General features: G+C 57.7%; 49 protein-coding genes across 49 annotated transcripts in view; 20 read left to right on the plus strand and 29 right to left on the minus strand.

Annotated features, from left to right (window-relative positions):
• Positions 1-1,096: 1,096 nt before the first annotated feature.
• On the minus strand, positions 1,097-4,142 carry BKCO1_80001 (heterogeneous nuclear ribonucleoprotein hrp1; the record flags this gene model as incomplete). The annotated part of the gene is made up of 5 exons (XM_020279191.1): positions 1,097-2,284; positions 2,343-2,506; positions 2,600-2,640; positions 3,788-4,042; positions 4,099-4,142. 5 exons carry the CDS (start codon positions 4,140-4,142, stop codon positions 1,097-1,099), a joined length of 1,692 nt encoding a protein of 563 aa, XP_020133405.1.
• Positions 4,143-5,091: 949 nt separating this feature from the next.
• On the plus strand, positions 5,092-6,686 carry BKCO1_80002 (gtpase activating protein; the record flags this gene model as incomplete). The annotated part of the gene is made up of 2 exons (XM_020279302.1): positions 5,092-6,351; positions 6,420-6,686. The coding sequence occupies 2 exons, from the start codon at positions 5,092-5,094 to the stop codon at positions 6,684-6,686; spliced, it is 1,527 nt and encodes a 508-aa protein (XP_020133407.1).
• A 696-nt stretch (positions 6,687-7,382) lies between these two features.
• BKCO1_80003 (uncharacterized protein) lies at positions 7,383-7,931 on the minus strand (the record flags this gene model as incomplete). Its single annotated transcript, XM_020279368.1, has 1 exon — positions 7,383-7,931. The coding sequence occupies one exon, from the start codon at positions 7,929-7,931 to the stop codon at positions 7,383-7,385; it is 549 nt and encodes a 182-aa protein (XP_020133406.1).
• A 1,044-nt stretch (positions 7,932-8,975) lies between these two features.
• On the plus strand, positions 8,976-10,411 carry BKCO1_80004 (arginine n-methyltransferase 2; the record flags this gene model as incomplete). The annotated part of the gene is made up of 2 exons (XM_020279379.1): positions 8,976-10,184; positions 10,256-10,411. 2 exons carry the CDS (start codon positions 8,976-8,978, stop codon positions 10,409-10,411), a joined length of 1,365 nt encoding a protein of 454 aa, XP_020133413.1.
• Positions 10,412-10,516: 105 nt separating this feature from the next.
• Positions 10,517-11,796, minus strand: BKCO1_80005 (dienelactone hydrolase; the record flags this gene model as incomplete). Its single annotated transcript, XM_020279390.1, has 2 exons — positions 10,517-11,028; positions 11,229-11,796. 2 exons carry the CDS (start codon positions 11,794-11,796, stop codon positions 10,517-10,519), a joined length of 1,080 nt encoding a protein of 359 aa, XP_020133412.1.
• An 829-nt stretch (positions 11,797-12,625) lies between these two features.
• BKCO1_80006 (uncharacterized protein) lies at positions 12,626-13,846 on the plus strand (the record flags this gene model as incomplete). The annotated part of the gene is made up of 4 exons (XM_020279401.1): positions 12,626-12,777; positions 12,838-12,915; positions 13,000-13,733; positions 13,797-13,846. The coding sequence occupies 4 exons, from the start codon at positions 12,626-12,628 to the stop codon at positions 13,844-13,846; spliced, it is 1,014 nt and encodes a 337-aa protein (XP_020133404.1).
• Positions 13,847-14,257: 411 nt separating this feature from the next.
• Positions 14,258-17,275, plus strand: BKCO1_80007 (dna mismatch repair protein msh-2; the record flags this gene model as incomplete). Its single annotated transcript, XM_020279411.1, has 5 exons — positions 14,258-14,413; positions 14,463-15,584; positions 15,634-15,894; positions 15,944-16,115; positions 16,167-17,275. 5 exons carry the CDS (start codon positions 14,258-14,260, stop codon positions 17,273-17,275), a joined length of 2,820 nt encoding a protein of 939 aa, XP_020133403.1.
• Positions 17,276-17,712: 437 nt separating this feature from the next.
• BKCO1_80008 (histone h1-binding protein) lies at positions 17,713-19,209 on the minus strand (the record flags this gene model as incomplete). The annotated part of the gene is made up of 3 exons (XM_020279422.1): positions 17,713-18,003; positions 18,061-18,266; positions 18,321-19,209. The coding sequence occupies 3 exons, from the start codon at positions 19,207-19,209 to the stop codon at positions 17,713-17,715; spliced, it is 1,386 nt and encodes a 461-aa protein (XP_020133426.1).
• A 240-nt stretch (positions 19,210-19,449) lies between these two features.
• BKCO1_80009 (dna polymerase alpha epsilon subunit b) lies at positions 19,450-21,861 on the plus strand (the record flags this gene model as incomplete). Its single annotated transcript, XM_020279433.1, has 2 exons — positions 19,450-20,120; positions 20,172-21,861. 2 exons carry the CDS (start codon positions 19,450-19,452, stop codon positions 21,859-21,861), a joined length of 2,361 nt encoding a protein of 786 aa, XP_020133416.1.
• A 1,404-nt stretch (positions 21,862-23,265) lies between these two features.
• BKCO1_800010 (arginine permease) lies at positions 23,266-25,039 on the plus strand (the record flags this gene model as incomplete). The annotated part of the gene is made up of 3 exons (XM_020279192.1): positions 23,266-23,455; positions 23,516-23,941; positions 23,994-25,039. 3 exons carry the CDS (start codon positions 23,266-23,268, stop codon positions 25,037-25,039), a joined length of 1,662 nt encoding a protein of 553 aa, XP_020133239.1.
• A 427-nt stretch (positions 25,040-25,466) lies between these two features.
• On the minus strand, positions 25,467-26,095 carry BKCO1_800011 (uncharacterized protein; the record flags this gene model as incomplete). Its single annotated transcript, XM_020279203.1, has 2 exons — positions 25,467-25,921; positions 25,990-26,095. The coding sequence occupies 2 exons, from the start codon at positions 26,093-26,095 to the stop codon at positions 25,467-25,469; spliced, it is 561 nt and encodes a 186-aa protein (XP_020133238.1).
• Positions 26,096-26,624: 529 nt separating this feature from the next.
• On the plus strand, positions 26,625-28,044 carry BKCO1_800012 (wd repeat protein; the record flags this gene model as incomplete). Its single annotated transcript, XM_020279214.1, has 2 exons — positions 26,625-26,986; positions 27,111-28,044. 2 exons carry the CDS (start codon positions 26,625-26,627, stop codon positions 28,042-28,044), a joined length of 1,296 nt encoding a protein of 431 aa, XP_020133241.1.
• A 2,689-nt stretch (positions 28,045-30,733) lies between these two features.
• BKCO1_800013 (amino acid polyamine transporter i) lies at positions 30,734-32,659 on the minus strand (the record flags this gene model as incomplete). Its single annotated transcript, XM_020279225.1, has 1 exon — positions 30,734-32,659. One exon carries the CDS (start codon positions 32,657-32,659, stop codon positions 30,734-30,736), a length of 1,926 nt encoding a protein of 641 aa, XP_020133240.1.
• A 1,369-nt stretch (positions 32,660-34,028) lies between these two features.
• On the minus strand, positions 34,029-36,234 carry BKCO1_800014 (flavin-binding monooxygenase; the record flags this gene model as incomplete). The annotated part of the gene is made up of 6 exons (XM_020279236.1): positions 34,029-34,078; positions 34,171-34,389; positions 34,445-34,474; positions 34,545-34,765; positions 34,842-35,861; positions 35,927-36,234. The coding sequence occupies 6 exons, from the start codon at positions 36,232-36,234 to the stop codon at positions 34,029-34,031; spliced, it is 1,848 nt and encodes a 615-aa protein (XP_020133243.1).
• Positions 36,235-38,001: 1,767 nt separating this feature from the next.
• On the minus strand, positions 38,002-41,424 carry BKCO1_800015 (px domain-containing protein; the record flags this gene model as incomplete). Its single annotated transcript, XM_020279247.1, has 2 exons — positions 38,002-40,798; positions 40,856-41,424. 2 exons carry the CDS (start codon positions 41,422-41,424, stop codon positions 38,002-38,004), a joined length of 3,366 nt encoding a protein of 1,121 aa, XP_020133242.1.
• Positions 41,425-41,722: 298 nt separating this feature from the next.
• BKCO1_800016 (ring finger-like protein) lies at positions 41,723-42,567 on the plus strand (the record flags this gene model as incomplete). The annotated part of the gene is made up of 2 exons (XM_020279258.1): positions 41,723-41,883; positions 41,952-42,567. 2 exons carry the CDS (start codon positions 41,723-41,725, stop codon positions 42,565-42,567), a joined length of 777 nt encoding a protein of 258 aa, XP_020133245.1.
• Positions 42,568-43,070: 503 nt separating this feature from the next.
• BKCO1_800017 (thioesterase family protein) lies at positions 43,071-43,517 on the minus strand (the record flags this gene model as incomplete). Its single annotated transcript, XM_020279269.1, has 1 exon — positions 43,071-43,517. One exon carries the CDS (start codon positions 43,515-43,517, stop codon positions 43,071-43,073), a length of 447 nt encoding a protein of 148 aa, XP_020133244.1.
• Positions 43,518-44,110: 593 nt separating this feature from the next.
• On the plus strand, positions 44,111-44,818 carry BKCO1_800018 (lipase esterase family; the record flags this gene model as incomplete). Its single annotated transcript, XM_020279280.1, has 1 exon — positions 44,111-44,818. One exon carries the CDS (start codon positions 44,111-44,113, stop codon positions 44,816-44,818), a length of 708 nt encoding a protein of 235 aa, XP_020133247.1.
• A 618-nt stretch (positions 44,819-45,436) lies between these two features.
• BKCO1_800019 (peroxisome biosynthesis protein (peroxine-7)) lies at positions 45,437-46,587 on the minus strand (the record flags this gene model as incomplete). Its single annotated transcript, XM_020279291.1, has 2 exons — positions 45,437-46,355; positions 46,424-46,587. 2 exons carry the CDS (start codon positions 46,585-46,587, stop codon positions 45,437-45,439), a joined length of 1,083 nt encoding a protein of 360 aa, XP_020133246.1.
• Positions 46,588-46,930: 343 nt separating this feature from the next.
• On the plus strand, positions 46,931-48,449 carry BKCO1_800020 (grf zinc finger domain-containing protein; the record flags this gene model as incomplete). The annotated part of the gene is made up of 4 exons (XM_020279303.1): positions 46,931-47,524; positions 47,578-47,759; positions 47,818-48,276; positions 48,335-48,449. The coding sequence occupies 4 exons, from the start codon at positions 46,931-46,933 to the stop codon at positions 48,447-48,449; spliced, it is 1,350 nt and encodes a 449-aa protein (XP_020133448.1).
• A 158-nt stretch (positions 48,450-48,607) lies between these two features.
• BKCO1_800021 (glycoside hydrolase family 125 protein) lies at positions 48,608-51,111 on the minus strand (the record flags this gene model as incomplete). The annotated part of the gene is made up of 2 exons (XM_020279314.1): positions 48,608-49,897; positions 49,951-51,111. 2 exons carry the CDS (start codon positions 51,109-51,111, stop codon positions 48,608-48,610), a joined length of 2,451 nt encoding a protein of 816 aa, XP_020133232.1.
• Positions 51,112-51,834: 723 nt separating this feature from the next.
• Positions 51,835-54,282, plus strand: BKCO1_800022 (uncharacterized protein; the record flags this gene model as incomplete). The annotated part of the gene is made up of 2 exons (XM_020279325.1): positions 51,835-52,611; positions 52,672-54,282. 2 exons carry the CDS (start codon positions 51,835-51,837, stop codon positions 54,280-54,282), a joined length of 2,388 nt encoding a protein of 795 aa, XP_020133449.1.
• A 793-nt stretch (positions 54,283-55,075) lies between these two features.
• BKCO1_800023 (cytochrome p450) lies at positions 55,076-56,150 on the minus strand (the record flags this gene model as incomplete). Its single annotated transcript, XM_020279336.1, has 2 exons — positions 55,076-55,596; positions 55,655-56,150. The coding sequence occupies 2 exons, from the start codon at positions 56,148-56,150 to the stop codon at positions 55,076-55,078; spliced, it is 1,017 nt and encodes a 338-aa protein (XP_020133450.1).
• Positions 56,151-56,468: 318 nt separating this feature from the next.
• On the minus strand, positions 56,469-56,762 carry BKCO1_800024 (uncharacterized protein; the record flags this gene model as incomplete). Its single annotated transcript, XM_020279347.1, has 2 exons — positions 56,469-56,606; positions 56,667-56,762. The coding sequence occupies 2 exons, from the start codon at positions 56,760-56,762 to the stop codon at positions 56,469-56,471; spliced, it is 234 nt and encodes a 77-aa protein (XP_020133444.1).
• Positions 56,763-57,287: 525 nt separating this feature from the next.
• On the minus strand, positions 57,288-60,565 carry BKCO1_800025 (nb-arc and tpr domain protein; the record flags this gene model as incomplete). The annotated part of the gene is made up of 8 exons (XM_020279358.1): positions 57,288-57,522; positions 57,574-57,753; positions 57,816-59,247; positions 59,297-59,821; positions 59,875-59,937; positions 59,989-60,124; positions 60,178-60,478; positions 60,534-60,565. The coding sequence occupies 8 exons, from the start codon at positions 60,563-60,565 to the stop codon at positions 57,288-57,290; spliced, it is 2,904 nt and encodes a 967-aa protein (XP_020133446.1).
• Positions 60,566-61,342: 777 nt separating this feature from the next.
• Positions 61,343-63,842, plus strand: BKCO1_800026 (uncharacterized protein; the record flags this gene model as incomplete). The annotated part of the gene is made up of 8 exons (XM_020279364.1): positions 61,343-61,481; positions 61,541-61,707; positions 61,760-62,212; positions 62,268-62,418; positions 62,471-62,523; positions 62,574-62,736; positions 62,957-63,204; positions 63,261-63,842. The coding sequence occupies 8 exons, from the start codon at positions 61,343-61,345 to the stop codon at positions 63,840-63,842; spliced, it is 1,956 nt and encodes a 651-aa protein (XP_020133231.1).
• A 378-nt stretch (positions 63,843-64,220) lies between these two features.
• Positions 64,221-66,272, minus strand: BKCO1_800027 (mfs transporter; the record flags this gene model as incomplete). The annotated part of the gene is made up of 6 exons (XM_020279365.1): positions 64,221-64,744; positions 64,941-65,148; positions 65,225-65,636; positions 65,703-65,835; positions 65,896-66,009; positions 66,059-66,272. 6 exons carry the CDS (start codon positions 66,270-66,272, stop codon positions 64,221-64,223), a joined length of 1,605 nt encoding a protein of 534 aa, XP_020133459.1.
• A 587-nt stretch (positions 66,273-66,859) lies between these two features.
• Positions 66,860-67,759, plus strand: BKCO1_800028 (uncharacterized protein; the record flags this gene model as incomplete). The annotated part of the gene is made up of 1 exon (XM_020279366.1): positions 66,860-67,759. One exon carries the CDS (start codon positions 66,860-66,862, stop codon positions 67,757-67,759), a length of 900 nt encoding a protein of 299 aa, XP_020133386.1.
• A 358-nt stretch (positions 67,760-68,117) lies between these two features.
• Positions 68,118-69,785, minus strand: BKCO1_800029 (oligosaccharyltransferase alpha subunit; the record flags this gene model as incomplete). Its single annotated transcript, XM_020279367.1, has 4 exons — positions 68,118-68,258; positions 68,323-68,464; positions 68,514-69,371; positions 69,424-69,785. The coding sequence occupies 4 exons, from the start codon at positions 69,783-69,785 to the stop codon at positions 68,118-68,120; spliced, it is 1,503 nt and encodes a 500-aa protein (XP_020133387.1).
• Positions 69,786-70,258: 473 nt separating this feature from the next.
• Positions 70,259-72,916, plus strand: BKCO1_800030 (uncharacterized protein; the record flags this gene model as incomplete). Its single annotated transcript, XM_020279369.1, has 5 exons — positions 70,259-70,451; positions 70,504-70,712; positions 70,770-71,151; positions 71,202-71,511; positions 71,575-72,916. 5 exons carry the CDS (start codon positions 70,259-70,261, stop codon positions 72,914-72,916), a joined length of 2,436 nt encoding a protein of 811 aa, XP_020133295.1.
• A 781-nt stretch (positions 72,917-73,697) lies between these two features.
• BKCO1_800031 (prp1 splicing factor) lies at positions 73,698-76,572 on the minus strand (the record flags this gene model as incomplete). The annotated part of the gene is made up of 2 exons (XM_020279370.1): positions 73,698-76,119; positions 76,217-76,572. The coding sequence occupies 2 exons, from the start codon at positions 76,570-76,572 to the stop codon at positions 73,698-73,700; spliced, it is 2,778 nt and encodes a 925-aa protein (XP_020133294.1).
• Positions 76,573-77,216: 644 nt separating this feature from the next.
• BKCO1_800032 (dna methyltransferase dim-2) lies at positions 77,217-80,868 on the plus strand (the record flags this gene model as incomplete). The annotated part of the gene is made up of 2 exons (XM_020279371.1): positions 77,217-77,627; positions 77,683-80,868. 2 exons carry the CDS (start codon positions 77,217-77,219, stop codon positions 80,866-80,868), a joined length of 3,597 nt encoding a protein of 1,198 aa, XP_020133385.1.
• Positions 80,869-86,055: 5,187 nt separating this feature from the next.
• On the minus strand, positions 86,056-88,314 carry BKCO1_800033 (uncharacterized protein; the record flags this gene model as incomplete). Its single annotated transcript, XM_020279372.1, has 3 exons — positions 86,056-86,366; positions 86,421-87,968; positions 88,020-88,314. 3 exons carry the CDS (start codon positions 88,312-88,314, stop codon positions 86,056-86,058), a joined length of 2,154 nt encoding a protein of 717 aa, XP_020133384.1.
• Positions 88,315-91,032: 2,718 nt separating this feature from the next.
• BKCO1_800034 (uncharacterized protein) lies at positions 91,033-91,450 on the minus strand (the record flags this gene model as incomplete). Its single annotated transcript, XM_020279373.1, has 1 exon — positions 91,033-91,450. A coding segment is annotated over one exon (418 nt), but the record flags the coding sequence as incomplete, so codon positions are not given.
• A 1,111-nt stretch (positions 91,451-92,561) lies between these two features.
• Positions 92,562-94,484, minus strand: BKCO1_800035 (l-fucose permease; the record flags this gene model as incomplete). Its single annotated transcript, XM_020279374.1, has 5 exons — positions 92,562-92,866; positions 93,024-93,389; positions 93,561-94,123; positions 94,192-94,292; positions 94,347-94,484. 5 exons carry the CDS (start codon positions 94,482-94,484, stop codon positions 92,562-92,564), a joined length of 1,473 nt encoding a protein of 490 aa, XP_020133382.1.
• Positions 94,485-95,723: 1,239 nt separating this feature from the next.
• Positions 95,724-96,748, minus strand: BKCO1_800036 (glycoside hydrolase family 128 protein; the record flags this gene model as incomplete). The annotated part of the gene is made up of 2 exons (XM_020279375.1): positions 95,724-95,949; positions 96,024-96,748. The coding sequence occupies 2 exons, from the start codon at positions 96,746-96,748 to the stop codon at positions 95,724-95,726; spliced, it is 951 nt and encodes a 316-aa protein (XP_020133288.1).
• A 2,134-nt stretch (positions 96,749-98,882) lies between these two features.
• BKCO1_800037 (dienelactone hydrolase family protein) lies at positions 98,883-99,816 on the minus strand (the record flags this gene model as incomplete). Its single annotated transcript, XM_020279376.1, has 4 exons — positions 98,883-99,091; positions 99,162-99,505; positions 99,575-99,671; positions 99,729-99,816. The coding sequence occupies 4 exons, from the start codon at positions 99,814-99,816 to the stop codon at positions 98,883-98,885; spliced, it is 738 nt and encodes a 245-aa protein (XP_020133381.1).
• A 1,192-nt stretch (positions 99,817-101,008) lies between these two features.
• BKCO1_800038 (uncharacterized protein) lies at positions 101,009-102,012 on the minus strand (the record flags this gene model as incomplete). Its single annotated transcript, XM_020279377.1, has 2 exons — positions 101,009-101,248; positions 101,317-102,012. The coding sequence occupies 2 exons, from the start codon at positions 102,010-102,012 to the stop codon at positions 101,009-101,011; spliced, it is 936 nt and encodes a 311-aa protein (XP_020133411.1).
• Positions 102,013-102,422: 410 nt separating this feature from the next.
• BKCO1_800039 (succinate-semialdehyde dehydrogenase) lies at positions 102,423-104,063 on the minus strand (the record flags this gene model as incomplete). Its single annotated transcript, XM_020279378.1, has 3 exons — positions 102,423-102,559; positions 102,615-103,603; positions 103,660-104,063. 3 exons carry the CDS (start codon positions 104,061-104,063, stop codon positions 102,423-102,425), a joined length of 1,530 nt encoding a protein of 509 aa, XP_020133409.1.
• Positions 104,064-104,811: 748 nt separating this feature from the next.
• On the plus strand, positions 104,812-105,734 carry BKCO1_800040 (short-chain dehydrogenase reductase family; the record flags this gene model as incomplete). The annotated part of the gene is made up of 4 exons (XM_020279380.1): positions 104,812-104,848; positions 104,907-105,324; positions 105,384-105,647; positions 105,698-105,734. The coding sequence occupies 4 exons, from the start codon at positions 104,812-104,814 to the stop codon at positions 105,732-105,734; spliced, it is 756 nt and encodes a 251-aa protein (XP_020133236.1).
• Positions 105,735-106,796: 1,062 nt separating this feature from the next.
• On the plus strand, positions 106,797-108,853 carry BKCO1_800041 (fimbrin; the record flags this gene model as incomplete). The annotated part of the gene is made up of 3 exons (XM_020279381.1): positions 106,797-107,036; positions 107,084-107,787; positions 107,836-108,853. The coding sequence occupies 3 exons, from the start codon at positions 106,797-106,799 to the stop codon at positions 108,851-108,853; spliced, it is 1,962 nt and encodes a 653-aa protein (XP_020133451.1).
• A 2,572-nt stretch (positions 108,854-111,425) lies between these two features.
• Positions 111,426-111,979, minus strand: BKCO1_800042 (iron sulfur cluster assembly protein 1; the record flags this gene model as incomplete). Its single annotated transcript, XM_020279382.1, has 2 exons — positions 111,426-111,592; positions 111,655-111,979. 2 exons carry the CDS (start codon positions 111,977-111,979, stop codon positions 111,426-111,428), a joined length of 492 nt encoding a protein of 163 aa, XP_020133392.1.
• Positions 111,980-112,895: 916 nt separating this feature from the next.
• On the minus strand, positions 112,896-115,446 carry BKCO1_800043 (ubiquitin thiolesterase; the record flags this gene model as incomplete). The annotated part of the gene is made up of 4 exons (XM_020279383.1): positions 112,896-113,040; positions 113,095-115,244; positions 115,305-115,372; positions 115,419-115,446. The coding sequence occupies 4 exons, from the start codon at positions 115,444-115,446 to the stop codon at positions 112,896-112,898; spliced, it is 2,391 nt and encodes a 796-aa protein (XP_020133235.1).
• A 1,229-nt stretch (positions 115,447-116,675) lies between these two features.
• Positions 116,676-118,178, plus strand: BKCO1_800044 (berberine-like protein; the record flags this gene model as incomplete). Its single annotated transcript, XM_020279384.1, has 1 exon — positions 116,676-118,178. The coding sequence occupies one exon, from the start codon at positions 116,676-116,678 to the stop codon at positions 118,176-118,178; it is 1,503 nt and encodes a 500-aa protein (XP_020133395.1).
• Positions 118,179-118,916: 738 nt separating this feature from the next.
• On the minus strand, positions 118,917-121,714 carry BKCO1_800045 (vacuolar transporter chaperone 4; the record flags this gene model as incomplete). Its single annotated transcript, XM_020279385.1, has 4 exons — positions 118,917-119,176; positions 119,279-121,001; positions 121,172-121,616; positions 121,710-121,714. 4 exons carry the CDS (start codon positions 121,712-121,714, stop codon positions 118,917-118,919), a joined length of 2,433 nt encoding a protein of 810 aa, XP_020133396.1.
• Positions 121,715-122,479: 765 nt separating this feature from the next.
• On the plus strand, positions 122,480-123,815 carry BKCO1_800046 (oxidoreductase; the record flags this gene model as incomplete). The annotated part of the gene is made up of 2 exons (XM_020279386.1): positions 122,480-123,077; positions 123,199-123,815. 2 exons carry the CDS (start codon positions 122,480-122,482, stop codon positions 123,813-123,815), a joined length of 1,215 nt encoding a protein of 404 aa, XP_020133393.1.
• A 1,828-nt stretch (positions 123,816-125,643) lies between these two features.
• On the plus strand, positions 125,644-127,154 carry BKCO1_800047 (monocarboxylate permease-like protein; the record flags this gene model as incomplete). Its single annotated transcript, XM_020279387.1, has 2 exons — positions 125,644-126,081; positions 126,141-127,154. 2 exons carry the CDS (start codon positions 125,644-125,646, stop codon positions 127,152-127,154), a joined length of 1,452 nt encoding a protein of 483 aa, XP_020133394.1.
• A 486-nt stretch (positions 127,155-127,640) lies between these two features.
• On the minus strand, positions 127,641-128,870 carry BKCO1_800048 (ureidoglycolate hydrolase; the record flags this gene model as incomplete). The annotated part of the gene is made up of 3 exons (XM_020279388.1): positions 127,641-128,317; positions 128,417-128,660; positions 128,748-128,870. The coding sequence occupies 3 exons, from the start codon at positions 128,868-128,870 to the stop codon at positions 127,641-127,643; spliced, it is 1,044 nt and encodes a 347-aa protein (XP_020133391.1).
• Positions 128,871-129,582: 712 nt separating this feature from the next.
• Positions 129,583-130,818, minus strand: part of BKCO1_800049 (replication factor-a protein) — a gene marked incomplete at both ends in the record, with an annotated part of 2,048 nt that continues 812 nt past the window's right edge. The window contains 3 exons of the mRNA XM_020279389.1: positions 129,583-129,697; positions 129,751-130,643; positions 130,693-130,818. The exon at positions 130,693-130,818 is cut by the window's right edge and continues 430 nt beyond it. Coding sequence (XP_020133234.1) covers positions 129,583-129,697; positions 129,751-130,643; positions 130,693-130,818 — 1,134 coding nt within the window. The remainder of the gene's footprint in view (positions 129,698-129,750; positions 130,644-130,692) is intronic.

The following is a 130,818-nucleotide window of genomic DNA, read 5'->3' on the forward strand; positions in this document are numbered from 1 at the left end:
GGGGGGGAGGCATTGCGCGCATGGCTTCGTCCTGACGTGTCTCTGCTGTTTTCCTTTTTCCTGTCGAGTAACCCGGGCTGCATTGCATTCAGTCACCCGCACCTTGTCCATGTGAGAGGAGAAGCCCTAGTGGTGATCTGGGTTGCTAGAGGTCAGTCCAACCAGTCTCTGGATGTTTTCCTCGCTCGATCAGCATAAACAAGAAGTCGGACGATTTCCCGCGACGCCGCATGCGAGGTACGTACAAAAGAGCATGCCAAGCACGGCGATCGTGATACCAAACATCCCAACTCGGCGGGGAACCCTGCTTCCCGCCCCGGAAAACTTCGTCAGGAAACAGAAGGTGGCCACGGGACGGAAAATAAGCAGAAATGTAGACGACCCGAAAAACGGTTCGTGAACTTGCCCTAGTGGATATGCATCCCTGCTATAGGGGGAGTCGCCACGAGTGGGGATTGGATTGGCTGGGACCTTGCAGCTGGGCGCTTATGCTTGTAGATTGACGGCGAGAACAAGGCAGGGAAAAGCGAAATCTCTCGCACGAATATTACCGCATCGAGCATGGTGTCACTTGCGAACCAGGTCCAGCAAAAACGTCATGTCATTGGCATATGGATTTCAAGTCTCTGCATACGTATCCAGGAAGAGCAAGAAAATGGGGGGACGGGAAGCAGAAAGAAAGAGAAAACCGCCCTAGCGTAGTATACATTCGGAAAGAGCAGCCTGTGAGATGAAAAGTAAAGAAAAAGGCCCGTTTCCGTCGGAAGGACCCCTAGTCATCGTGACGGGGCCCCGCTTCTTCGACCGGAGACCGAGCTGGCCGCGAGGTTACCTTGAATGTGAATCTTTTTCGCAGACCTGAGATTTTTAATGCAGTGGAGGAAAGAGAACCGACCAAACCCATTACCATCCTGCGGACCTGAAAGAGAGCTGATGAACGCGTGGCAATGGTCAATACTGACGACGTCGAGTGCAGCCGCAAGTCTGATGTCGTCAATTCGCTAACTGAAGGGCGCTGAAGCCGACCGGTGACATGTGAATCTCGGCGGAAGCGTGTGCAGCCGGGCAAAGCACTGCCAAGCAGAAGATCGACAGCTTAGCCATTCCTCGCGTACGGGTGGAATCCCCTGTGCGATCCCCGACCACCGCCGCGGTAGTTTGCGCCCGGCTTACCAGCGTTCTTGGGGCCGGTGGGAGCGTTTGCGGGCGCGTTGCTGGGTTGGACCGGCGGCGTCGTGGCCTGGCCGCGAGCAACACCTCCTCCCCTCTGCGTGCTGAATCCGCCTCTGCCGCTGAAGCCACCACGGGCAGCACCAGCCTGCGGGCCGTTCGCCGGCATGTTGGGCTGCGGCACATCGTCGTACATGCCCTCCCAGCTGGTTGGCCCCCCTTGGTTGTAGCCGCCGCCTTGGCCGTACGCGCCTACCTGCATGCGGCGCGCCTGTTGCTGCTCATATTTTTGTTGCTCGAATGCAAGTTGTTCTTGCGCGTTGAAACCCGGACGGTTAGCTGCAGCCATCATGCTAGCGGCAGCGGCAGCGGCAGGCCCACCTTGGAAACCAGGAGAACCCATCGCGCCAGGACCCATCTGGCCTTGCGGCATCGGTTGCTGCATCATCGGATTCATGCCGTTCTGCATCGGGGTGCCCGGAGGGACGGGGCTGCCGGTCGGGGACATGGTGCCGTTGCCTCTCATCTGTTGCATAGCCATCATCTGCTGCATCATCTGTGGGTTCATCTGTCCACCGGGACCGCCCATCATGGGGTTCATCTGCTGTCCGCCCTGCATGGTAGCCGCCATTTGTTGCTGCATCATGGCGAAATACTGTTGCATGCGCTGCCAGTACTGCGCCATCATGGCCGGACTCATGCCGTTGGGCATACCCTGGGGGCCCTGCTGCTGATTTTGCTGGTTGTCGAAACCACCGCCATCACGGTTACCAAACTTGTCGCCACGGCGGCCAAACTTTCCACCTCTGTCGTCGTCGTTGTCCTTCAAGTTACCACGGGGCTGGGCGCGCTTAACCTCAATGGGCTTGCCGAGGATGGCTAGCGGACCCTGAAGACAGGCATCGACGGCGGCTTCACCGTCGAAGGTGACGAACCCGAAACCACGGGGTCGGCCCGTGTCCTTGTCCATCATGAGCGTGGCATCGATAACGCGGCCGAACTCTTCGAAGAAGGTCTTGAAGTCTTGCTCGGTAGCCTCCTGGCTGACACCTCCGACGAAGATCTTGGCCGTCTTTTCCTGCTCCTCGCGAGGAATCGCACGCTTCGGGTCAATCTGTAGCAACCTTGTCACTTTAGCAGTCCTTTGATTCCTCGGATCGTGCAATACTCACAATTTTGCCGTCAAGATAGTGCTCCTTTACCATGACAATGTTGACAGTCTTGGGGTCCTTGAAGGTAAGGAAACCAAAGCCGCGCGACCGGCCAGTGGCACCATCACGCATAACAGTGCATTCAGCGACTTCACCAAACTGTGAGAAGTAATCACGCAGCGATTCTGCAGGGCCAAGTGTCAGCACGACTGGGATCCTCCTCGCTTGGACCAGTAACCACTGCGTAAAGCACAGGGTGTCGTATCCAGACTACTCACGATCCGTTGTCTCCCAGTTCAGTCCACCAATGAACATTTTACTATGGAATAGGTCAGTCTGTCGGCCACTGAACAGTGCAACAAAGCAGTGATGCTCAATAAGCAAAGAAATGAGGGCAGTGGTGCGGAGAGCGGAGAGCGGCGAGCGGATCGAGTCGGTCTTCGAAGTTCTCCTAGGATGTCTTTCCCTGCAAGTGTCAAGCGTCGCGAACATAGGCCTGACGAGGAAGCTTGTGATTCAAGCCTTGGGACTGCGGTTGAAGTGGAAATCGGATGGTCGCCGGCAAATTCTGGATATGCAAGTCGTCGTATTTACGGGATTCTCGTTGACTGCCGGACGGATGCCGATTCGCTTGCCTGCAAGCAATGTTTTCGCCATAGCTCTTTGCTGATTGATACTGTCCAGCTGGGCTGAACTCGACGCCGCCACCACGGCCTATCGTCGCAAGAGCACACTGATGTTCGGCAGGAAGCGTCTGTGTTTTGCTACGAACCGAGTGCTAGGCGCCGGTAGCTTCAGACCCCGGCGACGGAGAGTGACGCTCCAGTCCCATCTACCTGCTCGAAGCTATCCTCGCTGGCTCTATGGAGATTATCTCGACAAGAAGCTACGCTCCTAAAGGTAGCAGATTGGGCTGATTTGCGGCTGACGACGAGCATAAACTGGTGATCGAAGCTGTTGTATGCCAGTTTCCGGCGTTCCTCAATAACGCGCTTGTTATCTCTCCCGTGATTCATCCCAGGGATGCTGATGCAAGACAAGCCAAACAGGCGTGCCTCTGCGCGCGAATTGAGCGAGGAGGCCAAGCGTGGCCGATGCCACTGTGATTTCCGCCAGAGACCGTCCCATCCCCGTTCCAATCATCGGGGGGTTTTTTTTTCTCGCTCATAGCCAGCTCTTCATTCCGAGGGGCGCAGAGTCTGGCGCATCGCATTTGCCACAACTGGAAAGTGGACTTTGTCCCGAAATTTCCACGCCCGAATCCATCATTACGTGGCCACGCTATATTCCATGCGTACTTCGCAGCCGGACAGCGTAGAGTCCACGGCTCACACGGCGCAGGGCTTGATACAAAACGCCCACAAGACTTCGAAATCCGGAAGACCGACTCGTTCCGCTTACCTCGCTTGATGTGGTGACATGTGGAAAAAGCACGGACGCTGGGATGAGCAAAATAATCGACTTACCCGTCTTCTTTGATACCAATGCCGCTCGGTTGCTCATGGCCACCGGCATGCTCGTGGTGCCCAGCCTGGTGGTCGCCGCCATTCATGCTCACATCACCATCGCCTGCACCTGCAGCCCCGCCATTGTGAGTGAAGCCTTGGTGCTGTTCAATTGTCGGAATGGCCACCTGTGCAGGCTCCGGCATGGACGGTGCAGGCTGGGCAGCAGGAGCGGAGGAATGTGCGGGCTTGGAGGGGGCCTCGTCGTTCTCGTAGCTGAAATGGGAGCGTCAGACAGAGATTTCGCGTAGAAAAGCCGGCGGAAAACATACAGATCGGCGAAGAGATCCTCGTCGAGCTCCTCGGGCTCGGCCATGTTGGGCGAAATGGCGACGGAGTGACGAAGGTGATAGAGTGGGAGGGGGCCGAGGCCAGCGCGCAGCTAGTTCCGCACCGGCAGAGCGAAAGCAGGCACTGCGCGTGACGCGATCGAAGGCGTGTTTGCTCGGCCGGGGTGGATCGGGCGAGATGGCACTCGAGCAAACAGCAGGGTCAGCAGGCTCGATGGTCGGAGGCGCTGGAGCTACGGGCGCGTGGGCAACGAGTCGTCGGTGGAGGATGGTTGTGGCAGAGGGACAGCGCGGAGGTTGGAAGAGGAGGTGGGCGATTAGGGCAGGAACGGCGTTTCCACGGGCGGCGGGTCTTAGGGCTTGGCGAGCTGGTGGGCGGCGGCAACTCGAGGCCCCGGCGCGCCTGGAGAGCAGCAGAGCAGTAACAGCTCCGGTCCCAGATTCCTGCGTGACCTCCGTCACCTCACCCATCTCGCCCCAAATGGCCGGCAAGAAGCAGCAGCAGGTACTCGCCTCTCGTCTCCCCGCCCATTCCATTCCCCAGCCGTGCTGACCCGCGCGACGCAAGGAAATGGTCCAGGTCGGTTCGTAACAGCTGCCACCCATCCCCGCGCCCTCTGCAGCCGCCTCACTGGCTAACTCCGTCGCCCTCGATCCTTGACAGACCGTTCTGGGTACTTCGTCCCTCTCCTGCAAATCGACCCCGCTAACACAGAACACAGCTCTGCCTCCCCTTTCTGGCGGAACAGCTCCGGTGCTGCTAAGAGCTATGACAGCAAGAAAGTAGTCGGCGCGTCATACTCCCACACCGACATCCTGCGTTTCGATTCGCTGTAATCCGCCCCGCCCTTGCGATCCGTCACCTGGAGACTCATGCTCAGTGCCAGTTCCCTTTCGAGCTCCTCTCGCCCGCGATCGCCAAACCCAAAGCCGTACGGTCATGAGAGCCCGCCCACCAGCCACGCCGGCCCCACAATGCATCCCAACCAGAAGCCATTCTCATACCTTCAATCCAACAACGACACGGATGCCGACGAAGATGAGGATGACGACGAGGAGCCCGAGATCACATTTGATGACGATGAGGACGAATTCGGTTTACCGAGCATCGCCAGCATGCGAAGAAAGGGCAAACGGAAACCCCTCAACAAAGGAAAAGATCCCGGAGGCACCGGCAGCTCTCTCACCAGTCCGCTGGGATCTGACTTCGGGTCGGCACACTGGAGGATGAACAGCGGCGACATTGCCGAGGAGCGCAGCGGGAATACAATTCCACTGTACCCCACTGCAAAGCCCACTGTAGGGAAGATCCTGCGGCCTCAGTACAAAGACATCCTCCGCGACCCGGCAAATGCACTGCATCTGATAGCGCATCCTCCGCTGCCACCGGGTGCACCGCAGAAGGAGATAGAAGAACACTCGGCGCGAATTGGTCGCATCAACAAGTTCAAGCGTATCCTGCAGTCCAGTACCATTGCACTACCGGAGCTACGCTCAACAGCTTGGTCTGGAATTCCGGTCGAGGTGCGCTCGATGACCTGGCAGCTGTTGCTTGGATACCTCCCTGCAAGCAGCGAACGCCGCATCACTACACTGGAAAGAAAGAGGAAGGAATACCTGGAAGCCGTAAGGCAGGCCTTTGAGAAATCAACTGCAGCCAGCGAGATCGGGATGACGCCATCTGTGGCGTCGAGCAAAGGGCGTGGCCGAGGCTTGGATGAAGCTATCTGGCACCAGATCAGCATCGACGTACCCCGCACCAACCCACATCTCGAGCTCTACAGCTACGAAGCAACTCAAAGATCTCTCGAACGTATCCTCTATGTCTGGGCCATCAGGCATCCAGCCAGCGGCTACGTTCAGGGGATCAATGACCTGGTGACACCGTTCTGGCAAGTGTTTCTGGGCGCATATATCACGGACCCAGACATAGAGTCGGGAATGGATCCAGGCCAATTGCCCAAAACGGTGTTGGATGCTGTTGAAGCGGACTCTTTCTGGTGTCTTACAAAGCTGCTGGACGGCATTCAAGATAACTACATCTTCGCGCAACCCGGCATTCAAAGACAAGTCGCCAGCCTTCGTGATCTCACAACCAGGATTGACAAGACATTGGCGACGCATCTCGAGAGGGAAGGGGTTGAGTTCATCCAATTCAGTTTCCGCTGGATGAATTGTCTCCTTATGCGCGAAATTAGTGTAAAGAATACTATCAGGATGTGGGATACATACTTGGTAGGTTTGGTTCATCACGCTTTACCCCTGTTGCTGGATTACACTTTACTGACATGGAACCCTCACAGGCCGAAGAACGGGGCTTCTCCGACTTCCACCTCTACGTGTGCGCTGCCTTTCTAGTCAAGTGGTCCGACCAACTCGTTAAAATGGACTTCCAGGAGGTCATGATGTTCCTCCAAAGCTTGCCTACTCGAAATTGGACCGAGAAAGATATTGAACTTCTTCTCAGCGAGGCTTTCATCTGGCAAAGCCTGTTTAGAGGGAGTAGCGCGCACTTGAAAGGACAGAGTACGAAAGTTGGGAACGGTATGGTTGGGATGGGTCCTGGTTGATGTGGCAATCTGTATGGGCAGCAAGGTCTATCAACCTGAACTTGTTCAAGCAGAAGCTGTGCGATATGGCGCGCGGGTGCAGGGAGATGTGTTTTTGGATGAGGCAGGCCCCATTGGCACTTTTTTGACCATTCTTTTTTGATACCTCACGGAAAAAAAATCAAGAGACGCAGAGAAAATTTAGTAATATTGTAATTGTAAGTCTTGTCGATTGAGAATCATGGCTCGTAGCACGTTTGCTAGTATAGCGCGTTCAAATAACACGCGAAGTAAGGCTAATGGGTTATAGATGAGAGAAGGCGACAAAGAACCGCAATGCCACGACCTACACACAATACTGCCAAGAAATGCACTCGTTGTCATTGAACAGTAGATCTGAACACGGTAAAGATCGGGAATCGAATGCATTGCGACCAACTCGCCGGACAGCGTCGCATTCTGTTCTGATCTAGCATCACCACCAGCCAATGAAGTAAACCTACCTCCGAATTGGGTGTCTGGGTCGCAAATATCCGCACGGGTATCGGCGGCCACTATACGCGTACATGGAAGAGCCATTTATACTGCGCCGAGCCTTAAGCAACGGTCGCTGATGCCGCTCAAAGGACTGGACAGTGAGCCATCTCTTCTTGCTCAGGTTCTGGTCCACAATGTTTCCAAACACATTGCCTTGGAAGCATACCACATCTAATATCTCTAGGGTTCTTGTACCATCAGCGCCGCGCTGTTCTGTTTTCTTCGGAAAGAGACCACCACCTGCTGCTTCTCCCGAACTTCCATCAAGTAAGCCCTCAGCACCTCCAAACATCTAACCGCATACTTCCTCCTCGTCCTCACTACGCGCAGCTCCTCCATCCCCTCCTTCCATTCCCTCTCCCTCGACTCCTTCTCCTCCTCCAACCTCTCGTAAGCATCGATCGTGTCGCTGGTATTCTTCCACACAACACAACTCCCCGGCGGCGTCATGCTCGAGCCGTGATCGCCCAGCATCCTGAAGCCCTGTCGCATGGCGTACCGCCTGACGTTGCCGCCACAAAGCTCCTCTATACTATTGAGAACGGCTACTGCGCACTCGGTGGCGGCTTTCTTGCGTTTGACGAGCTCGGTGAGCGTCCTTTCGGACTCGTCGAGCTGGCCTATGAGGATGGCTTTGGCTTGCAGTTCGCGTTGGGCGGCGCGGAGCGCGGGCGTGTTGGCGTTGAGGGGGGCGAGTGCGGCGGCGGCGCTTCTGGTCGTGACGGGCATGGCGGGGATTGAGGTTGTTTTTTTGGTGGGCTGGTGCTGCGCGGCCCGGGTGCGGTCTAGTCTGGAAGATGTAGTGTTCTGCGGATTTTGGTGGGTGATGCAAGAACGAGACCGAGATGCTCACCGACAGTGGGCGTTTGCACCGGGTGCATTAGTGTGCAGTATTTGCAGGTGTTTGCATCGAAGACACAGATCGCTTGACATTAGAATAATGGGATAATAAGACCGACGGGTTCCGGTCGAAAATGGATAGTGTCTGAAAAATATACGATGGGATAGTCTGACTGTGGCCCGCTGTAACAGGTTGCGGCACTGGGCTGGGGAGGTGAACGGGTGGTATATTGAACTACCCGAAGAGAAAGCGCCATATACCCTCCTTGACCATCGCACTTGCCAACACCGCCATTTCGAATCGACTCTGGCAGTCCCGTGCCTGGCGAAAGTTAGTGGTAAGAGTCGCGCTCTGTTTTGACCAACTTCGTATTCCGAAGTGAGTTTCACTGCCGATTGCTCACTCACTTCTGTATTGATGTGAGAGTGTCCTGCGGTACTATACGGTCAGTAGCTCAACTGCCATTTCGTACGGAAGTGAAAAGTGCTTTCTATGAGTTATGATTAGACCATCGTCTAAGCTTTAATGCAGGCCACAACGCATCTCCAACTCCGGCAATTTTCGGATGGAATGAGAAAGCGCTGCGTAGAAGAACAAGTCCTAAAAGTAATTATCTTGCAAGGTATCTTGTGAAAGCTGCTGCGAGCTTGCTTTTCAACAAAACCGCAAGTGGTTCCGAAGTGTTCGTCTGGACAGCCCATCGGATCGCCGGGTATTCCTCTTGTCGCGTTGTCGTCACAATAAACTCCACCCCATGCACAAATCCACCCGACGTTTCCCCGCACTGGTCAAGAATTTCTGGCCCTCCCGCCCTTCATTCTCCCTCTACCACCTCTCTCACACACCCAATATCCCAATTCCCTTTTCCCCTCCAATTCAAAAGAAAGAGAGAGAGAAAGAAAGAAAGAAAAGAAAGGGAGCAAGCAGCCGCAATGATGGAGGGCATGGAAATCGACACCGACCTGACCACGCACTCGATCCTCCTCGCCGCGACCAACCACGACGTCCCCGCGCTGCGCGACCTGCTGCGCAACACGTCCGCCAACGTGCAGGACGAAGACACGGGCTTCACGCCCCTCCACGCCGCCGTCGCCGCCTTCGAGCCCGAGAAAGAAGAAGGAGAAGGAGAAGAAGAAGAGCAGAATGGCGGCGAAGGGCAGACCACCAACGGCCACGCCGCGGCGGCAGAGACGAAGCCGCCGCAGCCCAGCGCCGAAGAACTGGACAAGGCGGTCCGCACGATCAAGGTCTTGATGGCGAATGGCGCCATCTGGAACGATTTGGACGTCAACGGCGAGACGCCCGGCTGCATCGCCGCGCGCCTGGGGCTGAAGGAGCTCTACGAGTTGTTCGTGGATGCTGGCGTGCGGGCGGAGCTGTTGCTGAGCCGCCTGGATGAGTACCAGATCCTGGGCGGCAGCGGCGGGGAGTCTGACGAGGACGAGGAGGATGACGAGGAGGGTGAGGGCGAGGAGATCGAGGTGGTGGAGGGTGAGGGCGTGGAGGGGTACGAGCTCGTGCAGGAAGAGGGCGGCAAGGGCGAGGACCTGAGCGCGTCGGGCGTTGTGGTCGAGGCTGTGGAGGAGGATGGGGGCGAGAAAGAGGGTGAGGAGGGTGGTCCGGCGAATCCGGACGTCAAAAGTGCAGAGTACCTGGCGTCGGAGCTGACGTTCGAGGGGGATCGGTTGCTCGACGCGGACAAGAACGGCGTGATGATGGCGTGGGAGACGTCGATCATGCAGCGCAGCGCAGATCTGCTGCTGCCGAAGGAAGGGCTGCGCGTGCTCAACGTCGGTCACGGTATGGGCATCATCGACAGGATCATCCAGGAGAAGAAGCCAACCGAGCATCATATTATCGAGGCACACCCGGCCGTGGTGAGGCGCATGAAGGAGGAGGGCTGGACGGAGAAGAAGGGAGTTTCCGTGCACGAAGGCAAGTGGCAGGACGTGGTAGAGGACCTCGTTGCCCAGAACATCACCTTCGATGCCATCTACTTCGATACGTTCGCCGAGGATTACAAGGCGCTCCGCGAGTTCTTCAGCGAGTATGTCATTGGATTGCTTGATTCAGAGGGCAGATTCGGCTTCTTCAACGGTCTTGGTGCGGACAGAAAGATCTGCTACGATGTCTACACGAAGGTAAGCGAATTAACTACATACACTGCCATTACCCATATTTGTACTCAACTAATCATGTCCTGCTCTTGTAGGTCGTTGAGCTGGACCTCTTCGAAGCCGGCTTCGACACTGAGTTTGAGGAGATCCCCATCCCAGACCTCGACGCGAACGGCGAGTGGGAGGGCGTCAGGCGGAAGTACTGGGTGCTTGACACCTACAGACTTCCTACCTGCAAGTTCATCGGTTGAACTGTCACTACCTCTCCAATCGTTCCGGCGCAGGCGATCTGCCCCATCCAGAAGATGAAACTACCCGAGAACCAAGATATCTGCCGCTGATTTGCCTCCCTATGATCACCACTTGTCAAGCAGCTCGTTGCTGGGTATGGCCTCCTCATCCAACACCTTCATCGCATTGTCGTCGATAATCGGCAGCTGCTCCAGTCCCTTCTGTTTCATATTCTTGGGAACGACGTTGGGGTCGAGCAAGCCGATCTGCACCAGGACGCTCGCTTGGTCCCAATATACCTTCTCGTGCACAAGCTTTCCGCCGCGGATGTTCACGACGCTGACCATGGCAACCTGCACGGGCTTGTTGGTGGGCGGCACGCCGGGCAGGATCCACGGCATCTCGTGCGTGTGCCGGAAGGTGACGACCATCTCGTCGACGACGCGGTCGACGCCGGTGGTGCGCGAGATGAGGCGGATGTTCATCGAGGGCGGGATGTTGGGGAGGAAGAAGTCGCGGTAGAAGCGCATGAGCTCGCCGCGGCCGATGCCGCCGGTGGCGGTCGGAACGTGGTTGACGTAGGGCTGGGGGATCATGGTGGCCATGGTCTTGGCTGCGTCTTTGTTCTGATACTTGTCTGCAAGCACGCAAGAGAGAATTCATCAGCCCGTCCGTGTCCAGTGAAAAGAAACGATTCTACAGATGCAACTGATACTGAATGCGTGCGTGCGAGCTGCTTGAATACTGGAGCACTAATTCCCCGTAGCAGCAGCAGCAGCAGCAGCAGCACGACCCCCAGCGCTCGAAATACATGCGAGGAAAGCAAAGGCCGCTTACGCTGCAAGTGCTCCTCCCACACGCTCTCCAAATCCACGTCGAGCTTGAGTCCCTTGCGCACCGTCCCCAGCGTCCTGCTCCACGCCAGGCCGGCCGCGACGGGCTCGTACTCGGCCAGATCCATCTCGGCGAACCCGGGCTCGGTGCCGCGATACCAATACGTCTTCATGGTGGCGCCGCCGACGGTCTGCGACCCGGCGAGGTGCATGAGGAGCGGCAGCTGGGTGGGGTACTTGAAGTTGGGCGAGGGCAGGGTGTCCGGGTAGTAGACGACCATGGCGCTCAGGCGCGGCATGGGCTTTTGGGCGAGCTGCAGGCAGATGGCGGCCGCGGCGCCGAAGGCGACGATGGCGTAGTATTCGCCTAGCTCGAGCGAGTCGGCGATGGACGTGATGGAGGCGGCGAAGGCGGCCCGGCCGTTGGGCGCGAGCGGGTGGAAGGTCACGTCGAAGCGCTCGTCGCGGAAATGGCGCAGCATTGCTGGGTCGAACTCGGAGTCTTCGCCGCAGACGTGGAGCTGTGGCGGCTTCTTGTTGAAGGAAAGGAAGCCGGCTGTGGAGCCGTTCATGGTGGCGGTGGGTTTGTTGTGCGGGTGCGCGGTCGTGGGCTGGTGTCGTCGGCGGAGGCGCGGAGAGAGGCCTGGGGATTTGACGTAGAGACGCGGAGCTGGACCTGCGGGTGAGCTTGTGTCTTGGAGGTGTGGGCTCTCGGTGAGCGGGCAATGGCCTGGGTGAGCTGGCAATTGTGGTGTTGCGATGGAGAGGCGCGCAGCCGTATGCGGTGGGTATGAAGAGGTAGAAGCTTCAAGAGGCAGAAATCACGCTGACGTCGCCCTTGGTCGTGTTCCAACACCTGTGCCTGTCGTGCCCTTGTTCGCTGCCGCAGCCATCCCAGTTTTTGCGGGCATATTCCCTTATCGATTGCTGGCCGGCAGGGGTCGTGTGTGTCGCGTTTGCTAGTGACGTAACGTCGGGAGATGGGCGTTGACTGGAACGAACGCGAGTGGCTGGCTCTGGCTGGCTCTGGCTGGCTCTGGCTGGCTCTGGCTGCGGTTTCGTCAGCCCCGCCTTGCACGATGCAGCACGACTCCAAAACATGCCGCCGGTAATATATCAAATCCATGCTTGTCTGTGAGATGCATGTATTTGTTTTTCAGCGGCTCTGTATCTGAGCCCCGCGACGTTGAATTGTAAGCCACAGCGGCTGGCGCCGGCCGCGCTAAGCCTTGAGGATCTGCGCCGCCGTCGCGGAGCTTGAAATAAAACCCGCCAGACACTGTCGCCATCACTTGCGTCCCCATCGTCAGACAAGCGATGGCTGATCATATCTCTAACCCAACCGCATACACTTGACAGCGGGAATCCGCGACGGCCGCTTGCAAAGGTCGAGAGTTTGCCATGGCCGAGAAAGAGCACGAGTCCCATTCGAATGGCACAATCCGTTTCGAGGCGCCCGACGCCGCTTCGACGCTCGAAGGAACGGGCGTGCTCGTCACAGGCGGGGCAACAGGAGTGGGCGCAGCCATGGTCACGGCGCTGGCCAATGCCGGGTGAGCCCACGGCGGCCTTCAAGCACAAACGGAATGGACCTAATAATATCCAACATACAGCGCATACGTGACCATTGCCGATAGCGTCGCGAACGAAGGCCAACGCCTGATGCTGGACTTGGTCAACCAGAACAAACAGTAAGCCCACCCTCAACACCATCATCATCCTCCTCTGCCACTATTCTCACCACGAGCCTTGCATTCCTTTTTCGCCGCGAACAGCGTCCAATACCTCCACACACCCCTTTCATCCTTCCGCTCGCAGACGGAAACCTTCGCCCACGCCTCCGCCTTCTCCCCAACCGGCGCCCTCTCCCTCGTCATCATCAACACCCTCCCCCCCGATTCGTCCCCTTCTTTCGCGCCCGCCGACTCGCTGTTCGACTGGCTCGCCAACCCCCCTTCGGTCCCGGGCTTCCCGCCCACTTTGGGGCCTCCGCCGACCGCTCCGCTCGACCTCAGCGTGACCGCCGTGCTGTACTCGGTGCATCTGGCGTTCCATCATTTCAAGGCTGCTGCTGCTGCTGCTGATGGTGCGGGTGCGAAGGCGGGGAGAGAGGAAGGCGGCAGCAGTGCTTCGGCGCGCGTGAATGCGGAGAGGCATATCCTTTTTCTAGCGCCCCGGGCGTACGTCGATGAGGGTGGGTTGGGGCCGGGTGTGCTAGCATCCGGTGCCGCGGCGGCCGGGCTGAGAGCTGTGTTCAAGGACTTGAGGGGCGTGGTGCAAAGGGGCGTGCCAGGCTTGGATGGGTCAGGCGTGAGGGTTAATTTGGTGGCGGTCGGGGAGACGGTAAAGAGTGATGGTATCAACGGCGGCGGAGCTAAGGTGGAAGGCAGAATGAGTGCGGCGAAGAAGGTCAAGGTCGATGGAGTGCTGCTGGAAGAGGAAGATGAGGAGAAGTATGTGGCGTGTGTGGATGCGGTCATGCGAGTGGTGTATGATGGCAATCTACAAGGTGAGCCTCACGATGGGGACTGGGAGTGGTGTTGTAGGCGAGAATGCTAATGATAGTCTCTAGGCTGTGCTCTGGCCGTCTCAAATGAGAGTGTGCAGGGCGTGAATATCTAATTAACATGACTAAGAGGGAAAGCTACCATGTGGATGAGCTGATTTGGGTGCTTTCGAGAATAGACTATCGTTTCAAGCGACATGAGGCACATTCTTATGTGAGCGAAGGCATAATGCAGCATCATCAACCACGCAAAGAATGCGCTCAATGTACTGAACACGAGATGTCAATTTTTCCTGACGAATTGGTCTACAATTGAAAATCAAGTTGATGAGCTAGATGAGACGGGGTGCTACGGCAGAGGAGCTCGGACTGAGTGCACGGGCCATCCATTACCGCTGGAGGAACGCGTCCACGGCACGCGTCGCGTATCCCGACAGGCCGTGTCGCAGTCGCCGCCACGCCCGTCCACTCGCCCACTCGCCCATTGACGCCGCAGAACTCATTCGCTGCGCTCTTCGGCAATCAACATGGCCTCCCGTCCAGAGCTCAAGGTCGAAGACGAGACAGGCTTCATCAGGTTCTTCCGTAACCTGCCCGCCAAGAGCGAGGACACCGTCCGCATTTTCGACCGCGGTGACTTCTACACTGCCCATGGCGACGATGCCATCTTCATTGCCCGCACTGTATGCCGCTATACACGACAACCAAAGCTACATGCTGATGCGTAAACAGGTTTATAGGACCACATCCGTCCTGCGCCAGCTTGGCCGCGAGCCCGGTCTCGAATCTGTCACTCTCTCCATCACCGTCTTCCGCAACTTCCTCCGCGAAGCCCTGTTCCGCCTAAGCAAGCGCATTGAGATATGGGAGTCCACCGGTCGTTCGAATTGGAAGGTCACTAAGCAGGCCTCGCCCGGAAATTTGCAGGACGTTGAGGAGGACCTTGGAGGCCAGCTTGACTCCGCTCCAATAATCCTCTCTGTCAAAATTACCGCAAAGGCATCCGAGGCGCGCCACGTCGGTGTGTGCTTTGCTGATGCAAGCGTGCGCGAGCTTGGTGTCAGCGAATTCCTCGATAACGACCTCTACTCCAACTTCGAATCTCTTCTCATCCAGCTGGGCGCGAGAGAGTGCTTGGTACAAGCGGACAGCTCGCGTAAAGACGTCGAGTTGGCCAAGTTAAGGACAATAGCCGACAACTGTGGTTGCGCTGTCTCCGAAAGAAGCTCCGCCGACTTTGGCACCAAGGACATTGATCAGGACCTCTCCCGTTTGCTGCGCGATGAACGCGCCGCAGGTACCCTACCGCAGACCGATCTGAAGCTGGCCATGGGCGCTGCGGCGGCACTGATCAGGTACCTGGGAGTCATGTCCGACCAGACCAACTTTGGCCAGTATCAACTATACCAGCACGATCTTTCACAATTCATGAAGCTTGACGCTGCAGCATTGAAGGCACTCAATCTGATGCCAGGTCCTCGCGATGGCTCCAAGTCTATGAGCTTGTACGGTCTACTGAACCACTGCAAGACACCACTCGGTAGTCGGCTCCTCGCTCAATGGCTCAAGCAGCCTCTTATGGACGTGAGGGAAATCGAGCGCCGACAGCAGCTCGTTGAAGCTTTTGTCATGGATACCGAGCTCCGTCAAATCATGCAGGAGGAACACCTGCGGTCGATCCCTGACCTTTACCGCCTGGCAAAGAAGTTCCAGCGGAAGATGGCAAATCTCGAGGACGTCGTTCGCGCATATCAAGTAGCCATTCGCCTTCCAGGCTTCCTGGGTACCCTTGAAGGTGTCATGGATGAACAATACAAGGATCCCTTGGATGCGGAATACACTGCAAAGCTGAATGTAGGCTTCCCAAAAATCTTCCCAAATGCGTTTGTTAACGTCGCTCCAGGAATGTTCCAACAGTCTGTCCAAACTTCAGGAGATGGTCGAAACCACCGTCGATCTGCAGGCATTGGACAACCACGAATTCATCATCAAACCTGAATTTGACGAGGATCTTCGGAGTATCAGCAGACGCTTGGAGAAGATCAGAAAGAGTATGAACGATGAACATTCGCAAGTAGGCGATGACCTTGATCAAGACACCGTCAAGAAGCTATTCTTGGAGAACCACAAGGTTCACGGATGGTGCTTCCGCTTGACTCGTAACGTAAGTTGACAAGGCGCATTTTGGCGCCTCATCACTAACAACATCTTAGGAAGCCGGTTGCATTCGGAACAAAAGGCAATACAAGGAATGCTCGACGCAAAAGAATGGCGTCTACTTCACCACCGACAAGATGGCAGAGTTGAGAAGAGAGTTCGACCAGCTTTCAGAAAACTACAACCGCACACAACGAGGCCTCGTGAATGAGGTGGTCAATGTGGCCGGTAAGATTCACTCACTTTAGAAAACACGATAACCTTGCTGATACTCTCTAGCGTCGTACTGCCCGGTGATAGAGAGACTTGCCGGTATCCTGGCTCATCTAGACGTTATTGTCAGCTTCGCTCATGTATCCGTCCACGCCCCCACGGCCTATGTCCGTCCCAAGATGAACCGGCGTGGAACTGGCAACACAATCTTAAAGGAGGCTCGGCACCCGTGCATGGAAATGCAAGATGACATCTCCTTCATCACGAACGACGTTTCTCTCGTCCGTGGAGAGTCCGAATTCCTCATCATCACCGGCCCTAACATGGGTGGTAAGTCGACATACATCCGCCAAATCGGCGTCATCGCCCTGCTCGCTCAGGTCGGCTGCTTCGTGCCTTGCAGCGAAGCCGAGCTCTCCATCTTCGACAGCATCCTCGCGCGCGTAGGCGCCAGCGACAGCACTCTCAAGGGCGTGTCCACCTTCATGGCGGAGATGCTCGAGACGGCCAACATCCTGAAGAGCGCGACGCGCGAGAGCCTGATCATCATCGACGAGCTCGGCCGCGGCACCAGCACGTACGACGGCTTCGGCCTGGCCTGGGCCATCTCCGAACACATCGTGCGCGAGATCGGCGCCTTCGCCGCGTTCGCGACGCACTTCCACGAGCTCACCGCGCTCGTCGACACGTACCCGCAGGTGCAGAACCTGCACGTCGTCGCCCACATCGGCGAGCGCCAGCAGCAGCAGCAGCAGGACACGGCCATGGCGGATGCCGACGACGACGATGCCGCCGCCGCCACGGAAAAGCGCAGGGAGGTCACCCTGCTGTACAAGGTGGAGCCGGGCGTGTGCGACCAGTCGTTCGGCATCCACGTGGCGGAGCTGGTCCGCTTCCCGCAAAAGGTGGTCAACATGGCGAAGCGCAAGGCGGACGAGCTCGAGGACTTCTCCGGCAAGCACGAGGATGACGCGGGCGCGGCGGGCGAGGCGAGCAAGGCCGAGGTGGAGGAGGGCAGCAGGATGCTGAAGGAGGTGCTGCTGAGGTGGAAGGAGGCGTGCAGGGCGGAGGGGCTGACGGGGAAGGAGGAGCGGGTGGCGAAGATGAGGGAGTTGGTCAGGGCGAACGAGGAGCTGATGCGGAATCCGTTCTTCAAGCGGGTGAGGGCGCTGTGAATGACGAGGCGACTCGGGCTAGGTGCTACGAACGTTTGTGTGTTGTTTGCTATGGTGGAGATGACGGGGTTTGGCTCGGCTGTGGCTTTGAGTATGTATGGCGTTTGGGAAGGATACGTGGGAAAAGGTCTGGGTTCCGTTCTTCGCTGTTGTGTAGCTGAAGGTTTCCCATAGCTGAATAGGGGGAATCGAAAATTTATTACCCAATGTAGAACGGTTGCAATCCGCCAGGAATGATATTGCTCTGCGAATCAAAGTGAATGTTTCGTGCGTCCATTCAACTCAGTGGAAAGACTTAAGCACTTCGCGTGTTATCCTCGTCAATTGGAACGAAATTTTGCAACCAACGCTTGATTTTATTCCATTGGTTTTGCCCAAGATCGTGTATAATGTGCATAGAAGCTAGAATTAGTTTTTACCCCTAGTAAGGGAACCATCTAAGAATCCTCCGTCTTTGTCTTCTTCTCCCCAGCAGCGTCCTCGGGAGCCTCAGACTTCCGCTTAGTGCCGACTGGTACAGACGCACTAGTGGCTGCAGGCTTCTTCCGCTTAACAAGTCCGGAAATGTCACTTGCGGCCTCGATCTTCTTTTTCTGCTCTGCCTGCTCCTCAGCCGGCGCCTGACCAAGCAGCTCGCCCAAAATTCCCGCCAGGGGATTGGAAGGATCGGCGCCTGCAGGGTTCGTTGGAGCAGAGAGGGAGATGGCAGGGCCACGGAGTTCAGTGAGCTGGCTTTAGAGTTAGCGTTCATTCGGAGAGGGCAGGACGCTCAGAAGCTTGCATACCCTGTTTTCCATGTCTTCGATCATCTCTTTCACGTCGGTAATCTGTGCCTTTGCGTCTTCGGCCTTATCGGCGGCAACGGAGGACAGAGCCTCCTCCTCATTACTCACGCGCAGGCGACAAGATTCGATAGCTATCTCCATCTCCTTAGCGGCCTCTTCGCGCATGGCTTCATCGACCTTGGCTTCTTCGGGGTTGACCTTGCCACCTGTCGATATGTTAGAACGCTTGTTCACAATGTCGGAAGGTGTTCGTGGCGTACCAGATGCCTCAGCCTGAGCCTGAGCCTCGCGGACCTTAGTCATAGACTGGAACTCGAGGGCAAGCGAAAGTTTGTAATGGGCTTCCGCAATGAGAGATGACTCCTTAGGCAGATACTTGTCCTTTAAAGCGAGAGCAGCGCGGAAGTCCGAGACGGCATCAACAAAATTCTCGTTCTCCAGACCAATCTCTGCCTGCAGATCGTGCGTGTCCGCTAGTTTCTCCATCACCTTGCGCTCTTCAGGATCGAGCTCTGTCACGGGTGCTTTTCCCTTGCCCTTGCCTCCCTCGGACGTATCCCGCACCGAATTCTGTAGCGCCTCGAGCTGACGCGACAGCAGAACGCGCGCGACATCGAGGATCTCGTAGGCAGTTGCGAGGTCATCTTCGGGATTATCAGCCTCCTCTTCCTCACCCTCCTCGTCGTCCTCCGACTCGGTATCCCAGTTTTCGTCCCCGACGATCTGGAAAAAGGGCTTGCTGTCCACGGTGGGCTCCGTCTCAGGCTTCATGCCGTCCTTCTCTTCGACGGCAGCCTCGACAACCTCTTCGGCCAGCTTCTCCTCCTTGTCCGGCAAAGTCTCAGCTGCAGCCTTGCTCTTGTCGTCCTTCTTCTGCTTCTTCGCAGGCTTCTCCTCGCTCGCGACGCGCCCGCCGAGCACATCGCTCTTCGCAATGGCAACCTTGTAGAGGCAGCGGCCGTAGCGGAAGAGAAGGTCGGCGTTTTCGGGCGCCATTTCGCCGTTCAGTTGCTCCTGCACCTGCGCAGCTTCCGAGTAGATGTCGGCAGCCCCATTGTAGTTCTTGAGCGAGTACTGCAGGTTTGCGGCCGCGAGTAGCTCCTCCAGCGTGCTGGGGCTGGATTCTTCGGGGATTGCCTCGGTGGACATGGCGACTGTAGGGTCGCAGCGGATTTTGAGGGCGATCGATGTTATTGGATAAGTGTGGTGGGTGAGGGGTCAATTAGTGGTGTTGGCGCAACTTGAAGCTGGAGGGCGCGAGAGCTGCGGGCGCTGCGGGCGCGGAAATGTTGCGCCGCGTTGTGACGCGCTTTCGCGACGCGTCTCCCCGGAGCATCTCTCAACGCCGCGCCCGCACCACCACATGTCTTCACCACTACTTCGCCCATAATGGCCTCAATCAGCCGCCGCGCCGTCGATCCTGCATCGGATCCCGTTCCGTCATCTTCGCCGGCTTTTGCCACCCCGCCGGTCAATCCTGCGCGCCCACTGCGCACCGCACCTGTTCCTGCACCGCCTGCGCTTAAGCCGACTGTTCTCCCGATACTACTTCCGCCTCCAACTCTGAGACCTCTCGCGTTCAGGACATTCACGAAGAAACACAATCTTACTTTAACATCTTCCGCTCTTGCCGCCCTCGCGACGTTCATTGGAAGACATTGTGGCTCAGGATGGCGAGAAGAAGGTCTTGCCGAGCGTGTGTTGGAGGAGGTCGCCAGATCATGGAAAAAGAGTGGCGGCCAGGTAATTGTTGATGGCGATGGTCCTCTTCTCAAGAGCATATTGAAGACACTAGAGGGATGCATGAGCGGTGGGCGCGTGGTTCAGGTCAAGGGTCCATCCTTGACCAGGGATGCCAGCTTCAAGTTTGGAGACGGTAGCGGGTCGAACGGCCACCATCCGCTCTTGGAGAAGCAGGACAGCTTTGGCATGAGCGGCTTGAACGTCGCCGACGAAGAAGATGATGATGGTAGCAGGGATCCTAGGGACTGGGTGAAGGTCATCGGCGGCTTCGACCAGCCGAAGATGGTGTATAACATCGCCAAGAAGCATTTCGACAGGTACGGACAACACAACGTTTGTTGAGTGCAGTATGTGCTGACTATGGGTAGGTCGACAACAAAGCCGACCCTGTTCCCAAACGCAGCAGTGAAGACAGAAATGTTTCGTCAGAGATACCACATAATTCACCAGAGGCTGCTCCGAAATGAGTCCTTCCAAACACCAACTTTTGCAAGTCGGTCTGCAATACAGCGCACTGCTTCCATTACGACTTCTCAAACTAATAAGATTACTCCCATCTCCAACCTGCTGGGCCGGCACGGATCCACCCACCTCCTACTAGCCCTTCTCACCATCTCGCCTACGGGCACTCTCGCATTATCAGACCTCACGGGAAGCATTGCATTGGATGTGACTCACGCAAGGCCTATTCCAGAGGACGGAGCATGGTTCGCTCCTGGCATGATCGTCCTTGTCGATGGAACGTATGAGGAGGACTACGGTAACCCACATTCTGGATCAGCATCTGCACTGGGCGCTACCGGCGGCATTGGAGGGACGATCGGCGGAAAATTTGTCGGTTTCTCCATTGGCCACCCGCCTCCAGAGAAGCGCTCATTGACACTGGGGACTCCGGACTCCAGCACGGCCGCCGATCCAAGTGGCGGCGTGGTCAGCCCCGCTTTCGGATGGACAGACTTCCTTGGGACAGGATCTGAAAGAGCGACGGGAGCCAGAATGCGGAGAATAGAGAATAGACTGCTGACTGCCGACTCTTCCACCCATCGCCAGACGAAGATCGCCATTGCTGCAGACCTCAACCTCGATAACCCACAGTCTTTCACCGCTCTTCGGACCCTTCTCTCTACATACTCTGCCCTTCCGATACCCGAGTTTCCGCTTGCAATTGTCCTCATGGGCAATTTTGTCAGCTCTGCCACAATGGCCGGCGTGCCGAACCAAGGAAGCATTGAGTACAAAGAGCACTTCAATGCTCTTGCTTCTGTGCTTTCCGATTTCCCGCAGCTAGTCGCAAGAACAACACTTGTCTTCGTCCCGGGCGACAATGATGCCTGGCCATCGGCTTTCTCCGCCGGGGCAGCGGTCCCACTGCCTAGAAAAGGCATCCCAGAGATCTTCACAAGCAGAATCCGGCGGGTCGTTCAAGAAGCGAACCGAGAGGTGGGGGGTGCGGGGAAACGGAAGGAGGGGGAGGCAATTTGGACAACGAATCCCAGTCGGCTCACATGGTTTGGCGTCCAGGGGGAGATGGTTCTCTTCAGGGACGACGTTACGGGCCGGCTTCGGCGCAGCGCCATCCGGTTCAAGAAGCCCGACTCCGAAGAGGATGAAGATGACGAAATGGATGTAGAAGAGCACCGAGACAACAGCCGAGAAGCAACTGTCGCGTCAGTCGTGGAGCAGCCTGACGACGGGATCGGCGGGGCAGCCATGGATGTCGACAAGCAACCGCAGGCTAGACGTCAGGAACAAGCGCTGGACCCTGACACCCTGACGGCTCGGGCACTAACGCGTACGCTACTGGACCAGTCCCATCTGTCGCCATTCCCTCTGCATGTGCGGCCTGTGCATTGGGACTACGCGCATGTTCTCGGGCTGTACCCGCTGCCGACAGCGGTGGTGGTGGCAGATAAGGATGCCCCGGCTTTTGCTCTGAAGTACCAGGGTTGCGCGGTCATGAACCCGGGGAGGATTGTGGACGGTAAGAGAGGTGACAGGGCAAGATGGGTTGAGTTTGACGTGAAAGAAGGACGAGGTGTGGTGAGGGTTGAGGGTTAGACAGAGCCCCCGACTTTACGACTCGATTGTAATGACGCATTCCTTTGCGCCAATGCTGCCGACACAATTCCGAACTGAGCCTTGTTGAAGCCGCGAATTTGCGGTCAGTCACGAATATCCATTCTTTTGACTCATTTGTCGTTATCGTCCCCAGATTGACCGGACGGCTGGTGCAGGCGAGGGTCCGCAAAACAGCTGCATGCGATCAAGCACGCCGATCATCAGTGGATCTGCCCGAGCACCGTGAGTCCGTGACCATGCAGTGGAGAAAATCGTCGGTGTCAAGGCCACCCTCGGGGAAATTGAATCGTCCGAGATGCAACTGACAGCGACTGAGGCTCGGCGGCATAAACGAAACCAGGTCGTTGGACTGCCGTTCAAAGTACAACTCGGCAGGAAAGTGACGGCGATGCTACCGCGGGGCGGAGCGGCAACGGAGAGCATGCCGCCATCGGCAATTAATCATTATCGATATAAGAGTCTTTGCAAGGATTTCCCGCTCCCGCCCTCACACCACCGCGTCCCGCACGCTACTGCGGCTCGAACAACAGAAATTTTTCCAATCGCGCCTCGTCGGCGGGCTCCTATGCCGTCCCCAGCCCTACCCGTTCGGCTCCCGCCCGGCTGCCCCCGACCAGCTGACGGATGGGGCAAGTTGATCACGACCGATCTCGAGCCGCCGTTACCTCGCGCTGTGCCATCACCGTCAGCCTCTTGCCACCGTCCGCCGCCGCGGAGAATGTGCACGTAGTATTTTACGCCGCGGCGGCCACTAGTGGCGGCGGCGCCGTCGACGCGTCGCCCGCCACAGCTCGGGCCGGAGCTCGATTCGGCAGCGCCAATGCGGTCGGATCTCGTGAGGCGCGGCGAAGCTTTCGACAAGCCCGCCATGCTCGGCAACCCCGTACGCAATTGCATCACGCATATCAGAGACGGGCAGGTGGGCGGCGGGCAGCACCAGCGGAGCGGTGCGCTGAATATGTGCTCGCACTGGCCGGAAACAAGCGCCTGCGTCGGTTGGAGACGCCAATCCCCGGGACGTTTGTCGGAGCCGTGCGAGCGTCTCCTCCGTTTTGGGCCTCGCGACCCACCCGTCTTACATGAGAAAAACCATCAACGCTCTGGCCACAACCGACTGCCGACGGCTGACACGGCTTAATTTTCGCGACAACGGGCTCCAGTCGGTCTAGTCACCAGCAGGTTTTTACTCTTAGGCCCGTGTGCTCGCCATGTAGCTTTAACTTGCCGTTAGCTGTCAAGCTCGCTCACCTCCAACTTTCAATTCTCTCCTGCCTCGCGACCTCCTGCCGTTAGCGGTTTCCATTACCACACCACTCACGCGTCTTCTGCTTCCACCAGGCATCTTGCCTACGCACTGCCCGCTACTGGCTAGTCGACCTCACCATGGAGCGCCAGGACGAGAAGGCGATCGATGCCATCCAGCCCAGCACCGAGCCCAAGAAGACCAATCATGGCGCCACCAAGGAGCTTCCCGGCAGCGAGGGTTCCTCATTGGACCTGGAGAAGCAGCTCGAGGCCCAGGAGAACCTAAAGAGGAACCTGAAGAGCCGTCACTTGCAGATGATTGCCATTGGTGAGCCTTGCTCCTGATCCTTGCGTCCATCCTCCACATTGCTGAGACCTCTCCACACAGGTGGCACCATCGGCACCGGTCTTTTCATTGGTAGCGGAGAGGCCATCGCGAACGCCGGTCCGGCCGGAGCTCTCATCGCGTATGCATTCGTCGGTTCTATCGTCTATTCCGTCATGATTTGTCTGGCCGAGATGGCTACGTACATCCCGGTTTCGGGTGCCTTCTGCCAGTATGCCGCGCGGTTCGTGGATCCCAGTCTTGGTTTTGCCATGGGCTGGATTTACTGGTTCTCGTGGGCCATCACGTACGGTCTTGAACTTACCGCAGCTGGTCTCATCATCCAGTACTGGGATGACAGCATCTCCGTGGCCGTCTTCATTGCCATTTTCTGGGTCGTCATCACTGCCATCAACTTCCTGCCCGTCAAGTTCTACGGAGAACTTGAGTTCTGGTTTGCGGGAATCAAGGTGCTAACCGTCATTGGCTGTATGTGGTCCATGCGCGAACTCTCGGGTTGCTTTTACTGACCAGTCAATAGTCGTTATTTTTGCCATCTGTGTTGATGCTGGCGTTGGCAAGAATGGCTACATGGGATTCCACACCTGGAGCAGCCCCGGTGCGTTCGCTCCCTACCTGCTGGAGTCCAAGGGCGCAACGGCCAAGTTCGTCGGTTTCTGGGCCGTTCTTATCCAGGCTGGCTTCACCTACCAGGGTACCGAGCTGGTGGGCATCGGCGCCGGAGAGACGGCGAACCCGCGCAAGACCGTGCCCGAAGCCATTCGCAACACCTTCTGGATGATCTTGCTGTTCTTCCTCGCCATCATCTTCTTCGTCGGTCTCCTCGTGCCCTACGACAACCAGCAGCTGGCGCTTGGGGGCGATGATGCTTCTTCTTCACCCCTGGTCATTGCTGCCCAGCTTGCCGGCATCCCCGTGATTCCGGGCCTCATCAACGGCGTCCTGCTTACCGTCGTCCTGTCAGCCGCCAACGCAAACGTGTACTCGGGTTCCCGCATGATCATCGGTCTCGCGGACGCGGGCTGTGCGCCCAAGTTCTTCGCCAAGACGACCAAGCACGGTGTTCCGTACTGGAGCGTCGCCTTCACCGCAGCCTTTGGCCTCCTCGCCTTCATGAACGTATCCAGCAGCGGCGGCGAGGTGTTTGACTGGTTCATGAACATCTCGGGCGTGGCGGGTTTCATCTCGTGGGGCTGCATCAACGGCTGCCAGATCGCCTTCATGCGCATCCTCCGGCTCCGCGGCATCGGGCGCGAGTCGCTGCCGTACACGGGCTGGGCCCAGCCCTGGCTCGCGTACTACGGCCTCTTCTTCAACATCCTCATCATCCTCACGCAGGGCTTCACGGCCTTCATCCCGTGGGACGTCAGCAGCTTCTTCGTCGCGTACCTCAGCTTGATCATCTTCGCGGTGCTGTACTTCGGCCACAAGATCGTGTTCAAGACCAAGTTCGTCAACCCGCTCGAGGCCGACATCGACACGGGCCGGCTGCCGGCCGAGACGGAGGTGTGGGAGGAGAGCAACGACAACTTCTTCGCTAAGCTCAAGTGCAAGATTAGGGGTTAGTGGTCGCGTTGCTTGCACCTGAAAGATGGTGGGAAGCGAGCGAGTCAAGAGGGATGTTTTCTTTTATTTCTAATGTCAAAAACTATATGAATGGGCGGATCTAATGTGGGTGTATTACACGGGTCTTGGGAAGAGCAAAAGAGAAGAACCAAAAAGTCGGTTTTCAGCGCGCATGGTCGGCGACTCCGGGGTTTCTCTCTTTCCTTTTTTTTTTTTTTTTTGCACATTCACTGTACAATATTCTGTGTCGACATGACAGCGGCAGCAACAAAAAAGACGGACGGCGCTCTTCTTTTTTTTCATACGCAATGGCAAAACAAAAGTCATGATTCAAAACTCGCGGCTTCTCTTGCAGTACTGCTGGTCGGGATCGGATACTAGTCGTGATGTGCACAATAATTGCATTCCCGAGTCTCCACCATGCATGTTAATCCAGCCCCGTCCTCGCTCCGATGTCATAGATGTCACGTTTCGTGAGCCTCATCACTCCGCCGCCGTGTCTCTCACGCACATGGTTGCGAATGTCCGCCGGGCTGCGGCCTTCAGTGGTCATCGACCTGATGGTGTCGATCACGCTGGCGGGTATGGCGGTGCTCTCCTCGGCAGGCATCGTCGTGGTACGCGGAGCAGAAGATGTTGTTGCGATGGTACGACGTCGTGCAGCAATATTAACAATATGATTGCTGGCGTTCTCGAGGCGCGGAGCCTGATCGCCGTTTCCGTCCTCGAAGATCTCACCGTCCTCGAGGGGTGAGAACGAGGTGGTGGTTGTGGTGGTTTCGGTTGGTGGTGCGGTCATGTCGATGGTAGATGTGGTGCCTTGAGTGGTGTTTGTTGGGCCATTGGCGGCGCCGGCAGCCGCTGCTCTTCCTCTCCGACCGGCTGTGGAGATATGTCGTTGTTAGTATCGCGGATTCTAGAGGTTTCGGTATTTAGCTCGGGGTTCGTACGGCGCTTGGCTCCTCGCTTTCTCCTCGGACGTGTTTTCTTTCTCTCGGGGCCGTCAGGAGGAGGGGGAGGCGGCCGAAGAAGAGGAGAGGGACCGAGGAGAGACATGGTGAAAGAAATAGTAGTGGTGGTCACAGACTGGAACACGAATGGTGCGGTTGTGGGCAGGAAAGATAGCACAGCAGCAACATCAAGGGAGGCTGCTTCTAAAGGCAGGAGCAGTATGCTCCTTCCCGTACTTTTTAATTTGTCTTGCGGCATGGGAAAGTACGAAGCATCCATTAGGATATCGACGGGACCATTCAGGTCGATACTTTCAATTTGTTCGATGGATCGGAGCCGTACACGAACCAAAGTGGTGGTTGTTGCGAGCTGGGGCATTTATTCAACGGCACAACGGGCGATCCTTACACGATATATCGTGTAAATTACACGATATTCGTGCTTCAGATTTTGCGACGTTTGAAGTTGGCTTCGGTGCGCGCTATACTTAACCAGGTGCCCTGCAGCGGCTGAAAACAGGGTCGCAGCTCACTGATTGGCCGACGCCGACGACAGCTCCTAACCTTTCTTTTCCAAAACTTCTGAGCTCTGCCGACCGCGACCGACTCACCCTCGGCCGTGCAAGACCGGCACCATGTTCGACACCATCTGCAACCTCCCTCTGAGCTCCGACCTTTTCGCCCAGGCCATCCACCCCACCGAGCCGCTCGTCGCCGTCGGCCTCTCCGCCGGCCACGTCCAGACCTTCCGCCTGCCGCCCGTCGCGACCGACGACGACGACAACAGCTCCGTCGAGGACGCCGCCGCCGCGAGCGAAAATGGCTTTGGCCAGATTGAGACCGCCTGGCGCACCCGCCGCCACAAGGGCAGCTGCCGCAGCCTGGCATACAGCGTCGACGGCGAGGCCCTGTACTCGGCCGGCACCGACGGCCTGGTCAAGGCCGCGAGCAGCGAGACGGGCCAGGTGCTGAGCAAGATCAACGTGCCGCGCATTGGGTACGTCCCGACTCTACCCTCTTCCCATACGGTTTTTTTTTTCTTTTCGAATTTAGCCATTGGCCGTTTTAAGCATTCTTTTTTTCTTCCTTTTTATGGTTTTCGCTGACCGCCTCGCAAAAAGCAACACCAACACGGACATCGACGCGCCCTCGCTCCTCCACGTCCTCTCCCCGCAGACGCTCCTCCTCGCGACCGACTCGTCGCCGCTGCACCTGTTCGACCTGCGCGCGGACCACAGCTTCCCGTCACTGCGGGCGGCGGCGACGCACCACCCGCACGACGACTACGTGTCGAGCCTGACGCCGCTGCCGGCGTCGGCGGCCAGCACGTCGGGCTTCAGCAAGCAGTGGGTGACGACGGGCGGCGCGACGCTGGCGGTGACGGACCTGCGGCGCGGCGTGCTGGTGCGCAGCGAGGACCAGGGCGAGGAGCTGCTGTCGTCGCTGTTCGTCGGCGGGCTCGGCCGCCGCGGCACCTCAGTCGGCGAGAAGGTGCTCGTCGGCGGCTCCGGCGGCGTCGTCACGCTGTGGGAGCGCGGCGTGTGGGACGACCAGGACGAGCGCGTCACGGTCGATCGCGGCGCCCCCGGCGCGGGGGGCGGCGAGAGCGTCGACGTGCTGGCGGCGGTGCCCGAGGGCGTGGGTGCGAGCGGGAAGGTCGTCGCCGTCGGCTTGGGGAACGGCCTCGTGCGGTTTGTACGCATCGGGTCGAATCGCGTCATTGGCGAGATCAGCCACGACGAGACGGGCGAGAGCGTCGTCGCGCTGGGCTTCGATGTCGGCGGCAGGCTCATCACGGGCGGCGGGCAGGTCGTCAAGGTGTGGCACGAGGGTTATGGGGGCTCTGGAGATGATGATGATGGGGAAGAAGACGCGACCGAGGGCGCGAAGAGGTCGATGGACAGCGACGACGATGACGACAGTGACGATGACAGCGACGCGGATAGCAGCGACGATGGTGGCGACCGGAAACGCAGGAAGAAGAGGAAGAGGTCCAAGGGCAAGGATCAGACGAATAGCAAGGCGGTCGTGACGAAGTTCTCGGGCTTGGATTAGGGAGCGCGCGCGCGCGCCAAAGGAAGGAAAGGAAAAGTTTATTTACTGACGGCGGGAGCATTGGCCGGTTGCCGTTTTCAAAGGCTACAACTGCACATAAAAAGATTATACCCCCTGTACACAGCACAACAATGGATGGCTGGAACTAATGTTGGTGTTTGAGGGCCATCTCTATCGAATGACTTGGGTTTTTGTCTGTCAAGGAAGAGGTATTTGCTGCTCAACCTTCTCAGAACGAAAACTTACGAGTACGCCGGGCCGTCTGATCTGGAGGGGGAAGACTTCCCGATTCGTGGTTGGAATCTGTTGGGACGTACACCTCAGAGAGTCCCTCTTATCCTATTCAGACCTTCCTTCTACCTTTGTTACAAGCCAGCTTGAATAATGCCGTCAGCGCGACTACGGGTTTCTCTCCGAACCAGCTACTCATGGGCTTCAACGCCAGGACGGACCCACTGTCGGCTCTGGCGGCGATCCCTGATGAAAGACAAGCCATCCGAGATGCAGCGAGGCAAGAGGCCCAAGAGGCCATCGCGTTCGCGGCTGCCAGCTAGAATGCCCGTTTCGACGGCAAGCACAAGCCCTTACGGCTCAAGGTCGGCGACAAGGTTTTCGTCAGACTCCATCAAGGCTACAAGGCCCTCGGGCACGCGAACAGGAAGTTCGGGCCCCGGTGACTTGCGTCAACACATCTGTTCTCAAAATGGCCACTGTTTTCAAAGGCGTTTATTGACAAACTTAGCCGGCGCCACCTCCATGATACAACAACTGGCGCTGTTGATAAGTGTCTGTAGATATCTAAAGCCGTGCTCGAGTGGCATACACTTACCGCTTTAAGCGTTTCTCGAGACGGATACGGAAAGAATATGATACCCTACCGATAGCCGCCAGCGACGACGCAAAACGGGGTATCAGTGACCATACTACAAATCGAAAAGAAAAGGCGACCAGCACCCTCCACACCTGCTGAAGGACTCTCGTCGGCCTTGCAGTCCGCCGGGGCGTTGTGGCAGTAAATGTAGTAACCCAATCCGCCAAAGATCACTCGACGCATCACCACCGGTCAAACCAATGGAGTCTAAACGAGGATACCCAAAAACCTTCCAGTCGCCAAGCCGTCAACCAGATGGTTTGCTCAGCCGAAAGCCCTGACGAGGTCGACATCCAGTACGACCGTAAGCCCATCCACGGACCGAATTAAAATTATTAGGGGAACTACCCTACGGTATACGCCTAGTAACCCGCATGATCTCCCGACCCAAGGCGCACCTGGCTGCAGAGAAGTGCGTGAGGATACTAGCCTGGCTGGTGGCCCTCGTAAACGGCCTCAATCCAGGTGAACTGGTGAGGGCGAGGGGCGTTGGCGGCTAAGCGCCGGCCCAAGTCCACGCCATTGGCTTTCACCAGCTGCTTCTTCTGCTCGACCGTGGAGTCGAATGCGGGCGGGGTGGGTGATGTTTTATTTGGGGTGTAAACAGAAGCGGGCGCGTGAGCGACGACGCGTCCGGCGGTGGGTGGTGGTGTGTGGGTTAGGAAGGACACGTGATCGGGAATTGGGCTGTGGGAACACTGTGCCGCCCTACGAAAGTTGGTCGGCCAAACCACCAAAACATCGCTGGTAAATGCGAGAGCAGCTTGCGCAAGTGAGGTGCAGCGATTCAGGTGAGATTTAGGCATAATTTTGGTGTAAAAACGTACTTAAGGCTCGCGAGCTGCTGCGATATACTGTCTGAGCCTATCCGAACGTGTGAAATGTATGTGAGGCTGGTACAGCCCCCTCTCGCAGCCGATGGCTAGCGCGAAGAATAGCAGAACATGGCGTAACTATGCCTTAGCTCGTTCTTAGAGAAAAAAAAAACAATACGTAGGTAATTGAAGCTATCGTCCGGACGAGAATGTCGAATTAAAAATTCTACGTACACGTCCGGAGGATGGCTTCAACTACCCATAACATGAGCAAAAAACAGATCCACGCTAGCCATCGGCTGCGCGAAGGAGCTGTAGAACGAGTTGTCCCGAAATACCCTTATCTCGATTCTAGAAGCCTAGAACGCCTCCGCCTAGGCTATCGACGTAGCAAAGGCTATAGCCTAGCGTGCCCTATAGGCCGTTCGGGACATTAACCGTAGCCAGCGTAAGGCTAAGAATAACCTATTCCGCACTAGCACGAATATCGCGGCGATAGCTACTCTTTATAGCGAGCCGATAATAGACAACAAGGTTAAGTAGATAATAGAAATTAGGATAAACCTTATTAGAAAAGGCGCGATCTCGTAGCCTTTAAAGGAACCCCGGGCCTAGATTGGCCCACTACTAAAAGGAAAGGTGGGATTAGAATACGATATCGCTATAGAATCTACCACGCGCGCTATTTATTAGGTTAGCTAGGCCGTAGCGACGTCGCCCGTTACCCCCTCCAATATTAGATTACTATTTAAGAAGCGAAGAACTTCGCAGACCCTACCGTACTAAGGCTAGGGCGCCCCCGTCCCGGGAGATAGTGACGTTAAACTATACCGACGGCATTCCGAGAGGAAGCGCCATACTTTCTTTTGTTTTCTCCTTTTTGCGGTTAGCGATTACCAGGAAGTAATGGCAGCAGCCTAAGGCTGCTACGTATCGGGGGGACGGCTTGCTTTTTGCTTTTTTTCGATCTGCTTTACTTTTCCTTGTCTTCGGCGGGCCATTCTCAGATTTTCTGGCCGCCTACTTTAACGGGTAATGGCAGTAGCGCCGTGCTACTGCGTAGCCTCTGACACCGGAGGAGAGCAGGGTGCACCATGCGACCGCCCTTCTCCCTCCGCCTTCTCTTCTCCCTCCACCTTCCCTCCGTCTTCTCTTCTCCCTTCACCATCCCTTCCCTCTCCCCCTCCCCCTCGTCCTTCTCCCTCCCCCTCCGCCTTCCCCATCCCCTCCACACAGCCTCATCCCCTCCCCCTTCCCATCCCCCCCACTCCCTCTCACCCCCACCTACCTCTCCACGACCGGCCCCCTGTAAACCCCCCTCCCCCACACCCCCCAATACGCCAAACTCCACACGCACCCCGCCCCGAAGACGACCCCGCTCCAATTCATGCCCGCCGCCTCCTCGTCCACGCCAGGCGGCCACAGCGAAAAAAAACGCACCGACGAGGCTGTAAGCCAGCGCGGCCGCGATGACAGGGATGGCGATGGCGTTGGGGCCGAGGCTGAAGGGGCCGAAGGGGAGGAAGTGGTCGGGGGTGAGGGCGTGGATGTCCGCTGTCGTGGTGGTGGTCGTGATGGCGGAAGTGGTGGCGGCGGGGGGGAAGCAAGGAGGAGGAGGAGGAGGAGTAAGAGGAGGAAGAGGACGCACTAGACGCAGGCGGTGGAGGAGGAGTGCGGCGGCGGGCACGGCGAAGGTGGCGTAGCTGGCGACGACGACAAGGGAGGTGAGGGCGTTGAAGGCGGCGGCGGACGCGATGTTGATGAGGGAGAGGAGGGAGGCGATGGCGGCGGTGGTGAGGAGCGCGGGGAGGGGGAGGGTGTTTGCGTTTGCGTTTGCGTCTGCGTTTGCGTTGGCATCGTTGTTGTTGTTGTCGTTGTTGCTGCCGCTGGCGGCGGTTGCGCTGCAGGTCGTAGTACCGGTCGACGACGTCGACGTCGTGGTGCTGCCGACGCATATTGAGCTCGACCACCAGTACGGCGCGGGTACTGTACCACTCCTCACGCGCACCACCTGCGCCAGCCACGCCGACGCGGGCAGCCCCCGCTCGCGCGCGAACGCCCACAGCATGCGGCTGGCGGAGGCGAGCACGTTGATGGTGGCGGCGACGCAAGCGAGGACGAGGACGGACGACATGGCGGTGGCGGCGGCGCGGCCCCGGTTAGTGGGCGTCGCGGCGTTGGCGAACATCTGGATGGCCGGGTAGCCCGTCGGGGTGGAGAGGATGGCCGAGGGGTCGCCGGCGCCGAGGCAGAAGGCGATGGCGATGACGGCGCCGAGGCCGAGGATGCCGTTGAGCGCGACAGAGGCGAACATGCTGCGCGGGATGGTCGTCGAGGCGTGGTGGATCTCTTCGGCGAGGTGCGAGGCCGCGTCGCAGCCTGCGGGGGGCGGGGGAGGGTCAGATATATTGGGGAGTCGAGAAGACGGGGGGGTGGGGGCATTGCGTCGCTCACCGACGAAGGAGAACATGGTGGCGGTCAAGCCGACGAAGAAGGATAGACCATCGGTCGACCAGCCCCCGCCGTTGTAGAAGGTTGCGAAGACTTCCTTGGCGCTGGCGTGCGGGGCCATGGCGATCAGCGGGATCATGAGGGCGAAGAAGCCGACGACGTGGAGGCCCAGGAACATGAGTTCGATGGCCGGGAGCAGCGGTTTGGTGATGGTGTTGAAGAACAAGGCAACGAGGATGACTGCGATATGCAGGAGCGTGCCGTGCCAGCGCTGGAACTCGTAGCCGGGGTGATTGAGCACCAGCAGACCTTGGATCAGCGTGCCTGAGAGGTAGGCGGCAGATGCTACCGTGCACTGCCAACAGATGACACAGAGCCAGCCGGTGATGTAGCTGAGGAACTTGGAGCACCAAAGAGGGGCCAGAACTGCGACCCTGCGAGCGAGAAGGGTCAGCGAGGAACTTGGGTTCAGTCCCATTGGAAGTGTGGATACCAGTTGTATTGACCTCCAGCCAGCGGGATCCTGCCAAACGTCTATCAGCTCAATCCCGGGACGGCAAGGCAGTGAGGTTTCAAACATTGAAGCCATCTCGGCCATGACCAGAACTTGAAGGATAGTTCCGATCCAAACAAAAATGTACCCATAGATGAGCCCCGCGTTGCCTCCGTTCAGAAGGCCTCCTTGGAAAACACTGAGCATCATCAGCATCTATTCGCGAAATGCAGGCTCGCAGGCAGACTGACACGAGCATCGCCTCCCATGTTATGACAAGACAGCATGTGAAGCCAACGATAGGCACGAGGCCGAAAATGCGCTGCCGAGATCCAGGTCAGTCATCAGCATAACAGACTCGGTGTCAACTACCTTCAGCTGTGCCTTTTTGCCAAACCGCGCCATGTTCTCTGCATCGCTGCTATAGACCGACTCACTGGCTGGCTCACAACTGGTTGATATGGTTTCGATTGCCATGTTCCGCATCCAATACGTTCAAGAAAATACAACGGCGCCAGAACACCGCTAGAGTGAAGATACACCGGAGAAGGATCGAAGAAAGAACGTCCATGGAGCGGATGATAAGCACGGAAAGCCATGGCGCACAGAGAAAAAAGCGACACGTTGGGAGCCACGGTTAGCCATTCTCGTGGGTCGAAGCGTTGTGCATGGTCTGACATGGCGTCGCGCATGAATTGCACGTATGCACGTTACACCAAGCTTGGAGGCAACAGGGTGCCAAAACCTTCCAATGTACAATCTGCAGCGGCTGATATCAACCTACCTCTTGCGTCGTAGCGTGGTTTCTAAAATCTCCGTGATCAGCATCTCTGCCGCTCAGGAGCCGTCTTTAGTGATATGTAAGTTGAGCCGAGAATAGTAATGCATTGGATGGCTTAGTAAAACAGGGGTGGTGCAGACTCAGTAATGGAAATGTCTCGCTTTCGTTGGCTTCAATCGCAACACCCCTCGCATGCACACGAGCCAGTCGGATAGGCTTGCAGTCGCACCGACTCTCAGGTCATATCAGAAGCGGGGTCTGTCTAGACTTTGGCCGGGCTGACGCTGTTGTGGAACGATTTTTCCTTTCGCGGGCCATTAGCCTCACTGCAGTCGTTGGTTTCCCAACTGAAAAGTCATCTACGACGTCCAATTGTTGAAACATTAATAGATTGACCCTCTAAATACACGCGAGGTGGGACTAATTCCGATCAGGTTTTCTATCCTGTGTGATAGATACCGTGTCCGGCTCATCGTTCTTCAACACAAACGGTCTGGTACCTACCTCCCCGGATGGGAGTTGAATGCGCTGCCGAGGAACTGTATCGGGTGGCATCAATGGACGAGTGAGACTTTAGAGCTTGTGCTGCTTCGGCCGAGGGTGCTGCAAGGAGACGTCAGGTGCTGTGACAAGTGTTACATTTGTTTCCTCCAGCGCTTTACATCCTTGTGCGCATTCCAACCAAGATTTGCTGGAGGTATTCGAGTTTACTCACCTAGTTCTGCCAGCTTCGCCTTCCTTGGTGCATCGGGATCGGCACCAACTGCTTCGAGCCACTTCGGGTCAACCTCCTTCAGGTTCAGGTAAGGCGACAGATCCGCGCCCGGTGTCTTGCTCTCGCGTGTGAAGCCCATTCCCAAGAATGCCCACATGTTGCGGGTATTCTGGTATTTGATCTCGTAATCCTCATAGCGCGGCTCTTGTATTGTCCGCACTAAATGCGCAGTCAGCACCCTTTCATCGCCCGTAGTCACGGCTCGACAGCTTACTGTAATGCAGAGAGGAACCGGGCCAAACAGCTAGATTAACAAGAGTGACAATCATTAGCCCAGATCCAACCGCAACCGAAAAAGTTCTGTCGAAACTCACCGTTGATGCGACCAGTATCGTTGTTCTTGTACCAGGACCGACAGCTGTCCTTCCACACGGTGTGCTTGTACCACTCCTGTGCGTGCTCGTTGAAGTGGTCCGTGACCTGCTGCTTCGGCACCAAGCTCTTGATGTGGTCCCTCTGCATCTTCTTGATGAACTTCACAGTGTAGTTGACAACCTCGCCCAGCGGACCCGCAACGCTTCCGTTCTCCACCGGCCTGCAGAGAATGAGACAGTCAGCTGCTGCTAGTGTCGTGTAACTCAGCTCTACCCCACACCTCCTCATTGACTTACCATGTCGGACCGATGTACATGAAGAAATTGGGCATGTCCGGCACCGTGATTCCAAGATAGCTCTCGGGCGCATCCTTCCACTTCTCCGCAAGATCGACACCATTCCGCCCGATGACGGGGAAGCGCGGGCGGTACGTGACGTCGAAGCCGGTGGCGCAGACGACCGTGTCGCACTTGCGCTCCACGCCATCCGCACCAACAACACCGTCCTCGGTCAGCCGCTCCACGGCCGTGAAGTGGACATCGACATTCTCCTTGGTGACGGCCTCCATGTACGGGTCGCCGGGGGTGACGCGCCTGCAGCCGATTTGGAACTTGGGCGTGAAGCCCTCGACGAGGCGCGGGTCCTTGATCCATTCCTTCATGCGAGCGCGCATCTTCTCCTGCGCCTCGGCCTGCTTCTCGCCCTTGTCGTACATGACCTCGAAAATACCGTTGACCTGGTCCTCGATTCCCTTGGACTCCTCGACCATCTTCCGCGGGTCTCGGCGAAACTTCTCCTTCGCCTCGTCGCTGTACTCAACCGTGGTGCCAGCCTGGTCCGTCAACTGGACAAACCACACGCCAGTGCGCACAAAGACGTCGAGATGCTTCACGTACGGCTGCATGCTGGGCACCGTCTGGATGGAACTGGCGCCCGACCCGACGACGGCGACCCTCTCGCCCTCCCACTCCTCCTCCCGGTAGTCGCGCGGCCAGCGCGCCGTGTGCACGACGCGGCCCTTGAACCGGTCCTGCAGGCCCGGCAGGTCCGGCCACTTGAAGTTGTTCAGGATGCCCGTCGCGTACAGCAGCACGTCGCACTCGTCGTCGAACTCGCGCAGCACGTTGCCGGCGCCGTCGCTCTGCCGCAGCCGGACGCGCCACGTGCCCGCGTCGTCCTGCCACCGCGCCTCGACGACTTCGGTGCCGAACGTCATGTACTTGCGCAGGCCGAAAACCTGGCACACCTTGTCCAGGTACTTCCAGATGTCGGGCGCGTGCGAGAAGTACCGCGGCCAGTCTGGGTTGAGTGCGAAACTGGCCATCGCATGCATATGAGCTTTGCGGGCCATTTGTCACGACGCATGGGCAGCATGACTTACTTGTAGGTGTAGGCATGGCTTGGGATGTCGCAGGCGCATCCGGGGTATCTGTTCTCCAGCCAGGTGCCGCCAATGTCCTCGTTCTTCTCGTAGATCTTGAAGTCGACGTTTTCGCAGCTCTTTTGGATGTGATACGCCAGCATGATGCCCGAGAAGCCGGCGCCAATGGTCAGCACCTTCAGCCTGCGCGTTTCCGGGTCGTCCAGGATGATGTCGGGGATGTCATAGCCCGCGGACCCGGGCGTCGAGTAGTCCCATCTCCCATCCTTGACGAAGCTCTGGGCGATTGAGTTGAGGTCTGGTGCCATGATTTACAGTGGTGGTGGCAGGAGTTGGAGGGGATGGGGTGGCAATTCATTGTGACGTCGACGGTACTTATAGATCCACCACAAGGGAAAGAGCGAAGCGCAGGCGGCCTAACCACCACACGGGGACCAGCTACTCTTCGGAAGTCAGAGACGACAACACCTTCAACTATCTCCGTGGGGTCTTCGTCATCTATGGCTTACACACCTTCCCAGGCCAGACAGTCCCCGGCTCTCCGCTCGTTTGTCTCCACTCACGAATGGTTCCTGCTCGTCATAGTCGGCAGAGAGCCTAGGCAAGACGGGCAGGCTGGGACCCAAACAGCGGCTGTAGTATTCACGCCGCGCCGCGTCAAACGTACCGGGTCCACGCCAGCGACGGAAACCCCTTGCTACCACCAAGGTCCCCGAGCCGAGGACGAACCCCGCCCTACCACGAAACGGGAAACAGAACGAATGAGTGTCCGTGGGTTTGCCCACTCCACCATCGCCGACTGGTTGGATCATGTCCGCGTTTTTACCCGTTTGGGCGCAGCCCGTTTCCGCGCCACCCTTGTCGGGCGACGTCATGCGATTGGCATGGATATTGAACGGATCCGGAGATAAGAGGAACAACTGAGTGTGGCTGCAGACAATCGGTGGCATGGGACCGGGCGGGAGGCGAAGGTACCCGGCGCTTGCCCATGTTGGGTGGGTCTTGTATGCACCTCGATGCCAATCCCGAGGTTATGGCCAAGATACTCCACACCCCTCCTCGCCTCTGTTGCGGGGGAGCTGCCGTGCGCTTGACTCTTCTTGCTCATGTGGCGCTGCTAGACCTTTGGTCTAAAGATTTCTCTGACAGCGAGATGGAAGCATGTGCGTTCTAGACATGAAGTCATTCCGGCAGTGTGCCAGATACACACTCCCCTGCATGTCAGCTTCATTGGATCCGGGAACCACATCTTTCCGTGGGCCGGGTGGAACCACCAGTTCAGAAAACCGTTCGGGGTCCCCGGCAGACGTAGCTCAGCTGCACGTCTGTTGATGAGAACCAGGTGTGCATCACCACATCTGACTGCCGAACCTCGACGCCTTACTGAAGGTACGAAGGTTGAATTACAGTCGAATCATCCTGCTGCGTCATCTGATTTCGTACTGCTCTCGCAAGGTAGCAACTGGCTGTCCTTCTTTCTCTAGAGATACGCCGGATTTTCAAGCCAAAATATCAGCAATGTCAGCGAAGAAGGACTTACTTTTGAGGCTTCATAATGCTGACTCGCCGCTCACCGTGTTGCTTATCAAGCACTCAAGATGCTGAAGTCGCCCAAGGTAGCGAGAGGCCGCGACATCTACTTGCCATATCAGTACTTCGGATTCAGATTCCATAACAACGAGAAATTGAGCGCCCGAGGAGATTGCTTAGCGTCGCCTGGCTGATGAATGTAATCTGCAATTCCCTAGTAGTCTAGGCTGACATTTGCTCTAGACTTACGTATTTCTAATCATCGAAGAAGCTACAAGTATCGTACATTGCTCGTGGAAGAACGTAAGGTGGAAATCCAAGGGCTGCAGGGGACGGGAATGAACGATGCGATGATGTCTAAACCGACGCGAAAGAAAAGAAAAAAAGGAAGAAAAGAACCATGGGGTAATACCTCCCTCCGCGGGCTGATGAGCGCACCCGCCATACCATTCCAATCCAGCGCCTGATGTGGGGGGAATATTTGTCGTTACAGCGATTTTTCGTCAGCAGAATCATACTTTCAACAGAATGAAGGTAAGGCCCTTCTATGCAGTCACTGCTCGGACCGCTTGCAGCAGCAGCCCGAACATGAATCCTCTAGAAACGTCTTCAACTTGCAGGCAATCAAACACCTTGCCGAGCGCCTCTCCACTAGCTGCCTGGCCCATTACGCTTGTGAGAGCCTGGGGCATACCGCGCTCAACGAGCAGCTTGCGAGCTTTGACGCGCAACTTCTCCTTGTCTTCGTCGCTCGTCGGTGCAGGCCAGTTCTTCCTCTCCTCGTCTGTTGGCATTGTGTTGAAGCGCAATTTTTCGATATGCGATGCAATACCAGCATCCGACGAGTTTGCCTCGAGCACCGTGTCTTGCAAAAGGACGCGGATGCTTTCGAGCTGCGGGTTTCCAGGTCGTAGCAGGAACGTCTTGGCGGCTCCAAGGAGAGTTTTCCGGATCTGCCACGCTGAAGAAAGAGTGTAAAGCTCGTTGATGATGGCGAAAAAGAGTTCTACAGCCATCTGTGTCTCGTTCTCGTTCAGCGGGGCCTTTTGCTTGGATTCAGCCTTCAGCTTCCCAGGCTCCGTCTGTGAACGCGGCAGCTTGGGCGGACTGGCCCCTCTGACTGGTTCACTAAGCATGGATTCTCTAGCCGTTGAAGCCCTAGAAAGGCGTCTAGACTCCTCGCTTCGGCTGCCGCGCTTTCGCTCTCGCTCAGGACTCGAAGGCATGCCAGGTTCGCCGTATGAATCGGAGATATCGGACGGAGGAGGAGGAAGATTGAGGATTTGATCGCCACCCATGAGCGGAGATATATCCAAACTTTCCCTCTGCGATGGTGCTCTACTCGGATTGCGGCTATGGGCTCTACTTCCTCCATGAGCTGAAGATTTCGAAGAGTTGGGCCGAGGTTTGTTTTCGGCATCCTCTGGATTGTAGCTCGGTCGACGTTCCATCTGAGCAATAGGCGCTGGCTGCTGGTCAACTACCGGTAGGCTACGAATACTGTCTTGACTGCGTCGGGAAACAGGACTCCGGATGCTCTCGGTGCTTCGTCTGCCGCTACCGCTGGTGGAGAGCATGCTCTCCGATCTCAGGTGGGAAGCGTTAGGTAGCTCTGAAACGGTGCTCTCTGCCCTCCTATGCCGATTCGCCGCTGGCGACTCGTCCGTTTTGGTGTTGCTGCTGTTGCTGGGAGGATTGACCATGCTCTTTCTCTTTGGTCCCAAGCTACCAAACACTCCAGTGACGCCACCAAAGATTGCCTTTCCACCAGCCGCAGCCTGGTTTGGGGCCTTGGATAGTGTGTCGAACATACCCTTGCCCATTTGCTCGAAGGCGGAAGGGGTAGGCCAGCTCAATCCTTTATTCGCTCCCGGAACCCCAGTATCCTTCTCAAGGAACCTTTTCAGACCTTCACTCTCGGCCAATGGCTGCCATCGAACAGCGTCGTTCAGGTACCTTTCTAGCTCGCCACGGAGCGAGTTCTTCGTGTGGCCTTTCCAAGCAGGCAGGTTTGGGTGAGACTCTGTGAATCCGACCCCAGAAACAACAGAGATACGTCGTAGGACCTCATGCAGTGTCTCAAAGTCTGCATATTTCCTTGAGATCATCCAGCCAGGGTGGGCCGATGAAGCAGGCTCAATCTGGACGAAGTAGTCGCCCACCGGTTTCGATTTGACCACGGACTTGTCTCCAGGTAATGAGTCGTCGAAAATGGAGATGTTTGCGTTGTATAGTGTCAAAGGCGGCGGTTTGCTGCTGACGCTTTGAGGGCGTCCGCCTAGCGCTGTCGGAGTGGGCGATGTGACAATCTGGTCAAAGCTGGTGAACGCCTGCTTTGGTGCTGTTGAGATGGAGTTGGGCGACTTTTCCTCGTCCGATGAAGACTTTCGGACTGGTTCGCTTGTTGGATCTCTCACCTTCGAAGATTCGTGCAGACTGGTCTTGCCAATGACCGAGTCGTGAAGAGACTGAGGACGTTCTTCGTTGTGGTCGCTCTGGGATGACGTCGGTGTAAATGCTTCCTGCGGTGTGCTGTCCGAAACTTCGTCGCTGAGTCCCGAAGTGGACTTCTTCCTACCCAGCTTTGCCTCCTCGCCACTGTCGGATGGTTTAGTTGCCTCTTCCTCTTGAATCATCTGAGTCAGCCGTTGAGCCTCCTTCATCGCTTCATCCATAGCTTCCTGGGCTTTGCTGACAACCCGACGATGAGTTGCCTTAGTCTTATTGTCCTCCGTCTGCCGTGCCTCTGCCTGCTCCTTCTTCGCTGCCATCTCTGCGATTGCCACATTGTCTTTGACTTCCTCGAGCTTGCGGCCCTTTGAACCCTGAACACCAGCATCTATCTCTTTCATGAGCTCCGGCTCGCCCTCCTCCAGCATGTAAACTATCCAACCGTTGATCCACTCGGGCTTTGACATGGTAGTCAGTGCCATCTCAAGAACAACCTTGGCAAGGATCTGCCTCAGGAATATGCGTGCCGGCTTGCAGTTATAGGTCTTGGGCTCCAGATAGTTCTCCAGAATATCCTCCGCAACAGCATCAAATTTCTTCTCCTGATGTTTTCTATCCAAAACGCTGGACAGCTTGCTTTCCGGTTTGAGCCGTAGGTAGGATTGGACCGCTTCGACAGCGGTTGTGGACGGAGAGCTTCCGATAGCATCGGACAGCTCATTCAGGAAAACAATCATGATAGCGGACGAGTTTGTAAGGTATTCGAGGAAGAAGTCTGCCGGACGCTTCCGGGCAAGATGGTTGGCAACAGAGAGAATGAAGGCGGTCAAGGTTTGGCGGCAGGCGTTTGGGAAAGCCACTTCGGTGGGCACGAGCGGGCCGTACCACCATCTGTAGAACCATCAGCAGCACTCTCAATGAAAAGCAGCCAGATGTCGCGTGACGCACTTGATATAGTCCCGCACAATGGCATCGGTCAGGTCGGTCAGGGCGGCGGCCGTCTCGGGCTGGAATGTAGAGTAGTCCAGTTGCTTGCCAGAGAAGAGCTGGATGTCAACTTCGGAATCCCGCCGGCGGGAAGATTGAGAATCCTTGTTCTGCGCGCGCACGTCCATGACCCTCTTGATGATGTCGAGGCCGAGTTCCTTGCGCCGCCGCTCTTGGGCAGCGCGGGCGGCATCGTCGGGGAAGCCACGGAGGGTGCCCTCCCACTGCGCGTGCAGGACGATGCCTCCGACGACTCCGATGAGGACCAGACCGACTCTTCCCAGCACCAGGTAGGTCGTAGCTCCCAGACCCACCAGGCAGGCCCCGAGCGTCTCATTTGTAGCGGTCGACAAGAAGTTCAGCGCGCGGTCGGTCAGCGCCTGCAGGTTGACGGGTGGCGGCGGCGGCGCATCGCCGGCTGGCGGGCTCACGGCGTCGGCGGACGGGGCATGGCTGGCGGCGTCGTCGTGTGCAGATTGCGGCGAGTCGCTAGGCGGCTGCTGAGGCGGACTGTCGGTCGAGGTGCTCATGGCTCTGGGTGCCTGGAAGGGCGCATTTGCTCTACAGAGGACTCGAGAGGACTTCGGGCTACACAAAAGATGGGAGGAAGTCTAAGGGGCTGAGGCTTGGGGCGTTTCTAATTGTGTGTACGTTCCTGAGCGAAGTAAGCTGATGCTGATCGGAGGGCGCGCACGGGGGCGCGCCCCGGGGAAGGGATCACCGCAGGGCGGCAAGGATGACGCAGCGCACGGGCCCACCTGTCCAAAAGCTTGTCGCCCGCTGATCCAAAATTTTGTGAGAAAACCCGCCCGGAAAACACTGCACGCCATGGCCGTCTGCGTCGCCTGCCAGAGCCCGCTGATCATCGAGGTCGACTACAGCGACAGCGAGGATGACGTCCAGATGGGCGGCTCCAGCAGCGCTGCCGCCAGCGCAAAGGAAACCGTTCCCGACGACGTGCATCTGAACTGTGGATGCCACTACCACTGGTAATTCCCTGTCGAGATTCCTTGCAGGTCACCGCCACAGTCGCCAATTTCAGCTAACGTGTTCCCAGGGAGTGCCTCTTGGAGGCATATTCCGTCACCGAATGTCCCGCCTGTCGAGCTAGCATCGTGTCCACGGCCCCCGACGGCGGCCAGCAGGTTCTCAGCCACATCCACAACGAGGGCGGCCAGCAGCAGAATGTTGACATCCTGCCGCTGCTCAGCGAGGAGGGTTATCTCAAGGCCTACCCGGAGGAACGCAAATGTCGCGCATTCCTCGAGTTTTGCCGCGGGGGCGACGTCGACGCGGTAATTACCATGCTGCAGGACGATGATAGCGACGACAGCGACGACGAGGACGCCATGCAAGATGGCCCCAGGATTGATATTCTGCGCTATCAAGATACCCTTGGTGACATGCAATCCGGCCTCCACGCTGCCGTGCAGGGCGGAAGCGAAGAGATCGTATGGCTGCTGCTGCTCCTAGCCTCGAAATTGGACTATTCTCAATTTCCCCAAGAGGTGTTTGACGTCGCAAAGCAGTACGGCGTGGAGAGAGAAGATCAGGCTGGCAAGGAAGACATCCGGACATTGAGGGATGCACAGGGCCGGACTGCCGAAGCTCTGGCCGCAGAGCTTGGAGGAGTCTGGGCCGGCTGGCCTGGCACCGGCAGGCTCGGTGTCTGATTGAAGGAGCCAGCAGAGGCCACCGATTTTCGATCTGAAGCACGAATTGTGCAGATCCACACCAAACCAAGAATAGCAATCAGGCGGCCGCGACAGCGTCAAGGAGCTCGCCGTGACCGGTGACAGCGCACCGACAGACGTCATGTACGCGTGGTCCTCTAAATGCGGGTGGCCCGACGCCCTAATTGGGATTCTCAGGGTCGACACCGCATAGATCAAGTACCTTGGAACATAAAACGGCCACGAAGGGAATGTTTCAACAATCTTATTTATCCTTCCGTTATTGCCAAGTGCTACGCCGAAGCAAACACATGACTTCTAAAGCTAAAAGAAAAACAGGAGGACTGGTAGTTGTTCTCCGCCGTCCGAGTGAAGTCCAGAGCATTCAAAGTTGATGACACCATGCCAGACTCAAAGAAGAAGGCGTTTGCGCTTAATCGCAAGCACAGAGATGCAAGTCAAAGATCGCTCGACTGCAATCCCGAAGATGTCAGAGTTGGCGCTCACATCTTGACATACTTCGTGTGGTTACCCGTCGCAATGACCGGCCCAGCATTGCCGTCGACAATCTTACTGATGGTCACACTTGTGAACGCCAGTGTACCCCCCACCTTATTCGCCCTACCTTCGACCTCGATCGTGTCGCCCTCCTTTGCGGACGAGACATAGGTGACATGGATGTCAGTAGACACGCCGTTCTTCTCTCGTAGGTCCCACGAGGAGACGGCCAAGCTGCCGGCCCAATCGATCAAGGTTGCCGAGACGCTTCCATGTATACCGCCTTTGGAATTGACGTGGTTCTTGGAAAGGGGAAGGCGAGCGCGGACGAGGCCCTTGGATGCGTGGGTGATCTCGATATCTGCAAGCAGAAACCCGTAGATGGCGCTGATGGGCTTGATGCGAGCCCAGCACTGCTCCACGTGAGCCTTTGTCTCCTCGTCCGTGGCCATGTTGCGCAGAAGGAAATGGGGATGTGCGGGTGGGTAAGGAGAAAAGTGTTGAGACGAGAGCTTGGCGATGTTTTCTCGTCGAACGGCTTACGTTATCCATAGCCTAGCTCTTTGTGGCCTAGCTCTTCGCGCAACGGTCCTGGCATCATGACTTCTCACTACATCATCAGGATCCAAGCCGAGAGCGTGAGAGGCTGGCTGGCAGCAATGGATTCTGAAAACAATGAACTACCCTCAGATTGATCCCAATTCAAACCTCGAACTTCCTATCCCCCAACGATTCCCTGCTTCGGCCTTCTTCGAATCCCGTGCAATTCAGTCAACTTTACAAACACTCGACGAGCATCTTCTTCATGATTTCCCTCCTACTTAGTTGGTTTGAACCAACTTTCAATGCATTCAATCCTTTTAACTCTCTTCCCTTCGATCTCCGCTGGCGGCTTCTCATTTTTCAACCCATCGTTCTCATAATCAACTCCATGAAATACATACCTTGGCTATTCTCCCACTGCTACACCACCATCTACATCCCCAACCGACACGGCCATCTTCTCCGAACCCTGATATTCCTTCCAACCACCCGCGACCCTCAAATGAACCGACTCCACACCGACCTCGCCCCTCTCCACGTCTCCATCCACGCCGGCGGCTTTATGGGCGGTATCCCTGAATACAATGCCGCCTTTGCCTCTCTCCTATCCTCCCTCACCGGTGCCGTCATCGTCCTTCCCTCCTACCGCTTCGCGCCGTTGCACCCTTTCCCCGCCGCCATTGACGACATCGACGACGTGCTCGCCTGGCTCCGCTCCAATGCCTCTCAGCGCCTCGGCGCCGACCCATCCCTCCTCACCATCAGCGGCTTCAGCGCCGGTGCGAATCTCGCTCTCGCGGCGACCCAGCAGCAGCAAGAGCAGAAGTCCGACCCCACCAACATCAAAGCGGCCGTAACCTTCTACGCCCCCATCGACCTCCGCCTCCCGCCGCACGAAAAACCCATACCCGCCGGCCTCCCCAGGGCGAATCCCATCAGCGCCATCCTGCCGCTCTCAGACGCATACGTCGCGTCGACCGGATCCGACGGACGGAACGTGGCGGACGCGCGCCTGCACCCGTTCCTGGCGGAGCTGCGGACGCTACCGGGGCGGATGCTGTTCGTGATTCCGACGCTGGACATCCTGCTGCACGAGCAGCTGGTGTTTGTGGAGAGGTTGAAGAAGGAGGCGGAAGAGGAAGGGAGGGAGAGGGTTGTGGAGAGTCTGATTGTGGAGGGGCAGTGGCACGGATGGGTTGAGTGTGGGTGACCCCCACCCGGTTTTTTTTTCTTTAAAAAAAAAAAAGGAACGGTAAGAGAGTGGTGAAGGATCTGATGATAACCGTACTGCACAGTGCCTGACTTCACGATCGATACGAAAACGAAGCACGAAGCGTTCGATACGGCGATTGGATTCATCCGTGAAACGCATCGCCGGCATGGCTGGGAATGGGCGGCGTGAGGACGAGGCGCTGTACGACAGTTTAGCACCATCACTTGCCTCAGAGATGACTCACCTACTTAGCACGTTTGCTCGATCTCTACTCGACGGATACGGGAGGCTAGTGATGATCCCAACTCCGCTAACAACTCTACAATTTACACACTTCCCACTGCTGGTTTATCCTTTGTAACGCCGCTGAGAGGCTTTCTGTAGCTCAACTCACCGACGTATATTCGTCTGTTACTTGATCATGTTAGACTTCCGAAGTCTCCTAGTCCCCGGGCTTTGAGATTTGTAAATTCATCGATACTTCGTGACTAGACATGACAAATCATTCTCTACATCAACTGCTTAAAAGGTACTGTACATATCGAAAATCCAATGAAAAGTGACATCTCACAAGGAACGCCGCGTAATGCATACCTACTTCCGGGCCCCCGAAACTCACATGGTGCGGTTTCCAGGGCCCATGATAGCTCTCACATCCCAAACCAACAGCCTCTCATCCCAGCCGCAACTCGCACACCAGCCCTCAGCGCCGAAGAGACACCAATCGACGCCCGTCACGAACTCGGTATGGCGGCCCATGCGGCCCAACTCCTGGCCGCCGCCAAAGGCCATCGGGTTCTTGGCCGCCGCCTCGGCGGGATCGGCGCCCATGGCGGTGCCGTCGGTCCACACGCGGCACGTCATGTCGTAGCTGGCGCTGAGCAGCACGTCCGACAGGTGGGGGCTCCAAGTGAGGCGGCGCACGGCGTACTCGTGGCCGGGGAGCACGGCGACGGGCCCGTTGGGCTGGCGCAGGTCGAAGGTGCGGATGGTGCGGTCGACGCCGGCGGCGGCGATGACGCCGTCGCGGTACTTGTTCCAGTCGTGCGTCAGCGCCTCGGCGGGCGGCGACGCCCCGACGGGAGACAGCGGGGCGCCGCCGATGCGCGCCTTGGGCGGCGCGTGGATGGGGATGCTGAGCGTGAGGTGGTTGCTGGCCGAGGCGGGGGTGCGCAGGTCGAAGATGCGCAGGTGCGAGTCGGATGAGACGGCGGAGAGCACGCTGGGCGAGTGCGGCGAGAATTGCGCGCTGTAGGTGCACGAGTGGGTGGGCAGCGTCGCGATCGAGGACGGCGCCTGGGGATTCCAGATCTTGATCGTGCCGTCCCAAGATGAAGACAGGAATGTGTCTTTTGTGACCAGGTTCCAGTGTACTGCGAAGACCTCTCGCGCGTGCTCTTGCCACGACTGGATGGGGAACTCAGACAGCGAGATATCGAACAGCTTGATGCTGCCGTCGCCGCAGGCCGTGAGGATCTGGTTCTCGTGCGCTTCCGACCAGGTGGTGTCGAAGAGGGAGTCTTGCGTGTCGAACCTGTGTTTTCAAGCATCGTGTTAGCTTTTGGTCGGGTCTGATAGCTGGAGACGGCGGAAGCAGCGCACCATTTCTCAGCTACAATGCCATTTGCCGTGAGGCCGAGAATATACAGCCTGCCATTGCCGACAAGGCCAAAGTTGGCGGATGCGGCGACGGCTATGCGCGAGTCGAAGAAGGGCGAATATTTGACGCTGTAGCCGTTATAGCCCTGGGTGCGGAATTCGAGCATGGTGTCGGCGGTGGCTGGGCGGGGCTATCATGAGCAGTGGGCGTCGCTTCAGCTGCAGATGTTTGTAGAGTCGTAGCGGTCGACCAGATTGCTCATGACCCCGGGCCTGAGCCAGCGAGAAGGTGCGCAAAAGGGCTCATAGAGCTGTAAAGGCGGCGGTCGAGGTGGGATGAAGCTTGACTGACGATGAGCTGCATGCGCACGGATGCAGATGCCGAGGTTCGGGCGTGACGCCATCGCCCGCCGCCGTCTTGGAGGCAACCACTTCCGAAGCAGACCTTTGATCCGCCGTCATCCACCTCCTAGATCATGTGCGCGCGCTCAAGGGTCGCGTTACCGCAACATGGACGCGTTCATCTCCAGGAAACGACGCCGCATCTCGCCGCCAGACGACGCACAAGCCGCCGCCAGCGCAATACCCGGAGAAGACGAGGATTCAACCGACTTCAAGCTTGCTCTCCTCGTATCACTGCATCCGGAAATCGGCCAATCCTTTCTTCTCGAAATTTTACTCGATGCTAACGGATCTGTGGAGAAGGCCTCTCAGGCTCTAGCGGAGAAGGGAAATGGCGATTCTCCTCGCAAAAGGCCTTTGACAGTCGGATATCAGTCTTCACTTTCTCGTTTCGCAGTCCAGCGTGGCAGCACGGCAAGCAAGAAGTTATCAGCAAAGAAGGGGAAAACTCTACACCTGTACTCACCAGAAGACATTGAGAATGCTACCCCTTGCTCTATCATCCACAACTTTCTCCCTCCTCATGAGGCAGACGCTTTGCTAAGAGATATGCTCGCCGAAGCCCCGACTTTCGGCAGAGACACCTTCAAGTTGTTCGACAGGGTGGTTGAAAGCCCACACAGCATCTGCTTTTACGTTGACAGCTGGGACGAAGCAGCCCGTCAAAGAGACGATTACATCTACAACGGCAGCCGAATCACCGTACGGAGACTTCCATCAATGCGTCTCAAACTCCAGAGCTTAAGCTGAAGTAGGACATAAGACGTACCCTTCCAGAGATGGATAAAGCAAAAGCGAAGGTCCAGACTGCAGTCAACGCCGAGATCGAACGGCGGATCGAACGATTCCAAGACGGCGCCAGACTCAAGTACCAGTCCCCCCGCGAATGGATCCCCAACGCCTCGTTCGTAAACTGCTACGACGGGGGCGCAGAAAGGCAAGACCCAACACCCAATCGCCCAGCCATCCCCACGCAACCCCTGATAAGTTTACAGGGTAGGCTACCACTCCGACCAGCTCACCTACGTCGGGCCACGCGCCGTCATCGGCTCGCTCAGCTTAGGTGTCGCGCGCGAGTTCCGCGTCCGCAGGGTCGTGGCACGCGACGACGACAACTCCCTCTCACCCGCCTCCGACGCCGTGATCCGCGCCGATACGGAGGGCCAGATCGCGATCCACCTGCCGCACAACTCGCTGCTGGTGATGCACGCGTCCATGCAGGAGGAGTGGAAGCACAGCATCGCGCCGGCGCAGGCCATCGACCCGCACCCCATCGCCGGCAACAAGCGCATAAACATCACGTACCGGCAGTACAAGGAGAGTCTGCATCCGCGGTACACGCCGCGGTGCAGGTGCAACGTACCGACCGTGCTGCGATGCGTGCAGAGGAAGAAGGAAAACAGGGGGAGGTACATGTGGATGTGCCATACGAGTTATACACCGGGTCAAGAGGGGTGTGTAATCCTTCGCCCATGACTCTTGAGGTTCGAGGTGCTGACGAGCGCGGTACAGGTGCTCTTTCTTCCAATGGGCTGAGTTCGATGATGACGGGGAACCGCCTTGGGCGAAGAACGTCGCGGGAAGAACGGCGGAGAATGCTGCAAGGGATGAAGGGCATAGAGAATAGGCCCGACCGAAATCTTTCATACAAATCACTATGGCTGCTCTGCATCACTTTTATCGAACCTTTTGGTCAGATTACACTCCAACCAACAACAGCACTTTCGTCAAGTCCATTTTCAGACTCACGCCGATTATCTCTTTCTCCCAGGAGCCAGATATGTCTCACCCGCTGCTCCTATCCCTCACGATAGCCCGAGCTCTTTGCCTCTCCGCCCGATCCAAGACCCAGGTGAAGCTCATCACCCCTTCATCCGCCTCGGCCTCGACCTCAGCCCACTCATCCTCCTCCATATTCAACACCATGGTCAACTGCGTGCACCGCTGGAACGCGTCCCTCAGGGCGTACCGGCCGCCAGCCGTGACGGCGGCCGAGACGATGCCGGCGACGTCGCGCTCCAAGCGCACGGCGCCCAGCTCGTTGACGCGGCCGTAGTACGCCCAGATGCGCTTCTCGAGCGCCTTGCTGAGATACGACACGCTGGTGGCGAGCAGGCGGTCGAAGTTGCGGTCGGTCAGGATGCGCTTGATGGGGCGGGTGAGGGCGGACCACGCGCGGTCGAAGCGGGCGCGCACGAGGTCGTCGACGGCGTTGGCCTGCTCGCCCGCCGTCGCGCCGGCGGTCGAGGGCGCGAGCGTGGGGTCCTGCGCGGCGGCCTCGTCGGCGCGCTGCTTGAGCGCCTCGAGCTCGTCCGCGGTGAAGGTGTAGTCGATGTCGCGGAAGGCCTCGGCGAGGATGGGCCGCATGCGCGGCTTCATCACCTGGTGGAAGGCGACGCTGACGCCGTCGGAGATGAGTTCGGTCGTCTTGGCCTCGAAGCTGTGCTCCATGGCTTTCAGTGAGTTCTCTACGAAGACGGCATCGTGGCCGAAGGGGAACTTGTCGACGAGGGCGCTGTGGGCGTCGCCGTTGACGGAGCCATCCGAGGTCTGGCTGCCAATGTGAGACTGGACGATGCGTTTGATGTAGTCGTTGGCGATGTCGAGGTTGTTCAGGAGAACGAAGAAGGCGATGATTTTGTCCTCGGGCGGCATACCGCCTTGGATGGCGGCCTTGGGGTAGACATCGTCCCGCATTTTGCGTTGAATCATGCCGACGAAATCGGACCCTAACACCCTGCCAATTGTTGGCACAACGTTGGAGACCACACCGCGCTGTGACGTATTGATCGAACGCTGGAGAACCTGATTGACAATGTACATCACATCGTCGACAGCCGACGTAACGAAAGGAGGGCTTGCGCCGAGTGGCTTGTTTGGATTCAACGACAGACCCGCCGGAGGCTCGTCCAACTGGAATGCCTTCTCAACTGATCGACGGAAGAAGAAAGTTGCCATGACGTTGTAGGGCTCTAGCAGGTGTCCGTTCACCTTCTTGGCGAGGTTGCTGGTGGTGAGGAAATCGGGCATGATCAAAGGAGCGCTGTCGATGCCTTCAAGGTCGGGGTCGAGGGGCTATGTTTGCTTAGTTGCAATTGAAATCTAATTACTGTATTGCATTTACTTACGGCGGTCTTTGTGGCAAGGAATCTAGTGTACAGAGACCATCTTCCAAGCATTATTGCCGTCTCCCCGAGAAGGCCATCCACCTCCTTCATGTCTACTCCTTCATCTTCACTTGCACGGCCGGTGAGCCTGTCTCTCTGAGCCGGCGAGGATGAACGGGGAGCTCCGCCACTGGGCACGGGCAAGAAGCTTTGAACGAGGAAAGAAAAGGCGTATGATTTTATGTCGGTCAATTTCCTGTCAATGTTGCGCTCGTCGCGCCATGTGTCGAGAATGATGCCACCCTGGACGTCAGCCTCCATCTGGAGGCGCTCAATCACCTTGCCCATCATGCCAGTGCCGTAATGGCGCTCGACCAGCGGCTCGTGGCCACCCACGATCTGGGCAATGTGCTCAAACAGCTTTGTCAAGGCATTCGCGTAGAAGAAACTCTCTCTGCTCGCGACGGCAGTATTCAGGTTCGTGCGGGCTCTGGACGACACGCCATGGCAGACGTAGCGACCGTAGGCATCCAAGCCGACGTCAGACCTACCGATTAGGGGAAAGAGCTTAAAGAATCGCGTGACAGCCGTGCCATCGCCCTCCTTTGCGGCCTTCTCGAACTCACGCAGGAACAGGCCACACAGCGATTCGGCGGCATTTTCCAGCGTCACTCGCGGCGGATCGGGCACCTCGGCAGTCGGCACAATCTCCTCGGCGAAGCTGCCATTGACGACGTCTTGGGGGATGTTGGACGCACGGCTGAGGTAGCTCGCGGCCGTCTCCCAGTCCTGCGGCGCGCCCATGGAGCCGTGCACGCCCAGCACGCATGCCTTGAGCTCCGCAACCTGCTCGACGACCTCCAAGGTGGCCTTTACATTCGACTGCTCATTGTCCAGGCGCTTCACGGCGGTCGAGATGCGGCTGGCGGTGGATGCGGCGTCGGAGAGCATGCCATTGCTGATGGAGCGCGTGTTGACGACCTGGGTGCCGAGATGGGCTCGCAGAAGATCGAGGCGGCCGAGCTCGCGCGAGAGATGCTCCTGCGAGGCGATCAGGTCATTGAGGCGGGCCGAGACGTGGGCTTCCTGCTGGTTCAGGTGGGCGAGCGTGGCCTGGATCTCGGCGACGGAGGCGGCCTTGTAGATGTCATGGGCGCCGCCTGGGTCGGCGTGGTCGTTCATGGTTGCTGTGGGGAAGGCGGGCTGGCCAGGTGTTGCGCTGGCGCTGGCGATGGAATAATCGCTTGGCCCAGCCCAGTGACAGGGCCCTGGCGCGTGGCCGAGTGTCCAACCCAGCCTCGCGCATCATCGAGTCGACGCGAGCAAACCAAGGCCGCCCGGCTCGCCGGCACCCTGCTTTCCTCCCTCACTCCCACTCACTGCTCCCGCCGCCTAGCACAATCTCGCCTGCGCTGCGCAGACCTCCCTCCGACCACCTCTCGCGACCCCTCAGGTGCTGCCCTCAGGTGCTGCCGTCCGCGTCTCCCGCTGCTGCGCCACGACGCCTCCTCCGCGTATCGCCGCTGCCGTGAACTCTCAAGCTCACAAGCGCCCGCCCCGCCGCAGTCAGCTTCGCTCCACGCACCGCTTGCTCAAATAGTGCCCGCCTAGCACTCCGCGCTCCGTCTCCCTCCGCCTACCCGACCGCTTGCGCGCCTCTCGTTCCTGCGCGCATCACCGCCTTCGCCCGCCGAGACCACTGCCGCCAACCAGAAAACGAGGCGCCGGAATACGAGACAAACATAAACATCCGTCGAAGCGCCTTCCCCACCCTATGCCGCCGCAAAGGTTATAGACTGTGACCCCTCTCCCGAACATTTCTCTTCACGCGCCTCGTGGCCCCATGAGCGCCTAATAATATTATCTCTATCCCGCAACCCAAATCGACCGCCGCTCACCTCCGCCATGGACTTCGCCGGAGACGCCCTGCTGACAGGGCACCAGCTCTACGCTCGCAGTGGGGTGTCTACCACAGACGCCTCGGAAAAGCCTGCAGTCTACAAGGTTGTTGGCATTATACTGGCACTGTCGTCCGGTCTATTCATTGGTGTCTCGTTCGTGGTCAAAAAGAAGGGATTATTGTCGGCAAACGAAAAGTACAGCGAGGAAGCCGGCGAGGGATATGGATACCTCAAGAATTGGATGTGGTGGACTGGCATGACCCTCATGATCATTGGTGAGGTGTGCAATTTCGTCGCCTATGCCTTCGTCGACGCAATCCTGGTCACGCCCATGGGCGCCCTGTCCGTCGTGGTCACCGCTATCCTGTCGGCGATATTTCTCAAGGAGCGCTTGAGCTTCGTGGGCAAGGTTGGCTGCTTCAACTGCATTGTCGGCTCCGTCGTCATTGTCGTCAATGCTCCGGAGCAGTCCTCGGTTTCCACAATCCAGGAGATGAAGAAGCTTGTCGTCACTCCCGGCTTCCTGTCATACACCGGTGTTGTCATACTCGTCGCCCTTTTCCTGGCCTTTTGGGCAGCGCCCAGATATGCCAAGAAGACCATGATGATATACATCAGCATTTGCAGCATGATCGGGGGGCTGAGCGTTGTTGCTACTCAGGGGTTGGGATCTGCCATTCTTGCGCAGATCCGAGGCGTTGCACAATTCAACCAGTGGTTTCTTTACATTGTGTTGGTTTTTGTTATTGCCACTCTGTTGACAGAAATCATTTATCTCAATGTAAGTCTTGAACAGCGTTGCGGACTTGCTTTGGGCGCGTCGCTAATGTGTGGACAACAGAAAGCTCTCAATATCTATAACGCCGCGCTGGTCACGCCTACATACTACGTTTTCTTCACTAGTGCCACTATTGTTACCTCCTCCATCCTTTTCCAGGGCTTCAATGGCACCGGAACGTCCATTGCCACTGTGGTCATGGGTTTCTTGCAGATTTGCTCCGGCGTGGTCCTCCTCCAACTCTCCAAATCAGCAAAGGACGTGCCGGATGCTGCAGTATTCCAGGGTGATCTTGATCAGGTCCGAACGGTTGCTGAGCAAGAAGAACCTGAATACGAGCCGAGAGCTGACACCATTCGTGGCGGTGCTGCCATCATCCGCACGTTGTCCATGGCAAGACAGAGGAGAGAGGCCGAGGAAGCGAAGACACTCGCTTCTGTGAGTATGGAGCCCATCGGAGAGAATGAATCCATCGAGTGGGATGGCCTGCGCAGACGCAAGACGGTGCTTAGTTCAGGTCAACCGTCAATCCGACGCCAGAAGACAGTGCATCCCCCCCTGGGCATGTCGCATTTCCCCGACTCCGATTCCGAGCACGGGGCCAATAGCGACGATGATATTCATCCTGGATTTCTCTCGCGTCTATCGACCCGCCGGAAGTCCAAGAGACGCCCATCGCACTCTTCGACACACCCAGTTCCCCTTGAGTCGATTTCGGTTCCTAGCAAAACCGCCTCCATGTCTTCATTCAACTCGCGGGGCCTTCCTCCAGCTCCTAGCTCTATCATAGCTCAGGACTTCGCCACAGAAGGCGACCACCCCCACGTATACGGCCTCCCTCCAGGCCTCCGTGGTGGCGATGGTCACAACGACGACACTTCATACCACGGGCCACCTGGCTCGTCATCCAGCGGTGTCCACTGGGCATCGTCTATCGACGAGCGCGTCAGAACCCCAGGGAGCAACACACTCAGTCCCCCACCGCCGCCACCCCACACTTCCAGCGCAAGCAGCGGGTCGAACAAGCGCCAATTCTCCTTCACCAACGTCTTCAACCCCTTCGCGCGCCCCGACTCGGCCGGCAGCAACCGCCCCATGAGCGCGCGCTCGGGCCTCAGCTTCGCCCACCGCAAGCCCGGCCACCACCCGCGCCACAGCAACGGCGGCGGCGGCGACACGGAAGAAGAGCGCCTCGGCCTCGTCAAGGGCGGCGGCCAGTTCGACGACAGCAACGACTCCCCCATCGACGCGCCCGGCAAATCGCCCTACTACCACCACGCGCAACAAGCCGCCGCCGCCGCCCCCGGCTCCAAGCGCCTCTCGGCCGACAGCGACGACGCCTTCTACGGCCGCTACGGCTCGCCGCCCACGTACGGCGACCTCAAGGAATCCGACCTCGAGGACCCGGACCCGGGCGTGCTGAGCGACGAAGAGCGCTGGACCGTGCCCATGCCGTCGGCCGGCGGCGCCGGTGCGCCGACGAGCGCTCCCGGCGGACACAACCGCAACTTGACGGGCGGCGGCTTGTCGTCGGCGCCCATCGACATTCGCGTGCCGGCGCCGGGGGTGCCGCAGGGGGCGGCGGGCGTGGGGAGCAGCAGGGGGGCGTATGCGCATGCGCGGAGCGCGAGCGAGAGTTCGGATGATTTCGAGGCGGCGATACGGAAGTTGTAAAAGACGGTGGTGGCGGCGGTGACTTCTCTTGCTTGTCTTCGTTGTTGTGGGCTTTTTTGAGCGGAAGCGAGCGAGCATTGGTGTTGGGAAGGGAAACAACTAACTGCTGTGATGTGGTTTGAGTTGGGATGTTGGGGGGAATTTTTCTTTTTTTTTTCTTTTTGCCCTTTTTCGAGCAATGCATGAGATGAAACATGATGACCGTCATGAAACAGGGACATGGCCGTATCGTTCTTTCGGGATTAGTTCTGGACGTTTTGGTGCCTTGTAGTAATAGGCTGGTTGTTGATGTCGTCATCAGAGGGGTTCTGGTGGTCCTTGGTTTTTTTTTCCCCTTCTTGTTAACTCCATTTTCTCTCTACATTCTTCTCCCGCTTTTCGTCAGTTACTGTGTACGCTTCTTTTTCTCTTTCTTGGCTAGGGACAAATCGTCGAGTTCGGAATATGGGAATAGCGAACTGGGTCGGAGGCGCGCGTGGGAAATGTGCGCGACTGATCTACTCTCTTGATTTTTGTTTTTTGTTTTTGGGCATGTGTATAGAAACAGCGGGTTGGCAAGCGCTGCGCTTGAGGAAGCAAAAAAAAGAACTCGGTTGGTCCTTGATAGAGAAATACGGATGGACAAGCACCTGTTTTGCGCTGATCCCGCCCGTCTCAAGCGTGACCTCCCATCCTGTTGAAAACAATCAGTCTCACCTCCACGCTCTCGCGCTCCTGCACGTCTTCCTTGGCGGGTGTCCGGTTGAACGCGGCGTGCGCGCAAGCTGAGTACATACGTCCTTCCCGTCAGCCATCAAACTTCTTCCCCTCTTCGCCATATATCGCTTTCGAACTGCAGATCAAGGAGGAGGGAGAGGGAGAGACCGAACGTACCTCCGACAGGGCCTTCCTTCTCCAAAGCGAGCGAGTCGAACTGCACGAACACGGTCGCCTCCCGCGGCGTCTGGTTGCTCAGCCAGTACCATTCCTGCCGCGGGCTGTACGTCGGGTAGTACAGCTCGAGCACAAAGTCCGCCGAGGCGACGCGGTCCGCGGCGAGGCATTCGTCGTCCGAGATGGTGCGGGCGTCGCACAGCGCCAGCGGGCAGTCCTCGACCGCGTGGTTGATGGGCCGCCAGACGCTGGTGGAGGCCATCGAGTCGTCAGCATTCAGCTTGAACGTTGAGGCTTCCCATCCGGGGCCGGTTGGTGTGGGTGCGTATGTATGTACGTACTTTACGATGCGGGCGCGATAGTCCCCGTTGAGGTATTTGTCGGCTTCCGAGGCTGTGAGGTACCGGCGCATGCGGTCGAAGCCGGAGGTTTTGGTGTGGTCTGGAACCGTTCTTTGTGTCAGGAAGATGCTGTGATGTTTCTGTTCGTAATCACTGACCGATGTGGACCGAGTGCACGGGCGGCGCTGCGTTGGACGAGCTTTTGTCGTCACTGTTCCTGTATAGCGATGGGGAAGTTCGGTTACGGCGCAGCTGTGGCTTTTCAGTCATTATTGAGCCCGGATGAAGGAGAGGAACGAAAGTGAATCGACTGACTCGGAAATCATAACAGATGGTCTTGTCGGCGCGAAACTCGTCCGAGATCAAGTCCACGGTTTGCTGACAGTAAGACTCCACTGCAGCTGGGTCGGCACTGAATCTCTTTGCAGAAAACATTGGGTGGCGTATGAACTTGAAGCCTTGCTCTTCATAAGACAGTGATTGCTCGGGCAGACTGCGGGCATCTGTCAGGGGGATATCATCATGCTGAGTGTACCTCAAGTTGGACAGAGCCTCCCTTGGTACATCATCACCGAGAGGTGTTTGAATAGCATAAGGTTTCTCGACATCGTATAGCGGAGATGGCGTGATGAATGAAAGTGAGGCGACTTCCATGGCAAGCAGGGTAGTACCTGTAGAGGGGAGGGACCACGAATGACCCGCTAGGCTGTGGGATATGTTCCACAATGCAGTGGCTTGAGTTGAATTTATACTGCCTCGCGAACCGATCGACATGGGCTCATCAACCAGAATTTGAGTATTTGTGTGATGTATCTCATTATGCGGAGCCTAAAGTCGGGTTGGGCCAGTATTGTAGAAATTCTGCATGCTTTCTCGTGTGCACTCTCAAACCCACAGAACGGTAGATTGAAACACCGTGGAAGCTGGATACATAATCTACTCTTCAGAGCACTGTCTCATTACCCATAAGTTTCATTCATCATCCGAGTCTGGATCCAAACAGTGTGCGTCCTTCTCCGCAACCAGCCGGACGTTGCTCTTTTCCTGGGCTTTCGGGACGCTGTTCCCCCCGTCAAGTCCACCGCCATGCTCACTTCTGCCGGTCACATTCTGGAAACGAACAGATCAATACGATTGATACTTGACACTGCATCTTGATGGGATTCTTACCTTGGATGAATCCCAGGATTGAGCCGCATCTGGCCCCACTTGAACATACTTTTGCCAGGGCTGCGACTTCTGGTTGGTCGAAGCGGTGGAAGACATGGTGTTTACACAGTAAGATGTGACTTCGAAGGGAAAGGTGGTTGTTGGATAACGGGACGACTCTTGATCTGGCACCTCTGCGCGAGGGATAAGGCTTGATGAAGGGGAAATATAAGTGCACGGATACATGGCTCGGAACCCGGTACTATCAGCGATGCTATGGTGTCTGCCTGTGACGGGGCGTATGCAGTTGGACGTTCTCGGTTCGATTATGATATCGATTGCAGGGATTCACGGGGCTGAGTGCATGCATGCTGGGCGTCAATGCATGATGGTGGCGTATTTCTCAGAAACATCGCCCCGCAGCTTCGCCCGGTTACGCTGACAGTGACGTTGCTGTTTCGCGAGGCTGAAGGAGAAGACACAAGTGGGGTCGGACAACAAGCCATTACCCACATCTCCATTGGTGCACAGAACGACCGGGAGAAATAGCGATCTGTCTCAAAAACACAGGACTGGGAAGGAGACAAATGGTAGCTACAGTTTTCCAAGGAATGCTCGGGATACGTAGGAATGAAGGTGTGATCAACGATCCAGTGTGCCCACCAATTTGTCATATGACTCCATGTTATCCTGCTCGTCCGGGGGAATGCCCAGTAGCTCTTGTCGGATATCAGCTGCCAGCTTTTTGCTGTTCTTCGCATCTTCCTCACGCCCCAAGCTCTCGAGGACCATGCTCATCAAATACGTCGAGCGTCCAGTCCCACCTTTGCCTCCATAAGAGCGCTGATAAATCGTTAAGGCTTTCAGAAGCATTTCTCTGGTTGGGATTGGTCAGTCAATGCGTCTGGAGTGTTATAAACGGCCTTACTCTGAGGCAGCCTGTTCATCCCGGCCATGCAAGAACCAGGCGACCTTGTGCAGCGAAGCTGCGGTTCGATAGGTCTCGCCGAGAATGTCTCTGCGGACGGATAGACTGGAGGTATGGAGTTTGAAAGCTTCCACGAGGTCGCCTTTCCGTATATAAATATTCCCAAGGGAAAAGTTGGAGCTGCGGACATCAGCGGGGCGCATCGGCGACGACGTCGACGTCGACGTCGACCGAGAACTTACAAAGCTGTCAAGTAGTTTCCCGCTCCCAAGTCTGCGTCATAGAGCTCGATGGCTGCTTTGAGATGCTGTATCGAACTTTCGTAGTCTCCGCCCAGCCCTTCCAAAAGCCCGATGACGTCGAGTGTCATTCCCTTGTAGCCTTCAGCCTGACCGGGGTATTTGGACCGAATCTCTTGCGCCCTATCCAGGTCCTTCCGGGCTTGTCTGTAGTCCCCGGTGCCCAGCTCGGCAAGGGCCACGTTGGTGTAACCGTGGGCCTGCACAAGGTCATTGGGCGATCCCATTTCCTGCAACACCTTCAGTTGATTCGAAAAGTTGACCAAGGCGTCGCCGGCTCTGTTGACGTCGAGATAGATGCCACCAAATGTCCTGTAGATTGTTGCCAGAGGATATTGCTTTGGCAGAGTCTTCTCGCCCACCTCTCGGGCATTCGGCAGGATCTGCATTGCCTGGGCCGGCAACCCCTGTTCGAAGAGGTACCATGATGCATTCGCGAGGATCACGGCGAATTCCGCCCGAGGGAGTAGAGGTGGGTCCGATTCACGGTAGAATTGCTCGAGTGACATGACTTGTGGAAGGTAAAGCCGACATCGCGGCCATTGGCTGTCCAACGAGGCCTTGTCCGGGGTCAGCTGAGGATAGACTCTGTACAGAAGCTCGACGGCTTCGTCGAACCGCGCTTGGCGGTCTTCCTGTGTCATCTTGTTTAGCGTAATCGCCCCCACCAAGCGATGCATGGAAACGACTCGTCGGCTTTTGTCCTTCGATATCAGAGACTGCTGCAACAGGGGTCGCGTTGTGTCGAGGTAGACCATCTTGTTCTCGAGATACTGCAACCGCGCAAAGGATGATCCAACGCGCTGCCGATCTGATCCGGTCAGGAGGCTCTCCGGAATCCCGTCAGGATCAAGAAGTGCGAGCAGTTGAAGCAGGTGTCGGGAATCTTTGTTTGCGGACTCGACCCGGGACATTGAGATGTCCCAGACAGTGTTGAGCGAATGGGGATAGTCCATGTGTAGATTCCCAGCGTCCTGATCCAGCAGAGATGCTCGGTTGCGGAAGTCCGAGTAGATGTCCCAAATCTCTTCCAAGTCGCACTGGGACTCCAGCATGTAATTCGCAATCTGATTGATGGCCAACGGCAACCCCCCGAGGCTCTTGGTGAGTTGGCGAGCGAGCTCGGTCTCTTCTACGTCTTCATCAACCCCGCAATGATCTGACTGACGGACCAGATCAAGCAGCAGCTCGGCCGCCTTGGACTCGGAGAGAGGAGGAACGTGGATTCCTTTCATATCTTTACTGTTGACAGGAAATCTGGCAGATGCTGGATCACGGCTGTTCAGGAGAATGTGTCCATGCTTTGATTTGGGCCAGTATCCTTGCAGGACTTTCAGGTCATCCGCATTGTCAAAGACCAGGAGCCAGCTCGCATCTGGAAGGTTTGTTAGCAGAAATGGCGTAGCTTCTCCACTTCAACACACCTGTCTCTTGAAGCCAGTTCCAAAAGACTGTTTTACACTGTTGATCGGATGCTTCAGCCTCGTCGGGGACAAGGCCCAACTTGGTGACTGCCACCCTGACGTCTTGGGCCAGCTTGACCAACGAGTCTGCAGAAATCCAGAATGCGGCCTCATATGACGCTACGTGTTTCGATAGGTACTCCAGACACAACTGAGTCTTTCCTACTCCACCAAGCCCGTACAGTGACACTACACGTTGATTGACAGATGGCGCCGACAGGTGGTTGTGCATCTCCTCAAGCTCCTCGTCCCGGCCAACGAATGCCGGATTCTTCGAGTATGGCACTCTGTGACAAGGAAGGCGTGCTCTTGTCCTTATCTCCAGCCTCGACAACATGTCCTTGATTTCCTCATGGTGCATGGCATTCTTCTGCAGGCTCAAAGTCTGAACTTCGAGCTCTATCTGCCGGCTCTTCTTCCGGATTCTTGCGATTGTCTTCTCGAGACTGGGGCGGAATGGCTTCCAGGTCGCGAACAAGATGTTCTCTGGGTGGACATGTCTGTTAATCCTCCTCCACAGGCCATGTTGAAGCACTCACTCAATGGATTTTTCCGAAAGTACGAAATGACCTGGCAAGAGAACTCGGCGATAAGCCAGTAGACTTTTGACCATCAGCTTCGGTCCGAAGGCGAAGTGTGGAATCCCGACGTACGCTCCTGACAAGGCTCTGTAAGGGAAGGACACGGCCCAAGGACCTCGATATAGGTTTCGATACGCGGAAGCGTGTGTTTGATTTCATCGAACATCTCAACGATGAGCTCAAAAACTTCATTTGTTTCATGCACCAGCTGGCGGGCCCATCAACGGCTTCGTTCGGCACTGCAGCATTCGGACCACTTACTTCAACACAGAGCTTGATGCTGCCCCATATGGGCGCGGCAACGGTGGGCTGGACGTGGACGAGCACGTCGAAGCTGCCATGGAATGTTCTCAAGCGCTCGAAGAAGGCGATCAAGCGGGCCAGTTCAAAGGCCTTTGCCCTTCCGCTGTAGCGCGAATGCAAGGCGCTGCCGAACTGGATCAGCTCCTCGATGGAGCCAAAACGGCTCACAATGTCAAAATCCTTGGGATCAAGCTTGGTCCTGCAGAGGTCCAAGACTGCATCCCAGCGGTCTGTGATGACCGGACTGGTCACCAGTAGGCTTTGAGGTGGATTGTGAGCCACAGCCTCGCGACGGGAGTCCACGGAATGCTCACCCATCTACCCTCTTTGGAGTGTCTGGAGCCATGGCGTCAGCATGCGGTAGCCGTAAGAGAGGCCGGCCATTGAATGGAAGGGTAGCCGGGAGCGTTGAGGGAGCCTCGTTGATAAGGCTACCAAATTGGGGCTGAGGGCCGATGCGCGGGTTTTATCGCGACTCGACGGAAAGCGGGGTTGGAGGGGGGGTACTATGGGGCCAGCCTTGCGTTGGTGCAACGCTGGCTGGGCGTCCATGGTCGTTGCCTGAAATGTGGCGGATGTGATTATGCACACCAGGGGCGTCTGGCCGGACAGGGGGCGACAGATTGACCATGCATGAAGGCTGAAGGCTGCAGGACACGCACGTTCTCGTCGACTTCAGCCTGCTCTCGCACGACGAAAGAGCTGCTTATAATGGCGCGATATCCGCGCTTGAGTATCTGGTCACGTTACGCTGTGAAATGGCTCTCAGAAGGATATGGAAGGGTGAGCCTCAAGCGGAAGTTGTGTAAGTGGTAGGGACACAAGGCCAATCCCCCGCTAATCATTGCCCTGCACCGTGTACGTAGCTTCGTCTTGGTGCTGCCCGCCCCCGTCCCGGCCCGCCCGGATCCAACCATCAACCATCAGCAAAGCCTGCAAGCCCTGCATGACCGCTTTGCCGAGGCGCGCATCTTCACTTTCGACCACCATGCAAGCTCATGCAGCGAGATTGTCGATGCTGGACATCGTCTTCTGCAGAACGTGACAGAGACTCGGAACACGTTCAGCCCAAAGGTAGCGTACTACCTTCCCGGACTGTCCAGCTACCGTTTACCAAGTGAGAATGGACGGCCAGCTCCGCATGCTGCCGTGGGTGTTCCTCAGCGAAGGTGTCGGGGGACTGATAGCCAAAGCTGCCATCTCGGGCATCGAATCCGACCGTCTCAACACCAACGAATTCACAGTGGGAATGATTCTGCTAGGTAGTTTTATTCGCATTCGCTCTCCTCGAGTGCCAGTACTAACGATCCCTGGTTCGAAGACGTGCCTAACACCTGTGCCTTTGATGCCGACTTGGAACGGCTGTCTGCAGCTCTGGACCACTTTACTGCTGACAACGCAGCCTTTGCGCAGCTCACTAAAGTTGAGAATGACTTTCTTGACAGAGCTCGTAGCCTTGTGCTGTTCAGCTGTTTCTCGTACAATGCGGTATCGGCCCCGGTCATCTGCATCCATTGTCGACTACTGAACCCCGTAGCAGGCTCTTGAAAGAAGACAGTCCGTCCTGAATGTTGCCAATGAAGCTCAGATCAGCGTCGACATACATTCATTCGGCCACTACCGGCCAGGTGGTGCGAGCATGGCGGAGCTGCACAAAATCATCCAGCGCGCCACAACGTTGTGTACGATGCAACAAACGACGAAATCCCGCACTGGAAATCAGACTGCAGCTCTGGACAAGAAATCCGCCCAGCTACTGGAGGACTTCTTTCCGCTCAACTGGGATTTCTGCATCTGCTCTCATGCAGTCGTATTCTCGAGCCCGAACAACCAGCCACTCATAGAGACACATGTGCGGTCAAAGAAGAAGCTGCTCAAGGATTTCTGCCGCATCACCGAGGAAGCGGACACGCCAATAGATTCCAACGAAGGCAGTCAAACTGTTTGCCTTCGGTGGTACCACGCACCGGCCAACAACGAAGCATGGGCCGAGGTGCGCAACTGATGATCAACACGTGCATGTCGATAGGCTAACGTCGCCGACACAGGGAATCGTGAACAGATTCCTCTCGACGAACCACAGTCTCATATCCAAGGCCGAGTTTGCTGACTTCTGGGCGCACAATCAGCCTCTGGCCGAGGGCGCCTGTCTTGGGTCATGGCGCATCAACCCGGCATGCGCGTCTTTTGGGAGTGACTGTAGGTCCATTTGCCTTGTGGCGCTCAACGTAGACGCTAACAATGGATGAAGCGAGTCGTAGTGAGGATAGCTTTCCGGGGGACAAGGGCGTTGTTCTTGTCGTGGTGTACCCGTCTTTCCCCGCCACTCTTCCCTTCTTGCTAACGCTGCACAGATGCCGTTCCTCCACTGGGAGAGTGTGGACCATCTGGCCCGCCAAGATGAAGCACTGGACATGTTCCGGTCAGACAGAATACCGCCCAGGCTCAGGGAAGATTACGAAAAGGCAGCCTCGGATCCAAACACGCGCTACACCAGCTCTTCGGTCGTGTCTGAGAGTTCGCTGCGTTTACCCGTGCTTCTTGATCAATTCCAGTATCCCACAATGACGTTGCCCATCGATCGTCTTCACAACCAAGTTCTCCCGAAGCAGACGGCGGCTGCTCAGACCGGGGCCAAGTGCCTGGTCGTCCATCAACTATGGCTCGTTATACCACAACAGGGCAAGACATGTCCGACCAGTCACACTTGCGAGAAAGCAGCTGACTCTGCCGCCAGAGACGATGGTTACCTTGTTTCCGAGGAAAAGCCTAGAGAGCGGTCTCGTCGAGGTTGCGCAAATGGCGGATTTGGAGAGTGCCATGCTCGGCGAGCTGTCCCGAATCAACCACCCCTCCCACGTCCTTGCGAACGTTTACGATTTCTGCGCACTCATGCTCCATATCACAACGACCACGCTGCTTTCGCGGCTCAAACACCCCGATTTTCTGTTCACTCACTTCTACCGCAAAGCAATCGGAGAACTGGTATTGCACCGTCAACCCAAACCACCGCACTTGCTCCAGGCTGACGGAAAGCACAGAGGCAAAAGCACGTTGCGTCTCTGACTTCGTTCAAAGACCGAGACCTCCAAGGCATCACCGACGTCTGGAAGGATGTCGAGGAGGAAAACTACGAGCTCTCCCTCGTGTTGGAAGCCAACGCGCTCAAAGACGAACTCCACGTCATCGGCCACATCTTCGACATGCAGGCCGGGGTGGTGAGCAAGTTTGCTGAGATCAAAGCGACATCCGACACGGGCGACACGCATCTGAAAGACACGGCCAGCAAGCTCGAGGCTTTTCGGGTCGAGTTCCAGGGCCTGTGGAAGGACACGGATGCCATCGAGAGAGACCTCCTCCACTTGCTGGACCTGAAGCAGAAGCGCGCAAACCTCCGCGAGGCTCACTCTGCATCGATCCAGGCCCACGAGGCCAGCCAGCAGACGAGACACGTGCTCGAGCTGGCCGAGAGTTCGGCATGGCAAAGCCGCATCGTCATGGTCTTCACCACCCTCAGTGCAATCTACGTAGGAATGCTCCGCTCAGCGCTCGATCGTGTCAGGGCTGACTTTCCAGCTTCCGCTGTCATTCGTCTGCTCGTACTACGGTATGAACATGCATGATCTCACCGGAGACGAGGGGAATGTGTATTCCACGCGAGATTACTGGATCATTGCAGGCAAGCATACCCACCCTTTCTCCAGACTCCCAGCCAGACGCGTTCAATGGCTCGATGCTGATACCACCCAAGGCCCTGTGTCCGGGGGATTCACCCTGCTTGCGCTTTTTATAGGATTCCACAAGTTCATCTTCTCACATATCCGCCGTCTCGTATATAGGGTGTAGCAACGGTAATGAGAGAAGAGGGGGTGTCCCAAGGCAAAGAGTGATAAGACAAACATCCGATATTTCCCATGCAGCAACCGCCCGTTCCCGAGACACCGCGTGTAAACCAACGCCTCAGCTGATCCCCCCCCCCTCCCCCTCCCCAAACCCGCCACCTATTTCCCCCCCTGACCCTCACGCCCCAAGAGCGGCTCAGCCTCCGCCGCCGCCACGCCATCCCCCTCCCCCTCCCCGCCATCCCCGCCATCCCCGCCATCCCCACCCGCCGCCACCCCCCCAAAAGGAGGAGACAGCGGCAGCGGCAGCACCAGCACCAACAGCAGCGCCTCCGCCACCGCCATGGCCGCCGCGACGACGAACCAAGGCAGCCCCATCAACAACACCACGAGCCACCTCGGTCCTCCTCCTCCGCCCGAAGATGAACGTTCACCGGCAGTGGAGAGCGCGACGCTCCACGCCCTCCACACGAGCGGCGAGACGGCCATGTCGACGAGGGCCTCGGCGGCGACGAGGCCGGCGTTGAGGCGGGCGACGGCGGACGGGCCCCGGGCCCGGCCCCGGCCCCGGCCGGGCGCGGTGGTGGTGGTGCTGGTGCTGGTGGTGGCGACGACGACGAGGGCGGTGGCGACGGCGAGGGCGGACATGCGGGCGCAGGCGCCGGTGGAGAAGATGATCCAGCCTGTGAGGTGGGTGGGTGGTTAGGGGAGTGCGTGCTGGGGGGTATATATGTGTGTATGTGTGTATATGAGCGGTTGTTGAGATCCGAAACTGATCAAGCAAGGCTTATGCTCTCTCTCTCTCTCTCTCTCTCTCTCTTTTCCCGGTCTCTCTTTTGTTTTTTTAATTGTTGTTGTTTTTCAGACATACGTACGTACCTGGAATCATAATCCCCACGTTGGGAGCCAAGCCGACGACGACAGCCCCGACGCACAGCGCCCCGACGCTGTAGCGGGCGACGTAGGCGTCGGCGCGCACGGCGGCGAGGTGGTAGGGCGGGCCGGTAAGCGTGCGCATGATGCAGGGCAGAACGAAGATGCCGAGGAGGAGGCTGACGGCGCCGTTGATTGCGTCCATGGCTCCGGCCTGGAAGGTGTTGATCGGGTGAGTAGGTACGCAGGCGAGGGCGGAGGGAAGGAAGGAAGGGTGGCTGATCACGTACCCGGCTCAAGGGCCACGAGTATCGTTTCGACACGTACGGCAGGACGAGCTCGGAGAGGGTGCCGCGGGTGGAGATGAGCGGGATGACGAGGAAGATCAGCACGAGCTGCGGATGCGACTTGAGGCGGCTGATGTGCTGCGAGCATGTGTGGACGAGCGTGCTGAGCTTCCTCCAGAACGTCTGATGCTCGTGCGGCATGGCCCTCCCGGGTCGATCATGGCCCGGGTCGTGTGCCGTCTGCGAGGGCGGCTGCGTGTGGGGCATGAGAGCGGCGATGATGGCTGCGACAGAAGCAGACAGCAGCGCCAGGAAGAAGGGGAGCCAAGCGGTCTGCATCGTCATGGGCGCAAGCCCCGTGCCGGCCACGTAGCCCAGGTAGTAGACGGAAAGCAGCCAGTACAAGACTGTGGATCTGCAGTCCGATGCATCATCCATCAGTACACGGGCAGGGGCCGAGAGCACGGCACTCGATACTTACCTCGTCTGCTCATCTGCGACATCTGTAGCCATGGTCGACGAAATCGCCACCACAACCCACGACCCCCCGCCGATTGTGAGGAAAGCGCTTGAAAAGAGCACGGCGGCCACGGGGAATAGCTCGAAGTGGGAGCCTGGCGCAGTTGCGAGTCAACCGTCGAACCACAAAAGCCGTCGTTCGAACACATACTTACACACCAAGACGAACCACGCGTTGCTCAGGACCAGGCCGAGCAGGCTGCACATGTAAACCAGCTTTCTTCCGTGGCGATCGGCCAAGGCGCCGTAGGGGATGGAGAGAAGCAAAGCTGCCACCATCAGCGGCTGTGACTCTCGGGGAACAGCGACGAAAGGTACTGCAAAGTCCATCGAAAAACACGCCCCACGACCGCAGATTGGAGAGATGCTGTTGGATGCTGCTTTGTTTGCATCTGTCCTCGTCGATGTGGAATCCCGGCCAGGTCGGTACCGCAACGATGGCAGTCGGATCCCGGGCTTCGTAGAAGGAACGGCAGATGGCCAGCTCCAAAAGCTTCAGTTTCGGGGCCATGGCGTGGTAGTAGGCAAACATGGTGAAGAAGTGTAGAGACAGGACACAGACGATAGCCGGCCGCATCACCTGGAATATGCTGCGAGTCGTCCTCCCCATCGACTGAGAGCGTGCCATGGCGAGACGCGGTGACGCGGTGCATATACTCGGCGTGTAGCTGTGTCTGCTCGGCCACCTTTGCTTGTGCGACATCTGCGGATACGATTGGAGGGGCAACTATCACGTGGAATGCAACGACGCCCGATGGACGGAGACGCTCAGCGACAGAGTGCAAGCGTACAGGGTATCGTCCAGGCTGCCGCGCCACCATGCAAGCCCCCCCTGTTCTTTCAACGACGAGCCTCGAAGCCAATGACGCAACTGATAGAACTGGTGGGAATACGCATGATGTACCCTTGTCCCGATTCCAACCAACCGCATCGCATCCTGCTACAAGCACTTAATTCCCTTAAGAGCCGCCGACGCATAGCTGCGCTGGATCAAGCACCCGGCCCCCTCTTCCAATCCCACTTGAACACCACGATCCCCGTCCAAAAGAGTCCTTCCTCCTCCAGGAGAAAAACCCAAAAACAAACCCCAGTAACCCATCCAAGCACCATCAATCCACCATGGACCGCCCCTCCCCCGCTCCCACTCCCGCTCCAGAAAAGAAAGAGAACCAGCAACAACAACAACAACCCCACCGCCCCCGCCAACCCCCCTCCCACGACTACGACTACCCCTCCCTCGACCACTACGCGCACACGCACCTCAACGCCACCAGCCTCCCCGCGGGGCTCGCCAGCGCTCTCGCGCACGCCACGCGCGCGCGCCGCGCGCGCGCCCTGCCCGACTGGAGCGCCGTGCCCTCGCAAGGCAAGTTCCTGCACGTGCAGTGCCGGCTGCTGGGCGTGCGGCGCGTGCTCGAGGTCGGCACCTTCGCGGGCCACGGCGCGCTGTGGTGCGCCGCGGCCCACCCGGCGCTGCGCGTGACGACGGTCGAGGCGCGCGCGGAGCACGCGGCCGTCGCGCGGGAGAGTCTGGATGCTGCTTGTGCTTCTGCTTCCGCTGACGGTGCTGACGGTGCTGCGGGAGACGCCGGTGCCGGCCCGGGCTTGGGCCTGGGAGATCGGGTGGAGCTGATCTGCGGCGATGCGGTGCGCGACGTGTTGCCGCGGCTGGCGGACGAGGTGGCGGCCGGGGCGCGGGAGAGGTACGGCATGGTTGTCGTCGATGTCGAGGACCGGCGCCAGGCGTGGGACTGTCTGGAGCGGTGCGTGGCCGGGGGCTTGTGCGCCGAGCGGGCGTGCGTGGTGGCGCATTTGCAGGTGCGCAAGAGCGATTTGAGCGTCGAGGCGGCGGACGAGAAGGGGGCCAATGCCAGGGGGAGCCGCGAGTTCGTCGAGAAGATGGGGAGGGATCCGCGCATGAGCGGCGTGCTGATTATGAGTATGGGTGAACAGAATTACGATACGGTCATGGCGGTTGTGCAGGGTGGTGATGGCGTTGGAGCATCGTCTCTTGCGTGATCGAGACATGAGCTCTGAGAAAGGATTAATCGTCATGAGAGTACGCCTTTGATCTTGTGTCGCCTACAAAGTTACCACCGTGATGAGAAGGTCATGGAGAATGGTTGTACGAGGCCTAAATACTGTATCATCAAGCAGAGGATGTCGAATGCTAGCCGACCTGAAGAGGACTCAATGATATGCATCACAGGTTTCCACTGCACGGGACTGCGCGCATTTACTTGCCGATGATAGTTTCCAAAGAGCCAAACTCCTTACAATTTGCCTGATATGCCGCCTTTCAACATTAACAAAACGCTTGAATTCTTTTAAAGTTCTACATTCATTCAATGTATTTTCATCCTGCCGTACCCAAAATTTACGCCTTGACCTTCTGCTTGGCACCGATGCTGGTATCGATGCTTCCCAGCACCCAAACGGCGGCAAAGACGGCGAACATGCCCAAAGTGATGGTGATAGGCTTACGGAAGCCCTCGATGAAGGGGTAGTCGTAGGTAATCTACCGAGTGGATTGTTAGCACTGCGCTCAATGGGAGAGGGAACACGATGATTGCTAGACGTACAAGAAGCTCCCGGCCCCTAAACTCATCATTGAGGTTCAGCGCACTGATATGAAGGGTAGTGCGGCCGATCGTATCCATGAAGGTGCGGTGCAGAGATGTCTCGTTGGAGATGATCGGGACATCAGTCTCGAACTTGACGTTCCTAATCGACGGTCAGTAGCCAACACTTGAAGCGCGCAGTTTAGACTTACTTGGCACCCTCAGGAAGGATGACGCGAAGGTCGACACGCTCGTACTCGATACCCTCGGCGTTCTTGGGACCCTCGAGGAAAGGGACCTTGAGGACGTAGCCATCGCCCACCTTCAACTTCCTCAAGTAAGACTTCAGGTCGCCGTTCCATCCCACCTTGAAGCTGTATTTCCATCCACCGAAGACGGGGTAGCGAGGCCGAATCTCAAGGTTGGACTCGCGCGGAGTGGCCCTGAACCGGCTCGTGGAGACGTTGCCGATGTCATCGGTGAAGTAGGCGTCCACGGAACCGGGCTGGAGAGACATCTTCAGGGCGCTGAGAGCCGAGCTAGGGGGGTTGGCGTAGACAGTCATCTGCCACTGGACACGCGAGAAGTGGTTCTTCAGGGAGGCGCCGCGGTTGGTCAGCCAGTAGCGCTCCTCAGTAGCCAAGTTTCCGCCCCAGTGGCTGACTTCTACGTCGCGTTCCAAGCGGGTAACATGGTTCAGCGGCTTGGTGAACTCGTAACGGACGCTGACGGGCTCCTGGGCGCCGGCGGGAATGTCGCTGTAAGGGCCATAGGTGAAGCTGGAGCCCTGCTTGGTCGGGTCGTCGCCATTGTCGGCGTTTTGTGCAGGCAAGACAGTGTAGTCGGGGACGTCGGTACTGGAGAATTTGAGCTTCGTCTTCTGCTTCAGAGTGTCGTAGGCCGAGGGCACATAAGCGCTGAAGCTGTACTCGACGTATTGCTTGTCGCGCTGTTCGATGGTGGCGGGGCGCGGCTTCAATGCAGCGACGACGGAGTAGGAGATGCTGAGGGTCTGCTGCTCAGACGGCTTGAGGGGCTCGGGAAGGCGAACGCGGTAGAATTCAGTCGGGCTGAGGCACCCGTTAGTGGGTATTCAAAGCTGACTGACGCGGGCAGACATACCTATAGGCATCGAACTCGACAACCTCGACCTCGAAGGCAGGCTTTGCGGGGTCCTTCTTGTCCCTGACCTCCAGGCCGCCTATTTGCGAGATCAAGCCGGCCTCGAAGGGCAGGTAGTACTCGTCCTGGGGCTTCTCGTCGACGTTCTCAATGACGACATTGATGGTCTCGCGGGGGTAGGCCTTCTCGAGGTTGACGTTGCGCACAAGGTTGACGTTCTTGAAGACGTGCGGGGGCTTGAAGGCGCCCTGGAGAATCTGCTTGGAGGAGAGCGGGTCCGAGGTGTTGTCGGTAGCTGCGGCGAGCGGGCTTTGGGCCAGCAGGGCGGACAGGCAGCCCAGAACAAACGGAAGCGACCTCATTTTTCACCGCAGCGATAGTATGACCAGCATTGACCGAAGGCGGCGGTTGGGCGATGCTGCGGAAGCTGGAGAAAGGGTTGCGGAGCTCTCAGGCTGTCGCGCGAGGTGATGATGCGTCCCGGAGACGTGTTCGCTACAGCGCCTGAGCTTGGGCCCGGCGATCCCTGCAGCGCCAAGCCGTCGCGCCTGCCCTCCACCAGGGCCATCCCACTCTTCCCTCTCTTGCCCGAAAAAGGCACCGCCCGCGGCTGATCCCTCCGAATCCCTCAGCCCGCTTCGAGCCACCGCCTGGGCCTCTAGTGCTCTGGTCTGGGCACCACTGCCGCCGACGGCCACTTCACTATCTCTCCCACATATATAGCCGGACGGCTTCCGACTAACCGTCGATTTTTTTCGTATTTGCTGTCCTCCCATACCCTTCAATTGGTTTTCTAGTTGGTTGAAAGAGCTTGCATCTTTTACTTTCCACAAACATGTTAGCAATGGCCTCTACCCGCGCCGCCTTTCGGCATCGCGCGCCCAGCCGGAGAGCTGTCAGCATGTTCGTCAAGCCTGCTAAGACGCCCGTCACTTCTGTTCTCCAAGTCTCCGATGAGGTCAGAGAAGCTCTCCATGGTGCCAGAAAGAGACCTGTCGTGGCATTGGAGACTACCATCTACACTCACGGTAAGATTGCTATGTTGCCTTCGTCTGGATTTGAGGTTTGTAACATCCTCAGGCTTTCCTTATCCCGACAACGTGGCTCTGGCTTCTCACCTTGAGAGCATTGTGCGCACTATGGGAGGCGTTCCCGCCACCATCGGTATCCTGGATGGTGTCGCCCGCGTCGGACTAGACCCTGAGGAGCTTATCAGGATAGCTGCTTCGGCTGGCAAAGAGGACACTCTTAAGGTCTCGCGCCGTGATCTGGCTTACGCCTGCGGCCTGGTAACTCTCCTGCACCTTGCACTTTATCTGTGAGCACATAGACCTGATACGCCGCAGAGACTCCTACACCCTGATCAGGGCAAGTTCACCGGTGGTACCACCGTGGCAGGAACTATGATCTTGGCCCATCTTGCCGGAATCAAGGTCTTCGGCACGGGCGGTCTTGGTGGTGTCCACCGCGGCGGCGAGAATACGATGGACATCTCTGCCGATCTGACTGAGCTTGGAAGAACACCAGTTGCTGTTGTTAGCAGTGGATGCAAGAGCTTTTTGGATATTCCCCGCACTCTTGAGTATCTCGAGACCCAAGGTGTTGCTGTTGCTACCTTCGCCGACGGCCGGGCTGGCTCTGTAGACTTCCCCGCCTTTTGGTCAAGGGAAAGCGGTGTCAAGAGTCCGTCTGTCGTGCAGAACGAGAAAGAGGCTGCTGCTATGATCTGTAAATCCATCGTAACCCTGTCCCCTGCCCTGCATATTAACATGAAGCAGATGCCCAACACTCTCTGGGTCTGACCTCCGGTATCAGCTTTGCCAACCCCATCCCCGCTTCTGCGTCGATTGCCAAGGAGGAAATCAACGGGATCATTGAGCAGGCTGTCGCCGAAGCCGAAGCGCTCGGCATCACCGGTGCTCGCAACACTCCTTTCATCTTGAGCAAGATCAAGGAGCTTACCAAGGGCAAGTCCGTGCCGGCTAACAGGGCGCTGATTGCCTCCAACGTGGAGCGTGCCACCAACGTCGCAAAGGAGCTTCTAGCGCTGGAGGAAGAGATGAAGGGCGAAAGCTCGGCGAAGAACTAGTGAGAGGATCACCTTCTGTCGGCTGACATGTGTACATAGGACTGATGGCGTGGACGTACTAGCAATATACCCGCATCGTACACACAGCCCTCATCCTCTGCTCAGGCGAGCAACCCGGCTGCAAAGCCGCAACAGGCTGCTGCGCCAACTGACCAAGAGCAAGTAGACGTTGTCGTGACAGGAGCGGTGGCAGTTGACTTTGCGTGCAACTACATCCCGCCGCCAAACGCCACCTCCGGATCCGTGATATCCCCACAACCCCACACCTCCAACCAAGCCTCGATCCAGCAGACCCTCGGCGGTGTCGCTCACAACATCGCACGCGCAGCCCACCTCGCCGGCAGCTCCGTCCGCCTCTGCAGCGCAGTCGGCGACGACGTAATGGGCCGCGTGGCGCAGGACCTCCTCGAGCGCTCCGGCCTGCCCACCACGAGCATCATCACCCGCCCGGACGCCCGCACCGGCCAGTACGTCGCCGTCAACGACGCCCACAACAACCTCACCCTCGGCATGGCCGACATGGACATCATCCAATCCACCGCGGCCACGCCCTCCACCGTCCAGACCCTCTTCAACGCGCCCCTCCCCGCCCTCCGCCCGCGCTGGCTCGTCGCCGACGCCAACTGGTCCCCCCAGACCCTCCACGCCTGGCTCCGCGCCGCCAAATCCGCCGGCGCCCTCACAGCCTTCGAGCCCGTCTCAGCCGCCAAATCCGCGCGCCTCTTCTCCCCACTCCCCCCGACCACCACCTCCACCTCCACCTTCCCGCTCTTCCCCCACCCCCTCGTCGACCTCACCACCCCCAACGCCCTCGAACTCGACACCATGTGGCGCGCCGCCCGCGCCGCCGAGCTGCTCGCCACGCCCCCCCACTGGGCCGTCGCCAACGCCTTCAACCTGCCCCAGGGCGGCGCGTCGCCGCTCCTCGCGCGCGCCGCCTCGCCCGACCTCGTCCGCCGCGGCGTGCCGCAGCAGGCGCTGCAGCTGCTGCCGCTCGTGCCCGCCATCCTCACCACGCTGGGCGCCGAGGGCGTGCTGCTGACGATGCTACTGCGGCGCGGCGACGCGCGGCTGAGGGACCCCGAGGCCGCGGCGTGGATCTTGTCGCGCGGGGTTGAGGGTGGTGGTGTGGAGGGTGGATCGGAGGCCGAGGATGCGGGGGTGGATGTCGGAGGCGTGTATATGCGGCTGTTTGAGCCGGAGGAGGTGCTGGGCGAGGGGGAGGTGATCAGCGTGAACGGGGTGGGGGATACGTTTACGGGAGTGCTGGTGAGCGGGTTGAGTCGCGGCATGCGGATCGAGGATGTGGTGCCTGTGGCGCAGAGGGCGGCGGGGCTGAGTTTGAGGAGCGAGAAGGCGGTGAGCGACGAGGTGGCGAGGGTGAAGGAGTTGTTGGATTATTAGGCAGTCGCCCGCGCGCACGCGAGAAAATCAAATAGTAAAAAAAGAAATAAAAAAAATAAAAGTTCCATGAGTGCATGCCGTCGTGGGATTCGAACTTGCGACGTGCAAAAAAACTGGTAGCTTCTCTTTGTATAGCGTGTCATCCTTAGTGCAGGGGCCATGCTAATCTTCTCTGTATCGTTTCAAATTGACCAAATGCCCGAAGGCAAGAAAGCAAGTCGCTTTTATGGTATATATATGCACAGTTATTCTTCCACCAACCAATGCATCCCACGACCAGAGCCAACCATCTTGGCCGTACGTCAAAAATGCCCAGTATTCCAAAGGTCTGCTGTCTATCCCGGACAAGACTAGCACAGTTTGAACGAGCGGGAAGCAACGGTTGTTACCACATAGTTCCTACGTGCGTTTCAAACGAGTTTGACAAGCAGATCACCCCGACTTACGAGCATTAGAAGGCTCGTAGGATGACCTAGCAATGTAATCAAGCTCATTTGAGGTTCGCAATGTCTAACTCTACTCCAGCCCGCATGCATCCTCACCTTCATCTACCTTTTCAACCCCCCACAAGCAGTAACGGTACAAACACGGCAACAATCTCCATCAATTTACATGTCCTGTTTGCTTCCCAGGGCAAATTCGTATCATAAGCCATTCGAATCTTTCGCCATTAATAGTAAGTGACAAATCCTTCCTTCCTAAACGCCTCAAAAATTCCCCGCATTCGAGAGTCGCTTTTCAGAAAAGAGCTACTACATCACCAACCAGCCACACATCACATCTACTCAATCTTCGCCGCGACCAGCTTCAACACCTCCTCCACGCCCTTCCCCCAGCTCTTCGGATCCTTCGCGACCGCCTGCCACACCTCCCCATGCTTCGGCTCGCTGAGGACGCACTTGCTGATGACCTCCTCCCTCTTCTCCTCGGTGCCGTGCTGACAGACGAACTTGTAGTACCAAGCCCACGTATCGCCCAGATCGGCGTCGAGCAGGATGGCCTTCTCGAACCAGCTCGCCGCCTTCTCGAGCCGGCGCTCGCCCCAGAAGATGCGCGCGACCGCGACGAACAGCAGCGGGTCGTTGTCGACCTTCTTGATGGCCTCGAGCGAGCGCGGCTTGCGCTGCGTGCGCGGCTCCAGGTGCCAGATCTTCTCCGCCCACAGCAGGCCCGACGCCGGCACCTCCTGCAGCGCCTGCGCCATGATCTGCTGCGCCGCCGAGACGTTGCCCGCGCGCCGCTCGAGCCGGACGGATTCCGTCCAGAGCTCCGGGTTCTTCTTGACCGCGAGGCGCGCGCGGTCCAGCACGGAGCGGGCCTTGACGATGACGCCCGCCTTTTCTTCGAGGCGCGAGAGGAGGAGGTAGAGGGGGACGGAGCGCGGGCACTGGCGCGTGCCTGTCGTGTACGCTTCGCGAGCTTGGGGGACCTTGTTGAGCGACTCGTATATTTGGCCCTTTTGCATGTAGAGCTTGGACTCCTTGGGGAAGAGCTGGAGGCCTTGCGTGACAAGGTCCAAGGCTGCTTCCAGGTTACCAAGTTGCCTCTCGTACGCCACTGATCGGTACCAGACGCGGTTGGTGCCAGCTTCGCGGCGGGCGACCATGAGCAGCTCGCGGGCTTTGTCATGATTTCCGTGGTCGGCTTCCATTTTGACGGCCGCAAGCCAAATGTCCTCGTTGTTGGGGTTTTGGTTGAAGGCACGGCGGATGACATCTCTGGCCTCATCCAGTTCGCCGGCCTGCTCTCTTTCCCTAGCGAACAACAGCCAAAGCTCCTGGGCACCGGGGCAAGCCTCGACAGCCTTCTCGAGCAAATTCCAGAGCGCCTCCTTTGTTCCATGGTTGCGCTCGAGAGCAACGGCAGCCGACCAAAGACTCTTGGAGGTGGGGAAAATGCGAAGAGCGTAGGCATAGATAGCTCTAGCTGTCTCGTACTTCCCTCTACCAATGCTTCCACGAGCGTCCTCCATGAATATTTCCTTCCGGTCGTCGTCCTCATCCAGGGACCAACTGAGCGTCTCCTTGATAATGGCTTGGCAAGAAATAATCATTCCTTCATCTTCGCACTTCTCAGCCTCCGAAATCCACTCTTCGCGCTTGAGCATTGCAGACTCCTTGGCGAGCGACTTGATACCACGTTCCATAACCTTGAACACCATATCCGGTTTTCCCAATTGCTCCTGCAGCGCTGCAGCAGCACGCCAAATTTCGTGGCTCGTAGGAACTGCCTTGCGGGCCTTGTTGAGGACGACTTGGGCGTTCTCTGGGGTCTCCAGCCGAGCCAGAGCGAGCCAAAGCTCAACGGACAATGGGATGATATCCGTTGCTTTCGCCAGCATCAAACGAGCATCTGCTGGGTCTTCTTCCAACGCGATGGCCGACTTCCAAAGGTCTACACTCTGTGGGACAGCGTCCAGAGCATGACGAAGCACGCGTTTCTTTGCTCGCAGGTCGGTCTCCAGATCTGAAGCGGCCTGCCATAACCGAGCCGAGGTATTGTTGTGCTTGATGGCGATGGCGCCAATAATCTTGGCATTGTGGTTATCGTTCAGACGGATGTTTTCCAGCCAGCAGTCGATTGATTTAGGACAGTGTTCGCAGCCTCGGGCGATAACGTTTCTTGCAGCGACGATGCGTCCTGCTACCTCTTCAAGACGTGCAGCAGCAATCCAACCCGGACCATGCTTTGGGTTCGTCTTAATGACGGATTCCAAAAGCTCCCGCACACGCTTGATATCTCCCACCTGAACTTCTCCAGCGCTCAGTTCGGACTTGGACAAACTGGTCAAATATCCCTTGGGGTCGATGCTTGATGCGGTGCCTGCGGTGGTGTCGGTTCCGGAATTTTGCGTGGCCTGGTCCAAGCGAACTTGAAGCACCTTTTCACGGGCAGCTCCAATATCAGCAAAGTTGGTCATGGTGCCATCTGCAGTCTCTCCCCCGGCGTCGGCGGCTATGCTTGTGTCCAGCGAACCTGCGTCGCGTGCGGCCGCTATCACACTGTCGGGAACGGCGTAAAACCTTTGCCTCAGGTTCTGCTTTTGCCTTCTGTTCTTGCCTGTCAGATCTCCAACCTCGGGGAGATTGGCCCACTCGTCCTCGGAAACGCTGCTGAGGGCGCGCTTGAGATCGGCAAACTGCTGTTGGATCTTGGGGTTGTTCCGCTCGTATTCATCACGCTCAGCTTTCTCGCGAGCCTCCCTAGACGGATTCAAGGTGTCGGTAGCCTGTCCATGCAAATGTGATGAATACATGCCTCCTGCAACGGCCAGGGGAGCTAGCGAATGGGGGAACTAACCTGCGTGCTTTCCGGCGGCGATCCATGCGCTCGTCAACCTCTTGGTATATGCGGTCGGCCTCGTCGTCGTCGCGATCGTAGGTGCCGTTGGCGAACAAGCCGACCTCGTTCTCGGGGTCTTGATAGCGGTCGTCATCGTCATCGTCTTCTTTGCCGGTGGCGCCGTAGGCAGTGGGCGGGGCCTGGCCGAGAGCGGCGGCGCGCTTCGCAAGTGCTTCCTTGATCTGCTCCTCGGATGGGCCTTCGCGCGCGGGACCAAGATCGGAACGGGTGGTGAAGCCGGTGGCACCACGGCCAAGACCGGCGACGTAGTTCTCGGGCGCCGGCTGGTTCAGGAAGTCTCTGCGGCCAGACATGGCGGGCAAATGGTGGGCGTGACGAGTGTGGGGTGGGAGTTGGAGCTTTGGTCGCCATCTCGAGGTAAATAATTCACGCCCCAGGCGGCCACTGGCGCTAAACCCGATCGAGCATTAGAGCTCCAAAGCTCCACGCTCTGTCGCTCCAAACATCTACACCTTCCCAAGCACTGCTCACCTCACAGCTGGCCGCAAAAACCAACGCCGTCTGAATACCAACTCACCTTGGCCCAAGCCCACACAATGGGACTGCATTGTCTTCAGGGGCGGTTTGCGAGTTTGCAATCGTCTTCACGAGGCAAGTGCTGCCTGTCACCAGCGCCGCTTGGCACCTGCACTTTGGTTGGCTCGTGACCCACGCGTTCCGACGCGGCAGCAGACGCGGCTTCCAGAATACGCGACGGCTTTTGCAATTGAGCACGACAGCTTTGCTCCACTTCACTACACAACCGCCTCTCTGGCTCGCCGCACTACGTCTCAGGAACTCGATATTCTTTCGGATCGCTGGATTGACTCATCTGGCAACGTTATGCCGGCGCTAGTGGACGAGGGTAAGCTGCTGTGCCACCTCACCTTTGTTTTGCTTTCCACCGCCACGCCTTGTCAAGTCACCGCGTGTCAGACGTGCTGCTTCCCGTTCTGAAATGCGCTTGCACACCGTCATTGACGCCGTCTCTGCTGACACGGTTACTGTGAAAGATGAATTATTAGACGATTTTGCCGACGTCGATTTGATAGCGAAAGATGAGGACGATTGCCCACTTCCACAACCGAAGCGTGTCAGGTTTAACGAGACTGGATCCGAGTCCATACGATCCATCCTCGAAAGCGAAGGAGATCCGATGGTTATTGACCTTACCGGTGATGGCGAAAACGAACCTCTCGACCATCCAAAGCTCACTCGAACACCCGGACCGCAGGCCGGACCGGTTCCATCACCGAATCCCAGGATACAGGTAAAACCATCACTTTCAAACTATCCACGATCTCTCTACGATGGTTGGCAACCCCCTCTTGCGCCAACAGCGGAGCGTATTGCTTTATCTGAGCTTCTAGTAAGTTTTGAATGAATGTCTTCTATCTTAACATAAACTGACATGCAATGACTAGCGAGACTATCATCGTCCTATGGGGGACCGCTACATCATGATACCAATTCGAGAATTCCGCATTTATCGTCCATCTAACGGGAAGCCGATTTTGGGCAACCGCCAACACGAATTGGAACCACTCCATCATCTAAAAATAGATGCTGGGTGCGACTGCCTGCTTGTAGACGGCATCATCTCACTTAATGGCCTGGAGCGATACATTCAAGGCGTTCCTTTCGAAACCCTCGCAATCGATGGATACGGCGATGTTAAGGTCCACACAGTGTCAAAAGGCATTTCTATAATGTCCACACGTGCCAAGGATGTGTGGTACCTCCTTCAAGAACCCGCTTCTGACTACACCGGTTACCATGGACCATTCATATGGATCGCTGATTTTGCCAAATACGTCGTCGAATATTTAGATGAGCACGAAACCGTCTCACTCGACCAGTTCAAGTCCGATTTCTATGATTGGACAAGGCAGCGATATGGCGAAAGCCAGACATTCCAGAAATGGGTACAGCGGTTCGATGGCGAAGCAAAAAATTACGATTTCCGCCAAGCAGCTGTCGCGTACGGGAGCTTTCTATGGAAGGAAGCCTGGTCCATTCTTAAGACTGTTCGCAAGAACCCGTTTTGGGGTGACATCAACTACATTGCAGACAATGAAAGAGAAGGCGAACCGCCCTTGAACACTGCAACCACAAGTACGGAAAAAACGCTTGTGACTCCCTACGTCTTCGAAAACTTCAAACACATCAAACCTCTCATAAGGTTTTTTGAAACCAAGAACTCGATGGGAAGCCAAGTTCAAGCAGCGCATGAGAAGCGAAAGCGTGCCCTTGGCTTCATGGACGGCGCTGAGCGTGCCCAGAAATCAACAAGCTGCTACCCCTTACTCTCAAAGAGCGGGCTTATGGTAGGCGACTATGTCGCCGTGTACCCAGAGGAAGCAACGCTTTGGAGAGATGGTTCTGAGCTATGGTATGCATATATCCAGCACATTCAAAAAGACCGCCATGGACAGCGTTTTAAAGTACTCTGGCTGTATTCCGCATCCGCTACCACGCTGGCTGGTGGTCACTACCCGTTCCCGAACGAACTGTTTCTATCCTCTCATTGCAACTGCAATGAGGCTACTCTAATGTTAAAGGACATCGCCGGAAGAGTCAACGTCTCCCTGGGAAGTCAAATTGCAGACGGCCTCAGTAACAAAGCACCACACTTCTTCATCAGACAAAAGTTTGACCCAGAAAGCCACGCATTTACGACCATCAAAAGCTCGGATTTCCTCTGCCAGTGCCGAACCCAAACTTCCGCTTTCGAAGAAATCCTTGGAAAAGTGCCCATTGGCGATCCCATCCTTGCCCCATTTAATGAATGGGGCGAGCCTTCTTGCAGACCGTTGGATTCGTATGCCTTTTCTGATATGATTTCAGACACCCTGGAACCAGTGGTAGTAGAAAACTACCTTCAACAATCCCGAACGATCTTAGTTCGTCGACTGATTCGACGATACGCGTGCCATGAAGGTCCTGGAGCTGACCCAAACGAGCTGGTCTGGACTGATGACTTCCTTGAGATTGATCCGGTGCTTGTGGGCCCCAAATGCCATATCCGTTTCTTTGAGGAAGGGGAGCAAATCCCTAGTCCGTATAGCCGAGGGGGATCTGGCAACTGCTGGTACATTACACGACGTTTGACTTCAACGGGAGGCTTGGAAGCATTACAACAGCCTTTTCCTATAGGTTTGAATCAAGGCATTGATCCGAACGCCCCACCGCCACGTCCAAAAATGGTTGGCTTAGACGTCTTTGCTGGTGGCGGCAACTTTGGGCGTGGGCTTGAGGACGGCATGGCTGTCGAATTTCTCTACGCTATTGATTGGGCTAAAAATGCTGTGAACACTTACAGAGCCAATCGCAGCGAACGTCCATGCTGGGTCTATTGGGGTTCGGTTAATGACTACCTCAGACAAGTCATGGATGGGAGTACAGTCGAGCATTTCGCAGGGATTGACCAAATCGATTTCATCGCCGCCGGAAGTCCATGCCAGGGCTTTTCTAGACTCCAGAGGAACAAGGCAAGCGACTCGTCCCTGCGCAATATCTCTATGGTTGCTTCAGTGGCAGCCTACGTTGATGTGTATCGACCAAGATACGCAGTACTCGAAAATGTTATACGAATGGCCCATCAAACTGAAGAACTGGGAGTATTTCCGCAGCTCCTTTGCACACTGGTCGGCCTAGGCTATCAAATCTCACAACATCTTTTGGATGCTTGGTCTTGCGGCGATCCCCAAAGAAGATCACGTCTGTTTGTGCAAATCGCGGCACCAGGTTTAGCGCCTATACCTCCAACAACACTGACACATTCCCACCCACCTGGAACGGCAAATATATCGTTAGGTAAAAACCTGGCAAATGGTCAAAGGTTTGGAGAGAGGCGCATTACACCGACGCCGTTTCGGTACGTCTCTGTACAGGAGAGCATGGGCGACTTGCCCGACATACAGGATTCACACAGCCAGACGTGTATCAAAAATCCAGACCACCGAACCGTAAGCACAGAGGCCAGTTGGACCAGAGAAATGATTCGACACATCCCAATCCATCCGCCTTTACAGGGTGTAGTAAACGCCATTCACGCTGGCGTCATGCCACAAGCGCTTGCAGAACGGTTCCTAAAGACAGGTGGGATGAGGGCGCACCGAAACAGCAAATCATGGTCACGAATTTCCCGGGACGGACTGACATCAACCATAACGACAACTCCAGCTGCGGCTTGTGCAATTACTGGCAGGGCGCTACACTGGCAACAGCATAGAGTTCTGAGCATCAGAGAAGCCCGGCGAGCCCAAGGATTCGATGAGAGGGACATCATCACGGGGTCTCCTTCCGAACAGTGGAAGATAATCGGGAACAGCGTCTCTCGTTCAACTGCATTAGCGCTTGGTATGGCGCTTCAAGAGGCGTGGCTGGCGAACCCGTTGGAGCATTGCCCATCAAACAGTTTCGCTCTCCCCATCTCCCCAGACGCCGGAAGCGAAGACCTTACGGCCAACCCGTCCAACGATCCCTCGCCGCCGAACTTGCTCGCTCTGTCATCGAACATGCCTACTCCGATCAGCGTCGATAGTGCTGAACGACCGCAACCTCAGTGCCGTGCTGCTGTAGTAATCGATCTCACACGAGACGATTGAAAGAGCTCGCACGTATAGACAAAGAAAAAGTACGGCCTACCGATAGGATGAATTGGACGACAGGTGCCAGCTGCACTTTCAGGGCTTGGAGACGTGCGGCGGTTCCCCGTAGATGGATAGAGGCGATTTCATTACTTGCGAAGATTTTGGGGTCCTTGGAGTGGAGAGCAGATTACGATGCATTAGAGGGTCACGTTTTTTTTTAGTCTTTCTCGTTCGTTTAGATATTTCATGCAGCTCGAAGTAGGGTCAGCGAGCCCTTGGCGCAGGGACAAATCAAATCCATATTCACGAATGTGTTTGTGTTGAGGTGTAGTATTTGCCGACCAAGATGCTATTACTTACCTTTTACAGGCAGCGCACTTCTGATTAGATGCTTAATCTCTCTGGGATCTTACCGTCATAACAATTCTCAGTGTTATCACGGTGATTCTTCTACGGCGGCACTCACTCATTCCACCACCTGCCAGCAGCGGCAGCGGCCCGACATACCAACCATCCAAAGCGCCCTGTTCCCGTCCCATCAACTCTGTAACAACAGCCGTGACGCCTCGCCGACCATCAGCCTCCGTCGTCGGAGACCAACGTCCGTCAGATACCCCCAATCCAGCCATGATCTACCCATTATAGCTTCTCGCTCGAGTCGTGCGTCACTTACGCCCGAAAGCCCGCGCCCCAACAAGCACCGAGGTCAAGCAACCGACCAGCCCTACCTACAAAACAGCTACTATACATAGAGGCACTAGGTATGTCTACTAGGTATCTCGGAGAAGCACGGGGATCGACAACGACCACTGAGTCGTGCTGTGGGGGGGGGGGGGGGTGGAGGGTTTAGGGGACGGCTCTTCCCTTCAGCTCGCATTACAACCTCATCTCCCAAGCTCTCGCCTTTTCCGACGACGACCCCTACCTACATCTCTCCGATCTGCCGCCCTAAACCTTACCGCCGGTTTACGCACGAAGTTCCCGTGTAGGGTAGAGCATTCCCGACGAAGCGGTCTTTGGGGGGGTTTTCCGACCAGCAGATCGTCGCCGCGCGTTTCAGACGGCCGGCCGGACGTCGTCAACGTCACAGAACGGGGATCGAGAGGTAATCGTCGTGTGTGGCTGTGGCTGTGCTGTGCCGCCCTGTGCTGCGCTGCGCTGCGCTGCGATGCTGGCATGACGGTGAACGTTACGCTTCTTCATTCGTTACCAAAGTGTTCATGCCCGATGGATGATGACGTTCCGTTCATGGAACGCAGCCAGCTTCCCTTTTCTTGGTGACGCACCCGCTCTGCCCCCGCCCCCGCCCCCGCCCCGACGTCTGCGTCGATCAGGTCGGGCAGAGAGAGTGAATACAGTAGCGGGCAGTGTGATCAAACGATTGGTGTGTCTCATACTTAGTTCGGTCCGGAGGGAGAGAGAGAGAAAGAGAGACAATTCAGCCGAAGGGGATCGAGAGGAGTTTGCCGGCCGGCAAGAGCCATAGACCGAGGATCGAGGTGGGGTGGGAGAGCCAAAAAAAAAAAAAAAAAAGCTTAACGGTAGTGAAGCAAGGGCGCGGAGGGGTTGCTGGCCACCTAGTTGGAGGGGTCAAGGGTCTCATCAGGCATCGCATTCCACGCTCCCCCGAAGCCAAGCGGAAAATGGAAGGAGGGGGATGGTCAAAGGTTCCACGAGTCGTGGAGTGTCGGCGGAAGCTACCGATGATGTCAAGAGCAGCGTTGATCTCTCGTTTCGAGAAACGCGGGTTCCGGCGAATCGTCTTCCTTGGAATCCGTGTACACGTACTGTGGGTAGCCGGAGAAGAAACGTCGGGGGAGGAGGAGCAGCTAGTGGCTACTTACGCGTACTGCAGGAGTGGAGTAGTGGGAAGATGGACATGATGCTGCGCAGAGTTTGGTTGTACATACATACGAGGCCCCCGGCCACCTGTTTTTGACGTCACTATACACGCGGCTGGCGGCATCTGCTTGACGGCGCGCGCGTCCTTCTTTTTTTTTTTTTTCTCTGCGAAAAATCGGTGGGCGGTTTGGCCATAGAGAGAGGGAAGGAGAGAAAAGAAAGATGGGCTAAAAATAGACGACATTGGCCAAGGTTGGACGCCCTACTTGGTACGTACTGCTGGAGATGTCTCCGTTTCGATGGGAAGCCGCATGCAACTATCGGCTGTAGCTAGCGAGTACGACGCTCTTTCCTGGACGATCGTCTGCGGCACTCTCCTGAGCGCCTGCAGGCATCTCATCAGTCTTCGAAGATGCTGTGCTGCTGCGTCAGATGGAGACGTCACTGATGTCTCTCTCGCCCTCGATACCGCTGAAGATTGCAGAGTCTGGACCGCAACATGTCAGCCGAGCAAAAAGGGAGCCTGCACTCTTTATACATGACCAATAGTATAGTGCTCTCTCTCTGTCCTAACCCAAAAGTCGGCGGGCAACCGCAAGCGAGGCCTCGGCGGCAGTATGCGCGCCGCAGGGAGGTTCAGATGGAAGGCGCCAGCATCGTACCCGAGCGACTGCGACACCAGCCACAGGGCGGGCGACGGCATATGATTGTTCGGCGCGCGGCGGCGGGTACCTGAGCCAGCACCCACTACCCAGCCTTCATGTTCACAATCGCAAATCTCCGCCGCCCCCTGCGCCGGCCTGCGCCGCAGACGCCCCCCCGACAGCCACACCTGGTCTCTTTGCTTCCTTCGCACCTTCCCGAAGTCCGGTTAGGATGAAGGAGGAGAGGAAGGACCGCCGCGGCGCGCCGAGACGCGTTAAACCGCATCCGGCCAAGGCCGCGCTCACCAATATTCGACATGTTATTATTACTATTATTGCCTTGTGCTCGTACCTGGCAATGCAGTGCTTGGCCCGGTGCTGCCTCTGCCTCTTGTGCACAAGGTACCTAGGCAGGCAGGGCAGAGCAACATGGATCGCACGATCGAAAGACGGCCGGGCGCCCGTGGTGGCGAAGATACCGTCGCAAGAGACAACAAGATAAGACACGGAGCAGCAGTAGGCAGGCAGTCGGACTCGTTCTGGATCGTCGTCCACAACCCCCCGAAGTACCACCACCCTCCGTGCCTTGTCTCGTTCCCTCTTTCCTGCGCTGGCTTTGGCTCCCATCATTGCCGATTGCCGGCATGCGCGCGCGCCCGCAAACAACGCCGCGTATCCCGTGCCGGAAGCCAAAAAAAAAGTCGAAGAATCTATGGATGTAGGTCATAGTATGTTTGTGTGCATGTCGTACCTGCATATACAAGCGAGAGGATGAAGATGATCACCCGAGTTCGGCCGCCCGGTCGGCCACGCCGAACGAACGGTCCCGAAAATCCAACCGCCACACAACTGCCACCACAGAACAAAAGGTCACGCAAGCCTCGCGACGACGAGGGGCTGGCTGGCCGGCCGGTCGCATTATCATTACAGGCCCCAGCCGTTTCTGGCCGGAAGCGCCCCATCTCATTTCAAAGGAATGTGAGAGAGACTCATCATCGAAGGCTCATCGAAGGTGCATCGCAGCGCAAGGGGAAGCAGTGAGCGCGAGCGGGAGCAAATCGACAGGTCCAGACCGCCGTCTGCACGACGTGGGGACGGCGTGCGTCAGCTGCGGCAGGGCTGGGTGCATGCATGCCTGCATCGAGCCTCCCGCGCGCGAGAGCATTCATCCCCCCAGCGCTGCTGCATCCGTCTCCCACGCCCGGAAAACGGGACGAAAAGAGCGAGGAAGAGAGAGAGAAGTGGGAAGAGATCTCCGTGATAATGCCATCGTCGAGCAGTAGTAGGTAATTGAAGGGAGAAGGAGGTCGATGGGAGGGGAACCAAGTCACTAGCGCCCCCGGGGAGCCGCCTTCCCTGCGCTGCTCATCTCCCGCCAAGCAACGAATCACGAACCGTCTGGCCGTATCGCCAGCCGGCCAAGGAAGGAAAAACGAGGACAAAGAAAGAAAGAAAAAAAAAAAGTCCCAGCATGCCTTGCCCCCCCTGGAGTGTGATGACCAAGGACGGCGCGCTATGCTTAGCTGATGCTTGAGCAACAACAGAAGTGATTCGGCCTGGGGCGCCTCATCTCTCACTGCTCTGCTCCGTCGGTGCTCCGCCCACGTCCCACCCACCCCCCATGGCCCGCACGTCCCACCCCGAACTCCCCGCCTCAAAGGGTCTAGCACGCGTAATAAATGAGCGGGTGGGAAATTACGCACCCCAACTGTGGCGTCGAAGCGCCGCGCATTGCGCATCCGCTGTGACCTGGGTGCCTGGGCCGGCGAGAGGAGGGAACAGCCAGGCCGACCGGTGGCATCCGCGCCCGGAGAGAGCTGCACTCCAGAATAGGATGACATGGCAAGGAAGGGAAAGTGGGAAGGGGGTGGGTGGGAGAGCGGCGGATGATTGCGCGCAATATGCGTCCCGTTTCACTTAGAAGAATTGTCATAAAGCAAGAGCCGGTTTCTCCAAGGGAGACCCCAGCCGCCGAAGAAGAACATTTCTTCGACACTCTCATGTACAGAATGTGGCTGACGAACCTCGGCACCACCACCACTGTTAAGCTTTCCGTGTCGCCCGACCCCCTTGCCGCCCGTCGGTGCGTCATGGCGCGTCGTGATGGCGCGTGGCTGGTGGAGATCGACGACTGCTTTTGATTGAATGATTTTGATTGCTTGCCCAAGACTAACATGTTCGTCGACGCCCTGACGATGACTTGTGCCGGTAGGCCCAGGTCATGCGAGCGCCCTGGACCAGTGCTGTGCGTGGCGCTGAGGGGGAATCTAATAGTTTTGCCCGTCTTCTATCAAGTCAATTACAACAAGCACTGCCTGGACCAGCCATGTCCAGCTTAACACACGGAAATTCGGGGTCTCTTTGACTGAAGGGAATGTAAAACAGGAGATCGAGGAAGGAGTGTCGGTGGAGAGAGAGTTGAAGGTGATTTCGATTTTTTTTTTCTGCTCCACAGCTGCCATGCACAGCTGCAGAGCCAGGAAACGTGGGTGCGGGAAAGACGGGGGTACTGGATATCACACATAGGCACCCGCTTACAGCGTGGGTTTCGTCGACAACAAAAGAGCAAATCGAGAACAGACGACTTTCAAATGCGCCCTCCGCCAAACGTTCTCAAAGACAAAAGAAACCTGGGTGCTCAAACAAGTGGAAAAAGAAAATTTGCCTCTGTACAGGTCCGCCGTTAAGTGTTGCGCGCGTAAGTAGGAAATCAAATTTAGTACGCTGCCCCTCTGTAACCACCGTGGCCCGTCTCGACGTCCGGCAGGCGCGGTGCCCTGCCGTCGCGGGATGCGGACCGGTCTCTGTCGTTCTGGCCCATGGTTGCCGCCGAATCGAGCAGGTTCTCGTGCGACGTGCTGTGCTTGTGGTACTTCTTCGAGATTCCTTCCTGCATCGGAACCGGGTCGTAGCCCTTGGCTCCTGCAATGATCGAGTGGCGCTGGCTCTTGTACTCGCCAGGGTCCATAAGCAGAGAGTTGCGCGCGTCCAGAGGGGTAAGGTCGTCGAGATCGCGGTTGAGCTTCTCTGCATCATTGTTAGCACCCCGCATTCCGCAAACTTCCCCGGATTTCAACTTACCCTGCTCCTTTCTCTTCTTGCGGTGAGGGTTCTCCTTGCAGCACACGACGATGGAGTTGACGGCGATCAAGATGGCCAGGACACCGGTCAAAACGGACTGCATGACAATGAGGACAATGCCAGTCACCGTCTTCGTCGTCTGCGAAATGCCGAGCTCTTCGACGAAAACCAGGACGCAGATGACCGAGAGCACGCGAACCGTCTGGATGGTGCAGTTGATGACGTTGCTCGACTTGAGAGTGTAGGGCCTGGACCAAAGGAGAAGGACGAGCATGAGAGCCTCGATGACGAGCTGCGCGCCCGTCTGAGCAAGGCCGTGGCCGTCCAAACCGGCAATGACGCAGCCCTTGGCGAACGAGTACGTGATAACCGGGACGAAAAGCCACCAGTAACCCTTCTTGTAGTTCTCGTAGAACATGCTGTACTTCCTCCACGTCTCCTTGTCCTCGAAAAGACCCGAAACGTCACCCTCGGCCTTCTTGAACTTCTGGGCCATGGAGTAAATGCGCCAAGCAAAGAATCCGAGAACAGCAGTGAAGACAGCGAGCGTGACACCTGCCAGAACGCTGGCGGCCCAGGAGTCTCCGTTAGTGAATTGATAGATGCAATAGAGGACCCAGACACCATAGGCCAGAAGGATCAAGTTGGTAATGGTCTTGGCCAGAATCCACCAGTAACGCTTCCTGAAGTTTGTGAGTTTCGCGGGGAAAGAACCGAAAAGAGCCCAGGTTTCCAGGATGACCTTGAGAAGCAGAATTCCAACGGCAATGGCGCCGATGACGATGGCGAAGATAAGCAGGATGGTCATGAAGGTACTGGCCTGAGGAATAGAGAGTTCCTCAACGTATCCCTTGACACCGTTGACATACTCCATGACCTGGGAGTCGGAAGAACTGCTGTCGTCGCTGTCGTCCGAAGTCGAGTCATCGGTGCCGTTGACGTTGGTCGAAAGCGAGTCACGGGCGTAAAGGCTGACGGCGTCCAGGCCACGCTTGGTCAGATTGCTGGCCTCGACGTGAACAATGGTAGCGTTCCTCAGGTAAGCGTAGCTGGCGTGAGTCAAGTTTCCACCGGTAGCCCTCCTGAAGTCATCGATGCTGTTTTGCATGTCGTCCCAGGGAATCAAGCCGGTGCTGAAGCCGAAGTTCTTGGAAAAGCTGGTGTACACCGAAGGGTACTTCACGCTCATCATTCCGTTCATAGCCATGCCTTGGAACCAGCCCATGACCTCGCCGAAGCTAGGGCTTGGGCTGATGGCGCCTGCACCCGCTCCAGCACCAGCACTCGCAAGTGCCGAAACGCCAGTCATCAGGAGTGCGGCACCGGCAATACCAGCTGCAACATACGAGACGCCTGCCACGGACATACTCTTGCCGTTGGTGACAGTCGACTGGATACAGGCGAGGTCGTCGCCGCCGTCGATCGGGGTGAGCTCTATCTTTGCGGTTCCGTCGAGATCGGGGATGGTGAATGCAATGGACGGGATTTGCGAGGCGTATGAGTCGGGTACTTGCTGCTCGCCGGATGCCGAGAACTTGCCGATGGGTACTGGAGGCTGTCAGCATGATGTGGGAAGAAAGAGGCCAAAGAGTCACCGACCTGGACACAGCTTCTCAACGTAATTGTCCTCGTCGCAAGGGTTGAAGGTCTTGCTGTAGACTTCCTTTCCATATGCAGACACGACCAGGGATGCCATGACCTTCTGTTCTGCAGTACTCTCACCGCCGACATCGAATACAACCTTGTTCGTGGCCCGGTTGTAAGTGACGGCCATCTTAGTGATCTCGATCGAGGCGTTGGTTAAACAAGTGGTGAAGCCAGTGGTGGTGAGCACGTCGCCGGCGAGGGCGACGGCGGGGAGGGCAGCGCCCAGCAGTAGCCTTGGAAGCATCATGGCCGTTGGTGGAGCGCGGTGGTGGTGGTGGGCGACGGTGAGTCCGCCGCGAAGATGGGTGTTGGGACTCCCAGAACGCGCTCACAGGATTGCGCCTGTGGCCGCGCGATGAGCCCGTGGGGGAGAGGCGCGATGAATTAGGCGCGGGAACGCGGGCGACGGGGCGGCGAACAGAACAGAGGGCGAATTAAAGCGGGGGGGGACAGAGCCGGATCAACCTTGGCTTTGTCGGGGCGAAGTACGAGTCGAAGGCGCGGTAAAGGGGCAGCGCAGGTTGCGCGGGTGAGCGAGAGACGTGGAGAAGTAGGTGGTGGTGGTGGGCAACAGGCGGTCAAACGAGGCGACCGTGGAGAGAAAACGACACGAGGGTTCGGCGCTTGCTGGAAGGAACGGAGAGCGGAGAGAGTGGACGGGGAGGGCAGAGAAGAAGCGCGCTGAAGGGGTGGGAGTTTCAGTTTCAAGGCGCCGCTCGGCAAGAGCTGGCGCGCACGCCTGCACCACGCGGCGTCCTTACCGGAACGGGGACCACGCCTGGGACTTAATACGCAGGGGGGCGGCCGCCGACTTTGCTGCAGAGGGGAAGGATGTGCGGTCGCGTTGTCCAGGCCCGGTGAATCCTGAGGTGCAGGGAGAGCGTCGAGATCCGTCCGCCGTTATATTTCGAGCAGATTTGCTGCGCGGGCGCTGCGATCGCTCTCAAGCATCGAGCCAAGCGCGCAGACGGCGGGCTGCGGCCGTTGCCGGTCGCGACCAGCGCCATGCCTGCTGACTGCTGGAGACGCCGCCGCGATACGGGCGCGGCGGGCGCGGCGGGCAGTGCTGCTGCGACTGCGACTGCGACTGCGACCGCGACTTGCGCGACTGCGACTGGCGCGGGCACCGTGGCCATCCCTCGCGCGACGCCGGCGGCGACTGCCACCAGGATGCGACAGCGCCGGCGGTGACTACTGGGCTGGCGCCATCAGCAGCGCGGTCGTTGGCTGTTGTGCGCAGTCGCAACGTGCCAGTGGGCCCTGGCGCCAGGTTCGGCGCCTGGTTCCAGACTCGGGCGGCTCGCTGTCACGCTACGGCAGCTGTGGCTGTGGTGCGCAAAGCCCTAAAAAAAGACAGCTGCTGCCCCTGACGCAGGCCCAATGGAATGCCCCGGCCTGCCTGCACCGCCGACTGGCCCCCCCGGCTGGCCCCTCCGTCCACCACGCGCCCGTCGCCGTGATACCCGCCACCCGCCGCTGCCAGGCGCACGCAACCTCGCGACCGCCGAGTCCGCGCGACCGCGAGCTCGGTGCTGCCGCCCGTGCCTGCCGCTTTTCCGGGGACCGCCGGCGTCGTGCGCCTACCTAGTTCTCCATGCATGAGCTGGCCATTGCTAAGAAGTCCGCCTGCCGCCTGCCGTCTGCCGCCAACCTCCACGATCTGCATCTGTCCCTGCTTACCTCGACACCCGCCGTCGTGCCCTCAGCCCTGTGAGACCCACCATGCAGACATACAGATGCCGGTCCTCACCTCGTCTCGTCTCGTCGCTGCCGATGCTTTGATTGCGTCCGAGATCGCTTCGCTTCGCATCGCGCCACGGTCAAGAGAGTTCGAGTCCAGCTCGACAAGTCGACTAATTAATTCACCCGTAAGGCTGATCATCAGCGTGACTCCCTAGGGCTCTACCGTTGCACGGCTGCGTGAACCAACGTCGGCCGACCGCCGTCAGCAAGCCACCAAGACAGGATCGCGCATGGTTTTCACCGTTGATGTGAGAAATCGGCGCTGCTCAGCCTCTCTGCTAATAGCTGGAGGATTCAACGATGGTTGCGGCAGTTAGGAATCGCTATATCCCGTCATCTCGTAAAGCAGGTGCAGCGAAGCCACGACGCCCTCGTAAAACTTTGGCCTGAATCTCTCATCCTCGAAGTCCGACTCCTTCCCCCCAAAGTCGCATCCCAGGCACTTTCTCACAGCGCTGTTCCATTCTTGGAGGTTGTCGTCTTTCTCCAGCTTCGCGGTCAGCGAGCTCTCCGGGCGCCCGATCCTCATCTGTCTGCTTGGACTGCAGAGGTGCAGATATGAAAAGCTCCAGCAGCATGACTCCTAGCGCAAAAATGGCTTCGTTCCTGACCGCCAAACTTCCGCACTGCGGCTCGGCGGTCGCTGTGACAGGACCCATTATCAGCCCCGGCGCCCGATGTGAAGGAAGCGCAGATCAAGGCGCAGTTTCCCAGTCTCATGTCAGTCGCCCGGTGAGCGACGAGCATGTCCTGCGAAGTCCAACGGGAGCCCAGCGATGTTGCGATGATGCAAGCCAGCCTATTCCTGTCCACGAGTCGTATTCTTGGCGGAGCCAGTGACGATTTGCGGAGACCATCTCGTACAATGAAATTGTCCCCATCGGCATCGAAAGAACTGAACCTACGAGGTGAATGTAGTGCTTCGGCCTCTTCCCGAGAACAAAGCCAAGGCATCCGTCTGTTGGACCGCGGTGCAGAGGTCAGAGGGCCGGGGCTGGAAGTGTTGTCTGTGCGAAGGCGACTTTTGGCCTGCGGGGCGCTAGATAAGGTGCCTTCCGCCTCATCCTCGTCGTCTGGCCCAAACCCTCAGTTTCTTGCCAGCAGACTTCTCCACCCGCGCGATACGAGAAACTGGCGCCGAAGCGGGGCTGCCGAGTCTGAGTTGTCACCCGCTCTTCCAGTCGCAAGCGTGCCGAATGAGCAACCTGAAAGTGGCACTGACAGAGCCAGCCGGTGCAGATTGCGCAATAGAGACTCTTCGCCGACCGCCGCGCTGATTCCCAGCCGCTAATGTCGACTGCTTTGATTTCCGTCGCACCTTCTGCCTCGGCCTCCAGGACCCCAGACATGAGTTGTTCCAGGTATGTGCTGTGTCTGTCGATGTCGGCCAGCAGCTTGACGTGCTTTTGATCTTCCTTCTCCTTCCTCTCCATGCTACTGAAAATGGGCGCGACCACCTCAGACTGTAGGCAGGCAGTCTTGGAGCGCAACAGAAGCCCCACAAGCGCAAGTCTCCGGATTACCGACTTCGAGATTCCAAGCTCTACAAAAGCCAAGTCGTCAATCTCCTGGCTGATCTCGAAGACACTCTGAACAAAGGTGGGGGAGGCTGAAACCTGACATGGTCCAAGTAAGCACATCTTTCGTGACCTTCAGGCTTCCGTCTGTGCCTTCGAGGACTGTCCACAGCCAAGTTGTTTGTATGAGGCTCGAAATGAGTGGTTCGAGCATGAGCTTTAGTTCCATTAACGAGTGTGGCCTTGCAATGTTGCAAGTCATTCCGATCATCACAATCAGGCAGGCTTTGAAGCTGGAGCCCTGTCAGGAAATGAGGTCAAGCTTGGAGATGCCGTGCTCGATCCCACCATAGATAATGATAAGCTCGTCCAGAACATCAAAGGCTGGGTTCAGGACTGCCTGGAATATCGTGCTCTGCGCAAGGAGACGTTCGCAACATTCGCTTCATTACGTCTGACAGAGATCGGGGAGTCGACAGAAAGCTTGCGGCTCGTCGATTTCTCGAAAGGTGAATAACCTGTCTACGCGTGTCTGGCATACCGTTGGGAAAAATTGATTTTTCCTGGAAAGAAGAGACCTTCCTCGGGATCCCATATTGGAAGCTACCGAAAAACCATCCAGGATGCACTTGAACTGACATTCAACTTTGGAAACAGATACCTATGGATGGATTCGGTTTTTGAAGACCAATATCATGGAGAAGGAAACCGGGGACTGTCCGAGGAAGTTACACATTCCCGTAATGCACCAAGCTGGTCCTGGACAAAAGTTACAGGCCCGATCAAGTTCAGACTAGCTCTCACAGAGACAGCGGCACACATACTGGCAGCAAGTGTCGAGCCGCTGGCTGGAGAATAGGGGCATACATGGGGTGGATCTCCTGATTTTGCGAGAACATTGCTCGTTCAATACGTCAAATTTAATGATTCTCTCGGCTTCCTCATAACTCCCAACAACAAGGAAGATACAAATCTTCAAAGTGAGTAAAGACAACCATTTGAGGACGTAGCCAAAGATTTGTCAGGTAGGGTGGAAACATACTACTACCCCACAGGAAAACATGACGTCTTGAAAAGTGAGTATGTTACCATCTCCGAGCTCTGAGTAGATTCATGAGCGTACGTGAGGCAGCAGATAACAGAAGAACATCAATTCATGAGACATCAATCCGCCCAAGCCCTGCGGGTATAACCAAAAAAAAAAACAAAAAACCCTCCCACCCTACATGGTCCATCAAGCCTTCCCAGCCAACCCCTCCCCCACAACCTCAATCTCCTTCGCATCCGCCTTGAGCACGTCGTCGTCGCCGCCCCCGCCCACAGAAGACGCAGCAGCCACACGTGCTTCCTCATCGCCATCCTTCTTGGGGTCGAGACCGATGCTGCTGGCGCCAATCTTGTCGGCCGTGTCGCGGTAGGCGGGGACGAAGTTGACGCAGAGGGCGTACGACCACGCCAGCACGAAGAAGAGAACCGGGACGATCATCGCAAACGCCGTGTCGTTGCGGGCATCCGCGACCGCGCCCATGATTGCGGGGACTGTAGTTTTGGGCACATTCGTTAATCCTTTTTCTTTTTTTTTTTTTGACTCCGCACTCAAGACGTCAAGAATGGTGGCCATGAGTTCATATCATCGAAAGGAGAGGGGATTTAAAAAGAAAAAAAAAAGGAAAGGAAAAAGAAAGAAACCACTCACCAGCAGCACCCCCGCTCACGCCCGCAATGATCAGGCCCGCCCCCCTCTTCGTGTGCCTCCCCAGCCCCCTGATGCCGAGGGCGACGATGGTGGGGAAGCAGACGCTCTCGAAGAAGAGCGTCAGCATCAGCATGGCGAGGCCGACGTCGCCGGCCGTGTCGACGGACGCGGCGTTGAAGGCGACGACGCCGCTGAGGTAGGCGAGGAAGACCCAGCGCGGCTTGACGAAGCGCATCAGGACGGACCCCGTGAAGCGCCCCACGGCGAAGCAGCCCTGGGCGCCGGCGAGGAAGTTGGCGCCGAGGGCGGACGAGGTGCCGGCGCGCTGCTCGGTGATGTAGTTGATGAAGTAGGTTGCTATGGCGACTGGTGTGGTGTGGTGTGGTTAGTTTCTTTTTTCTTTTTTTTAATTGGCGTTGGTGCGGTTGTGTTTTGGGGAAAGGGGAGGAGAGGCTTGGGGAAGGGGGAGATGGGGTAAGTGGTTAAAGGCTGCTTGACGGCATGAAAGAAGAAGAAGAAACCAAAAAGGAGGCTCACCTTGTGCACCGGTGTAGCACCACTGCGCCATGGCGGCGTGGAAGAGACGGTACTGCTTGCGGAAAGGCTTGTCACTGGAGCCCGTATGGGTATCCTCGACCTGGGCCGCCATATCGGCGTCTGTGACCTCGGGGATGTCGGCAAAGAAGAAGACGGCAGCAAGCAAGAAGACGAAGATTCCAATGGCGAGATAGACCCACTGCACGCTCTCGAGCGAGTTGACGTCGTCGCCGGTGTCCTTGAAGAAGACGTAGGAGCCCAGCACGGGGCCGACGACGGTGCCCGTGGCCTGCACCGCCTGGGCCAGGTTGATGCGCAGCTCCGAGTACTTGGGCGGGCCGACGACGGCCATGAACGGGTTCGCCGCCGTCTCCAGCGAGCCCAGGCCGGAGCCGATGACGACGGTCGCGCCGCAGAAGCCGCCGAAGGACCGGTTCAGGCCGGCGGGCCACATGCAGAGCGCGCCGATGCCGTACAGGACCAGGCCGAGCATGAAGGTGGCCTTGTAGCCGTAGTGCCGCAGCGTCCAGTTGGCGAAGCCGAGGGAGGCGAGGGGGTAGGCGCTGCGAGGGGAAAGGCCATGTTAGCGCTGGTTTACACTTTGGATGGCGGCCGAGGCAGAGAGGTGTACCCGAAGTATGCGCCCTGCAGACCGGCCGATTTGGCACGTGTGATGTTGAGCGTGGTTTGGAAGTGCTTGTTCAGCGTGTCGAGGAGGCCGTAGGCAAATCCCTGAGCTGCATGTCAGCCCGCACTTCTTGACTTGCTACTTGCTCACCAACTTACCCAGAGAAAGTAGAGAATGGTGACGAGGAGCAGCGGCACCAACGACTCCCGCACAGTCAGTTCCGACGCCTTCGTCTTCCGATTGCCGACCTTCAGCCCAGACCGGCTGGCCATGAGCTTCTGGAAGAACGAGCCCATGGTGTCAATTGGGAAGACTATCCTCCAAAGTAGTCTCCAGCCCGCAGAAGGATGTTTCGGCAAGGGAGAGAGAGAAAAAGTAGCAGAAGGAGAGCGAAGCCTGGGTCTCTGACAGGCGAGAGGATGCAAAAAAGATGGGCTGTAGGTCCTCTGGGCTTTTATTACATCAGAAGACAGGCCAAGTGCCGCACTGCAGGCCCGCTGCGTCAACCCAGAGGTGCCCCGTGCGACCGGAGCTTCGTACAGGGGGGACGGGACTGGACAGGCAGAGAGGAAAACAAGACTCCCCTCAGTCCCACTCTCGCCTTTGCTTGGCGACCGCGCCAAGCTAATTCTCCCTTGCCCCCAGATCCAAGCATCCCGCCCTAGCATCCGGCGCGCTTCTTCCTCAGCGTCTTCGGTGTCCATAGCACGACGGGGAGCTTCTCCTTGAGAGCGACAGGCATGCTGACCGGTAGCCAGGGCCTGCATTCCGTTGCCCGGGAATTCGTCGCTACGATGCATGTCCCCAGTGGAACAGGTAGTAAGCTCCGCCGGCTGGGCGGAGGGAAGACGCACGCCGAGACTTTGGAGGCAGGGATGGGCACGTCGCCATGGCGCACGCGGGGTAAACCCCATGGGGGAGATAGGTGGGATCCACGTGCATCCTGACACTGGGGCTCGTACTCGGCGAGAGATGAGCCGAAGTGGTTGTGGGGCTTCTGACTACGGGCGATGGCATTAGAGCAAACGAGGGAAGGCATGCCTCGAGATAAGGTCGACATGATGCTCCGCAGCCCAAGGAAAGGAAGCCCAAGATGCTCGGAGAAATATCCCCGCCCATCGACAAGACCTGTTGCGCCGACGCTTGACCAGGGACAGAGAGCCGCGCCGCCATTGTTCCAGGGGGAATCTCCGCGATCATCGCAAGGTCCGGCAAAGCACCCCAGAGTAGGTCGGGTCCATTGTGGAGAGAGATCGGATGGTAGTTCTGACCGTCGCGGCCAAGGCGATAAGATAGACATGCGTAGTAGAGGCAAAAGTGTAACTGTTTCAACCATCTCCCAACAACCGCACTCTCTCGTCTAGTGGGTATCGTGAACAAAGAAAAGAAAAGAAAGAAGAAGAAACGCCAAGGCCAATATCCACGGCCTTTCTCTCCTGAGAAAGCTACACCGTCTGTACATACATTATACAAGTCTTGTGATCATCAAACAAATAAACAACGACTTTTTCTCTCTTCCATCTCTTCTCTCCGCCTTACAACAGAGCGTACAAACTCGCCAGGCAGACAAGGGCCGTCCACCCGGCAAAGACCCCGCTCCTGCCAGCCGCGCTGTCGCCGTCCACGCCCGTGGCGGCCTGGCCCAAGTACCACGCGCCCATATCCGTCAACTTGCCCTTCGAGTTCAGGAAGGCCTCATTCACGCCAACATTACTGACCGAGCTGCGGAAAGACCCGAACCAAGAGTAACGCGTGACGTTCCTGCCGTACTGTCAGCACACGGATACCCTCCAAAAAGAGAGAGAGAGAGAGAGAGAGAGAAAAGAACAACTTACTCCATCTTCACATCCAAATACTCCATGGTCGTATTGAAAAACCACTCGCTATCCTCCTTGTCCGCATCCGCATACGCAAACTCCGTCACCCACACCTCGCTGATATTCGCATACGTCGCCATCACCTGCCCCAGAAAGCTCGCGAAGCCCTCCCAATTCCCATACCAGTGGATGGGAATGAAGTCCGGATTGCAGCCGCCGTCGCACTCGGTGAACCAATTCTGCAGCCACTGCAAGCCGGTGGGGCTGCCGGTGACGGCGGGCGCCCCGAGGCGGACGCCGTCGTCGCGCAGCGGCTCGATCTCGCGGATCCACGTCGAGGCGGCGAGGTCGGCGGGGACGCCGCTGCCGCCCGTGGCGGAGGCGCCGTCGGGCTCGTTGAAGCCGAGCACGTGCGTGATGTTGGTGCCGGCCTTGAGCTGCGCGCGCACCGCGTCGCGGAACGCCGTGCTCTGCGCCGTCTCGTCCGCGTCCGTCGCGCCCCACAGCATGGGCACGAAGTTGAGTCCGCTCTTCTTGAGCGACGCCGTCGGCTGCACCGCGTAGTTGTAGTACCACGTCAGCTGGTCGGCGGCGGCGGCCGACGCCCAGATGCTGTCGTCGGCGGCGTTGTCGGCGGTGGCGACGTAGACGAGGCCGCGTTTGGACGAGACGGTGCCGGCTTGGGCGGCGGCCAGGGGAGCCAGTGCTGCGAGGGCGGCGCAGAGGATGGGCGAGTTGCGCATGGTGGTGGTGGTGGTGGTGGTGGTGGTGATGATGATGATGTTGTTGATAGTGGTGGTGATACAGCGATCAAGCGTGTGTTGATTAATTGCCGGCAAGACGGCTAGCTATGCACGAGCTGCAGGCTATTACTGCCCGGTATATGCGATTGGAAATGGTTGGATCTCGAATGAATCGTGCGATGACGTCTGTCAGGTACGGAATAGCCTCAAGAGGGAGCAGATGTGGCAGCGGCTGCTTCGCTTCCGGATACGACCTGCAGGCAGCAAGAAAAACCGGTTCTTGCTCCGGGCAAATCTGGGCAACGAGGGAAGCAAAGATAGGAGCGGACAGTGAATGAATCTGAAACAGAAAGACGAAGAGACGGGATGGAAAGCTGGGATAGGGTGTACTTGAGATAGACTAGCAACGGGCGAGGGAAGGATGGGTTGAAATACGCCTCCTGCTTTACGGGTGTCGCTTTCATATCCACATTTCCTTTGGCCAGCCAGCCCTCACGGCAGCCATGGTCGATAGCGCGCGGTTCGAAATAGCAAAAGGACCATGCCGGGGCAAGCGCGCGCCATCGGACGAGGCGAGATGCGGCGGGCGTGCCCGTGCCTAGAGCGCTCGCCGAGCCTCAGGGTAGGCGGACCCTTGGCGGCGCCTGCGGATGGTAGAAGATTGAAAAAACCAGCCGCCGCCAGCGAAGCGCTGTTGTGGAGAGACTCTGTTTCGAAGACCCGAAACTGGCGATCTTTCGAACTGGCTGGCGGGCGGTTTCCCGCGCTGCCGATGAGCTGGCGAGCGGGGCGGCCGTGCTTCTGGAAGCCGCTTGTTCTCTGCTGAGCCTACCGGTTGCTTGAGCGCTGCTTGGGGGGCTGCTTGGAGGGCTGCTTGGGGGCTGCTTGCCCAGGCCTTGACACCTGTACCATTGACCAAGACCGAGGCGTGCCGGACGCGGTGGCTTCGACAATGAAAAGGAGTCTTCGGCGTTGCTGAAGGATCCGGTGGGCGTTCGCCACGGCCGGTCGCACCGGAAACGCGTCCCTGTCGCAAACCGCCAGACTCTCTGCCCCTCAACACCGCAGCGTGAACATCGCGACATTGCCCCTCAGCACTCAGCACTCATCATGCATCCGGACAGGATCCAGAGGCGTTTGCGCTCACAAGCTCCAGTTCAAATCGCATCTTCTTCCTCAAGCGCCTGCACAAGGCAAGCGTCTCAACGAAAAAGAGTAGTAGTTCGCGTCAGCCCGAGGCAGTGCAATACGGGCGACACTGTGGGAGGCGACATGAGCAAGCTCAGCGGCCGTCTCCCCAGATCCAAAAACAAGATTAATCACGAATGTCTCCGTAGAGACGTTTCAGAGATTAAACTGAAAAGAACAGATACTACACTTGATCTAAGCCAAAAGGCAAAGAGAGCTGGAGAAGAAAGGTAGGCCGGGAGGGAGGGCGGTTTATATAGCTTTTCGCCTGCCCCGACACCGGACGGAACGCTGGTGGCTCGTGTTGGGAGCTAGTCGCAAGCGGGGACTAGCGTGTGATTTGGGTGGGAACCGGAGGGAAGCAGAGAGAAAGAGCGGCCGAGTGTGGCCAATAGGAACGCGAGAGTAGTCAATGTGACGCAACAGCGGCAAGTACTTTCGAGGCGACAGCGGCAGGCGGCTCAAGAAGTCGGCAGTAGCGACCAGACTTTCGGCGGCTCCTCATTGGCTGTCAGCGTGCCCTTCGGCACGTCATGAATCAGACGGAAAGCACGACGCATACTATGACGAAAGGGCCGCATTAATGAACATGAAGCTGAAGTGTCATTCGAAAAAGTATTGCGAACTCCTTTGGGCCCGATCAGCTGCTGCGACTGTTTTCTCATCGTTGTTTCTTTGCTCTCGTAGAGCCGTAGAGCCCACCACGTTCGACCTGAATTGAGTGAGGTGGCAGGCACAGGTAAACGAGCGCAGTCGACGGTCAATAGGCAGCAGAGCACATATCAGAGTTGAAAGTTTTATTTTTCATCCAACTGTCTAGTCTTTCGACACATACTCCGGGCAATCGCTCCGTTCATTGGTATCATTCATTCCACCTCGTCACACGTCTTCCACGAATCAAGCCGTTGTTGGCTCGATAGTCTTCAACCTCCTGTCTCCACCCAATTTAAGCCTTAAGGTACTGGTCGAACCAAGCAACGGACTGGTAGAAGGCCTGCTCCTTGGACCACTTGACATGCTTCTTGGACAGGTCGCCACGGACGGCGAAGCCGTGCTCGACACCGGAGAAGAGGTTGATCTGGTAGGTAGCCTTGATGTCGACCAGGATGTCCTCGGACTCGCGACGCTTGGGGGCAGGGAAGATGTTGTCGGTCTCTGTAAAAGTACACGACCGTTAGCGCAATCTGCAAAAGTCTGGAATTGCATGGGGGAGGGATAAACCCACCAGCAGCGGAGATGCTGACGGGGCCCTGGATGGCCTTGAGCTCTTCAGCGTCAACGAAGGACGGGTGGGCGAGGTAGGCAACGTCGATCTGGCTGTTCTTGAGGAAGCGCACGACGTATTTGGCGCCGAAGCAGTAGCCGACGCCGCCGAGGCGCTTGACGCCCAGCTTGCCCTTGAGCTCCTTGACGACGGTGTCGACGATGGGGTCGACCTGCGGCACGCCGTGGCCGCCGAGCCACTTCATGAGCTCGAAGTCGGCGGGCATGTCGACGGGGACGGGGTCGCCGTTGAAGAGGTCGGGGATGACGACGAAGTAGCCGTTTGCGGCGAACTGGTCGGCGAGACTGGTGGGGGGAATCCAAGTCAGGATGCCGTTCTCCTCCCGGCTTGCTGGAGCAGGGGGGAACGCTTACAGCTGGACGTTGATGAACTCATGGCCGAAGATGTCGGTCAGGATCAGGATGGCGTTCTCGGTGCTCTTGTTCTCGGGGTAGGCGAGGTAGGTGCTGACTGGGCGCAGTGTGAGCTGGAGGGCGATTGGAGCAGGAGGTAGCTAGGGCGACGTACTGCCAGCAACCTTTTCAATCTTGCCGGCAGAAGCACCCTCGTGCTTGAAGCCGGTGGTGCAGCACTTTCCGGGCGGGTTGGAGGCCATTGCAGCTGACTGGGGACAGAGAGGAATTGAAGATGAGAGAGGTGAGCTGGGAGGTTGCAGACTGAGTCGTGGCAAGGGCAGGCGCGGTTCTTCTTTAACCTCAGCTCTGCCCCTCCACCCCGCCGACCCTTGAGCGTCGGCAGCTGTTCGGACTTGTCGGTGGGGGGCGTGGGGAGCGTGCGCGCAGTTGACGCCATGCGCAATTCGCAGGGCCCTTGGCCCGCCTGCTCTTTGCAGCAACCAAGCTTTCGATGCATCAGTGGATCTGGCCGTGCTGCTGTGCCGCCAGTCAGGCCGTTGCGACCGGACACTGCACGCTGCACGCTGCACTCCCGCCAGGCACAACAGCAGCCAACAGCCGCTATCTCCACCATCTGGGCTACGGCAACGGTGCAACCGGGGCTCCGTTCGCTCCGTTCACTCCGTCCGTTCCGCTTCCCACGGCGATAAGACTCCTCCAGAGGTACGTACCACTACGTACCCCTCGGCCACATGGCTTCAGGCTCGAGCGAAGGGTGCTGGCCAGCAAACTCCACCGCACGTCCCGACCGGAGACACCGCGCAGCCATGTGGCCACGCTCGTTCTTCAGCCGGATGCTCACCGCGCCCGATCGGCCGGACATAAGCCGCGAGCTGGCCTCATTTCCGGCCCGCAATACTCCCAGTCCCCGCTGCCCAGATCACGACTTATCATTGACCGGCCGCCTCAGGAGAGACCGTTGGCCCCGTCGGCGCACAGCGAACCCGGACTTGTCTGATTGCCGTTTCGCATCGAAGCAATCAGGCACTGAAAGCTCAAGGAATCCTGGGACGCCCTATTTTGTCCCTATGGCGTGCTCCTCAGACACGCGGGAGGACGTTCCCCCGTCTCAAGCCGCCGATACTGACCATTAAGGGAAGAGAAGAGCAAAACCATTCACGTGTACAAACAGGGGAGTTCAAAACGTGAGGAGTTGCAAAGCATGTTGCTCCAAAAAGAAAAAGAGAAAGACAAACAACCTTGATAAGAGCTGGAAAAACACGGAACAGCTTCCAAACTGACCTGCCTTTCATCCCAGCCTGACAGAATATTTTTTTTAAAAAAAAAATAAGGAAGAAGGGGGGAGAGAAGGAGAGAGTGAGTAAGAGAGTGAGCGAGAGAGCGAGACAACCAGACCTCCTCTCTCCCATCCATCCAGCCCCCCCCTCCCAATCACACTCCACCGCCCCGTCCTCCCCGTCCTCCCCGTCCTCCCCCCCTCCCCCGGCCGCCCCCACCAAACCTCCTCCCCACATCCGTCATGAAAACCACCTTCACCAACCCCAACACCACCCAAACCACGGGCAACACCGCGACCGCCACGGCCACAGCCACGAGCGACAAGACCGCCATCACCTCGGCCGCCTTCTGGAACGCGGCGCTGCGCTGCAGGCGCGCAGTCGCCAAGCCCACCTGCAATTGCCGACAGCGCGCGACGGTAAAGGACGCGAGCAGCGCGAATCTTGCGCTCGAGTCCCGACCCGGGTATGAGCGCGTAGAGCCGCGGCCAGCCGGAGGGGGGGGGGCAGCGTGAGGCGGTAGATGGCGGCCAGGCGGGAGTGGTGGAGCTCGCCGTAGAGGAAGCGGGGGTTGATGTGCGTGTTGAGGAGGGGCCGTTTCGGGAGTGTACTGGCGTTGGCGTCGTCGTCGAAGTGGTCGAGGAAATCATACACGATGCACGCCCAGGCCGCCCACGCGAGGCCGTTCGGGACCAGGCCGCGCGCTTTTGCGATGCGCATATCGCTCTCGTGGTTGATGAGCCAGGTGTACGGATGCAGCAGGCCGCAGGCGCTCTTGTGCAGCTCGGCGTTGCGGCAGAGCTGCGTCGTCCATACGGCGTGGTCGAGCAGGTAGGAGGGGAGCGGTTTGGTGCATATGGCGCCGGCGTCGAAGAGGAGGTGGGAGTTTGGGTTTTCGACGACGAGGATCGAGCGCTTCAGCAGGAGTTGGACGTGTAGTGGATGGGCTGGTTGGGAGACTCCTGCGAGCCAGAGGTGCTTGTGGATGATGTTGATGCTTGGGGTGAGCAGGTCTGCCTCGAAGAAGCCTTGGAGATCATCTTGAATTCGAGTACGCTTTTCGCCGGTGACGGGGCCGAATGTGGGAGGGTAGAGGGGAAGCCCTGCGGACGGATACGGGCGGAAGCTGCGTTCTTCCAGGAAGGGGGGTGAGTTCATGATTCTGGGAATTGAACTTTGGCCCGTTGACTTGGACGTGGAGATATTAACCTTGCAGTCTGCAGTTGCCTGAAGCTTGATTTCGGCCTTGTAGTCTTATGAGCTCGCTGATTTTGCTGGGTTAGGCTGCTTATGTGCGTCGGTCTACAAGGAAAGCCTTCAGCCCTGCAAGCCACAACAACGGTAAGACCTCAGTGCATCTGCAGGGTAAGCAATAATCGGGGCCCCTAAATGAAACTGGCCTGTGCCCTACCCTGTGCAAAGTCAGCTAAGCCGCGCACAGGCTGGTTTACAGAGGGAAAGTAGGCTGTCATCCATTCCACTTTGTTTCCATCGCCATGTTACAGGATAGTCGGCCGTTAGGCTGTCGTCAATTATGACCTATTTTACCTTCTGCTTCAATCGCCATTTCAGTACTGACCCTCCAGAGTCAAAGTGCCGGTCTTAGTGACCAGGTATTCATTGACAGCAACATCCTTTCCAGACTCCTTTCCGTAGCCCGACTCTTTGATGCCGCCGAATGGCGACTCGGCCGCCGACGAATTACCTGCAAAGAAAGTCAGTGACGTCTGATAATTTCACTCAAGATATTCAGCACTGACCGGTGTTCAATCCTATCATCCCAGCTTCAAGATTCTCTAGCATCCGCCAAATGCGATCCACACTCTTGGTGAAGCAATACGACGCCAGCCCCATGCTCGTGTCGTTTGCAGCCTTCACCGCCTCCTCTTCGGCATCGAAGCGGTATATGGCTGCCACGGGTGCGAAGATTTCCTCACACGAGACCAGCATATTCGGCTTCATATCGGTCAGGATCGTCGGCTCGAAGAAGTATCCGCCCTTGCCCTCGACCCGCTTGCCGCCGGTGATGACCTTCGCCCCCTTGTCCGCCGCATCCTTGACGACCTTCTCCGCCTTGTCGAGCCCGCGAGATGTGGTGACGGGGCCCAAGCTCGTCCCGTCGGCGGCGCCGTGGCCGATGTTGAGCTTCGCGGTCTCGGCGCTGAAGCGCTTGAGGAAGTCGTCATAGATGCCAGACTGGACGTAGATGCGGTTGGCGGTGATGCAGGCCTGGCCGGCGTGGCGCCACTTGAGGGGGCAGAGCTGGGCCATGGTCTGGTCGAGCGAGGCGTCATCGAAGACGAGGACGGGGCAGTTGCCGCCCAGCTCGAGCGTGACCTTCTTGAGGCCGTCGGCGGCGTTGCGGGCGACGATCTTGCCGACGCGCGTGCTCCCCGTGAAGGTGACCTTCTTGACCAGAGGGTGCCGTGTCAGCGCTTCGGACAGCTCGGGCGTTTTGTCGAGATCGGTCGTCAGCACGTTGAAGGCGCCTGGCGGGAAACCGGCTTCGGAGGCCAGGTGGGCAAGCGTCAGTGCTGTGAGCGGCGTCTCGGGAGAAGGTTTGACGATCATGGTGCAGCCGGCAGCCAGGGCCGCGCTGGCCTTCCGCAGCACCATGGCAATGGGAAAGTTCCAGGGGACCAGGGCGGCGGCCACGCCGATGGGCTGCTTGATGGTGAAGACGCGGCGGTTCGGCTGCGCAGGGGTGAAGACGGTGCCTTGGATGCGTTCAGCCTCGCCGGCGAACCACCTGGGAAGCGTTGGGTCAGGAACTTGGACCGGGGATAACAACGAGCCACGACTAACCAGGTGAAGCCGGTCGAATAGTCCAGCTCTCCATACGCCTCGGCCAGCGGCTTGCCCGTCTCGTAGGTCAATAGCGTGGCCAGGTCGTCGCGGTTCTCACGGATCAGCGAGTCCCACTTGAACAGCCACTGGGCACGCTGGCGTGGCGTGACCTTGCGATACGATTCGAAGCATGAGTGCGCACTCTGCACGGCAGCGTCGACGTCGGAAGCATCGTTGATGGGGCAGCTCGTCCAGGGCTTGCCGGTGCCCGGGTCTGTTGTGTTTTTGGCGGAATCAGCAAGACTTCCCCTCAGCCGACCGAGTATGAAGATTTGAATGTGGAGTTTCATCTGAAGCGGAACAGGTTTCTCAAGCTCGTGTCCCAAAAAGACACGGTCAAAGTCTGCTTTGGGAATAATCATTGGGAACGGGCAAGCGAAGTGATTGCGACTCACCCACGACCTCAAAAGTCGCGCCAGACTTTGAATCTGTCCATTGCGCGTTGACGTAGGACTGGTTGCGGAAGAGGCCCGGGTTCTTGAGCTGCAGTGGGCGGCGCGTGTTATTTATTAGCCCTGCGCAACCAAGTGTTGGGAGAGGCGAACCTTGAAGGGAAGCTTGTCGGAGGAGCCCATTCTTATCTCTTTTCCCCACCCTTGCAGCACTTTGTTTTTTCAGTCCTAGTGGCGTGAGAGAGGCAAGCGAGGGAGCGTCGGCGGGGACGAAACGGTGCCAGCACTGCCAGCCATGCTTCTGCCTTATGAAGGGCAAGCTGACGGCCTATCGTCATTGGGGTTGCGTTCCACGGACCCCAACCCTGTGCGGAGAAGGTGGGCGCAAATCGGGACCCACTTCCGCGAAGCCGCTTCGGGTAAGCCAGGGCGGGGATGTCGTTGGGGGAGGCGGGGGTCCGGCGGCCAATTCGACCGTCGTGGCCGCACGCCCGCCCTTCCCCGCACCGCATCGGCAGCCGCTGCTGAATAATCGTGGCCGCAAGCCAGCTGCATGCCCCACGAGGTCGCTCGAGAGCTTGTGGGGAGCTGCCTTGCTCGCCGTCTCGCGGGTGCAGCGACCGAGGTTGTGTTAATATATAAGAGGGCTTGTGGGCACCACAATTCCGGGCGGGCTTCACATTTTCGACATCTCTTTGTCACATTCAAGACCGGAAAAATGGGCAGGCTCGACGGCAAGGTTGCCGTTGTGACAGGTCTGCTGCCTATTTACATGTACCTCTCGTGGATCCCCCACTCTGACAGAAGCTGCAGGTGGCGGCGCTGGGTTTGGCGCTGAGATATCGCGCCGTTTTGCTGCCGAGGGAGCTCATGTGCTTGTCTGCGACATCAACACCGCTGGCGGCCAGGAGGTTGCTGCAGCGAAGCCGTCAAGCATGACCTTCCGCCAAATGGACGTCACCAAAGCCGCCGACTGGAAAGCTGCCATTGACGCCGCAGTGCAGAAGCACGGCCACGTCGACATCCTGGTCAACAACGCGGGCACCACCTACAAGAACAAGCCAACCGTCGACGTCACCGAGGACGAATGGGAGAGGGTTTTCAACGTCAATGTCAAGAGCATCTTCCTCGGCAGCAACGCCTTCATGCCATCCGTCATCGAGCGCGGCCAGGGCGGCGCCATGATCAACATCGCCTCCACCGGCGCCACCCGTCCACGTCCGGGCCTCGTGTAATACCCCTTGGCATACGCTTACAGTGTGCAGAGTGCTAATCAATTTCCATCCATAGCTGGTACAATGCCTCGAAAGGTGCCGTCTGGAATGCCACCAAGGGCCTCGCCGCAGAGTACGGACCCAACGGCATTCGCGTGAACTCGGTATGCCCGCTGCTGAGCGGCACTGCCCTGTTTGAGAGCTTCACCGGGATGCCTCCCACGCCCGAGAACATGCAAAAGTTCCTGTTCAACGTGCCCATGGGGCGACTGTGTGAGCCTCAGGATGTGGCAGGGGCTTGCGTGTTCCTCGCAAGCGACGATGCCAGGTTCATCACCGGGTGAGTCTTCCATGGCCGGTTGGTTGTTTGATGACAGCTGACATGGCCAGGATCAACATGGAAGTTGATGGGGGGAAATGTATATGATTTCACCAATGACTCTGCTCGTTTGCCACTTCTAGGAGCGGTTGTTAGCGGGTTCTCTGGTGAGGTGGTTGGCCGCCAGTATATCGAGTCTTTGCAACCGGAATCGAGGATATGATTTTCGAAGCCTGAGAGGGGGTTGAAGAAGATTCAGGGCTTCCCATGAGAAGAACGGTCACCGGGAAAGGGTAGGGAAGGCAGAGCGCCGCATGCTCTTTTGGCATTTGCGGCTTCCGTCGGCCCCTCCTCATGGTTGGCAGGTACATTTCACCTAGTCAGCAGTTGAAGCATCCGTCCGGACGAGGCTGGCAAAGAGAATGCAATGATCTGGATCTGTGAAACATGGCAAGCGTTTGAAGATATCAGACAGTCTGGGCCCGTAGTCGCCGCATCAAACAGCGTAGCGTAATGAGCAATTAAAGCTCAATATGTCCGCTCGCGGCACAGACAGCCGCAAGCTCGCTTGGGAACAGATCAGCAGCACCGGAGATTGTGGCGGTGCCGGCAGGGAGAAAGGACTCCAACACGCAGCACCAGGCGGTCGTACAGAGGCGACGGCTGATGTGAGCCAAAGAAACGTTGGTGCCTGAAGTATGACGCTGCGGCGGTGGCGCAGGGTGGTTCGCACGGCCGATGCGCGGCACTCGGATGGACGTGGAGACGACGGCCGGCGCGATCGAGAACGAACAGGCGGCGGATGTCGAGGGCGAGGGCGAGGGCGGTCGAGGGAGGCAGATATAGGGCGCGAGCATCTGGCTGCAGTACTTCGTGCTCGCCCGGCGTTGCTCGGAGCGGGTGGCGCGGGCGCGGGCCAGCAGGTTTTTCCCTGGGCTTCCGGGCGCCGCAGCAGCGCTTGGCCGATCCTCATTCTGCCCCGCGATACGTCAGCCCCCAGGCCTCCTGTGAACGCGCGCCCGACTGCCACGCCCGACGTCGACAGACACCACCCCGCGCCCTCTGCCACGCAATTCCACCACCCGCCCGGCAGGCTGCCAATTCATACAATACCCCCGCAGCGTCTGTCTGCTTCTCTCTCACCCTCCATTCCCTCCCCCACTCTGCGCCATGAACGTCATCAAGCTGCAGAGGAAGTATCCTCAGTTCGACCAGTCCGAGATCTTCGGCCTCACCGACGCCTTCCGCAAGCTCGACGTCGACGACAAGGGCTACCTCGAAGAAGCCGCCGTGATCAAGGCGACCCAGACCTCGGAGCGCCAGCCGTACGATGTCGTCAGACAGGCCCTGAAGGAGGTCGAGCTGGACAGCTCGCGGCGCGTTGAGCTCGAGGACTACGTCGATGCAAGTGTGCCCCCAACGCGCCAATGCCCCCAGACCACTGACATGCCCAACAGCTCATCGCCAAGCTGCGCCAATCATCGCCTCTCCAGCAGCGCATGCAGACGGGCCCTACGCGCCCACGAGGTCTCAGCGGCGCCCAGGCCCCGCAATCGCCCGCCTACGGCCACAAGTCGCAGGGCAGCCACGGCGGCGGCAGGATACAGGTCCAGGGCTCGTCTGCTAACGTTACTCACACCGTCAACGAGGATGAGCGCGTTGCCTTCACCAGCCACATCAATGCCGTGCTCGCCGGCGACCCGGACATCGGCGACCGCCTGCCTTTCCCCACAGACACGTTCGAGATGTTCGATCAATGCAGGGATGGTCTTCTGCTGGCCAAGTTGATCAACGACAGCGTCCCGGACACCATTGATGAACGTGTTCTCAACCGCCCAGGCAAGAAGATCTCCAAGCTCAATGCCTTCCACATGACCGAGAACAACAACATTGTCATTGAGTCGGCCAAGGGTATCGGATGCTCTGTCGTCAACATTGGCAGCCAGGATATTGCTGAGGTCCGCGAGCACCTGATCCTCGGTCTGATCTGGCAGGTCATTCGCCGCGGTCTGCTCGGCAAGATCGACATCAAGCTCCACCCCGAGCTCTACAGACTCTTGGAAGACGATGAGACTCTGGAGCAGTTCCTGCGCCTGCCCCCGGAGCAGATTCTGCTCCGCTGGTTCAACTACCACCTGAAGAACGCGAAGTGGCACCGCACGTAAGCTGGCCAGCCCATGTCCCTTGGAATTTGACTGACCCATCGTAGTGTGCACAACTTCTCCTCCGACGTCAAGGACGGCGAGAACTACACGGTCTTGCTGAACCAACTGAAGCCCGACATCTGCTCTCGTGGTCCTCTGCAGACCTCCGACCTCCTCCAGCGTGCCGAGCAGGTTCTCGACAATGCTGACAAGCTCGACTGCCGCAAGTTCCTGACGCCCTCGTCACTCGTCGCCGGAAACTCCAAGCTGAACTTTGCCTTCGTTGCAAACCTCTTCAACACGCACCCCGGTCTTGATGCCATTACCGAGGAGGAGAAGGCTGAGATTGAGGACTTTGATGCTGAAGGCGAGCGCGAAGCCCGCGTCTTCACTCTCTGGCTCAACTCGCTCGACGTCCAGCCGAGCGTCCAAAGCTTCTTTGACGATCTCCGTGATGGCCGCATCATCCTGCAGGCCTACGATAAGGTCATTCCGGGAAGCGTCAATTGGCGCCACGTCAACAAGCTGCCTCCCAGCGGTGGTGAGATGATGCGCTTCAAGGCTGTCGAGAACACCAACTATGCCGTGGAGCTCGGTAAGCAGGTTGGGTTCAGCTTGGTCGGCATCCAGGGTGCAGATCTTACCGATGGCCAGCGCATTCTCACTCTTGGCTTGGTGTGGCAGCTGATGCGCAGAGACATCGTCAACACCATCGGCACCCTGGCGCAGCGCCTGGGCAAGCGTGAGATCACGGATTCCGACATGGTCAAGTGGGCCAACGACATGTCTCGCGCGGGCGGCAAGACCAGTGCCATCCGCTCTTTCAAGGACTCATCGCTATCCAACGCCGTCTTCCTCCTCGATGTCCTCAATGGAATGAAGAGCTCTTACGTCGACTATGACCTCGTCGCTCCCGGCCGCACCGAGGACGAGGCCTACTCCAACGCCAAGCTGGCCATCAGTATTGCGCGTAAGATGGGTGCGACCATTTGGCTTGTTCCTGAAGATATCTGCTCTGTGCGCAGCCGTCTCATCACCACTTTCATCGGTAGCTTGATGGCGACGCATGAGAAGATGCACTAAGCGGTTTTGACCAAAGAGTACCCCCAAAGTTTTACGAATGCGGATTGTTCCTGACGCTGTTTGAGGCAAGCCACGGCTTGAGAGAGACGAAAAGAGACGAAGTTTTCTTTTTATTATCCCCTATGCTGAGCTGCATTTTCCGCTTTGAGTAGCACACAGCGAACTTTCAAAATGAATATATGAATTGGAAAATCGATACCCAGGCTTGACATACTAGATGATGTTGCTTTGAGGGATGGTAGTCCGTTTGATTTGTAGGCCATGTGATAAGTCACCATTCTTACGCCATCACGATGGTGAATAAACAGGCCAATTCTTATAAACTATAGCCTGTATTGAGTATTGGCTGTTGCTCGTACACTATGCACAGTAACTAAGGCTCGGCCTTTCTTTTATATGGGACCAACCAATCACGATAAAAGACATGCATAGGGCTGAACCCGGATCGCTATGGAACAACCAACTCCGGAGTCAACCCAAGTGGTGAAGATAACGCAATTAGCCGGAAAGAAAGGACTGTGGACGGCTTTCGGAGAATGCACAACCTCCCTTACAATCAAAATGGACGAAGGAATAGAGACCTCTCACAAGCATCCTACGACCCCTATACTCAGGCCAATTAGGCACCTATATCACGGCACCAGTCAATAAGAGGCACTCATCACATCCATCCTTGTTATGGGAGTCGGGTCGCAGAACAGGTGAAAAGAGAGCAGCAAGAAATGGACTACATATTAACAAGCTGTTCACCATCTTCCACCAATCTGAGAGAGACACTCGAGTAAAATCGAGTAGATCAACAACCTTCCGTTGTGGTCTAGGGGCTAGGATTTGCCGCTCTCAGTCTTAGAGAGTCTTCTCACTTCACAAGTGCCGGCAAGGCCCGGGTTCGATTCCCGGCGACGGAATATCCTCATTTCTTTTTGTCTTTTTGTTGGCGCGCCATGTGCTTTCATCCTCTGAAGGTAGTTGGCGGTGGTTGTGTTGTCGGAGTGTGTGGTCCTTGACGGCTGCTGAGCCGAGCATGACGGCCCACCTTTCTTTTGTCCCCGTGTGGCTTGGGGGAAAGCGCAGGAACGAAGGAAGGGGAGGAGCGAGGAGGAAGAAGACCGAGGCCGAAGCGGAGGAGTCAGAGTCAAACAGCGAGGCCGAACGAAAGGGACCTTTTGTGCGGTTCCCTTTTGCATAATTTGTGAGCGGGGGCCTTGCATTAGAAGAAAACACCGAGGATCTGATATGCCCAGCACTGGCTAATAAGCCCACGCCCGAATCCCCCGAACAGCCACCGGCATCGGCGATCGGCCGGAGAAGAGCGATTGATAATTGCTGGTCATCAACGGCCCTCTGGTTGGCTCTTTCTCCATCGGAAACTGGGTTGTTCTCCCCTTTGATAAGAGAGTCTGCCCGAGCGGTGAGGGGATGTTATCGCAACAACGAAAAAGAGAACTGCGACGAGGCGGTTGGAAAACGAAAGGAAGAAGCGCAGCAAACGCGCATCAGCCGGCCCTCAACAAACAACGGAGATAAGAGACTGACTGAATAAGCACAAGCGCAGTTTTTTTTTTTTTCTTCTCTCCCTTCTGTCCCCCTGTGCCGCTAGGTAGTATCGGTTCGACAGCACATGCGTGGAGGGTCAGTGCGCGCGTGCGCGCGCGCGCGCGCGGCTCGGCCCAAGGAAAGGGAGGGAGGAGAAGAGAGAAGAACGACGAAGAGTGAAACCGGGACCCCTGCCATCCCCCTCGTGTTCGGAGCTGCTTTTGGGTAAGCAGGATCAGATATCCCACATCTCCCCCTCTTCCTCTCAATATCATATCAGATGGAAGATCCCCGCCCCCCAGGCACTTTTCGCCAGGGCAGCTTGGTGGGTGATAATGAAAATGTGGCGTGACTGTACCATCATGGTGTCAATCTGGGGTTTCTTAAAGCCCAGCCCCCCCGGGTTTTCTCTGCTGCTGTTTAAATAATCCGTCAACGGCCCGTCCACCAGATGCTGATGATTCCTTCCCTCGGTTCCTGCATCGCCCCCAAATGTTGAGTTAACATGACTCCACCCTGGTGTCCTGGCTTGGATTTCAACCACGACATTCACAACACTCATACTAGATTGGCAATGTGGACAACTGTTAATCAAAAGAAACATTTTTACTTTCTTCGTTGCTGGAATACAGTAACTACCAGGACTATCAATCATCGACCGGCTGCGCCTGTTTACACGGAAAAACTCCCCCAACTTCCGTTCACCCGGAGAAGACGGAATACCCAATAAAAGGAGAATCATGCTGTGTACTACATGATGCGGAATCAAAGGAAAAGGGTGCAAAGGGGTAGTGGGGAATGAAAGAGCGTCCGAATCTCATTTCATTCTGGTAATGAAAAGAGCGCGCTCCAAACCGTCGCCTTCAGGTAGGTGACGTACACCTCTCTTTTCAATCACTTCTTTTGAGAAGTAGTAACGAAAGTGCCACCGTCGTGATGGGGAACTTTCAAGTCATGCACTTTTCTCGCATTTCCGTTTTTTCCTTTTCTTTCTTTGGTCGTCATCAGTTCTTCGCTTTTCGTCGGCCTCGCTCCCTTACACAGCAGTGGCCGTGTTAGGAGTCTCGGTGATGGTCTCAACCTCAACCTTGGGAAGCGGGGCGCCGGTGCCGCCGAGGTCCGTCGCGCGTGCCTTGGGGTTTTTCGAGTAATAGTTTTGGATCGCGCTCTTGATGGCATCCTCAGCGAGCATGCTGCAATGAACTACAGCAAGAGAAGTCCTGTTAGAAAGGGGAGAGTCGTGGTGGATGGGTGGGTGAACTCACGCTTCACGGGTGGCAAGCACAGCTCCTTGGCGATCTCGGTGTTCTTGATGCGAGCCGCCTGCTCAAGCGTCATGCCGCGCACCAGCTCCGTCAGGTAGCTGGAGCTGGCGATGGCGGAGCCGCAGCCAAACGTCTTGAACTTGACGTCGCTGATGGTGTTGTTGTTGGCGTCAACGCGGATCTGCAGCTTCATCACGTCGCCGCACGCCGGTGCGCCAACCAGGCCGGTACCCACGTCCGTGTCGCCCTTGGCCATCGATCCGACATTGCGAGGGCTGTTGTAGTGGTCGAGCAGTGCTGAGGATGTTAGCTTGGAGCCGATCATGGGAGGTGGGGGAACACGGGGTGTGTGACGGATGGTGGGGGGGGGGGGGGGGGGGGGGGGGGGGGGGGGGGGGGGGGGGGGGGGGGGGGGGGGGGGGGGGAGGTGCGTCGGCGAGCGGTGCAGCGGCGGGCGCGCTGTGACTGCAACCCTCACCAACGCATGGAGGCGGCGCGTGCAAAATGGCGCGATCGGGGAAACTTATCTTTCTCGTGGTAGCTCCGCCTGGCGTTGACGGCGACTGCAGGGGCTGCTGTCCGGAGCGGCGATGCGATCTGGGGTCTGGCGGCGGAAGTGAGGAGCTTGCTGGCCTGGGCCGGCACAGTGGCGATAGCTCTTCTGAACATGGTGGAGAGTGGTGCGAGGTGTTTGGTAGTGGCGGAGGTCAAAGTCTGTCGCAGTGCAAAGGCGAGTGGTGATGGGAAGTCAATGGGAGGTTGCGGAGGGTTGCGTTGCAGGTGCAGGTTCGAGGCGAAGATGGAGGTGCACGTCTTAGATTATTTGAGAATGACGCCCGGCGGCCGCTCGGCTCGCGGAGAAAGGCGGCCACTGCGGTCTCGGCCAGCGGGATTAAGTCATATCTCGGCTGTGGCGAATTATGCGCGTGCACAACCACGACCCGCCCCCGCGGCCGCGCTGCACGCACACATCGAGCCGCCAAATCGGGTGCTGTCCATTGCCCATGACGTCCCGATCAGCGCACCTATCACAGCCGCACACTTCATATGCTGCTGCACGCCTGTAGATGAGAACACTTGGATTCTACTCTGAGTTCGAGCGCTGAGCTCTGCATGCTGCACGCAACAATGCCGCCGCCCCTCTCAACCATGCACTTCTTTCCATGCCGCCATCTCTCCACCAATCCGTAACCATCATGCGCCGTATCTCATGCAATCGTCACCTTTTTCCTGCTGGCTGTTCACACGCGCCTGAAAAAGTAAACATACGCAAACTTCTTCATCTCGTCGATGTCCCCGGCCTTGGCCACCTTCTCGTCGTTGAACAGCACCCAAGATGGCTTGTCTTCGCCTGGGATTTGCTTCCGAATGAACGCAACATAGTGCCTGTTACACGTCAGTCCTGATAACCGAGCCGCACAACCGCCGCTAACGACTTACCCTGCGTGGATCGAGCTGCCCTTGTGGCAGACAATCGATTGCAACTGGAAGTTGGCAGGCAGCGAGCCCGAGCCAGGTTCCGTCTTCTCCTCCTTCGGGGCCGCGACTGCGGCATCCTCGTCCTCACCGAAGTCACCAGTCGCTTCGGGATGGTTGAAGAGCCAGTCGACCGCCCGCTCCATGTCTCCACCCGTCTCCTTGAGCGCTTGACGTGCCTGTGGGGCCGAAAATCCCATGGCGCCCAATGACTCTATTTTTTCTGGGTCGACCGCTCCCGCTCCGGCTGCGCCACCGCTTCCACCACTCAGGTCCACTGGCGTGTCGATATCCGGATCTTCCATGTGCCCGAACAGCCAGTTCGACGCAGCTTCAGGATCAGCATTGCCCGTGGCGTGCAACGCCTTCTCGCACCGTATCCGAGGGAAGCCCATCGCCTCAAGCATTCCCAAAGCAGCCTCGTTCGGAACAAACTTGCTCGAAGTATCGGCATCCGCATCCTCCGGTAGCTGCTCCTCGTCATCCTGGAGTCCGCGTGACTTATACGCGTCGAAGGGGATAGCCTCATCCCCAATGACTACTGGGACATCCAGCTTCGTCGGAACCCAGTTGACAAGCTCGAAGCGGCGCGCGTTGACTGCAAGCACCGAGGGGAATGTCTTGAACAAGCTCTGCTTCGTAAACCCGTCTTTGCTGCTGCACGCAGCGCACGTAAGCTCAACAACCTCAGAAGCAGTGAAGATGTCCAGGCACTCCTTCAGCGTGACGGGCTCAAACTCTTCCTTCTCAACTTCTTTGCCCTTCGCATCCGTAACTTCCATCTTGTCGTCCTTGGCGATCCTCCTAATAGGAACCGGGATGGAGATGTTTTCCATTTCATCCGTCCTGTAACGCACTTTCTTGCAGTTCAAGCACTGTAACTTTTGCTCCATGACGAAACGGAAGGCATCCACGGGATCCTTGAGGGGCGCAGGGTGAGGGGTGCGGGAGACCAATTTCAAGAGATGGAGCAGCAGCTCGAAGGAGTCCTGTTGCCTCATAGTAGAGAACTCAGCATGGCCCCGTCCGATAAGATGCTTGAACATTGCAGGTGCAAGACCCTTCTGGTGCGGCACTTCCGGAGTGTCTTCTGACGCGATAACATCGCTATCGGGCTTCGAGTAACGACCAGAGAGCAGACCGTCTGCAATCTTGCACAGCTGGGTCTCCAAGTCCTGCGCAGGATCGTTTGCCGGAGCAGGCGTATCCTTGGGATGGTAGTAGCGGTCCTGGAACTCGGGGATTGCGAACAGAGCCTGCAAGACACTAGCAAGGTAGCAGCTGTTTCCGAGATTCTTGAGCCCCGTAAAACCAGGACCGAAAATGGGCTTCAATTCCTTGCCATCCTCGGTGGTCATGGAAAATTCCCACCGAAGATTCTGCTCAATCTGCATCTCCGTCAAGCTCTTTTCCGTCTTCTGCCGATCTGCGATATTGATACCCCAGTGTGACAGGTGGGCAGTCAGCTCCGGGTCGACGCGCTCCTCGTTGCAGGTGTAGCAGTAAATGTCGGCGGTGCCATCGGCCGTCAGAGAGCCAAGCTTGACCGCCACCGGATGGGTGGTGGCGTCGCTGTGTGCCAGACCATGAGAGTTTCCACCAACGCCGCCGTACTGCGCACGCCCACAGCCAAGATTGCCGCAGGTCAAGCACAACCAGAGGTTCTCCTTGAGATCGCACATGGAGCAATGGCCCAAGTCTTGCGACTCGATCTTCTTGGCAGGCTCCTGCTCCAAACATAGAGTATGCTCGCAAGGGATCATCTCCTGCTCCCAAGCCTTGACCTCCTCCTGACGCGCAAAAGTATTCGCCTTCAACACAGCGTCGACCACGTCGAGCAGCTTGCCCGCGGTCTTGTCGATGTCATCCACACCACACTCGAAACACTTGACGCGTGTCGTGGTATCGTAGCGGTCCTCTTCGGTTTCGGCGGCGATGGCGAGCTTCGTCATTTTCTGGGGCGGCTCGTCCCGTTTGACCTTCTTGCGAGTGCGGCGAATGTTGAGCACGAGAGGGTGCTTGCGGGACTCATAGTGGAGGCGGGAATGGTTGCGGTCGCCTGTGCAACCGCCGTTGAAGCAGTAGAGGCAGACATCGAGGCCAGAGGGATTGTCCTAGTGCGCACAGGTCAGCAGGGGCTTGCAGCAGGTAAGTAGCGGCAGCTGCGAACTCACAATGGAGTCAAAGCACTGGGTGCAGTCCTCGCGGTAGACCGACTGGCTAGGGCCCGGGGCGCGAAGCTCTGGCTCGGTCAGTTTGGAGCCGGTTTTTCGAGGCGCGAAGCTTACCAGGAGCGTTGACGTGCAGACAAGCCATGTTGTTCACAGCCTGAGGAGAGGAAGGAGCTGTGGTGAGCTTGGGAGCGAGAAGGTGAGGCGTATGACTGCGGCACGGTGGTGCCTGCCGAAATCGCGGGCCCGGCGTTTGCGCGGGGCGGCAGCCCAAGGGAAGCTTCGCCGCCGATGACCTCACACAGTCCAGGTCCAGCCGTCGCAAAGACCTGACATCTCATCATCACCCTTGGCCCAACGACAACCTCCCATGGATGGACTAGATGCAAACGTCTAAAAGTATCCGCCCCGCCTGCCACGTGCTGCCAGCCGGCGCAGCGGTTCTCCAAGCCGGCCACCGTATTTCCATCACAGTTTTCCCGTGGAGAGCGCTGCCACCTCAGTCATCACACAAGTCCATCTCCACGGGAAGCAAAAACGGATGGCGTCCCGGCTGGCCGGCGGGCAGGTAGGTGGCTCACCGCCCGGCGCCTCCCCAAGCCGCCGGTGCTTCCTCCGGATTAATCCACCTCGAGACTTTTTGTCCAGACTCCCGCCATCATTCACCTGACTCCTTCCTGTAACACCTGGGCGCTGTTTCATTTCTTGCCCGCGAGTTTCTTACTCTTCGCCCCGTATTGCCCTACCTTCCTAACGTTGCCTAAGGCCCGGCGCGGTCCAAGCCTCAACAGTGGCGTCAGTCAGGCCTCCACTGAGTAATAGTTAGGACTGCAGCTCAAGCAACAATAACGCTGCTGCTAAGTTATGCACCGGCGTCGATGGGGCGCACGCGTTTGGCCTCACTATAGTGTTCCCTTGTGATCCGGATGCCTCCTTATTAGTGACGCTAAAAGGAGCCCGGATATCCCACCGGCCTTGGCAGGCGTTGGCGCTGGCTTGCCATGAGTCGCATTGCCGAAACAGATTCGTATTCTGTTGCAAGCGAACCAAACATCTGTTTCTTGAATCGGCGCAGATACCCGCAGTCAAGCTATGTTCTCATGGTAGAGCCCTGAGATTGCCCTCCTTCTTGGCAGGGCGTGGATATATTATACCACCAATCAGCCTTTCACTAGTAAAACGTACTGGCCATCGCCTACTCATGTTAGTAAACTCAAACCGTTGGCTCTCCACGTTAAACCCAGTCTCGTCGGGGCAGGTTCCGGGACGACCGGAAATGGCAAGTCATTGTTTTGATATAAAGAGCGCGTACCAGGCCACCTCTTTCGATAGCTCAGCATCGTCCGCTCCTTGCAGCATTCAGACCCCGCAGCCATGGATTCCCCACTTTCGTTTAAGCGTGTTCTTGTTCAGTCACTCCTTCTCCTAGCCCCTACCCTTGCTGTCGCGCAAGACTCCAAGGCTGCCGACCTTCAGTCATGCCTGGCTGCTGCCGGAGTCGAGAATGCCATTGAAGCCTCTGGGACCTGGGCAAACGCCACTGCTGCGTTCCAGAAGCGTATCAACCCCGCCCCCGCCGCCGTCGCTTTTCCGCAGGATCGGAACCAAGTGGCCGCCTCGCTGAGCTGTGCCAGGAACGCCTCTGTGAAGGTCTCTCAACTGGGCGGCAGCCATTCCTTTGCGGGCTTCGGCTTCGGTGATCCCGGCAACCTTGTTGTCAGCCTAGCTGCTTTCAACCAGGTCAGCTATGACGAGGCCAGCCAGGAACTGACCTTTGGAGGTGGCAGCAGGGTTGGACCTGCTGCAACCTACTTGTGGGAAAACTATGGCAGGCATTTCCCCCACGTCCGCTCCGGCCACGTCGGTCTCGTTGGCTCTTCCATCGGTGGTGGCTTCGGCACCACTTCCCGCTTCCTCGGTACTCCGATGGATAACATCGTTGGTGTGGAATACATGCTCTACAACGGAACCATTGTCAGTGGCCGTGAGGGCTCTGATCTTCTCTGGGCAGCGCACGGAGCTGGCTCGTCGTACGGTGTCATCCTGTCCATGACCACCAAGACTTGGAAGCCGGTTTACGACAAGGCCGTCAACTTCACCCTTTCCCTCGGCAACGTCAGCCTCGATGTCGGCACCAAAGCCCTCATCGCCATCCAGGAATACGCCATCAACGACGCTCCCGACGAGCTTGCCCTCCGCTGGGGCCTGACCGCTCCCCCCTTCGCCGGCACCGGCTACTTCTACGGCAACCCCGCCGAGTTCGACAGCCTGCTGCAGCCCCTCCTCGACCGCCTCCCGGCCAACGCCTCCCTCACAAAGACCGAGCTGGACTTCTGGACCATGGAGCAGCAGACGACGGGCGGCATCGCGGCGCCCAACGGCGGCGCCCTCGGCGGCCGCGCCTTCTACACGCAGGCCCTGACCGTCACGACCGACGCCCCCCTGACGTACGACACGGCCTACACGCTCTACGAGAGCACCACCTACGCCTTCAACCGCACCGACCTGCGCAAGTCGGGCTTCCTCGACCTGTGGGGCGGCGTGTCGCGCGACGTGGCCGACGCCGACACGGCCTACGCGCACGGCGACAACCTGTGGCTCATCCGCTGGGACGCCAACGCCGCCGACGTCAACGCCTGGCCCGCCGACGGCGTCGAGTACCTCAAGAACCAGATGCTGCCCTTCGAGCAGGAGCTGCAGGCCGCCGGCACCGCCCTCCGCGGCTTCGCCAACTACCGTGACACGGCCCTCACCGAGGCCGAGTGGAGCGCCCGCCTGTACCCCGGCGGCAACTACGAGAGGCTCAAGGCCATCAAGGCCGCCGTCGACCCCGAGGCCTTGTTCTCGTCCAACTCGCAGAGCATCCCGCTGCCTTGATGACTGCGGTTGCTTCTGCTGTGGCTGTGTGGGGGCTGATTCTGGACGATGACCGGAAGAGTGAACGCCAGCCTTCCCTTCTTCTGTAGATAGTTCTTCTCGTCCCGTATAGCATATGTGAATATATCACGGAAAATTACATGATTCATGCTTATTGAGGATTATCTGGGTCGCGGTTTCGCTTGAAACTTCCAACCACAGGATGTATTGCGTTGCGTTCATGTGCCCAAAGACCGAAGCACCAGCTGGCCGATGATTTCTGCTCCCTTCCTTCTTTCACGCTGTTTAGTGCCCATTTCATGCGATTGTTAAGCCCACGTGAAATACAACCTTTATGTCAAGTCTCGGTGGGCTCCAAAAGACATGAGCCGACCTCCACAGGCAAAAATAGTAGCAACTGTCGGGACGTAGATATGTATCTTGAGAGCGTAAAGCTACATCTAGACATGCATGAAAAGATATCCCGTGATTGACCTAAACTTGATATGATTACAAGACAGGGAAAGAAATACGTATCTTATACATATGCCCAATATAACCTCCCACTAACGCACGAAATGCCCTTTTTTTTTCTCTCTTTTTTCAAACACAAGTACACGAACAACAACGGAAATGCACATATACAGCATCAACAGCGGCAAACGGCAACGATATCGACGATAAAAACAATACCCACCTACCACACAAAACCACCATCATCTCCTCATCGACCACACTCCATTCCTGATCCTTTCCCCATCAAGCATGCCCCTTCATCCCCCCATCCTTCAAGCCGCCATTCCACCCGGCCGGGTTGGCGATTCTAAAGCCGAAGCTGATGATCACCGCTACCAGCAAGCCTAGACACAGCGCCGTGGGACCGTATTTGTCGTGGTAGCGCACGGCGCGACGGTTGCGGATCTTGTCGACGCGCCACAGGTACAAGCCCATGGAATAGAAGAGCGAGAAGCAAGCGATGATGGTGAAGGCCCAGGCGGAGGCGAGAGCGATGCCGTCACCTAACACACATGTCTATGTTAGTGAAAAGAGACAGATGTGCAAAGAAAACAGACGGTGGAGAGAGAGAGAGAGAGAGAGAGAGAGAATATAAGACCCCTTACCGAAATTGAGCAGCGTAGCCGCGATACTGCCCAGGATGATGGAGAACTCAAGCCAACTCAAGAACGTGCGTTCAGCGGCGAAGAACACCTTCGGCTCCACGCGGACGGGCACGTGGATCCTCTTGCCCTTGGGCGCCTTGAACCGCTTCACCTCACCGGTGGCCTTCGGTATACCCAGGCTGGCTCCGACCTCGGGCATCGGCGTGCTGCGCGGGACGGGTTTGGCGCGCTGCAGGACGGACAGGATCCTCTCGCCAGCCGTGGAGACGGCGTGTTCGAGCTGCTTGCGGCGGTAATGCCAGCCGCCGACGCGGCGAGCCTCCTCGAGATCATCGCCGTCCTCGTCCTCGGAGTCGTACAGTGGATAGTCGTCTTCTGGACGGGGGCGTGCGGCGACGCGCTCCTCGATGTCAAGCTGGTTGCCTGTGGCCCCGTTCTGGTTCCCATTGGCGGCGCTTCCGTAATCGCGCCGCTGATCCAGGTCGTGCTGCTCCATGGCATCGCGCGCTGCACGCAACCGGCGGAAAGCTTCGTCGTCTTCTGGTGTACCTTCGGGCAAGCCAAGGTCGTCCTCCTCATCGCTCTCATCATCGTAGCCACCACCGCTGGTTGAGATGTCCGCACTCTGTCCAGGACGCTCGATTCCAAAGCGATGGCTGATAGGCTTACGGATGTCGACGTCCATCTGTGGCATCCAAAAAGGCAGCAGGTGGATACGTTGCGGCTGTAGTTTCGCAGTTCCGTGAATGAACTTGGAGAACTTGGGGACAGCCTCGACCAAGTGGCTTGAAGTGAGTTCTCGAATCCACTGCGGCGGCTCTTGACCCATTTGCGTTTGCAGCTTGACCTCCAGGACCGCATAGGGGAAGCGTTCCACATCTTCAGGCGGTAGCTGCGAGAAAGGATAGTCGATTCCAATGTCCATTCTGCGCCAGTTCTTGCCCGTACGGTTCCGACCGTCAAGGTTGTCCTCACGGGTCATGGTCAGCTCGGTATCCAGAGAAATGCGTACGCGAGCATCCCCGGGAAGCTGGAATGCTGTCCGGTTGTAGAAAGATCTAGTGACGGGGACCAGCTTGCGGGTAATGGTGCGGTACTGAATCTCCCGTGCCAGCTGCTCCAGGTCGGCAATCTCCTTCTCACTCTTCTTTCCCTCCTTGCGCATCTTTTCAAAGACCTGCTCGACAGTCATCTTTCCGGCCAGGAAAGCGTTGACATTCTTCTCCTTCAAAGCGAAACGCGCCTTCACGGACTTTTCACCAGTCCAATCCTCGCGATGGGTTTTTCTCTCGACGAAAATGGTATCCGTTTCCATGCCGCCATACCAACGGAGACGAATGGCCTCGGCGCCCTCGGTCTTCTTCAGACGGCCGGTGTAAAGCTCCCAGGTATCCGTGTTGTCGTAGTAGATGGAGGAAATAGCCGAGTCCTTGGGCTCAAACTCCTTGCTGGCATTGAAGACCAAAACCGGCAAATGCTTCAGGATGATGAGTTTCAGCTCCGTGATGTTGTCCTGGTGCACCCAGTATTTCGTTGTCTGACGGACGAAGTTCTGCTGGGATCCGCCGGCAGCGGCGTCACCTTTAATCGGGCTTCCGCGAGTGCGGACGAGATCGTAGAGCTTGGAGAGCTTGACGATGAAGTTGTCATAATTGTCTTTGAAAAATGGTTTGGCGCGCAGGCGGGCGGCGAACACGGGCTTGAGGTGCCATGAAGTAAGTTTCTACTAGCTCGTTAGTAGGCTAATCCTGCCGGTGCCTAACTGGCCGTTCCTGGGCAAGCCGCGCACGATTTGTCGGCCACCAATCCACAACCCCATGGCAAGCCTTGACAAGTGAAGGATCCGGCAGCGAGCATTGATCAGATCAGTCAAATGGCGGAGGGTCAACGTACATCATGCTTCTTGATGATCTTCTGGAAGCCGGTGTAGTTCAGCTGGGTGAACTTGGCCAGGTCGTGGACGTCGGCTATGATGTCGCTCAGATCCTCCTCGAGGGCCTCGAAGTCGTCCTCGGAGGGGGCATCGACGTTCTGGTTGCCATTGTTGGCCTGCTCTGCGCGCTGGATCACGTCGTTGACCTCCTTCTCCGACACCTTGATGCGGCGCACAATCTCGCCGCTCTTGACCTGCTGGAAGGTGTGGACCTTGTCGAGCTCCTGCTCCAGCTCGTGCACGAAGCGCTGCTCGTCCTTCTCGGTCCACTCGACGTGTCGCTCGCCGGTCTTGGCGACGGTGGAGCCATCGCTGGCTTTCTTGAGGCTCTCCTTGAGGTCGTCGTAGGAAATGTAGTAGTAGTACCAGTCCTTGATCAAGGAGGTGCGCAGCTGCTGGCCGAATCTGGGGAGCACGGCGTGGTCAGCCAAGAATCGTCAGGCGGCACGGCGATTGGCGAGAGCTGGGATGGTGGTGCAGGGTGGGTGGAGCGCGAACCTCATCCTGACGTGTCGAGGCTCCGGGCGGCGGAAAGCGTCGCAAAAAACGCAGCAATGGACGGCGACAGCGCAGCAGGGCAGCAGGGCAACAGGTCGGAGGCTCGGACGAAGGCAGAGAGTTTTGGCGCAGGTCAAACCGTCGAGCAGCCGCTAAGAAGACTGGGCGAAGGGTGCATCGCTGCGCCAGGCTGGGCCCAAGCTCTTGCGCCAGCACCGGCGAATCAGGCCCGCCGCTCGCGCACGTTTCGCCCTTCGCGTCCACTTTGCTACCCATTATTATTTTCTCGACGACGTCTGCTCCGCCGCACCGAGCCAAGACCGTCTGGCGTCAGCGGCCGGTGATGCACGGATGGCTCGCTCTCCACACCGTTGCCCCGCAGTTGCCCGTCACTCGCTGACGAATAGCACACCACTGCTCGACGCTATTGCGTTTCGAGTAGTTTTTGATTTCTAACAATCCTCCGTTTTGATGCCATTGCTTCAATCGTCTAGCGTGCCTCGCCGCTTTTGCTGTTTCCTACCGCTTACCCCTCTGCTTTGTCCAGGACTGCCGCTGCTTTTCAGGTGCTTACAGCTTGCTCGGTCAGAAGCCGCCGCTGCTTTTAAGTCCGCACCTCATACTATATAATTTCCAATCAGTAGCTCTTCCATTCCCACTTCAGTATCCCTCCCGACCATCGTCCAACTTACCAACTGCTCAATCCCTCGAAACCAAACTACTAATCACCACCACCACCATCAACCCAGCCAACCAATCAACCAACCGAAATGTCCCCCATCCGCGTCGGCTTCATCGGCCTCAGCGCCACAGGCAGCTGGGCCAGCTCCGCGCACCTGCCCTACCTCAAATCCAGCAGCAAATACCGCATCACCGCGCTCCTCAACTCGAGCGTCGACTCAGCCCGCGCCGCCATCGCCGCGCACGGCCTCGACCCCTCGACGACCAAAGCCTACGGCACGGCCGACGACCTCGCCGCGGCCGACGACGTCGACCTGGTCGTGTGCAGCGTGCGCGTCGACAAGCACTTTGCGCTGCTGCGGCCGCTGCTGGAGCGGGAGGGCGGCGCGTCGGCCGTCAAGGCCATCTACTGCGAGTGGCCGCTGGGCGCGAACCTGGCCGAGGCCGAGGAGCTGGCGGAGCTGGCGCGCGCGCGCGGCGTGCGCACCCTGGTCGGCTTGCAGGGCCGCCGCGCGCCCGTCGGGCTGAAGGTCAAGGAGCTGGTCGACGGCGGGAGGATCGGCGAGGTGCTGAGCGTGCATGTGGCGGGGAGCGCGTGGAACTTCGGCGCGGAGGACTGGAAGGAGGTCAAGTACTTGAACGAGAAGGAGACGGGTGGGAATATGGTGACGATTCATTTCTCACACTGTAGGCGCAGCTCTCACCCTTCTGATCCCTTCCCTGTGGTTTGCTGTTTGACGTTTTTTGCTTCTTCTTTCCTCCTAGATTGAGATCTGGTCTGGGAGACGTGCTTACGCTGTGGCCCTAGATTTCGACACGGTGACCCAGGCTGTCGGGCAGCTCTCGTCGTTCTCGTCCATCCTTGCGATCAAGCGGCCGACCATCCATCTACGAGACAAGCCCCTAGCCTACAAGCCCGGTCCTTCGGATCCACCCGTCGAGATCGTCGAAACCATCACTCGCGAGACAGCTGACCAGGTCCTGATCCAAGGTCGCCTGGCTTCTGGTGCGCTGATTTCTTACCACTTGCGCGGCGGACAGGAAGTCCCAGGCACGCCCGGCTCCGTATGGTCCATCTACGGTTCTACCGGCGAAATCAGAGTGACGACAGCGTCAGGATCGATCCACATCGGAGGGCCTGGACAGACACTTCAAGTCCACGACCACAAGACTGGCGAGGTCGAAACGGTCAGCATCGATGTCGGCGATGGATTTGACCAGGACGAGTATCCGTGGCCTTCAAGGAACATCGCGAGGCTGTATGAAGCGTTTGCGGAGGGCAGGGAGCACGAGTACGCTGATTGGGACGAGGCGATTGTCAGGCATCGGTTGATTGACGAGCTCTACTGGCGCGAAAAGAAGGGCAGCGGCCTCCTCCCGGCACAGTACGTCAGCGACACCTACGGCAACTCGCTGGAGCTGTAGTGTATGATGCGCCTGCGCGACAGGCTGACCATTGAAGGGTTACCCAGCTGGGTGGGGTTGGGTTCAAGGACCATCGGCCTGGCCATGGCCAGTGAGGAAGAGAACTTACGATTGCTAGTTAGCGGAGACTATGTCAGACGACAAGCAGCCAATACAATTTGGTTAAGGGAGCGGAGAAAAGACTGGCCCGGGTTTAATCGTGCTCTCAATCTCCAGTGCATGTGGCTCGGGTGATGTGCTCGACAATGATAGGCAAAAGTCGAGGTTGCTCGTGCACGGAGGCATTCCCGCCATTGCTTGGACACGGAGCCCGTCGCAGGTATAAAAGCAGAAGGCTGCCGCAGATGGAGAGGACCCGGGTAATTGGAGGCAGAGACTGGTCCCGGTTGGGAGGTTCTCCCGAAAAAAGAAGGCTGCGCGGGGTCGCACTGAGTAACAGGGAATGCTGAGCACGCTTGGCTTCGCGGACTTCTGGAAAAGCAACATGGCAGGCCAGTTTCAGCCAGCCCAGCCGGCATGGAGAGTCAATGACCTAATGTCTGGGCCTGCCTTTACCGGAGCGCCGGGAATGGATACGGCCTAGCAAGCGATGGAGTGCAGGAAAAGGAAAACGCCAGCAAGCAAGATCTCAATGGTTGACGCATAACAGATCGGATCGAGGCTCTGTCCTGTGGGAAACCGGGGGGTGCTCCGAGAGCGACCAGCACTGCAACCAGCCAGCCAGTCCCTCTGCGCGAGCGTGACCCAGACTGCGGCCAGCTGCGGTGCGGTCGCACAGATCTGACCCCGAACGCCTTCACGGGGCGGAACGATGCTGCACCTGACTGTAAGCGGACGAGGGGCGGGACCGAGGGGCAGGGCGGAGCAGTAGAGGCTCACGCGCACGGCGGCAGTAAGACTTCCCAATATCCTCATCAGGGTGCGGCATGCAAGGCGCGGACGGGCGACCGTTTTGCGGCGGCGCGAGTCGCGGGTTTCAGAGCGTTTCGGCGGCGTGCAGCAGCGGCGGCTGCACAACAATGCACAAAGGGGGGTGGCCTGTACCTGCGTGCACTGAATGGCTCGGTCGAGCAGGCGTGGCTGTCCTCAGAGAGGGCACAAGCAGGGCTCAAGCAGGGCTCAAGCAGGGCACAAGCAGGACACGGAGCCTGAAGCATCGAGTTGTGCATTCGCCGAGCCCGGTTGTGCTGTGTCTGGCGTCGGCCTCGGGCTGCGCAAAATGGCGAGCGCGAGGCTCCAAGCTCGCTCCAAGCTCCAGCAACACCACGCGCCAGCGAGCCAGCGAACGACGGCCTGCCATGGCGCGCCCGGCCCGCAGCCGCGCCCTGTCAGCGCCGCCTATCTCCAGACCCCGACACCGCACCGCATTTCAGCTCCGCGTCCCGCTCGGCCTCGTGACGACCATGCCATCATCGGTGCTGCATAAGCAGGAGCGGGCCGTGGCCGAGGCTGGCGTGGCGTCTTGCTTCTTCCTGTGTCCGCTAGCGCCTGGCTTGCAGCGAGGCCTGTCATTCGGCGTTAGCGGGTCTAGTCTGACGAGCCTCGCCGTTCGGGCGTCGGTTCATGCGAGTGCTGCGAAGACGGCGCCGCTGGCAGGCCGTCGGAGAAGGCGCCACCAGTGCGACGGCCTTGCAACTATATAACCACATGCCCGCCCCGTGCCCTGTCTCCAGGCATCTCTTATCACCACGCGCCACCGGGACGAAGCGCTTTCTTCACCCCGGCATCTGCTCCCTCCCGCCCTGGGCACACAAAGGCCACCCTTGCCTTTGTCCCAGCTTCCCCAATCCGGCCCCACGCGCCCGCTCCCATTCCTCCACCCGCCAGCATGGCTTCGACAACATCCCTCTCCCAGTCCTCCGCCTCGTCGGTCAAGGCAATGGAGCGCGAGTCCCAGCACAGCAATGTCCACGAAAAGCACAACCACCTCCACGACGCCGAGCCCGTGACCGACCACACCGAGGCCAACATCCTGCCCGCCGTCGAGAGCGAGCCCCAGTCCGAGAAGGTGCCCTATGGGGACGCCGAGAAGGGCGGTGCCCCTCCGGCCCCGCCAAACCCCATGGACCCCAAGAACTTCCCCGACGGCGGCCTTGACGCATGGCTGTGCGTGCTGGGCGGCTTCTGTGCCCTCTTCTGCAGCTTCGGCTGGATCAACTGCATCGGCGTCTTCCAGGAATACTACCAGACCCATCAGCTCAGCCAGTACTCTGCAAGCACCATCTCGTGGATCCCGTCGTGTGAAGCCTTCATGATGTTCTTTGGCGTAAGTCATCTCTCACTGCCCCACCTTCTCCGCGACTCCCTTACTGATCTCTGCCCCAGGGTCCCATCATCGGCAAGCTCTACGACAACTACGGTCCGCGCTGGATCCTTCTCGTCGGCAGCTTCCTGCACGTTTTCGGCTTGATGATGGCCAGTCTGTCATCGCAGTACTACCAATTCATCCTGTCTCAGGGAATTGTCTCGGCCATGGGTGCAAGCGCCATCTTTTACCCAGCCATGTCCACCAATGCGACCTGGTTCTTCCGCCGTCGCGCGCTTGCCTTTGGCCTCATGGCTGCCGGCTCGTCCATCGGCGGTGTCTGCTTCCCCATCATGGTCTCGCACCTCATTCCCCAGGTCGGCTTCCCCTGGACCATGCGCATCTGCGCCTTTCTGATCCTCTTCCTTATGATCATTGCGAACTTGACCATAAAATCGCGCATCCCGCCCATGCCCAAGCCGCTGGCCCCCATGGAGTTCGTGCTACCCTTCAAGGAGATGCCCTTCCTCTTCCTGACCATCGGCTCCTTCCTCTTCTTCATGGGCATGTTCCTCCCCATCAACTACCTGATCGTGCAAGCCACCGCCGAAGGCATGTCCGTCCGGCTGGCCGGCTACCTCATCCCCATCCTCAACGCGCTTTCCCTCTTCGGGCGTGTCCTGCCCGGCTACATCGGCGACAAGGTCGGCCGCTACAACGTGATGCTGGTGCTCTGCTCGCTGACGGCCGTGCTCGACCTGGCGCTGTGGATCCCGGCCTCGGGCAACGCCGCGCTCATCGTCTTCGCCGCCGCCTACGGCTTCGGCAGCGGTGCCTTCGTCTCCATGGCGCCCGCCCTCATCGCCCAGATCTCCGACGTGCGCAAGATCGGCGTCCGCTCCGGCGCCATGTTCGCCGTCATCAGCATCGCCGCCCTCGTCTCCAACCCCATCGCCGGCGCCATCGTCCAGGCCGAGAACGGCAGCTTCACCGGCCTCCAGATCTTCTGCGGCGTCATGCAGATTGCCGGCGCCGTCTTCATCTTCTTCAGCAGGACGGCGCTGGTGGGTTTGAAGTTGAACGTCAAGGTCTGAGCTGTCGGGATTTTTCTTCTACTTCGCGAAACCAAAACTACTTACCACTTACATCTATTTAATGCTTTTGATGGGCGGCTGTTTTTGCTTGGCGGCGCCGTTCCCTCGATGGCCTCACACTGACGAGACGATTATAAAAAAGATTGGTAGACGCGGGAGATGGAAGAATGGAAAGGTCCGTCTGGAACGACCTCGTTATTGGTTATGCCTTTCCCTACCGAGATATCCTGTAAATCTTCTCTTTTGAAGTACGACATATATAACGATTTAACTCTGATCATCTATGAGGTGAAGGCCATTTGAGCCTTTGTAGTGAGAAGCACGTTGCCTATCAAAGAATGACTGGAATCGAATGGCTCTCTCGATGTTAAATACTATACGCTCTAAAAATCCATAGTTGCAAGGTCTTACCAAGCCAGCCACCTGCTCGCTCCTCTACCAACTCACCACACACGCACGCACCGTCAAACACCGCCAGCACCCTCATCAAAACCCCTCCCCAAGCATCACCGTCTCCCCGCCACTCCCATACCACAACGCGCCCCTCCTACAATCCAACCCCTTCCCCTCGCCCACCACCCACTCGCCCCCCTCCTTAATCCCCTGCCCGGCCGCCTGATCCTCCCTCGGCCAAAACTCCCTCCTCAACCACCCATTCACCTCCTCAATCCTCTCCACCAACGCCCTCACCTTCCCCGCATCCACCTGCGCCCCCTCCCCCTCCTCGCCCCCGACCGCAAAATCCCCCCCACGAATGAACCGCGCGACCGTCAGATGCGCGCTCGGCACGACGTAGCGGCTGCCGACCTCGACGCCGGCCGCCGTCGCCCGCGCGCACAGGTCGCGGCGCAGGTGGTGGTACGTGTAGGCGTCGGCGTCGGGGGCGCGCTCGCGGCCCCCCGCGTCGCGCCCGTCGACGAGCCCTTCGCCGTGCGCGGCGGGCACGAAGCTGAGGGCGATGGCGGAGGCGTCGAAGCCGAGGAGGGGCCGCACGAGGCGGGCGCGGTGGCGCGGCGGGGAGGAGGAAGGGTGGTTGGCGAGCGAGGAGAGGGCGCCGCCGTGGTGCAGTTGGGCGACGAGGGCGTCGATGGCGGAGGGGGTGCGCGAGTGCGCGATTTCGAGGGCCGTCATGTGGAGGGAGGTTTGGGGCATGAGCCAGAGGTCTGGTTTGGGGGGGGAGGGGTTTGGTTAGAGTCGGGGGTTTGGTGGGTTGAGGCGGGGGGAGAAGATGTTGAGGGAAGGAAAAGAAAATGGGGACTTACTGGGAACGACGTCCTTCAGCTTGTCCTGGCATGCCTTCACCAGCGCTTTGACTTTGGGTGGCGGCCGCGCCCAGAATACGAGGCAGTTCCTCGTGTCGACATAGCCTGGCTCGATGCTTGGATCCTCCAGGCGCAGCAGAATCGGATCGATCATGACGCCGGCAAAGTCGGGGGAGAGGAGCTTCTCTTTCTGCGTAGCATTGCGGGCTTCGCGGTGGGTGGAATAGCGGGTCTGGATCTCCTTCTACAGGGGGTGGTGAGCGGGATACTTCAAGCGCACAGACGGGGTGCGTATGGTAGAAGGTGAAGCATGCTGGTACTGGAGACCTACTGGATCATCTTTCGACATGACTATGAGAGCATCGTAGGGGTTTTCAAAGGCACTCAGGTCGACTCCGCTGAAGTCATCGTAGGCGGGGGTCACCGTCCTGGCAGGGGCGTGTGGTGTTTCCATACTTGTGACCTGTCGTACTGAGCACAATCAGATTACCGTTCAGAGAGGAGACCGAGAGCCAGGACAATAGCGGATCACCTCTTGAGAAGAACCCTAGTCGATTCGTAGAAGTTTGTGAACACCCCTCGAAAAGGGAGGCACGTGTCTGGGCCGCGGATTGGTCTATTTGTGCGTTCTGACGTACTGTGATGGCTTCAGTGAGGTGTTATCATAGGCATGGATACCGGCGCTTACACTCGACGATCACCAACTCCTTAGGCAGGGGCGTGTTTCCGGGATGAGGTTTCGGCGAGGCTGGCTGTGAAGACCGGGGGATCTGTCGCTAGCCCAGGTGCACGAGCCACTATTTTTAGCATGGGGCAGGGGCATGGCACAAGCCTCCCGACACTGTGTATTGCAGAATATGCATTGTATCGCTGAATGAAGACGGAACTACAGCTGCAGGAAGAACTAGAACCCGAGTGAATCTGCTTATAGTCGTTGTTCCTCTAGCAAAGCACATGCCTTAGTATAAGCGCACTGCTAACCCAGCCATACCTGCCTTTTCTAACCATGCACACGACACGGTCTATCTTATGCGACTCTGGAGCGTGTACATGTATCCCTCTAACGCCAGGTCCTATTGGAATTCTCCCGAGAAGAGAAGAAATGCGAATGCCACCAGAAAAAGAAAAGCCTCCAAATGCCACTCCCGAGCAAGAACAGTCGCCCGTTAGTTGACAAACAAGCTGTCGTCATTGATTTGGTATTTCTTGATCGTGTCGATGAGCGCTGCACACTCCCTCTGGAAGTTGAGCTTTGTGGCGCTGCTGACCTGGTAGCGGACCCTGCGCACATGTTAGACACTAATGCGGCAGTGCGCTTATCACAGTTGACATACCTCTGTGTGTCCTGGTAGGTTTCCATCTTCGCCTTGACGTTGAAGATGAAAGTCTGGCACGTCGCATCGAAGAACGTTTGGTCGAATTGGGCTTGAGTATCCTCGTTTTCCCTCAGCTCCCACAACTCATTTGCCGACATGCCCATGAAGACTCTGCCTGAATCGTCGAAACAGCTGAGCCACAGCTGTCCGGTGTGATCGCTAACGTTGCACGACATGATATAACGGTATTCGGGTGCTGGATGCGTCTTGTCACACTTCTCGCACCTCCATTCACCGGGGTTGATCTCAACAACTTTCTTGGAGCAGTTTGGGCTCGCACAGGCCGGGTACGCAAAGTTGTCGTGCTTGACGTACACAATTGTGGCCTTCAGGTCGAAGTACTGTGGTACCTCCGACATGCCAAGCTGCTCGTCCTGCACCTGGGCGATAGTCTTGAGCTTTTTGGCCCTGCCGGCACCACCGGCAGCTTGCTGGTGCGACATGAAGCTATCGTTGCGGCCATTCGCGTCAAACCAGCCCTTCAGTTTGTGTGCCTCATCCATGTCCGGATCAATGGACATGGAGCCAGAGCTCAACAAGCTCAAGCTGCGGCCACCAAAGTCTGACACCTTGGCGCCCTTGAATGCGATGATGGACTCGGGAGGGGCATCAAACTTTTGAGCGGTAGGACCCCAAATAGTCAGGCGCACCGAGTGCATGCTGTCGTCCACAATGGTCAACTCTCTCTTCTGGAACGGCTTGCTGCTGCTCTTTGAGATGACCTCAGAAAGCTCGCCAACATCCTTGAGAACGCCAATCGTGTCGATGGCTGTGTTGGGTTCCACTTCCTGGAGGTCACCAATGCTGGTGAAGTTGTAGCGGGGTTGGGGGACACTGTCGGGATCGTCGGCCTACTAGAGTTAGCATTTCGCCAAAGAAATAGCTTGCTATTGAACATACCGGCTCGACTATGGAGTCGTTGTTGAAGGTGAGCTCGTAGTCGTTGTTGACGTTCGAAAACTGCCTCTTTGCCAGTTGAACTTTGCAATTCGAAATGTAATAGACGCCGCCCTCTCTGAATTGATC

Source organism: Diplodia corticola, assembly GCF_001883845.1.
Source record: "Diplodia corticola strain CBS 112549 chromosome Unknown scaffold8, whole genome shotgun sequence".
NCBI classification, from domain to species: domain Eukaryota; kingdom Fungi; phylum Ascomycota; class Dothideomycetes; order Botryosphaeriales; family Botryosphaeriaceae; genus Diplodia; species Diplodia corticola.